General features: G+C 44.0%; 3 protein-coding genes across 11 annotated transcripts; 2 read left to right on the top strand and 1 right to left on the bottom strand.

The window, feature by feature from the left end:
* Positions 1-16447: 16447 nt before the first annotated feature.
* Positions 16448-82880, bottom strand: SLC37A1 (solute carrier family 37 member 1). Of its 7 annotated transcripts, none has more exons than XM_075132519.1 (21): positions 82268-82605; positions 81833-81947; positions 77906-78174; positions 75854-75935; positions 73067-73193; positions 68932-69010; positions 67960-68095; positions 66183-66259; positions 62011-62177; positions 60731-60768; positions 40860-40991; positions 36969-37059; positions 35115-35177; positions 32356-32441; positions 31481-31529; positions 28752-28825; positions 27019-27097; positions 26184-26281; positions 23470-23522; positions 22793-22906; positions 20561-22005 (listed from the first exon to the last, which is right to left on the bottom strand). In XM_075132519.1, the coding sequence occupies exons 3-20, from the start codon at positions 77959-77961 to the stop codon at positions 22852-22854; spliced, it is 1542 nt and encodes a 513-aa protein (XP_074988620.1). In that variant the 5' UTR covers positions 77962-78174; positions 81833-81947; positions 82268-82605; the 3' UTR covers positions 20561-22005; positions 22793-22851. The 7 variants fall into 7 exon arrangements, with proteins under 7 accessions (XP_048721467.1, XP_074988620.1, XP_074988628.1 ...); XM_075132527.1 differs by lacking the exon at positions 82268-82605 and adding an exon at positions 78599-78744 and having other exon boundaries at positions 81833-82165; XM_075132518.1 differs by lacking the exons at positions 81833-81947; positions 82268-82605 and adding an exon at positions 82763-82880 and having other exon boundaries at positions 20561-22000.
* Positions 17950-20573, top strand: LOC125643319 (zinc finger and SCAN domain-containing protein 29-like). Its single transcript, XM_048865734.2, has 2 exons — positions 17950-19033; positions 19984-20573. Exons 1-2 carry the CDS (start codon positions 18367-18369, stop codon positions 20019-20021), a joined length of 705 nt encoding a protein of 234 aa, XP_048721691.1. The 5' UTR covers positions 17950-18366; the 3' UTR covers positions 20022-20573.
* Positions 82881-104293: 21413 nt separating the features above from the next.
* Positions 104294-127367, top strand: RSPH1 (radial spoke head component 1). Of its 3 annotated transcripts, XM_048865747.2 has the most exons (10): positions 104294-104450; positions 105921-106034; positions 106155-106260; positions 106903-106980; positions 110486-110576; positions 110925-111060; positions 111380-111451; positions 124822-124978; positions 125465-125605; positions 127185-127367. In XM_048865747.2, exons 1-10 carry the CDS (start codon positions 104397-104399, stop codon positions 127256-127258), a joined length of 1023 nt encoding a protein of 340 aa, XP_048721704.1. In that variant the 5' UTR covers positions 104294-104396; the 3' UTR covers positions 127259-127367. The 3 variants fall into 3 exon arrangements, with proteins under 3 accessions (XP_048721704.1, XP_048721715.1, XP_048721711.1); XM_048865754.2 differs by lacking the exon at positions 106903-106980 and having other exon boundaries at positions 104295-104450; XM_048865758.2 differs by lacking the exons at positions 124822-124978; positions 125465-125605; positions 127185-127367 and adding an exon at positions 114094-114612.
* The last annotated feature ends 3105 nt before the right edge of the window (positions 127368-130472 follow it).

The raw sequence follows: 130472 nt of genomic DNA on the forward strand, positions 1-130472 counted from the left end.
AACAGCACAGTCTCACCATTCCTGCTTATTACACTCCTTTCTCCCTCCTTTCCCTTTTCTACGATCTCCTTCATTAATCCTGTGCCCCTCTTACTTCAGCAATCCATTCCTACTTATATTGCCCTCTTTGCCACAGTATCTGAGCACCTCACAATCTTGCACATCTGACATTGTGCACTCTTCTACAAGAAGAAGTATAAATGTTCTAATGAGCTGTTGGGGCTGTAGTCAGAATACTGGCTCCCACATCCAGAGTTTCTGGGAAAGCCCAACCTTAAAATCTGTCTGGACTTATTTTCTCAAGGTTATGGAAGAATTTACAGACATAGCTGAAAACTTAAATAACTGGTGGGCAAAAAATAAAATTAACTGTGTCTAGAGACACCTGCTGGATCCCTCAAAGAGATGATAGCCAAGAAATGGAAAAGTAAAGTCCGTCCACTAGACTAAAACTGACTGACCCTCTTGGCAAGGAAGCTGAGCTCTAGGCAAGAGTACATACCTCAAAATAGCAGACAGACAAGTTTCAGGTTCTATTTAGGGAAAATCATGTATTATTTTATATCCTCCAGGAAAGTAAGATAATTCAGATACAGGGACTGGATATCACAATAAAAGGAGTCTCCAAAAGTTGAGAGATACTTAGAGTGAAAAGAGGCACTGATATTTTCATAATAATATCAGCTCTGGAATACTGTGGGCAAATCATTATTGTGAACTTGGGATGGAAGATTCAATGGACTTTTATATCAGGATGAAAGGATCCACAGACCTGATACAGTGTCAAAAATTAAAAAAAAAAAAAATCTCAGACATGCTGGATGTATGAAGTCTTAAATGTTTTGGATAATATTGTTTTATTTTGGTAATATTGTATATATTTTTCTCTCACATGCTCATTTTGCAGAACAGTTATAAGGACAGTAGTTCTATATAATTGCTTCCCTCCCCAAAAGGAATTATGCACAGTTCCTTTATCCATCAGGGTTTGCATTCATTTCAAAAGGGAACAAGAATCTAGAGGCAAGATTATTGCTGCAGCTATGTCATCCTTTTGTATTTCATAGAATCATAGATTTTAAGGTCAGAAGGGACCATTATGATCATCTAGTCATCTAGCACAACGCAGGCCACAGAATCTCACCCATCCACTCCTGTAACAAAACCCTAACCTATGTCTGAGCTATTGAAGTCCTCAAATCATGCTTTAAAGACTGCAAAGTGCAGAGAATCCTCCAGCGAGTGACCCATGCCCCACGCTGCAGAGGAAGGTGAAAAACCCCCAGGGCCTCTGCCAATCTGCCCTGGAGGGAAATTCCTTCCCAATCCCAAATATGGCGATCAGCTAAACCCTGAGCATGTGGGCAAGACTCACCAGCCAGACATCCAGGAAAGAATTCTCTGTAGTAACTCAGATCCCACCCCATCTAACATCCCATCACAGGCCATTGGGCACATCTACCGCTAATAGTCGAAGATCAATTAATTGCCAAAATTAGGCTGTTCCATCATATCATCTCCATACACTTATCAAGCTTAGTCTTGAAGCTAGATATGTCTTTTGCCCCCACTGCTTCCATTGGAAGGCTGTTCCAGAACTTCACTCCTCTGATGGTTAGAAACCTTCATCTAATTTCAAGTCTAAACATCCTGATGGCCAGTTTATATCCATTTGTTCTTATGTCCACATTAGTACTGCGCTTAAATAATTCTTCTCCCTCCGTGGTATTTATCCCTCTGATATATTTATAGATAGCAATCATATCTCCTCTCAGCCTTCTTTTGGTTACGCTAAACAAGCCGAACGCTTTGAGTATCCTTTCATAGGACAGGTTTTCCATTCTTCGGATCATCCTAGTAGCCCTTCTCTGTATCTGTTCCAGTTTGAATTCATCCTTCTTAAACATGGGACACCAGAACTGCACACTGTATTCCAGATGAGGTCTCACCAGTGCCTTGTATAATGGTACTAACATCTCCTTATCTCTACTGGAAATACCTCGCCTGATGCATCCCAAGACCGCATTCGCTTTTTTCACAGCCATATCACATTGGCAGCTCATAGTCATCCTGTGATCAACCAATACTCCGAGGTCCTTCTCCTCCTCTATTACTTCCAAGTGATGCATCCTCAGTTTATAACAAAAATTCTTGTTACTAATCCCTAAATGCATGACCTTGCACTTTTCACTATTAAATTTCATCCTATTACTATTACTCCAGTTTACAAGGTCATCCAGATCTTCCTGTATGATATCCTGGTCCTTCTCTGTATTGGCAATACCTCCCAGCTTTGTGTCATCTGCAAACTTTATTAGCACATTCCCAGTTTTTGTGCCAAGGTCAGTAATAAAAAGATTAAATAAGATTGGTCCCAAAACCGATCCTTGAGGAACTCCACTAGTAACCTCCTTCCAGCCTGACAGTTCACCTTTCAGTGTGACCCGCTGTAGTCTCCCCTTTAACCAGTTCCTTATCCACCTTTCAACTTTCATATTGAGCCCCATCTTTTCCAATTTAGCTAATAATTCTCTATGTGGAACCATAACAAATGCTTTACTGAAACTGAGGTAAATTAGATCCACTGTGTTTCCTTTGTCTAAAAAATCTGTTACCTTCTCAAAGAAGGAGATCAGGTTGGTTTGACACAATCTACCTTTTGTAAAACCATGTTGTATTTTGTCTCAATTACCACTGACCTCAATGTCCTTAACTACTTTCTCCTTCAAATTTTTTTCCAAGACCTTGCATACTACCGATGGCAAACTAACAGGCCTGTAGTTACCCGGATTGCTTTTTTTAATCTTTCTTAAAAATAGGAACTATGTTAGCAATTCTCCAGTCATACGGTACAACCCCTGAGTTTACAGATTCGTTAAAAATTCTTGCTAATGGGCTTGCAATTTCATGTGCCAGTTCCTTTAATATTCTTGGATGAAGATTTTCCGGGCCCCACGATTTAGTCCCATTAAGCTGTTCGAGTTTGGCTTCTACCTCGGATGTGGTAATATCTACCTCCATATCCTCATTCCCATTTGTCGTCCTACCATTATCCCTAAGCTCCTCATTTAGCTTCATTAAAGACTGAGGCAAAGTATTTGTTTAGCTATTGGGCCATGCCTAGATTATCCTTAACCTCCACCCCATCCTCAGTGTAAAGTGGTCCCACTTCTTCTTTCTTTGTTTTCTTCTTATTTGTATGGCTATAGAACCTTTTACTATTGGTTTTAATTCCCTTTGCAAGGTCCAGCTCTCCATGGCTTTTGGCCTCTCTCACTTTATCCCTACATGTTCTGACCTCAATAAGGTAGCTTTCCTTGCTAATCCTTCTCATCTTCCACTCCTTGTAGGCTTTCTGCTTTTTCTTAATCACCTCTCTGAGATGATTGCTCATCCAGCTTGGTCTACAACTCCTGCCTATGAATTTTTTCCCCTTTCTTGGGATGCAGGCTTCTGATAGTTTCTGCAACTTTGACCTGAAGTAATTCTAGGCCTCCTCTGCCTTTAGATCCTCAAGTTTTTCAGTCCAATCCACTTCCTTAACTAATTTCCTTAATTTTTTTTATTAAGATTATCCATTGCTTGCAGACTTTTTTTGTGTGCTATGTCTAGACATATTGGAAAAAATTAAAATGGATGTGATATACAAAACTAAATTCTTTGTTTTACAGCACGTTAGACACTTCCAGGGCTTGTGATCTCACTTTCAGTTGTCTCGCGCCAGTACAATTCAACTAGCAAAGAGAAAAGAAAAGGACAGGTTTCAGAGTAGCAGCCATGTTAGTCTATATTTGCAAAAAGAAAAGGAGTACTAGTGGCACCTTACAGACGAACCCATTTATTTGACCATAAGCTTTTGTGAGCTACAGCTCACTTCATCAGATGCATTCAGCCGATGTAGCTCATGAAAGCTTATGCTCAAATAAATGGGTTAGTCTGTAAGGTGCCACTAGTACTCCTTTTCTTTTTGCGAATACAGACTAACACAGCTGCTACTCTGAAACCTAGCAAAGAGAAGTTACTTCTGATTTACACACACGTACAATAGGTGAGATCAGAATCAGCTACCTGAAGTTTGCTACATCAGTACAGGTGAAGTTAGCTTACATAATTCACTGTATGATATAAAAACATATTCCTTTATAATACATAACAATCACATTTTTGTTCTGTATGCATATGATTCTGCACTGCTTCCACTAACATGCAGAGATACGTATGCTTTTTCAATACAAAGAGTCAGAGAATCAACAAATCATAATGTGTGGAGATATACTCGCTGATATGACAGTACACGGAGGGGGAGAATATTTTAGCAAGTGAAGAAGATCAAATTAGATCCACAACAGGTCGGATCAGCACTGCGGGCTTCTCACTTGCTTCAGTGGAGTGCTAAAAGATGTCTGAAGCAGATGAAAATAGTTGCTAAATCAGGGACAGGTGAGCCTCATGGAGTTCAATTTTTCGTAAGCCTCTCAAACTCTCTTTTGGGTTCCCCAAATTAGCCTGAGTTAATTAACCATCTTTTCTTGTAATTTACAACTTAGAAAAAAATCAGGACACAGGGACCAAACGAAATAAGTAAATAAATAAATAAATAAAAATCATGATCGGCTTAAAAAAAAAAAAGAGTTTAAAAAAGTAATAAATTTGGGCTCTTTTTCTTTGCCGTAAGGTTTCTTAGCCTTTAGGTTGCTCTCATGCCACATTGTCAAGCATTTCTTTGCAAGCATGAAGGAGAGATTTTTTATTTTGTTTTATAAATGAAAGCAGAGAATCTCATGTAACAACCACATGACTTCTGTGACGGAGGCTCGAAGTCAGACAGTAAATATTGCAAGACTAGTGACACAATTGAGAGAGTTGGTAACACAGCTACAAAGCAAAGTTAGGCAAACAACAAGTGGGTGGCCTGTATAAAAGACTTTCACACTATTTTATTTTTCCATTCGAATTTTTCCTCTGCTCCCTTCACCCCACACTCTCAGCTCCATTTTTCACCTTTGCCCTATTAGTTTCCCCTCTTCCCTCTTTTGTTTTCACAGTCTCTCCTAAGTCAAACAGACGCCCAATAACGCCTGATTTAGAGGTCAATTTTCAAGCCTGTGATATTGCAATAGATTATTAAATTCGGAGAAAACCAGTTCATCCATTCCTACCTCTTGCAAAGTTTAGATGCTTAAACCAAGATATTCCTGATATGCACTCATTTTCTTAGCCGCAGTCTCCCTCCTTTGTAATTGGTCAGTTCCTGGGACTCCCACGCCCTCTTGTGTCAAGTCCCAGTGAGACCAAGTTCGGCTTTCTTTGATGTCAATGACAGTTGAGCCTTGTCTTTCCTGGAAGGACCAAGTACAATATATCCGTTTGTTTTCATGAATTAAATCTGTGATCGTGATCCAAATTCTTCTTGTTTTCTGCACACGTCCCATTCCAATGGGATTATGCGCATGAGGAAAGTGAGCAAAATTGGCCTTTTTATAAGTTTTCTTCACATAGAAGCCTCTTGCTGATGATCTGCTTCTCAGAACTGGTCTTGGTGTTTTTATTTATTTGTGTGTTTTACAAATTCCTGCAAATATATGATCCATTTTAAAAACTCTCTCACATTTAAATCAACTACTCACCACTAATTGGAGACACGGGGTCCAGTGCAAAAGAAGGTGATGGCTTTATAAAAATGCATATTCCTGATATGCTGTGTTACATCAGATCATGAATAGTATATCTTTGGGTCTACATTTACAAAAATTTTCCTGGCTATGTATTATTTGTAGCCATGTCTACAGCACACTCACTCTGTTATCAGACCATCTGGTAAGATGAAGATACATTGTTACCTCTAAAATGTAGTACTCTTTTTATTCCTTTGAAGTCAATTTCTCACTTAGCTTAGGTGCTGTGGATCGATTCCATCTGTGCTGGGTTTCTCATTATATGAGATTGCTTGAGGGGCTGCCAGCATAATCAAGTGGGTCTGCAGTCGGCATCATAGTTGAAAAGTGATGAGATCCACACTCAACCCAATCCCCTGCAGAAGCCAAATCCATCATCATGGGTCTTCCTGTGAGAACATCCTGACCTTGACCACTACAAGTTCAAACTGGGACTCTGTCAGCCACAGCATTGCTACTGAGACTAGAAGATCTAGTAGGGAGCTAGGATGCCTGAACGGTACCTTGAAACAGACTCAGAATTTGATGCTGGATGACAAGTGACTGAAATCCATGATGTGATCATTTGGACAGCCTTGCTTGACATTAGGTTCATATGTCATAGAATATTAAAAGTTGCTTGTAAACCATGCAGTTCCTGACTGCTCGTTTGATCCTGTACATTTTTGCCTCATACCAAAAATGAGTAACACTATGATAAATTACAGGCAGTCATTCTTCTGAAAGACAAGGTGGGTGAGGTAATATCTTTTACTGGGACAATTTCTGTTGGAGACAGAGACGAGCTTTCAAGCCACACAGAGCTCTTCTTCAGGTCCAGTAGAAGATATTACTTCACTCACCTTCTCTCAGATATCCTGGGACTCACATGGCTGCATACAGTTTCAGTCATGCCTAGGAAAATTTTAGATAACCATAAGAATCCAACTTAGTTGTTGATATTTATACATGTGTATAGATGAAAGCATAAAAGCTGCCATGCATTCATTTTAACTGCTAGAATGCTTTTAAGGGTTTGGATTAAAACCCTTAAACAATATTCCCTGGGAGCAAATAGGTACTTAAAAATAAATTCCTTTATGAGGTTACATAGGCACAAAATGTTGGTGTTGCTCTAACAAGTGGATTATTTTGGTGTTCTACAAGAGGATTTTGATTAGTCAAACACAGGAGCTCTGCTTTTAATGATAACAATTACATCATTCATAACCTTTCTATCCACAGGCTTATTTCAAACAGTAATGTGCAGATGGTGTTCTGAGGAGAGCTAGCCAGCGTATTCGATTTCCTCATCTATGCAAGAAATTAATTCCGCTTTCAGAATTAACCATCATTTAGGATTTTAGATTGATATTCCTGCCCCTTCCGCCCCCGCAAAATAATAGTTCCTTAAATCTGCAGTCAATACCCACTTCAAAGTACCTTGACTTGGATAACAGCAAAGATTTTTTTAAAAACCAGCCAACCAAAAAGGAAAGGAAAATAAAACAGTCATTCTATGTTCACCATCCAAATTGCTTTGCACTCATACAGAGAGGCCAGTACAAAGAAACTCAGTGGTATTTCAATATAGCTAGTAGAACTAAGAAGAATGTAAAAACCTGTTCAGCACTGAACCAAAACCCAAACCCAAACCCTAAGTAGGGTAGTTCATCCCAGTGCACAGGACCCTCATAGATCCCTCTACATCATCTGAGTTCTTTGTTCTGTTCAAGATAAAAGGATATGAATCTTAATAAAAATTCTCTGTGGTCTGACCCTCTCTCTGCTGAGATCTACTTTAAAATTGTTATTACGTCATTATGCATAACCTTGTGGAGCTGAGGGCAAAGGAAAGCGAGGCAGGGAAGTAGTTGTAAAGAACTTTCTAATTGTGAGCTGCTAACTTGAATCCCAGCTGTATTAATACATATAACTAATCATATAAGACCCAAGTATACATATTCTGTTACAGGATAACTTGCAAAGTTCAGTTCTTACCTGTCATATAAATTAGAGAGATTTAATAATAGATTCAGAATCAGCCTTATTTATTAAATTAAAACCTCACATCCCATTCACATGCAATGAAATGATGACTGTTCAACCAAAAATAATTTTTCATGTTCTACAGCAGAATTAATATCAATGTTTTGGCTGGTCATTCAGAAGAAAACAAAGCCTTCTGAAAGAAGTTGACTGTACTTTAAATTGGCCATTTGTTCCCTGTTTAAAGAATTGACTCTTTGTATCATAACACTGAAAATAGGAGCATTCATATACCAGTTTGTCATTTTGCTACATCTGTTCTTTTCCTTATTTTGAAACAGACTCACTGAATCTATCAGACTGCAGTTTTAATTCTTTTTTCCCAGTGAAGATTTTGAGTCCATACCCCAATTCTAGCACAGATGCCCTGTCCCACCCATGCGCACACACACACACGGGTTAGCCGATACATTCACCTTTTAATGAGAGCTGCTAGGTGCTCTGCACTTTTCAAAACAGGCCACATTTTTGAAATATACATACTGATTTAGCAACTTAAATGTAGACACACATTTTAAAAAAATCTTGGCCAAGTGTTCTTCAAATAGCATATGTGGTGTTTTCTATTGCTAAACAGTGCTATAGCCCTGACATTTCCTATCTTCTTTTTGTACATGTGGAACTAAAACTAGTTAAAATAATATAATTAAAATGTTATTAAAAAAATAAAACAATCATGTCATAATCAAATCAATCTCTAAAACCTTGAATCTAGCCCAGGCCCTAGCTTTTGAAGCATTTACGTCACATCATCAAATGCATTCATTTGTATGCAGCAAGAGGCCTGTCTTCTGGTGTATCCAAAACCATAATCATCACTTAATGTTGGGAAAACATCATAAACATTGCCAGAATTGGAAAAGAACGTTGCCTCTGATAACAGAAAATGCACAAAATGATTCTCACTTTCAATTTTTTCTTTGAGGTGTCCTTTCATTAGAAAATATAGTAAGCATGATAAGAAAACAGGAAGTAAAGCATTAAAATGGCCCTGTTTAAATGCTACATTTCCCCCATGGATTTGATTACCAAAATATTTCTTTACCTGTGAACCCAAGGACAGGTGAACACAAGGTCATTCACGATTTCAAAAGTCATTCAGGAATTTAAAATAAAAGTCTTCTGGACCTGCAAGATGCATCTGAGTTGTGTTGTTTACAGCAGTGATGTACTTAGACTGTACGCTTCTGTGGCAGGGACTGTTTTTCATTTTGTGTGCATACATGTGCATACAGTGCCTATCTTAAGGGAACCCTGGCCTCTAGGCAGTACTGCGATACAAGGAAACGAAAAACAGCCAGCAACAACAACGACTTAATTACAATATGTTTTTCCATCAAGGGAAGCTTGTGCTATGTAAACAGAGAAGAGAGCTGTCAAATACAGCATTGTGTCCTTCCACAGGAACCTATATAAGCCCACTGTAGTGCAGAGTTGCCTTAAAGATGGAGTAAGCTTCTGGATCACTCATGGAAATGAAGGAAACATGGCTAAGCCCCTTTTGTAAAAGCAGGGGGAAAAAGTCCTACCCTACCCTGCTTATACCTAAAAAGTGGAACAGGCAGATGAAGAAAGTAAATAAAAACATGGTAACGGAATATATAGCAATCTACAGTTTCAGGAACAGCTTGCGACAGATTCTCACAGCACGGTTTTCAAACAGGTGACAGACCGTTCATATGCAACATGTCTGAAAAGAATTTGGCTGTGGTGTTTATAGTCTTTGAATGAACAAAAAGTTTACGGCAGTAGAAAGAGAGCATGGTCTCCGGTGGCACAGAGGGGCATGTGCAATAGAATATTCCCCGAATGGCAAGTAATTCTCTGATTGTAGGGAGATATATTTCCAACATTACTCCACCCAGAAAATTAGCCATAACAAGGGAAATGAACAGGGAAAATGCTCAATTCTTTACATCTATATAGACAATTAAATTCCAAAGAGAAATGTATATTATAATACATCTACAGCCCTTGAGAGTAAACCATAAAAACATTTGAACCAGCCCCCAATCAAGAGGATACACAAAATTTTAATTCAGCGTTGCAGATAGGGTGACCAGATGTCCCAATTTTATAGGGACAGTCCCGATTTTTGGGTCTTTTTCTTATATAGGCTCCTATTACCCCCCCACCCCATCCCGATTTTTCGCATTTGCTGTCTGGTCACCCTAGTTGCAGGATGCACAGTTCCCATTGAAATTAAGGAGAGATGTGTTTCTAAATTCATAAAGTAGCTTTGACAGTCTCACCTGTAATTACCAGAGAAGACAGATAATGCAAGTGATTTCTATTTCAAAAGTTTTAAAAACACCCCCCAAAAACCAGACTCCCCCCAAAAGCTGAAAAAGTCATAGTTCAGAGGTAAGGAAATCATAATTCTTGGATTGTAAGGACAGAAGAGACCATTAGATCATCTGGTCTGATATCCTGTATAACACTGGCCAAAGAATTTCACCCAGATCTCTCTGTATTGAGCCCAATAACTTGTGTTTGACTAAAACTGATCTTCCTAAAATCAGACCCAGGTTTGAAAATATCCAACAACTCTGAACGTCCATTGACTTCTGTAATATACTAGGTCAATCTGACTTTGAACAACACTTATAACATAGATGTTTGCAGTGTCATTGTAGCCATGTTGGTCCCAGGATATTAGAGAGACAAGATGGGTGAGGTAATATCTTATATTGGACCAACTTCTGTTGGTGAGAGAGACAAGCTTTTGAACTCTTTCACCAACACAAGTTGGTCCAATAAAAGATATTACCTCAACCCTCCTTGTCACTTTTAAGATTAGCAATCCTGTGTATTGACCACTGCAGGAACCTATGAGTGGTGATGGCTAAATGGAATCGTAAGTTTAAATCTATTAAGAGGTCACTGAGAAAGTCTGAATTAATAGGACATCAACATAAATATAAATTAGACATCCCCGATATTGTTCTAAAGTCTTTGTACCTCAGACATATGAACTCAGCATATGGAATAACTTTTACGAGTATAAGGAGGAATCCTATCTGAAATTCCTTTATTGAGATGCAAGAACCACCACAACAGGAGTTTTTTGTTTTGTTCTTTAAAATGCCACAGGTACCCCTTGCAGGAAGCTGAAGACAAAAAAATCTTCCGTGTGGTCTCTTTAGTATTTGAAGGTGAAATGCCATTAAAAATAGAACTCCACTTTTTCAGGCAACAGAGATGGGTATTTCCAGGGAATTTACAGCAGCATCTGCCAGAGTTAGAGACTTACATCCCAAGAGGTATACATAAACAATGGATGGTTAATGCTATTATGGCTTCTATTCAGGCCCTCATGATTTGATAAGCAAAGTTCCAGAGTTATTATTCTTTCTAATTTTATTTCAATTAGATGAAAAAGGAAAGACTGACACTGGAATGTATTTACAGTAATTTGGCTATCTAGAAGATGGACTGTAATGAGGTACAGAAGATTACATTTCTGCTATGTTTCTTTCATCTTTATATTCTGTTGCCAAACTCAAAGCACTGTAGCCTCTCCATAAGCCTGCGTGCACATCACATTTGCCACTCGTATTATATAGGAATATAAGCACTGGAATGAGAAAAAGAAACCTTAGGAGCTAAAGGTTCCATCTGTTTTAATACAGTGCTTCTCCCAGGTCACTTTCAGTAGATTTAAGTTACAGTAACTCCTCATTTAACATTGTAGTTATGTTCCTGAAAAATGCAACTTTAAGTGAAACGATGTTAAGCGAATCCAATCTCCCCATAAGAATTAATGTAAATAGGGTGTGTGTGTGTGTGTGTGGGGAGGGGTTAGGTTCCAGGGAAATTTTTTTCACCAGACAAAAGACTATATCATATATACATACACACACAATAAATTTTAAACAAACCATTTAATACTGGTACACAGCGATGATGATTGTGAAGCTTGGTTGAGGTGGTGAACTAGCAATTGGTTGAGCCCTCAAGGGTTAACATATTGTTGTTAATGTAGCCTCACATCCTACAAGGCAGCACGAATGGAGGGAGGGAGGGGAGACAGCATGGCAGAGAGAGACACACACCGTGTGTGTGTGAGTGAGAGAGAGAGAGATGAACATTGCCCCTTTAAGTAGCTGATGCCACTCTAAGTACACTGCCTTTTTACGTTGATCAGCAAGCTGAGACAGCAGCTGCTGCCAGGAAGCTCCCTCCGTCCTGAGCCCTGTCATGTGTTCCCCCTGTTCTATGGAAGATGGGGTAAGCGGAGTGCAGGAGCGGGGGGGTGGGGGACACTTTCACATTAGCCCCCCTCTTTCCTTCCCCACCTCTCCCCCCCACGTTCAGCAAGCAGGAGGCTCCGGGGAGCAGCTCCAAGGCAGAGGGCAGGAGCAGCACATTGCAGTGCAGGGAGGGACAGCTGAACTGCCGGCAATTGGTAGCCTGCTGGGAGGCTGTGGCACAGGGAACTTAGGGGAAAGGGGAGCTGATAGGGGGGCTGCTGGTCCACCCTGGTTCCAGGCCCCCACCAGTTAGCTCCATCGGGCTGCTCTTCCTGCAAGCAGTGGACAAAGCAGGTGGCTGCCAAACGACATTATAAGGGAGCATTGCACAACTTTAAATGAGCATGTTCTCAATTGATCAGCAACGTAACAATGAAACAACATTAACTGGGACAACTTTAAGTGAGGAGTTACTGTACTTCCTTTACCTTTGTCCTCACTAGAGGTTTGAACCCTGGTTTTGTAAATTACTAGATCCTTGCTTGATTGGCTAAATGGGTATGTTTTTTCCAATAGGGTTAGCTCAATCGAGTTAGCTTTGCATGACCAAAAAGCTCTGACAACATGCAGGCTAAAATGTCTGAAGTTGTGTTATCAAGTCACGTTTTAGCATGGTGGGAGAAGGACATAGTCACCTTCACTGGTTACAGGCAACATGGTTCAATTTGTGTCCATGGAGCAGCTTTACTGCCATCACAACCATGTTTGTATGTCTGCACCTACCTTGTTTGTATTAATCCATTCTGGGAAAATGTAGGCAGCTATCCCATAGTGCTCCAGAGAGGCTAGAGTTTCTCCAGGGCATCGGCACGGAGCAGCAAAAGCAGGATGTGAGGCAATGCACTCTCGGATGGCTAAGTGCAAAGAGAGCTGGAAGGAAGAAGGACCAGCCAAACCAGTTACAAGGCATGGTTAGATATTCTTTATTATTTTCATTTGGGTTGTGCCTAAAGGTTCCAGTTAGGATCAGGGCCTCATTGTGCTAAGCACTGTACAAACACATAGTAAAAGAAAGTCCCTAAACTGAAGATTTACAATCTAAATAAGGGAGCAGCTTTTACTTTCAAGGCCTCTGAGACCAGGTTACTATATGGATCAATTGCTACCCTGGAACCAGATATTGTCAGGGAACAATTTAATCTAGTGGCAGAACAGGAGTGAGAAGAACTTCCGGGAGCACACCACCAGTGATGGATGATAAATAGGGTGGTAACTCATGAAAGATTGGCCACCTTGTTTCCTCATTTTGAGTTAAGAAATGAGTTGTTTTATTGAGTGGACCAATTTATCCAAAAACGAAAGAGTTTGGATATCTTACATTATGCTCGAAACTAGTTCAAAGGGAAGTTCTATGGCTTGTCCATATCTTACCCTCTGCTGGCCACATGGGAAGGGAGAAGACTCTACAGAGATTGGTTGCAGTCTTGATGGCCCATCATGAGATGGCAAGTTTTTGTGCCTCCTGTCCAGAGTGCCAGAAGGTGGCTCAGAAAGCTACCAGCCTCTTCTAGTTCCCTTGGTTCCAATGAGAAGTGGCCTTTTGGGAAGATTAGGATGAGTCTTTTGATCCAATAAAGAAAGACGTACATTAATTCTAGTAATAGTGGACTACGCCAATAGTTTTTGGAAGCTGTCCCACTTGGAACCTCACCAGAGAAGGAAGTGGTTCAGGAATTCTCAAAGGTGGGATTACTCCCAATGCATTTTGCATTCCAGGACACCAGCTTCATGTCTGCACTGCAGTGACAAGTAATGTGGCCTGCTGGAGGCCAAACCTGTGTGGGTCTGTCTACAAACACCCAGTCAGATGGACTTAACCTTTCTCTCCATCTATTTTGCTATGGCTCTATATCTCTGTGACGCCGAAGTAGCTCTCTAGCTCTGCAAGGCGGAGTGCCACAGCTACAGACTGCACTTACCAAAACCATTTGAAATTGCTCTGTGCTATATGGGCCTTTATAGTTTTCTAACCACCTCAGGGCTTCCAGTTTTTTGTACATCAAAGTGAATTTTTTTTTCATACTTGTTCATTTCTTCATCTCTTGCTCCTCTTCCCCTCACCTCCCCATAAAAAGGTACTAGAGATTTCAGAGTCCCCCTGCATATTTTCTTTAGAAGTATTTTAGACACATGGAAATCTTTCTTCTGATGTAATTTTGCAAAGCTTCCTTAACTGGAAACTTGCTTTCAGCTCCTAGCATTTTCCCCCATGCAGAAGTGCTTTAAATCCCATTATATCTCTAGGAGAGTCACACAACATTAAACACGAAGTTGATCAAGACCATGAAATTCTTGAGAGGGCTGGGAACAGAGAGGAGGGAAAAGGAGAAAAAAGATAGAGCAGAGTAAAGAGGGAAGACACAGGAATATTCATTGTTTACATATATGGACTACAAATCCAAGAACAGATGGAACATAATAGACATGGAGTTTAAATGGCACTCTAAGGTAACTAGTATAAGAAGTGCTGGGCCCGTCTCCTTTCCTGAGTGCCTGCTTTCACACAGGACAGAGAGGAAGGCTTAATGTATCTCACAGATAGAAATTGGTCTAATAAAAGCTATTACCTCACCCACATCATCTCTCTAATTGTCACATTGGTCATTGCATCCTGCTCCAAGGTGTCTAATTCCACTTTCAGGTGAGAAAGCCACTGTATCTGGAAGAAAGATTCTAGTTTGTTTTCCTTAATAAACTAGCTCCACTACTCCTGCAAGAAAGGGCTACTCTCTACTCTCACAGGCAGGAAATGGACAATTTCCTTATTAAAATATAAAAGAGGCAAAATGCGATCCACATTTTAAACTGAAATGCAGAATCCATCTTTATTTAATACGTGCTATGAAAAAATATTTTAATCTGCAAATAATCAATATTTAAAACAAACACTTCACATTCAGATACTAACCCTACTTTGATTACTGCACTTCTGCATTCCTATACACATTTGTCACCAGATTTGTTCACCCCCAGGTGAATGAGTATCCACACCAGAAGCTAACAAAATGCACTGTTTGTTCAGAATGCAAGGATTTTTAGGGCTGATTATAAAAGAGAAGTGGCCAAATTCCTTGCCCATGGGCAAATTAGGTATGGGAGTTAGGCCTTCAAATTTAATTATCTGCACCAGAAAATGTTTACACATGCAAGCTGTGAACACATATTTAGAGGTTAGACTGAGGGCCCTTTGGAAATTTGAAGCCTGATCCTGCTGTTCTTAGGCAGAATTCCTGTTACAGACAAAACCCTTTGGCCTTAATGGCCAGGGAACTCCATATGATGACAAATTCTTTTCCTGGCACAGAAAGTAATGAATTTCCTAGCACCTTAGAAAACATCATTAATGCTTCACCAGGTTTATTATTCCGCAAGATATCTTGGACATTTAATTTGCTGGCTAGCATTTTAGTGGTTTTTTTCTGATTTACACATGAGGATTCTCCCACTGGACCCCAAATAAAGAGCTAAAGAGCTCCTTCAAGAGAATATCACAACACTGAAGAAAATCCCACATCAGTTAAGTGAACTGCAAGGATTGTGTAAATTCAAAAGAATCTAAACTTCCGAACCATAAAGGACACAATGTGAGTAGCTGAGAGCTCTAATTCACCAGTGCAGTCAGTGGGAGGGAGGGCTCTTAGTCCTGCCTGTGATACGTTCACTAACTCACATGTGGGCTCTTATATTGCAAAAAAATAAAAAAAATGAAATGAATAATGTGAGCTCCTAAGAAGGAAAACTTAAAAATTGGAATACATTAAATATCTTACCAGTATAATTCTGTTATCAACTAATACAATTAGAAGCACTTTAACATAAGACTTTAGCTGGAGTGACAAAGCTTTAAAAACAACTACTTGCAAATGGCGGAGTTTAGGAGTAAAACGGTTTTGGCAACTAAGGCCTGAATCCTGCAAAGACTTAGGCATCTGTTTATCTTTATGCAGTGTGTGTGGTCCCCTTGATTTTAATGGATCTGTTCACAATGTGTGAAGTTAAGTATTTACGTAAATCTTTGCAGGACAGAGGAACCGTTTGGATCACAAACACTGACTTTGGCACATGCATAAATCTATTGGATTGAGGCCGATTCTTTGCTGAGTAGGGACCTTTATTTGCAACAAAGTGCATAAGTAAGTGCTTAGCTTAAGCATTTGTGAAGTCTTGTTCAAGTCAATGGCACTTAAGCACGTGCCTAAGCGCTTTGCTGAACCAGGGACAAAAATGCAAAAAAAACAGGAGAAAAGCATGAGTTCAAGAACAATTGCTCAAAGGTTAAAGAATTAAAAAACAAAAAAAACCACCCAAAACAACCCAAAAAGATTAAGCATTGTGCCAGAAACAAAAATGCAAACAAAAAGTTGATGAGAAAGAAGACATTTCTTTGTATGTTTTGAGGCTTATTTTAAAAAAGGTTATTTTGTTAAGCAAGTGAGGTATGTACAGTACCACCATGTTTTGTAAAAAAGTTAAAAAAGCAAAATTCAGAAGAACAGTTACAGAGAGGTTTAATAAATACACATTATAAGAATATACAGTTTAAGTCTATTTAACCTTTATAGTCCACATAAACATCTCTTTTATAGAAATTCCCTTTAATATTATTGTACATCTTACAAATATTCACCAGAAGCTTGTCTTCTATTGGAAGGAGATTAAAAACTGTCAGATCAAGAAGAAACAGTGTATTATGAAAACACTAACGCTTGCACTTACAGGATAATATAAACCTCCCTGCTTCGGCATCCAGCCCCATTGAAGTCAAGGGGGGCGCTTGAACTCAACACCATTTCAGGATCAGGGTTTAAACCAGGATCAATTTTTTGTTCACCCATTAAAAAAAAAAAAAAAAAAAAGGAACTAGTAAAGCTTCAGTCACAGATGAGACCACGCCTTTGCCCTCCCAATTAAAAATAACCGGCAACTCCAAAGTAGCCGATCGACTTAACAACAAAACAATTCAATGACGTTTGCTCAACCAGTATATAATGCCCTCAAAATCATTCAAACGCCTTACAGAAATGCTTCACCTTAATAAGTCTCTTTGTTGTTTCAGTATCCTTTTCTGACAACCCCAAATGAGCAAAACTCCGCCTCCAGAGAGCCAGTGTAGGCTACTTTTTCACAGTACATTGTAACTACTTATGTACAAGTTCCAATATATTATACATAAAAGAGCAGAATGCTGCCCTTGGGAGTTTACAGTGTAGGATCAGTTAGTGCTGTAGATAAAGTCTGATAATATGCTCAAACCACTTTCTTACTGTTTCAGGATATTGAATAGCAGTGAATCTGAGCCAGCTGGTACCTTCACATAGAGTGTGATGACCTTATCTTTTAAGATGTGGCATAAATAGGCAACTGGGGACGGATCACTTGAGGATGACCTGTTCTGTTCATTCCCTCTGGGGACCCTGGTACTGGCCACTGTCGGTAGACAGGACACTGGGCTGGATGGACCATTGGTCTGACCCAGTGTGACCGCTCTTATGTTCTTAAAGGACACTTTGCTCACAAATGCTTTGCTAGTACCATTGGCACATTCCACTGCTGGAGCATCTGAAGAGAGTTCATTTTCTTTTTTGCGCTCTATTCTCAAATCTCCTTCCATTTTGTTAAAAATAAGCAGTTTAAAGATTTACGTAAAATATCCTATCAAAATGAATCAAAAGGCACTTGGTATTTCTCTTTTGGCTCAGTTAAGGCATACAGCTAGCAGCTTCCCAAAACTTCTGTCTCTTCATGTGATAAACAGTCACCATCCTGAGAGATTGATGCATGTGCAAACAGGAAACAAAACAAAAACAGAAAACAAAAAAACTTCACCAGGAATTCACCAACTGAATTTCTCAATCCTCTCCTGGTAAATGTGCAAAATGCTCCACAAGACAAATTTCAAATACAGAATAATTTATTCCAGTCTTTTGAGGGTGGAGTTTTGATCACACATGAAGACCTTAATTCCATGTCTGAGATATCATAATTCAGTGTTCTTTAAACCTGTGAAAGAATAGCTAATATGAGAAGTTTGGAAGCAGTGCATAACAAAAGATCAATAACTTCAAAATGCTGTCCACATTCTTTGTTATACACTTTCCTATTCTATGCTGTATTTATAGATGAGAGACCTGATTTCACTAAGGCCTGGTCTACACGACGAGTTTAGGTCGAATTTAGCAGTGTTACCCCAATTTAACCCTGTACCCGTCCACATGATGAAGCCCTTTTTTCGACTTAAAGGGCTCTTAAAATCAATTTCTTTACTCCACCCCGATGAGGGGATTAGTGCTGAAAATCGGCCTTGCCGGGTCGAGTTTGGGGTACTGTGGACGCAATTCGACGGTATTGGCCTACGGGAGCTATCCCAGAGTGCTCAGTTGTGACCGCTCTGGACAGCGCTCTCAACTCAGATGCACTGGACAGGTATACAGGAAATGTCCTGCGAACTTTTGAATCTCATTTCCTGTTTGGCCAGCGTGGCGAGCTCACCTACACAGGCCACCATGCAGAGCTCATCATCACAGGAGACCATGCAGTCCCAGAATTGCCGAAGAGCTCCAGCATGGACTGAATGGGAGGTATGGGATCTGATTGCTGTATGGGGAGATGAATCCGTGCTGGCAGAACTCCGTTTGAAAAGGCGAAATGCCAAAATATTTGAAAAAATCTCCAGTGGCATGAAGGACAGAAGCGATAACAGGGACCTGCAGCAGTGCCGCGTGAAAATTAAGGAGCTCAGGCAAGCCTACCAAAAAACCAGAGAGGCAAACGGCCGCTCCGGTTCAGAGCTCCAGACATGCCACTTCTATGATGAGCTACATGCCATTCTAGGGGGTGCAGCCACCACTACCCCAACCCTGTGCTTTGACTCTGTCCAAGGAGTGGGAGGCAACATGGAAGCGGGTTTTGGGGCCGAGGAAGATGATGATGATGAGGAGGTTGTAGATAGCTCACAGCAAGGAAGCAGAGAAACCAGTTTTCCCAACAGCCAGGATCTGTTTATCACTCTGGACCCAGTAAACCCCGAACCCACCCAAGGCAGGCTCCCGGACCCTGAAGGCGGAGAAGGGACCTCTGGTGAGTGTACCTTTGTAAATATTATACATGGTTTAAAAGCAAGCAAGCATGTTTAATGATTAATTTGCCCTGGCATTCGCGGCCAGTACAGCTACTGGAAGAGTCTGTTAACGTGTCTGGGGATGGAGTGGAAATCCTCCAGGGACATCTCCATAAAGCTCTCCTGGATGTACTCCCAAAGCCTTTGCAAAAGGTTTCTGGGGAGGGCAGCCTTATTCTGTCCTCCATGGTAGGGCACTTTACCACACCAGGACAGTAGCATGTAGTCGGGAATCATTGCAGAACAAAGCACTGCAGTGTATGGTCCCGGTGTTTGCTGGCATTCAAACAACATCCGTTCTTTATCTCTCTGTGTTATCCTCAGGAGAGTGATATCATTCATGGTCACCTGGTTGAAATAGGGTGGTTTTAGTAAGCAGACATTCAGAGGTGCCCGTTCCTGCTGGGCTGTTTGCCTGTGGCTGCACAGAAATCTTCCCCGCTGTTAGCCACACGGTGGGGGGAGGGGTGAAGCCACCATCCCAGAGCATTGTGTGTGTGTGGGGGGGAGGGGGGGTGTTAGTTGGGTTTCTGCTGCACGTGAACCCGGAAACCGCAGCCCCTCCTTTTAAATCAGCAACCCATTTTTAATGGCCAACCCAATGGCTACTTCGTACGGGAAACGAGGACGCTGCTGTTTGAAACCATTCCCACACGTTATGAAGGTTAAAGAAGCCAAAAGACTGTGGCTTACCATGGCTGCTTGCAAGCTGAATTCTGCTGCCTGGCCCTGCGTGAGGGATCTCTCACACCAAACCGGCATACCCTCAATAAGAGGCAAAATGCGACCTTGTAATGAAAGCACATGTGCTATGTAATGTTAACATCAAGGTTTACCGTGAAAGAATGTACCCATTGTTCTATAAAATAGGTCTTTTTAACTACCACTCTCCCTTTTTTTCCTCCACCAGCTGCATGTTTCTCCTTCCCAGAGGCTAGCGAAGATTAGAAGGTGAAAAAAACGCACTCGTGATGAAATGTTCTCTGACCTCATGCTGTCCTCCCACACTGACAGAGCACAGCAAAATACGTGGAGGCAGACAATCTCAGAGTGCAGTAAAACACAATATGACCGCGAGGAGAGGTGGCGGGCTGAAGATGGTAGGTGGCGTCAGCTTGCTGAAAGAAGGCAGGAGTCAATGCTCAGGCTGCTGGAGGATCAAACTCATATGCTTCAGTGTATGGTTGAGCTGCAGGAAAGGCAGCAGGAACACACACTACCGCTACAGCCCCTGTGTAACTGACTGCGCTTCTCCCCAAGTTCCATAGCCTCCTCACCCAGATGCCCAAGAATGTGGAGGGGGGGCCTCAGGCCACCCAGCCACTCCACCCCAGGGGATTGCCCAAGCAACAGAAGGCTGGCATTCAATAAGTTTTAAAGTTTTAAAGTGCTGTGTGGTCTTGTCCTTCCCTCCTCCACCACCTTTCCCGCGCTACCTTTGCAGTTATCCCCTTATTTGTGTGATGAATAAATAAAGAATGCATGAATGTGAAGCAACAATGACTTTATTGCCTCTGCAAGTGGTGATCGAAGAGGGGAGGGGAGGGTGCTTAGCTTACAGGAAAGTAGAGTGAACCCGGGGGGGCGGCGGGTCATCAAGGAGAAACAAACAGAACTTTCACACCGTAGCCTGAGTCATGAAACTGGTTTTCAAAGCTTCTCTGATGCGCACTGCGCCCTCCTGTGCTCTTCTAACCGCCCTGGTGTCTGACTGCACGTAATCAGCAGCCAGGCGATTTGCCTCAACCTCCCACCCCGCCATAAACATCTCCCCCTTACTCTCACAGATATTGTGAAGCGCACAGCAAGCAGTAATAACGATGGGAATATTGGTTTCGCTGAGGTCTAACCGAGTCAGCAAACTGCGCCAGTGTGCTTTTAAACGCCCAAATACACTTTCTGCCACCATTCTGCACTTGCTCAGCCTATAGTTGAACAGCTCCTGACTACTTTCCAGGGCGCCTGTGTGTGGCTTCATGAGCCTTGGCATTAAGGGGTAGGCTGGGTCCCCAAGGATAACGATAGGCATTTCAACATCCCCAATGGTTATTTTCTGGTTTGGAAAGTAAGTCCCTTGCTGCAGCTGTTGAAACAGACCAGAGTTCCTGAAGATGCGAGCGTCATGTACCTTTCCTGGCCATCCCACGTTGAATTTGGTGAAATGTCCCTTGTGATCCACCAGTGCTTGCAGCACCACTGAAAAGTACCCCTTGCGGTTTATGTACTCGCTGCCTTGGTGCTCCGGTGTCAAAATAAGGATATGGGTTCCGCTATTGCCCCACCAGTTAGGGAATCCCATTTCAGCAAAGCCATCCACTATGACCTGCACATTTCCCAGAGTCACAACCCTTGATATCAGCAGCTCAGCGATAGCGTTGGCTACTTGCATCACAGTAGCCCCCACAGTAGATTTGCCCACTCCAAATTGATTCCCGACTGACCGGTAGCTGTCTGGCATTGCAAGCTTCCACAGGGCTATCGCCACTCGTTTCTCAACTGTGAGGGCTACTCTGATCTTGGTATTCTTGCGCCTCAGGGCAGGGGACAGCAAGTTACAAAGTTCCATGAAAGTGCCCTTACGCATACGAAAGTTTCTCAGCCACTGGGAATTGTCCCAGACCTGCAACACTATGTGGTCCCATCACTCTGTGCTTGTTTCCTGGGCCCAGAATCGGCGTTCCACACCATGAACCTGCCCAATTGACACCATGATGTGCACATTGCAGGGGCCCGTACTTTGTGAGAAGTCTATGTCCATGTCCTCATCATTCTCATCACAGTGCTGCAGTCGCCTCCTCCTTGCCTGGTTTTGCTTTTCTTGCAGGTTATGGTTCTGCATATCCTGCTGGATAATGCGCACGGTGTTTATAATGCTCATAACTGCCGCGGTGATCTGAGTGGGCTCCATGTTCCCAGTGCTATGGCATCTGCGCTGGAAAAAGGTGTGAAACGATTGTCTGCCGTTGCTCTGACGGAGGGAGGGGTGACTGATAACATGGGTTGGCTTACAGGGAATTAAAATCAACAAAGGGGGTGGCTTTGCATCAAGGAGAAACAGAATGGCCCCCTCAAGGTTAGAACTTAAAACCCTGGGTTTAACAGGCTGTTGATTTCACGGAGGGAGGGAGGAAGGGGGGAGAAAATGAATACAAAACAAATCTGGTCTATTTCTTGTTTTGATCCACCTTATCTATCTTTATACATCTTGCTGGCAGCAGACGGTGCAGTACAACTGCTGGCCATCGTCATCTCCTGCGTGCTCGGCAGAAGACGGTTGCAGTATGACTGCTGGCCATCGTCTCCTGGGTGCTCATTACAGTACGACTGTACAGTACAGTGCAATATGACTGCCGGCAGGACTGAATCGCCATGAGACAAAACTTAAAAGGGAAATGACCTGGCTGAGTCAACCCCATGTTTGCCCCGGCGCCCCTGACCGACCTTACCAAGGTCAGCTAAAAGAGCACCTTGGAGTATGGTGACGATGGCTACCAGTCATACTGCACTGTCTGCTGCCAAAAGGCAATGAGCTGCGGCTGTGTAGCAATGCAGTACCGTGTCTGCCAGCACCCAGGAGACATACGGTGACGGTGAGCTGAGCGGACTCCATGCTTGCTGTGGTATGGCGTCTACACGGGTAACCCAGGAAAAAAGGCGTGAAACGATTGTCTGCCATTGCTTTCACGGAGGGAGGGAAGGGGGGGGCTAACAATACGTACCCAAAACCACCTGCGAAAATGTTTTTGCCCCATCAAGCATTGGGATTTCTACGCAGTATTCAAATGGGCGGCGGAGACTGCGGGAACTGTGGGAAGTCGACGGTTGCCTCGGTACTGTGGACGCACACAATCGACTGTATAAAAACGCTTTCTACAAAACCAACTTCTATAAATTCAACCTAATTTCGTAGTGTAGACATAGCCTTCCACTAAATCAGTGGAGTTATACAAAGTAAAATGAGTGTAACTTCTCTGGGTTTACTCTGGTTTGAAATCAGAGTCACCCTTCCTTCCTGCCAACTTCTGAAAAAAAGTACAATTTGAGCTATTAAAATAAATCCACCCCCCAACCAACCAAAAACCTCATATTGCCAAGTTTCACACTCAAGAGTGAAAAATTAAGAGGGCCCCAACCTTTGGAGAAAACGTACAGAGAACGTGACAGAGAACTCAATTTTCTCTACTGTTTTAAAAAATAGTTCTGAAGAAAGAGTTTCATGATTTAAAGAAAAAGAGGTTACTCTTTACAATGCAGAGAAAACCGGCAGATTAAGGTACATGCACATAAACAAAGAATCCGTGATTTCTGCAAGGAGAAGGAGCACAAAGGTGGAGAGGCCAAGAATGACATATGAAAACATTTAATCATCATATAGAAAAACACAAGAAAGACTTACAAGGTCTGGTCCATCTTACACTGGAGTTCTTTTCGTATAAGACGGAGTAAGAACTGTACAAAAACAAATCTGGGTTAAAAATCTAGACAGGTGAACCACTCACCTAAGTTTTCAGTGTCAAACGCATACTGCAATTCTGAATTCTTCATTTAATGTTATCCCAGTTCAGCTGAATGGAAACCCATTATATTCGCACATGTTCAGTCAATGGTTGGAAGATGAATTTGCACCACTCATGTGAGAGGAGCTAAATCAAAGTCTTTCTCTGAATCACCAAGGATCCAGAGGTTATGCAAGGACTGGAGCTGATGGACATTTTTCAAATTAGGACATTTTTGCAGTCCCACCCCACATTGTGACAAAATTGAAAAAACAAAACCCATTGTTTTTTCAAATGGTTTTTTCCTCTCCCTCTCCCTGCAAACTTCTTTCCCCCCCCCCCCCGCTTCTGCCTACCTTTTCCGTGGCAAAGTGGGGCAGAGGGGAAGGGGAAAACTGGAGAAAACCCCCATCCCACCCAACACCTCTGCCTCCAATTTCCAAACATTTGGGATAACTATTTCAGACAAAAAAATTGTTCCACTTCTAAATCTGTGGGATGAAAAGGAGTGAAATTCATGGTGATTGTCCTCCCTGCCTCTCCATTTTTTACCAGTTCTAACAATAACTATTTAATTATTGTACCAGCAAGACTCTGACGAGACCAGCAGAGGGAGCCCAAGACTGCAGGAAAAATGGTAACTCCGCTTCTGCCTCTCGCCCTGGCGGAGTTCCGGAGTTGACGGCAGAGCAATCGGGGATCGATTTATCGCGTCTACACTAGACGCGATAAATCGATCCCCGATAGATCGATCACTACCCACCGATCCGGCGGGTAGTGTAGACATGGCCACACATTTGGGTCTAATCCTGTAAGCAATTAAACTTACCCAGGTCCATTACTGACTGCAGGATCAGGCCCTTTATACTTATTGTCATACCGATTAATACAGTCCTCCATTAAGAGGGAACAGAAGAGTGATCTTACAGATGATGTTTGATGAAAAACCCATGCTAAGAAAATGTCAGTCTTCCATGTTTTCTGGCTAATATCAGTGTGAACCAGTTACAACTATTTTTAGAAGTGAATGCTGTGACTTTCCAAGGCACCTATTCCCCCTTTACACACCTAATTCCCATTGGAATTCAAGGGCCTAATTCCCTCATGCACTTTTGAAAAAAAAATCAGTTTAAAATATAGATCTTAAAAGTGCTATTTGTTAAATTGGGGGTGAGAGGGGAAGGTTCCAATAGCTGGATTTATCGCCCTGACAAGGAATTTACCCACTGGCTAGTAGAAATCCTTGCAGTACCAGTAATGGCTGAGTAAAGAAGCTATGCAATCATTTATAAACACACATTCATTCACTTGGAAACATCTGCTTCCCACTTGCTGGGTTCTGTCATCTATGATGGAAAGGGACATTCAGCTCCTTCAAAAGAATTGGATCTTGTGCCAGTCCATAGCAACATGAAAGCAGTTGCTTTTTAAGACAGCCCCTAATATCGGGACGTCTGGTTGCCCTACCTTCCCTGCATGTACGTGACTGAATTCAATGGAACTGTATGGCATATCGGACTGTCCTTGCAGATCAGACAGGAGAGATGGGGCCTGATTCTGAAGAGTCTAACAAAAATTTAGCCCTTCTGTTACCGCCTTCCATCAAGTGATAGCAAAGCACTTTAAAAAAGGATTAATAAATGAAGCTTCCCTAATCCTCTCTGAGGTGGGTCAGTATTGCCATCCTCCCTTGGCAGAGGGGCAAACAAGAGGCACAAAGAAGTTAAGAGATTTGACGAAGGGCATTCAGGAAGTCTGTGGCAAAATTAGAAACAGAACCTAGAGACTATATTTTCTGCTGCTGTAAAACCACTGAATTTAATAGAGTTACACCAGCAAGTAATTAGTCCACAGATCTCCTGACCCCTTATCTTTTGCCTTAAACACCACAGAAGACAACCTGCCTCGATAAGATAAAATAGGACAAGTCAAAAACAGCCTCTTTTCAGATGATCCCAGCCATTACACTTTTATGTCAAATAGGAGAAAGACACGATGGACATCCAATTGGAATATGTGACGCATTCAGTTGCATTTCCATGTGATACTGGTTCTGTGGCAGTGCAGCCAAATGTGTTACTATCTTAGTAAATTGGCGTTTCTGCTTCAGTGCTGCCTTTAAAGAGAAAAATTTGTGCTTCCAACTACGTTTGCGGCAATCCCTTTGGTGAGCTACTGCATACAGATATCACCCAGTGAAGCTAAGCGGCTCTCCGGCTTCAAAGTTCAACAGGTTTCAGAGTAGCAGCCGTGTTAGTCTGTATTCGCAAAGAGAACAGGAGGACTTGGGGCACCTTAGAGACTAACCCATTTATTTGAGCATGAGCTTTCGCGATGAAGTGAGCTGTAGCTCACGAAAGCTCATGCTCAAATAAATTGGTTAGTCTCTAAGGTGCCCCAAGTCCTCCTTTTCTTTTTGAAAGTTCAACAAGAATTTCAAAATGCTCATCTTAGCTCTTTAAATAAAAACAAACAAAAACACCTCTACAATATGAATGGAAACTTCCCACTCAATAATAGAATATACAAATCACAATGACGGGAGGAAATTTCCATTTTAACATGAAGGGCTTTTTAAGAAAAATCTGGCACTAAATGTTTTATTTACACTTACTAGTAAGGCAAATGCATCTGCCACCATTAGCATGTAAAATACATTATTCCAACCAGAGGGAGAGATGAGACCAGCTAACAGAGGCCCTAAAGCAGCACCTAAAATACAATAGTGATACGACATGTTAAAATTCTGAGATGGAAACATTACTAGTTCCAATGACAAGATATTCCGTGTTTGGATATTTTACTCAGTTTCAACTTTCATAAAAGCAAACCCATTTTGGCACACATTTGTAAGAGGATCCATAAAGTTTATAGACAGTATATACGGCTGCAAAGCTGCCATAACACTGGTGTAGCCGGATGGCCAGTGGATGATTCCCCTTGGTTAGAGGCATCTGCAGATTGTGTAGGTCTATCACGGTGAATCTCTGCCTCCCTCACCACTGCTGGTGCAGAGGGCATAACCAAGGCATCCTTGATCAGGTGTCCAGAACATCCCCATGGCGTATACTGTTCTAATTTGTGCTGGGGGCCAGCCCACCACCACCAAGCCTGGGGAAGTAGAAAGGAGGCCTAAAGCCATCTTTGCCCATGACCCACTCCCAAAGTGATGCTGAATACTAGCCAGGTGTGACATGGAGAGAATCCAGCTTGACAAAGAGCCTGAGTTGATTTTGTAGCACTGACAGTTTGGGGGGGAGGGAGGGAGCCATCTTTTTAAATGCAAACTGCGCACATGTGATGTGCAAATCATTGAGACACAGACATGGAACTCCTTGATGCCAGCTTTAGTCCGCTTTCAGAGCAGAACTAAATTGTAATTCTTTAGCACCTAGAGCCACAGAAAGCCTCCTGCAGATAAGGCCGGCAGCTTCCAAACAATAGCTTACCTACAGAACCTGTTCCATCGATGATAGCCGTAACTGTGGACAGGGCTCTTGCATTTCCTTTCAGACTTTTATGGGTACCCTATCGTGACAAATACTCCATTCAGAACCATTTACAGATGAGCCTGGGAAATGGCCATGCATCTGCCTCATGCTCCTGGCCTTTCCCATAGAAAAACATATCATGAAATAATGGACAAATACATGTTAGCATGAACTTTACCAAGTAGCCTTAAATAGCTATGGACAAGACCCTTTTATCATTACCTAAAAAAAATAAAAATAAAAAAAAATCACCCATGACCAATCTACTTTAATGATGTTCTTTATAAATAACCCTTTCTATTCTGCATGCAAGGTGTTCAGGCAGAATGGGCTGCACTTCAAGCCCGCAATTTTTCGCTGAAACTGCATAGTGGTCTGTCAGTACAGCCACTGTTGATATCAGAAAGCTCTGCAGAACAGAAGAGAATCACTAATTGGACAAGAATACTAACAAAGCTAGAGTATCAATGATAAAAGCCATATCAAGGCCCACTCAGCAGGTTATTGAGTCAAAAGGCACCAAAAGGAAGTAGTTGTGAAGGCCATTTTCATTAAGCCAGTTATTCAATAGGACTGCAGAGCAAAACTAATGATCATAGGAACAATTTTATAACTTGGTATATAGGAGACTTGAATGGTTCAGAGGATTGTTAAGAAGACAGAGCCTTTCATTTACTTAGGGCACTGAGGAGAATTCAGTCTAGGTCACCAGTCACCTAAAGTCATTAGTGTCAGATGGTTGTTCAGTGACATACGAGAAAATCAGTTGGCAGTTTCCATCCAGCTCCCAGAGGGCAGGTGTCTATGTGACAAGATCCTACAGTCTAGCTGCCAGTCACAGCAATGAGACTATTGACTGAATGGACCTGAAGGGGGAGCTCTCTCTCAACCCTACAGCTCCCTTTTGATCACTAAGGAGGCACAGGAGGAATGCTGAGGTGGGGTGTGGATTTAAATTCTGCTGCCTTTCCTGTACCTATTCTGCTGGTGAAGGACCTCACTCTGTAGGGCTCTCACCATCCAGCACCTTTCAAAGCAATACATTTACCTAGCATTGAAAAAGCAAAATTGAAGAAAAGGTACCCGGGCAATGTTTTCATGGAGCATGTGCTGCAGTCAGACCACAAGCCTGCAGGGCCTGGTGTGGCAGGGCAGCAGGGCACACAGGCTGACTGGGGTGCAGTATATGGGTGAGCAGAGGCTAACATGAGCAAAAGGAAGGGCAAGCACCCGCTGGTGTCCTCCACACCTAATGGAGAGAAGTCTCCAGCCCATTGCACACCTGATCCCTTACTCTCAAAGGTGCAGGGTAAAAAAAGTGCAGGATGTGGGTGGCAAATGGCAGTCTAAAGAGACATGGCCTTAATGTGCGTTCTGAGGATCACACTTAAGTGTTTATCTAAGAGATCCCCTCTTTGATCTCCTTACGAGGCAGGAGTAATTTGGAGGAGGCCACTCATCTGTATTAATGCAGGGTTGAGTTCTTTAATGCTCCCCATCCTGCTCATTACTCTTTACCTTGTACACAAAAGTACAACCCACACACACACACTACATCTATACTACACAGAATTGAGCCCTCAATGCTTTACACACATTTACTACTCGTCACAGAAACCAGGCTTTCCCCCGCAAATGAAGGCAAATGAGCAGGACTGTCTGCTAAATGTAAAACAAAGAGCCAAACTCACCAAGTCAGCTGAGACCGCAGTTGTGATCAGCGCATAAGGACCGTTCACCAGGGCTCCACTGATAAGCAGCATAACTGTTGGAAGTTCGATGAAGAAAAGTAAACACAAAGTTTCCAGAATTTATGTTATTTTCCATCACAACCCCACGTGATGATCTAGACCTTGATCATTCAACATACTACATATCTTTAATAAACGCAATGTAACTACAAGAGTATATTCATGGGAAGTACAATTTTGTACAAGTACAATTTTGCTTCAAAATGGCTAACAAGGCTACCAGGGAAAACAAGGGTAAAAAGCCATCTCAATAGTAATGGACAGATTTAAGCACAAAGGAGTGTTTGCTTTCAGCACAGTGGAGAACATGACTATGTCCGTCACCAACTCTTCAGCTGCTTGTGCCTTTTAAGACTGTAAACCCTTCTGGGTGGAGATGAGTCCTTTATCGGTTTGTACAGGGCCTACCACAATGGGGCTCCAAAGCTCAACAGGGCCTTTGGATGCTTGTGCCATACATATAAAACCTCACCACCAGCACTGCCTTCACATTTCAACTCCTCTCCTTTTGTATTTGGTAGGAGGCCACAAATAAACTGAGTTTATCCAAACAAAAGGTCAAAATCGCATCCCTTTAAGTTTATAAGAGAATCTTTAACCATTTCTGGTACTTGGAAGAGGGAATCAAGCATTCTCAGTTCCAGGTACAAAAAACAGTGTTATTCACTGGTTATTCAGGGTTCTCACTCCTCACCCCCACTCATTTCCTGACCACGCAAAAAGAAAAGCCCCTTATCACGGCTTCAGGGAGGCAAGAGCATTTTCGTTGATGCATGCTGTTCTATCAGTTTTTCTTGATTAAATTCCCTCTCTCCCATCTCAACTCAGTCATGCTTATGGCACCCAGAGATGTATCCTTTTAACAATGATTCTAGTCTGCAATGAGCCAGAGAGTAGGACTCCCAACACCATTAAACAGAGTTATCCGACAGTGTACATTTTGGGGCACTGGGTCAGGTCAGAGGTGCATTCTCCTTACAATTACATGCCTCTATTTGAGCTTCCTTACAGAAATATTTGACCACCTAATTCCTAATAATTCTCTACACATTATCAGCATGCTTCAGTCCCCAATCCACTTGAGGAATATTTTTCCTGACCCCTAAAAATGCAAACTCACAAAGATATTCTTCATTTAAAATAAAATTGGCCACTGAGTTCCCAGGATAATGTTTGTGGTTTTATACATATATTTCCTGTTTCCCCCTAGTCTTTTTCTCTCCCTGCTGGTGTTTGAAAGACTCGAGCAAACAGGGAAAATGGTGAAAGTTGCTGTACAACATACAAATGTATAAGCTAAAACTGGACAAGACTTTAAAAAAAATGGTTTTCTTCTAAGATGTTTCAGTGGTTACTTCTAACAATAATAGGTACAACGTTTGCAGAGAGAAGTTGTGATTTTTAAGGTAATTATGTTCCTTTCTGCTTCCAAAAGGAGATCAAACTGTTCCCATTAATTCAAGAGTATTTTGTCGTCTTTGGATTTCCTTATCTCCCTCCCCTGACAAGGGCTCTCCAGATTCATCAGTGTTTGAGGCTGAGAGCAATGAACTCTACTCCTACTTTTAATCTGCCTTTCTGTAAAGTCAAACAATGGCCCAGATCACACTTCCAGCCACTCTGTGCATGATTCTCACCCTCCTGAGTGGCAGGGACACCATCCTCCCCTTCCTAGGGTATTGTCCTCCTTCCAGGCCCACAGAGAGTCTCTGGAACTAGTGACACAGCCTGGACGAGGCATTAGCTTTCTAGCAGAAGTCCTTAAGTGGAAGGGAACCGACATTTAAGGGCGTGTGTGTGTGTGGCGAATCGCAGGGGCAGCAAGGCAATGGAAGGTCCTGGGAGCGTGACTCCAGTTCAGCTGCACGGCCAGGGAGTTTGATGGGAAGCCCTAGAGAACATCCCCCTCCAACAGAATGGCTGGGGAGAAACTCTGCAAGGGGAACCACACAGAGAGACCTCCTTCCCCTCAGCCCATTCTGTCAGACTGCCCCTCTTGTGGTACAATCTGTCTAGATGCAATTCGGAGCTGGTCAAACAAAGGTGCCCCCCCCCCTTCAAAAAGTCTCCTTTTCTCAAAATTGGAATTTTTTTTGGTGAAAATGTCTTAGTTTTGTGTGCTCGTCTGTCTGTCTTTTGGGGGGAGGGGGAGGGCTCTCAGTTCCCCCCCCCCACCCTTGACCAGCAGTGAAATGGATAAAAATGGGGATGGGGGGAGACGAGAAATTCAAAAAGCAAAAATTAAACATATTTAAACCAAAAAGTTTTTCAAATTTTTTTTTATGAAACATGTTGAATGGAGGAAAAATATCATTTATTTTTGAAATCCCTGAAATAAAAAGGGCTTTGAGTTTTCCAAGGTTTTTGTGAATGAGGTTTTCCATGTTTCGACCAACTCTAATGCAACTATTTTTCCTACGGCCTGAAATGAAATAACTGTGCTACTGAAATGCTGTCCCTGGCTCTTTTCCTCAGGGTGGTTCATGGCCTCTAAAGAGGCTAAGCAGAAATCCAACTGACTTCACTGGGAGCCGCCGGTGTTCAACACCTCTGAAAAGCAGACAATTAGTTTCTAGACTTTTCCCCCAGAAAAATCAGTGTGAATGGAACAAAAGTAAAAGAAAACTAAGTCCAGTTAAAAGCAGGCAGAATGTAATTTAAGTTCTCACCTATGGTAGCTTCTAGGCCCATTTTACTGATTGCAGAGAACATGTATAGCTGTAATGGATATGAATGGGTAAACATTTAAGTAGTAAAAAACCAGAAAAATAAGGTTTGATTCTATTTTCACGCTTTTACCAGCATAAATTCCCACTGAAGCTGAGTGAGAGCAAGTTAAGGCCCCTGCGCTTCACAGAATTGTAGGTTTTCACACACACAAAAAATCACCTTAATGTCACAACATGAAAAATACTAGTTGTCTGTGTGATGAAAAGTTGTTTGTTATTTTTGCTGCTGGAGTCCCCAGGCATGGAAATCACAGTCAATTTCCCCATGCGGCTGCCTATCTCACAGGGGTCTCATAGAGATAGCTAATTAATATGACCATAATTTTTTAACCCGTCAGACTTTCAAACTAAACATAGCACAGAGTTCTGCTGATTCTGGCAAGATGAGTGTATGCATTGTAGAAGTACACTATAAAAATCACAATGTACATATGTGGCAGCCAGACTCCTAACATTAACAGCTCAGCAATTTTGATTATTTGGTGGTTGTTTGAAATCAAAAAGACAAATCACTTGCCCAATTCTGATTCAGAATTGAATAACTGAGTAAAAGGAGTGCTGTCAAAGCCAGCTGAATGTGACAATTTTTCATAGAGTTCTGTAGCATATGACGTGCCAAAGAATGGCGTATTTAATTTATTAAAACCAGCCCAAACCTCTGTGTTGGCTCTTGTGCAGAGACTTTTCAGAGCCACTTTCATCCTGGGGTGAATGATCAGAGACTGCTGAGAACAGCAATCTCTAATGGAAATGCTCACAGAGCCTCACCCAGTCGCACAGAAGGGCACAACTAAAATAAGGAGAGTAGATCTTACGGCAGGTGCTGCTAGCAGTAACATCATTCCACAGGTTGAAGCCCTTTTTTCCAGTCTATCTGATATCATGCCTGCCAAAATGCCACCTGAAAAAGAGACACATTAAAGAATAAATTTGATGAGCATTTTATGCAATATAATTGGACATATATTTCCCCAAAGTTACAGCAATCCAGTGTAATTGTTCTAAAGGTATGCTTCTGTTATACACACACATAAAGCATAGGACTGAAAATCTAGTTTGAGTTAGTAGCTTTATCATCATCATCTATGCCACAAATGATTCGACTGAGCTGGACAATCGCAACGGGCACTGTAGTCTGTCTCATTGGCTCCTTCTGAGGTCATCTGTACACCCAAGATGATGTAATTGGTGGGGACATCTAGCGTATTGCTGTGTCATTAGTAGAGCGGCTCGCCAGCATTTTCCAGCTCCTGTTTTGGAACCCAACTGCGTCAAACAAGCCTCTGGGGTTGAACCAATGAATTGAGGCCTCCATCTCCTCTGGAGGAAGAATAAGCCTAGCCTCAACACGTAGGATGTTATAGTCTGACCATGACAAAAGAGCCATCATCATAAACCCTGTGTCCCATCCAAATTCAAGTGTAAGATCCAGAGGTATGCCACCCACATTTACTGAGCCACAAATCACTTGGTAGGATGTACCAGAAGCCACCTTGTGTCTGCTTTCAGTTAATACTGGATACATCCTTTGGTTACCCTGGCAAGGATGCAGTAGAGATTTCATCTTGTCTCCTTGTGCTGCCCTGTCTGCCTGTCTCCTCATGTTGCCTCTTGTCCTATACCTAGATGGTATGCTCTCTAGGAAAGGGGCCTCTTTTTTGTTCTTTGTTTGTCCAGCGCCTCGCACAATGAGGTTCTAAATTCATGACTATGGCTCCTGGGTGCTCCTGCTATACAAAATGAAATAATAATAATAAATCCATTTCTCATCAATGCGTTAAACCCAGAAAATAGCCTGCATCAGGGAGAGAAAAGACCCATGGATCGATATTCTGCTAAGCATGTGGACGGCAGGAGAAATAACCCCCAAATTACAGAAAAATACTTTTGAAGTGCTCATTCCTATTGCATTTGACCCAATTATTATAGCCCTTTTGCGATAATTTTTCAAGTGCACTTTTGTTTTCCCAACTCTTCCATAGTCTACTGTCCCCCTACCTCTTTTCAAAGGGCAGCCCTAACAGCAAAATGCCCAGTTATATGTATTACACAGACGCATCTGGGTCCCCATCAAACTCTACAAGTAGCTATGTTGGTGGCTTGGATTTGCAGCCGAGTTGAGATTTGTGTTTAGACTGCTGAATAAAATCTCTGTTCTTGTGGGTGCTAACTTGGTTTGGTCTACACTTAAAAGAGGTCAACATAGCTATGTTGGTCAGGAGTGTGAGCAAGCCCACATCCAACTGACATAGCTATGCTGAAATAACCAGTGGCGGATTAATGGTTTTGCCGCCCCTAGGCCCAGAAATAATTGCCGCCCCTTCCCCCCCTGACCTCACCTCTGCTCTGCCTCCACCTCCTCCCCTGAGCGTGCCACTGGGTCCTGCTTGTCCCTGCCTGCCAGTGCTTGTGCGGGAAACAGCTTTGCAAAGGAGGGGGGAACAGGGGGAACGCGGTGCAGTCAGGAGAGCAGGTGGGGCTGGGGCGGGGATTGGGGAAGGGGTGGAGTTGGGGGGGAATTGGGGCGGAGCCAGGGGCGGAGGGCCCGAACCGGCACTGGGGGAAGCAGCCTCTGGCTGCTATTATAAATTTGCCGCCCTAGGCCTTGTTGGCCTAGGCGTTAATACGCCGCTGGACATAACCCCAGTGTAGACACAGTTATGTCAATGGAAGAATGCTTCAGTTGATATAGAATCAGAATAATAGAATTACAGGACTGGAAGGGACATCGAGAGGTCATCTAGTTCAGTCCCCTGCCCTCATGGCAGGACTAAGTATTATCATAGCTACTGTTGTTCCAGGAGGCGGTGTTCTTAAAGTGATGGAAAAACCCCTTCTTTCCATGTAGGGTTCCTCTACACTACAGGGTTATGCCACCATAACTACAGCCATGCAGCCACACTGGTATAGTCTCTAGCACGGAGATACACCTACCTAAGCTTGCTTTCAATTGCATGGTGTGAAATTCACTTCTCCTGCACAGAGCCTGAGTGGAGAGCACTAGTGAAGGTGAAATTCAGGGCCAGGCTAGAGCAGTGGCTGCAACCCCTTTCTGTCACTTGCTCAGTGTACTGGGGGCCATTAGATCTACATAACTCTGGATCCAGTGAAACCTCCTCCAGTTCACCCCAATCACTGCCCTCCACTGAACTGGCATGGAGACCCCCTCTGTGGCATATGGGTGCAGAGGAACTGCAAAATTGGTGTAGTTCTGCTATGCAAGGGTGAGGACAGGATACATTTTTGGGGTAGAGGTGTGGTGACAGAGGGGAAGAGAGGGGTAAAGGGCCAGGGCCAGAGGTTTCTATGACACTAGGATCCTCCAATCTTTCTTGCACCAGGATCACATAAGGGGCTGTGGATTCATTCCCCAAGACCTGCTACTAAGGCTGGTCACATGACATACGATTTGGCTATACCATCCCCATCCTGCTCCCACTGGAGCCAATTTTGCCATTTTCTGGTGGATGCAAGACCAACCCCCAATTTCTTACTAAAAGAGTAAAACAGAACAGCTGTGTGTGCTACAGATTTTCTAACCTAGGTCTGATTAATAATAGTGTGTTAAACTTACCAAAGATTCCACCCACATCAAACAATGTGGAAAGATCCCCAGCTCTTTTTGCATCAAGATGCTCTGACAATAAAAGCAGAATAAATCTGATTAGAATAGCCTCTCACTTCAAAACTAGGAGAAATTTATTCATTTTATTTAGATTTATATGTAAAGCCTGGTCCACAGACAGCTTTTGCTCCAGAATAATTATGTTAGCTAGTGGTGTGATTTTTTTTTACCCATCTAGTTACAACCAGTACAACTTAGTGTGGGTGCCGTTATAATGGGACAAAGGTGCCTTACCCCAGAATGGCTTATTCACAGGAATAAGCTTTACTGGTATAAATACCTGTATACTGATATAACTGTGTCCATACTAGAGGGGCACATACCACTTGAGCTAAAGTGGTAGAACTTGTGAGTGTACACAAGAATTTCCTGGTTCATTAGCAGCGGTCTTAAAAATAATCAGAGCATCACACTACTAGTAAGTACCAATAAGGAATGCTGCTTTGTTTCAGAAACATGCTTGGTACAAATTAAGGCCACATAGGGAGCCTAATCCTGAAGCCCTTACTTACGTGACCAGTATCACTGATTGGCTATATTGTGTTGGTTAAACGCAGCCTGGAGTAAGGAACAGTGCAAAGCTGCAATGCCCCAGGAGCAGAGGGAGGCAGAATGCCTACTTGATCACCCCAGCATGCAGACGGACACTCCTGCAACTAGATTATAAACTATATCCAACAAAGACTGTGTCTTTGTATGTGTTTGCACAGTGCCTAGCACCAAGGGGCATCTGCGTGCTACTGCAACATAGGGTGGGATATTCAAAAGCACCTAACGGAATTTGATGCCCGATGCCCCAATGTTCATATAGTAAAACTAATTCTACTGTTTTAAACATAAAACTTATTAGCTAATCTACTCCCTTCATCAAACCTATTACCACAGAAGTACTGGTTACTAGGAGGGCATACTGTGCCCTGTCAAAGGACGTAGTGAGCGTCCCTACTGCACACACTTCCCTACAGGCATTCTGCCTGCCTGTCTCTTCTGGTCATGAGGCTGTGGATTTAAAAGCCAGAGGATAGCCCAAAGAATAGGAACTTCTCGGGGCAGTGTGCCTTCCTCTATATTCTATATCGCACAAAGCACAATGATAGTGATGATCTAATAAATAAATAAATAAATAAATAGTAATAAAGTCATTCCTCTGTGCAGCTTATTAAGCTCTTTGGGATCCATCAGGATGTAAGGCACCATTATAAATATATGATTATTACAGGGTTTTTTTAATGAAATATTTTTGGCTGGTTCTCAAGAGCCAAAGACATTACAAAGACTTGCAATTTTCAGAGAGAAATCAGACGCTTATTTTTGTGGTCACTATCTCTTAATTCTCAGAACGTATCATTGACATATAATAAACGGCAGTCTTTCAACTCTACTAGGGCAACCATAGCTTAAAACAAAAGTAGTCATGTTTATTTTCACGTGACTAGGCTCATCATAGTCCATGACACCACCACCACCCCCCCGGCTGTTCCTCAGACGTTCTTGTCAACTGCTGGAAATGGCCCACCTTGATTATCACTACAAAAGGTTCCCCTCCCCCCCACCCCCGCTCTCCTGCTGGTAATAGCTCACTTTAAGTGATCTATTATGGTTACAGTGTGTATGGTAATACACATTGTTTCATGTTCTCTATGTATATAAAATCTCCCCACTGTATTTTCCACTGAATGCATCCGATGAAGTGAGCTGTAGCTCACGAAAGCTTATGCTCAAATAAATTTGTTCGTCTCTACGGTGCCACAAGTACTCCTTTTCTTTTAACTAAATACTTGTTTTCCTCCCACAGATACTTACCTACATTTGTGATATAGAGTGGAAGCCAGAAAAGGAAAGTGTAACTGACCAGTTTAGCAAACAACAAACAGAGAGAGAATTCTATGACTCCCTAAGGTGAGAAAAGAAAAAAGAAGAACAAGGTTAGTACCTAGACATGTGGTGTTGTTGTTTCTTTGCTTCTGTTAAATCACACCATGCAAGCAATCTGCAAATGGCATCTTAATCCTTTCTGTCTCAGGAATTTCTCCCTTGAGTCTTCCTGTTCTGGAAGCATGAAGCTTGTGATCAAAGAAGATTGTAGTATTCAACTTGTATATCTTTCTCTCTCCATGTAACTGTACTGAGCTAACCAAAACCAGAATACTAATAAGGAAACATAGAGCTTATAACCACTTCAGAGATTGACAGTGATTTTCTGTCATGTTATATGCATCTTCCCTTTTATAGAACTGATCTGGCACATACTGTTGTAACCTGGGGTGTTTTCCCCATCAACTTAAATTGGGCCCAGATTTCACCAGTAGTATTTATTTCTTCAAAAATCCAAACAGTCCATATGGTACATGGTCTCAAAGAGGTGCCTAGTTAGGACTCAGCTCAGTAAAAGTGGGTGCTTATTTAACATACAAGTCTCAGTATTCTTTTACCCTATCACCTTAACTGAGAATTCTATGTAAGGTTCATTTATTATAAAAACACAGCTGAAGTGTATTTGACTGCCACATAAACCTGTTCCTGTCAATCCTTCCCCCACCATTTGTCATCTTCTGGCAGTAGTTTGGGGTTTTACACAGTTTTAAGTCCTTGCTGTTATGCTACTCCTGCAGGTGTCAGTATGGATTGCTGGAAATTCGCTCCCCTACCCCACCCATTCATGCTTTCCCGTCCCCCTCAACACCCTCCCTCCCGCACTACCCACCCACCCACACCTTGCTGTATTTAAAGTGTTATTCATTCCCACTGGCAAGTGATGGAGAAGTGGAGGGGGAAGAATCAAGACTCAAGGAGAAGGCAGAAGAGGATATTTTAGATACTATATCAGGATCAGGTTATGGTTAGAATCTAAGGGTACAGGAGGGTAGCATATAGAGCCAGGAACTCTTTCCTACATTCACACTGGCCCAATAACAGTTCAGCCTGGATTTCATTTGTGTTTCCTTGATCAGAGCTATTACCCTGAATTTGAACAAAGCCCCTTTCCTTTTATCCAGCAGCCTGAAAGTTTGAGTTGCAAGATGCTCCCCTACATAAGCCATAAAATGTGCTTTCAAATTAGGAGCTTTTGAAAATGACAATTATCATTTATGAACCTACTACTGATGGAAGTCATCTGCCTGAAGAAGTGATGCCATTTGTGACACTGGCCCAAATTAAATCCTACTATAAGCAGGTACAACTGTACTGACTTCCATGGCGTTATAGCCTGCTTACACCAGGGTAGAACACAGTCCACTGACTATGGAAGATGTAGACAGGAGACTAGGTAGAAGTTTCCATCATATTTTAACAATTGTTGAATTCATTTTTCACTTTAAAACTTAAACAAGATAGGCAGCCAATTAATGCAGTGAAGCCCTGATGTAATCAAGTGCTTTCCTTTAATAGGTACAATATTATTAACATTTCATAATGTACATCAATACAACTACTCCAAATATGAGGACAAATACACATACAACAGGGGGTAATGGGCTATAGAATATATTATATTATATACCAAATTCATATAGCTCTACTTCAGACTTACACTTCATACCCACTCACCAAAAAACAAAACCAAAACACATCTGACAAAAAAAAGCACATGCACTGAAGTTCAGCTTGCTCATACCGGATGAAGAGTTCATTACACGTAAGGATATCACAGTATCGCAGAACCACTGGGACTAAAGCTGGTCAGAAATCGGAACTTTTGTCCTGCAGGAAATTCTGATATTTCAACATTGTTTTTTTGTCTCAAAACAGGATGAAAAGTCAAAATTGCTACAATTTTCAGAGAACGAAAAGTTCCAAAAAATTTCTATTTGGAAACATTTTGTTTCAGTTTGACATTGAACTGCATCTTTCTGAGCTGCTTGTGCCTCAAAGGAATTGTAGTTTGGATGCCTCATGCCCCCATTCTCGTCTATGAGCCAGATTCCTCAGCGAAACTACATCTCCCGTGATACACTATGGCAGTTCAGCCAGAGCGGAAACTGAAGAGCATCATGGGAGATATAGTCCAGCTGAGAAGCCTGAATCAGAGAGTAGAATGAGGAAGACCTGAATTACAACTTCAATGAAGTACCATGGTAGCTCAGGTGGATGCAGATTAAGATTGCAACGACTCAAAAACGTTTTGATTCTGTTCAATAAATGGAAATATTTTGATACCCCAAAGATCTTTCCCCCCACAATTTTCCATTGTGAAAAAATTCAAGAAAAAAGAAATCAGTAATTTTGTGAAAACTACGTTTTTCCATTAAAAAAACCCCAACAATAATAATTTAGATACAAAATTCCAAGCAGCTCTAACTGGGACTAGTCTGTTACCTGAGGTTTCAAGGAGCATAAGAAGAGGTGCTATGAAAGGACAGTTCTGTGGCCACTGCAGAAGAGGCTGTAGGTATTTCAGCTACTTCCCCTCCACCCCATGTAATTCAAGGTTCCCTCTCTGATGCCCTTATTTCTCTCCCCACATTCATAAATACTGTCCCATTATGTTAATAATGTCATCAATCTCTTGGGTTATTGTCAAGGTTCCTTCCCCACTCTGAACGCCAGGGTACAGATGTGGGGACCTGCATGAAAACCTCCTAAGCTTACTTTTACCAGCTTAGGTTAAAACTTCCTCAAGGTACAAATTAATTTTACCCTTTGCCCTTCGACTTTCGCTGCCACCACCAAACGTCTAACACCGGTATTATTATTATTAGGAAAGAGTTCGTTTGGAAACGTCTTTCCCCCCCAAATCCTCCCAAATCTTACCCCCTTTTTTCTGGGGAAGGTTTGATAAAAATCCTCACCAATTTGCATAGGTGACCACAGACCCAAACCCTTGGATCTTAAGAACAATGAAAAAAGCATTTAGTTTCTTAAAAGAAGAATTTTAATAGAAGAAAAAGTAAAAAAGAATCACCTCTGTAAAATCAGGATGGTAACTACCTTACAGGGTAATTAGATTCAAAACATAGAGAATCCCTCTAGGCAAAACCTTAAGACACAAAAACAGGAATATCCATTCCATTCAGCACAGCTTATTTTCTCAGCTATTTAAACAAACAGAACCTAACGCATATCTAGCTAGATTACTTACTAAGTTCTAAGACTCCATTCCTGTTCTGTCCCCGGCAAAAGCATCACACAGACAGACCCAGACCCTTTGTTTCTCCCCCCCCTCCAGGTTTGAAAGTATCTTGTCTCCTCATTGGTCACTGTGGTCAGGTGCCAGCGAGGTTATCCTAGCTTCTTAACCCTTTACAGGTGAAAGGGTTTTTCCTCTGGCCAGGAGGGATTTTAAAGGGGTTTACCCTTCCCCTTATATTTATGACAGTTATGAAGTGTGTGAGTGCTAGTTATACAGCTTAAAACATCAAGAGCAGGTTTAAACTTGCACTCACTAGTTTTTTGAATATTTGTAAATTCTAATATGTGATTCATTAATTTATTCAACTTGCTTATTTGAGCCAAATGTTACCTTTTTCCTGTATCCTCTCTTCTTCTGAATAGGACGCCCACATTGTCTTATCCCTTATACCCCTTATATTTCCGACATCCAGTCAAAACTCAATATGACTGAATAGAATACCAGTTTTGAGATGGGAAAACCAACTTTGTCCAACTTCTCCATTTAAACAGTCTAAAAATCAGAATCCTGTAGGGCAAAAGCCGAGGCACAGTAGAGTGGATAAGACTAATGCATGTACTCACAGGTATTCGCAAAGCGCCTATGAAGCTTACAGCTGACATTCTAGTTCCACCTTCCCCAGTGACTGCAAAATTATGGTTCAGTGGCACTGTGCAGTTCTCTCTGTCTGGAAGCAAACACTGCATCGCTGGATCCTACAGACAGTTTCCCACCACCACAAAAAGAAAAGTAAATACATTAAAAATGTATGTATCAAACAACCAAGTCATTCACATGTCTCGTGACTTTACTTTTTGTACTACAGAAAGTGATTCACTGATTCTGAAATCTTTAGTGAAAAAAGCACTATTGTTTAGGGCTGCATGCATTTACTTCTGAAGTCAAAGCACTACAGTGTCTGTATTGTGAGCAGATTTCAAATTGCAAAACCACTACACATCATAGCGTGCCCTGAATGGAACCCAGCTATTGGAAATTGACTTATTTCTTCTACTTTTCATGGCTCCTCCCCATCCACCATTCAAATGTGGTCTCACTAGTTGGAGTTGAAAACACTTCTTGGTTAACATACTGAAGATATCACTGACATTACCTGGCTTCTATATAAATATTAAGCTGATTTTTCAGAATTTCTGTCCCTTGTATCTTCACATTCATCACTTTAAGTAGGGATCATTTGTACTGTTCAGGTATGCATAGCATATGTTTAGTTTTAAGAGACTCATGAGTTTGTTTTGTTCCTCACCTCCAGTTTTCAGTCTTACTCATTCATGCAGTGACACCTATGAATTAAATCATTATCATCGAAGGACTAGATTCTGATGTTTTACACTGAGTAGTACCTTACTCCACCTGACTTCAATAGCAGTGGCATCAATTACAGAGGGTGGCGGGGGGAAGTGAGAGCAAATCCCCCCCCCCTCGCCAAAACGCTTTTTGCACTTGCTCAAAGTTCCATAGGCCATGGAGCAGGGGGGCCATGGCCCAACCACCTTTAAGCAGCTGGCTCATACTAAACAACTACCGCTGCTGCCAGAGGGGTCTGGACCAACACCCCAGCTGTGTAGTCACATTGCCACTAAAGTTTGACCTGGCCTCCCCTCTGTACACATGAAGGGGTGGCCAGGCCAGGTTTCAGTGAATGGTGTTGCAACCTGGAGCATAGGGTTACCACGCCATTGAAATTTTGGAGGAGCGGCAGAGCGAAATGATGTGGTGACCTGGCGCACCAGGAGCCTCTTCCTGTACAGCAGAGTGCAGGGGAGCCCACCGAGAACTCAGACTGGCTCATGCACTGTGTGGTAAGAGAGGGGTACACTCCCTGGCTGAGGGAAACCTGGGGTCCCTTCAGGAGGAGGGGGTTGGGTAGGGACCATAATTTGACCGTTCTCCCTTGGAAGTATCTGATTTGGCACCTCTGTTCAACAGTGCTGTTGGGGTAAAGTGCTATTCAATATGAATAGGGCTTGGAATCCGTGCCTAAATGCAGCAAGCCAATTAGCCAGAGATTACATTGAACCAAAACCTCTCACGTGCTTTCCCCTGAATCTTGGGGAAGTTCAGACCTAAATCCAAGATTCACCACTCGCTTCCATGTGGGGTGGCAGAAATTTTGGACACACAGCTGTCACGGTCCATCAAAACTCTTTTGCCAGCTAGTAAAAATGAGAGGTTCAGCAGCTGTAGCAACCCAGTATTTCACCTGCACCCTGTGCCACTGTCACACTTTAAGATGACATATCAGTGCTTCTCTTTTTAGCTGCAAGAGGATTTTAATGTACGTTCATCCTTCATCAAGATTTAATGTAAACGTGTGATAGTTAGGAGAAGAGCTTAATACTACCAGGTTTATTTGAATCTAAGCTTTATTTGAATCCTAGGAAACGCACATTAACCCTAACAGATTTGACAGCAAGCATCCCAGTGCTGCTCAGCCAGTGTTCATCCGTCATGATCAAGATGGAACACCTCTCAGGGTGAAAGGATAAAGTCTCCTGATCCATTCAATCTATAGCCTCTCCGCACAAACTGACAAGAGTGCCCATTACTGAGAGTTATGATTAGAGCTGGCAGAGCAAATTACAGCCAACAGTTTATTTTCAGATTTCAGCTCTTTGTGTTTATAAATTGTCCAAAAACAGCTTATGAGATTCAAGACTCTTGCCATTATTTTAAAATTATTCAGAGCATAATACTGGCAAGTAACATCTGGGCTGTAGGTTGTACTCAAACAGTTCATTGTAGACAGTGAATATACTTAGTTCAGAATGCTTTGGTTAATTTTGATTGAACACATAGGTGACAAGTAGAACTGGTTGAAGTTTGGTGTGTGGAAAGTTTTCTTACCTAAAAATATGATTTTGCCATTGAAACTGAATTTTTGGGGGAGAAAATAATCAATTCTGAGAAACAATTTTCACCACAGGAAGACGTGAAAATAAAAAGTAGTTAGAGTCAAATCAACATTTTGAAATGAAATGAAGATTTTTGTTTTGTTCTGGTCACAAGGTATTTCTATTCTCTGAAGAGACAAATCCAGAATCAGGTTTCTGGTGTGAATACCAGTACTGATTTACAAATGTAAAGTTTGCTCCTGCCAATGACCTCTAAGGGTATGTCTACACTACGGAATAAGGTCGAATTTATAGAAGTCGGTTTTTTAGAAATCGGTTTTATATATTCGAGTGTGTGTGTCCCCACAGAAAATGCTCTAAGTGCATTAGGTGCATTAACTCGGCGGAGTGCTTCCACAGTACCAAGGCTAGAGTCGACTTCCGGAGCGTTGCACTGTGGGTAGCTATCCCACAGTTCCCGCAGTCTCCGCTGCCCATTGGAATTCTGGCTTGAGATCCCAATGCCTGATGGGGCTAAAACATTGTTGCGGGTGGTTCTGGGTACATATCGTCAGGCTCCCCTTCCCTCCCTCCCTCCGTGAAAGCAAGGGCAGACAATCGTTTCGCGCCTTTTTTCCTGAGTTACCTGTGCAGACGCCATACCACGGCAAGCATGGAGCCCGCTCAGGTAACCGTCACCGTATGTCTCCTGGGTGCTGGCAGACGCGGTACGGCATTGCTACACAGTAGCAGCAACCCATTGCCTTCTGGAAGCAGACAGTGCAATATGACTGGTAGCCGTCATCGTCGTGTCCGAGGTGCTCCTGGCCACGTCGGCTGGGAGCACCTGGGCAGACGTGGGCACAGGGACTAAATTTGGAGTGACTTGACCAGGTCATTCTCTTTAGTCCTGCAGTCAGTCCTATTGAACCGTCTTATGGTGAGCAGGCAGGCGATACGGATTGCTAGCAGTCGTACTGTACCATCTTCTGCCGGACAGGCAAGAGATGAGGATGGCTAGCAGTCGTATTGTACCATCTTCTGCTGGGCAGGCAAGAGATGAGGATGACATGCAGTCCTTCTGCACCGTCTGCTGCCAGCCAAAGATGTAAAAGATAGATGGAGTGGATCAAAACAAGTAATAGACCAGATTTGTTTTGTACTCATTTGCTTCCCCCCCTCCCCTGTCTAGGGGACTCATTCCTCTAGGTCACACTGTAGTCACTCACAGAGAAGGTGCAGCGAGGTAAATCTAGCCATGTATCAATCAGAGGCCAGACTAACCTCCTTGTTCCAATAAGAACAATAACTTAGGTGCACCATTTCTTATTGGAACCCTCCATGAAGTCCTGCCTGAAATACTCCTTGATGTAAAGCCACCCCCTTTGTTGATTTTAGCTCCCTGAAGCCAACCCTGTAAGCTGTGTCGTCAGTCGCCCCTCCCTCCGTCAGAGCAACGGCAGACAATCGTTCCGCGCCTTTTTTCTGTGCAGATGCCATACCAAGGCAAGCATGGAGGCCGCTCAGCTCACTTTGGCAATTAGGAGCACATTAAACACCACACGCGTTATCCAGCAGTATAAGCAGCACCAGAACCTGGCAAAGCGATACCGGGCGAGGAGGCGACGTCAGTGCAGTCACGTGAGTGATCAGGACATGGACACAGATTTCTCTGAAAGCATGGGCCCTGCCAATGCATGCATCATGGTGCTAATGGGGCAGGTTCATGCTGTGGAACGCCGATTCTGGGCTCGGGAAACAAGCACAGACTGGTGGGACCCCATAGTGTTGCAGGTCTGGGAAGATTCCCAGTGGCTGCGAAACTTTCGCATGTGTAAGGGCACTTTCATGGAACTTTGTGACTTGCTTTCCCCTGCCCTTAAGCGCATTAATACCAAGATGAGAGCAGCCCTCACAGTTGAGAGGCGAGTGGCGACAGCCCTGTGGAAGCTTGCAATGCCAGACAGCTACCGGTCAGTTGGGAATCAATTTGGAGTGGGCAAATCTACTGTTGGGGCTGCTGTGATGCAAGTAGCCCACGCAATCAAAGATCTGCTGATATCAAGGGTAGTGACCCTGGGAAATGTGCAGGTCATAGTGGATGGCTTTGCTGAAATGGGATTCCCTAACTGTGGTGGGGCCATAGACGGAACCCATATCCCTATCTTGGCACCGGAGCACCAAGCCGCCGAGTACATAAACCGCAAGGGGTACTTTTCAATAGTGCTGCAAGCTCTGGTGGATCACAAGGGACGTTTCACCAACATCAACGTGGGATGGCCGGGAAAGGTACATGATGCTCGCATCTTCAGGAACTCTGGTCTGTTTCAAAAGCTGCAGGAAGGGACTTTATTCCCAGACCAGAAAATAACTGTTGGGGACGTTGAAATGCCTATATGTATCCTTGGGGACCCAGCCTACCCCTTAATGCCATGGCTCATGAAGCCGTACACAGGCAGCCTGGACAGTAGTCAGGAGATGTTCAACTACAGGCTGAGCAAGTGCAGAATGGTGGTAGAATGCGCATTTGGACGTTTAAAGGTGCGCTGGTGCAGTTTACTGACTCGCTTAGACCTCAGCGAAACCAATATTCCCACTGTTATTACTGCTTGCTGTGTGCTCCACAATATCTGTGAGAGTAAGGGGGAGACGTTTATGGCTGGGTGGGAGGTTGAGGCAAATCGCCTGGCTGCTGGTTATGCGCAGCCAGACACCAGGGCGGTTAGAAGAGCACAGGAGGGCACGGTGCGCATCAGAGAAGCTTTGAAAACCAGTTTCATGACTGGCCAGGCTATGGTGTGAAAGTTCTGTTTGTTTCTCCTTGATGAAACCCCCCGCTCCTTGGCTCACTCTCCTTCCCTGTAAGCTAACCACCCTCCCCTCGTTCCTTCGATCACTGCTTGCAGAGGCAATAAAGTCATTGTTGCTTCACATTCATGCATTCTTTATTCATTCATCACACAAATAGGGGGATGACTACCAAGGTAGCCCAGGAGGGGTGGTGGAGGAGGAAAGGAAAATGCCACACAGCACTTTAAGCACAGCACTTTAAAAGTTTACAACTTTAAAATTTATTGAATGACAGCCTTCTTTTTTTTGGGCAATCCTCTGTGGCGGAGTGGCTGGTTGTCCGGTGGCCCCCTCACCGCGTTCTTGGGCGTCTGGGTGTGGAGGCTATGGAACTTGGGGAGGAGGGCGGTTGGTTACACAGGGGCTGTAGTGGCAGTCTGTGCTCTAGCTGCCTTTGCTGCAGCTCAACCATACACTGGAGCATACTGGTTTGGTCCTCCAGCAGCCTCAGCATTGAATCCTGCCTCCTCTCATCACGCTGCCGCCACATTTGAGCTTCAGCCCTCTCTTCAGCCTGCCACTTACTCTTCAGCCCGCCACCTCTCCTCCCGGTCATTTTGTGCTTTCCTGCACTCTGACATTATTTGCCTCCACGCATTTGTCTGCGCTCTGTCAGTGTGGGAGGACAGCATGAGCTCGGAGAACATTTCATCTCGAGTGCGTTTTTTTTTTCTTTCTAATCTTCACTAGCCTCTGGGAAGGAGAAGATCCTGTGATCATTGAAACACATGCAGCTGGTGGAGAAAATAAAGGGACAGCGGTATTTAAAAAGTCACATTTTATAAAACAGTGGACACAGTCTTTCAGGGTAAACCTTGCTGTTAACATTACATACATAGCACATGTGCTTTTGTTACAAGGTCGCATTTTGCCTCCTCCCACCGCGTGGCTACCCCCTCAACCCTCCCCGTGGCTAACAGCGGGGAACATTTCTGTTTAGTCACAGGCAAACAGCCCAGCAGGAACGGGCTCCTCCGAGTGTCCCCTGAAGAAAAGCACTCTATTTCAACCAGGTGACCATGAATTATATCTCACTCTCCTGAGGATAACACAGAGATAAAAAACGGATGTTGTTTGAACACCAGCAAACATACACTGCAATGCTTTGTTGTACAATGATTCCCGAGTACGTGTTACTGGCCTGGAGTGGTAAAGTGTCCTACCATGAAGGACGCAATAAGGCTGCCCTCCCCAGAAACCTTTTGCAAAGGCTTTGGGAGTACATCCAGGAGAGCCGCGAATGCCAGGGCAAAGTAATCCTTTCACATGCTTGCTTTTAAACCATGTATAGTATTTTAAAAAGGTACACTCACCGGAGGTCCCTTCTCCGCCTGCCGGATCCAGAAGGCAGCCTTGGGTGGGTTCGGGGGGTACTGGCTCCAGGTCCAGGGTGAGAAACAGTTCCTGGCTGTCGGGAAAAGCGGTTTCTCCGCTTGCTTGCTGTGAGCTAGCTACAACCTTGTCCTCCTCATCATCATCTTCTTCGTCCCCAAAACCTGCTTCCGTGTTGCCTCCATCTCCATTGAAGGAGTCAAACAACACGGCTGGGGTAGTGGTGGCTGAACCCCCTAAAATGGCATGCAGCTCATCATAGAAGCGGCATGTTTGGGGCTCTGACCCGGAGCGGCCGTTCGCCTCTCTGGTTTTCTGGTAGGCTTGCCTCAGCTCCTTAAGTTTCACGCGGCACTGCTTCGGGTCCCTGTTATGGCCTCTGTCCTTCATGCCCTAGGAGATTTTGACAAAGGTTTTGGCATTTCAAAAACTGGAACGGAATTCTGATAGCACGGATTCCTCTCCCCATACAGCGATCAGATCCCGTACCTCCTGTTCAGTCCATGCTGGAGCTCTTTTGCAATTCTGGGACTCCATCATGGTCACCTCTGCTGATGAGCTCTGCATGGTCACCTGCAGCTTGCCACGCTGGCCAAACAGGAAATGAGATTCAAAAGTTCGTGGTTCTTTTCCTGTCTACCTGGCCAGTGCATCTGAGTTGAGAGTGCTGTCCAGAGCGGTCACAATGGAGCACTCTGGGATAGCTCCCGGAGGCCAATACCGTCGAATTGTGTCCACAGTACCCCAAATTCGAGCCGGCAAGGCCAATTTAAGCGCTAATCCACTTGTCAGGGGTGGAGTAAGGAAATCGATTTTAAGAGCCCTTTAAGTCGAAATAAAGGGCTTCATCATGTGGACAGGTGCAGGTTTACATCGATTTAACGCTGCTCAATTCGACCTAAAGTCCTAGTGTAGACCAGGGCTAACAAACTTAAAGCCTTTCTGTTTCCATGAATATTCACGCAAGTAAACTCACTGGCCACTGGGGGAGCAAACACAGTGGAAGCAGTTTGTTGAAGAATGAGTCATCTCAGAATTTTTAGCAGTATTTACCCAGGGCTAGTTTTTCCACTGTGTTTCCTCCCCACAAAGAATTAGATGACGACTACTCTCATTATTTTAAAAAAAGTGTCTATATGACAAACAAGCAACCAAACAACCACCTACCACCTGTAGAAAACCTTTAAAAAATGGTCCTCAGGTGATGTTCAGAGCCGTACTTCACCAAGGGAATGAGATTTTACGTTGTCCAGTATCATGAATACTGTACTTAGCCTGTCTTGTGTTGTCTAGGTTAGATTACACTCAGTTCTCATTTTCAGAAGGACTGTTTTTGCAAACAAAGGGCCTGCAAAGTTCAGTAAATAAGTATGTACAATGGGGAGATAGAATAACTCTATTCCTTTTCTCTATAGATGTTCTCAGTATGGAGGGTGGGACGAGGTGCCTCCCAACCCAGAGTGTTCAGTCTCCATGCTGAAATCCAACCACTCAAAAGGTTACATATTATGCACACACATAACTAACCATTTCACATACACATACACACACACACACACAAAATCAGAGGGCTAAACTGTGCCTCTCATGAATGGCCCACGTAATGGACCTCCAGAATCACAGTCCCTGCACTCAGGGGAGTGCAGGCACTGCTAACATGTTGTTTCCTCTGCAAGCAACAAGACAAAAGTGGAGAACGCCGAATCATGCCTTTGTTTCTCCACCCCACAAACCAGGAGAGCTTGTTAGCCATGTGATGGGGTCTATATGGCACCTTAATAGAGAGTAGCAAATTTCTTCTGTTCCCCAGGGAGCTCCAGGAGCCATTTTGTTCCCTTGGAGTGGTTCGGCTGCACACCGAGCATCATTACAGGCTCTGCCTACCAGGCATAACTCAGGCCTTAGAATGAAAGGAGGAACACGTAAAATAGCTGCTCATCAGTAAGGGCTTGGTCCAGAGTCCTTGGAACTCAGTGGAAAGACTCACATAGACTTTAATGGGTTCGGAACACCAAAGGAACAAAACCAGCTGTGTTGTCCCTGGGGTGGGGGGAGAGAAGAGAAATGGTCTCTCCTCTACTCACTAGTGAATAATCAACTACATTCCCTTGTAATAGATCCTACACAGTATATTTAGTAAACAAAGGGATGCAGAGTGAAAGGTACTCATGTTTTGGCTATTTGTACTTTGTGTATACAGCACATTACTCTGCTCTCCTCAATGAAACTCAGGGATGCGATTATTGAAGAGATTGATCACAACTATAACGCTGGGATCTGAAGGTCTCCCAAAGTTGGGGATGTTTTTGATCCAGGCTATGGGTTTATGCTCATCGCCTTATCACTATTAAGAAAAGGAGTACTTGTGGCACCTTAGAGACTAACCAATTTATTTGAGCATGAGCTTTCGTGAGCTACAGCTCACTTCATCAGATGTTTACCGTGGAAACTGCAGCAGACTTTATATACACACAGAGAATATGAAACAATACCTCCTCCCACCCCACTGTCCTGCTGGTAATAGCTTATCTAAAGTGATCAGCAGGTGGGCCATTTCCAGCACAAATCCAGGTTTTCTCACCCTCCACCCCCCCACACAAATTCACTCTCCTGCTGGTGCTAGCCCATCCAAAGTGACAACTCTTTACATAGTCAAGTCGGGCTATTTCCTGCATAGATCCAGGTTCTCACATCCCCCCCACCCCCATACACACACAAACTTTGTGACTTTTGCTCACATTGCTCTCACTACTCTTCCCCTTCTTTTAAAATTAAAATGTTCATTCTGAAGAACTCAAAGTGTACCCCAGAAAGTGATGCAACTGGTTTTGTAGATGAGGACAATAGGGCACAGAAGTTGTTAAATAGGTCATTATTTTTAAGAAGCAGTAAATCTCCAGCCGAAAGCAAAAAACTGCTAAGGGAACACTACAGTATAGAAGAAATTAAGGGGAAGATTTTCGTACGCATAAAAGGCAGTCAGTCACCTACCTGCCTTTTGTGTCTTTGAAAAATCTCCCCCTAAAACACTGTTTTAAAGTAAGTTGAAATATTTTTATATTTATATTTTTCTATAAGATCTTTAGCAGATTGAAATATTCCTGGGTGAAGCCATTTTCATTGTAAAGATTCTATCTGAGCTTAGAAAATCTTACATAGTTTTAACTTAAGACATTTCATTGTACCTGAAGTTTTTTGGTTTCTTTAAGATTTAAGGTTGGCTTATGGACTCTGAATTTATTTGTACCATTCATGTAGGACTTTGAGCTCTGCAAGACAATTTTAAAGAGCACTACCTTAAAGAAGTCACTGATGCTAGAAACAGGGTTAGACCCTACTTTCACATACCAAAGATCTTTGTTCATCACACCTCAGATGCAAAGCCAAATGGAAAAACTTATGATTTGATAACTGTACATTCTAGTTATTTTAAATTCAGGTGGAGCTCTGTGAATCTTGCAAAATGTGAAAGAGAAGGCACTTTTACATATTCTCATTTCAAATTGTGCTGTACACAGGAGCGGCACAGGGAATTCAGATTGTGCGCTCATTCTACTTAATGGCTTTGACATTTTTCACCACAAAATCCACATTTTGTAGCAATACTTTAATCACAATTAGACTTCCTAAACTGATCCATTTATTTCAGAGGCTGCTATTAAAGGAACAATCTCTCTCCTCCCCCCTCCCCATTGAAGATAAAGATTTCTCACATTCTCTTATAAAATATTCATTCTAACTGTCCGAGCCCAGGAAGGGGGCACCAGGGTTGTAGTTATGGTCTTTGGGGTATGCCCTGCCTCCCCCCAAGGATCTGATCCTATCTATCCTCTGTGGGCTCCCCAGGCCCCCAACTGGAACAGATCTAAAATAGTTGCTTTCCTGTAAATATAGCCATTCATTTGCATGTGCAGTTGCACATCAGTGCATGCTGAAATTGCATTCTTTGAAAAATGTCACCATATGACACTTTATCTAAAAAGATTTGCCATAGACATGAAATGTGTGGGTTAGGTAAACCTTAAATGTATATTCACCACCAGGTAGAGAGAACATGGGGCTGTGTTCAGTTGGGTATAACATTAGAGGAGCAGAGGGAGGCACTAAACTTTACAAAGTGCCTTAGTACATCCTGAATGTTATGTAAAAAATATAGTCAGAAAAGCATGCCCTGTCCATATCTAAAGTCTTAATTTAAAAGGAAATATAGACAAAATTTGCCCCAGATAAAGTTTATGGATGCATATTTTTGTTGTTCTTTAGTTGTTCATTCCTCCAGTGCAGAAAATTTATGGAGGGATGAGGATAAATTATGTATAATCCATAAAAGGTAAAGTGCAGTCAAAGATTGAAGTAATTATCCTTGACGGGCCCAAGTCCAAGAACAAGGATTCTGCAAAATACATACTAGAAATGGTCTTATTGAAAAGAAGAGTCGTGTTGGGAAGTGAATTACAATGATCTAGCAGAAAGAAAATCTATTATCTGAAGAAAGAGCAGCTATATCTTTATCTAAAGGTTAAGAAGAGAAAAAGTGAAAGATTTTTTTCCATTTCACTGTTTAAATGCCATATACTCTGGTAAAGGGGAAATGCCTGGAGACGAGGACTAGACTGAGAGGCTGCATATTAAATATTTACACTTTATCTTCTGGAGAGAAGTAAGAAGTTGAAAAGTAGGGAGCCTTCCAGATATGGGAGAACTTTACCACAAGAATTTTTAAAGAACTGATATTTCTGCAGAAAGGGAAAGCCAAGTTAAAAGAGTCCTTAGAACAAAAGAACTGCAACATGTTCATAGGTAATGATCAGCTGGGTCTACAGGCTATGTTGCAAGAACAGTAAATGAGAGATTAGATTAGAAGCAATGAAAAAGATACCAAATCTTCACATAACGCTGTACATTTCTTTCCCTATTACAAATGCCATTAAACCTGCCCTCTACTGTCACTTATCAAATTCCTTTATTGCAGATTGCACAGACTGCTTGAACTACAGCTTCTGTGGAGAGCAGAGCTCTGTGGAAAGCTTAGACAAAGACTCCACTTCTGGCATTTACACCAGACTGAAATATTTTGAAACAAGTTTCAGATGTACAAGTACACAAACCAAGGTGAAACGGCCAAAGCACTTAAAGTGCACCTTCTATTTTTGGGATTGTTGAAAAAAAACAAAAAAAAAACCTTAATTTTAAATGAAATTATCTTCATGAGTGGATTCTGTTTCCAGATAGAACTCCTTTTTTAACCGAGCAAAGCCAGATACAAGTGACCCTGTGTATCCTGAGAAATCTGTGGAGAAAGTCAGAGTTAGGTGTTGTAGGTTGTCAAGGTTCCTCCCCCACTCTGAACTCTAGGGTACAGATGTGGGGACCTGCATGAAAAACCTCCTAAGCTTATCTTTACCAGCTTAGGTCAAAACTTCCCCAAGGTACAAAATATTACACCCGTTATCCTTGGAATGGCCGCTACCACCACCAAACTAATACTGGTTACTGGGGAAGAGCTGTTTGGACGCGTCTTTCCCCCCAAAATACTTCCCAAAACCTTGCACCCCACTTCCTGGACAAGGTTTGGTAAAAAGCCTCACCAATTTGCCTAGGTGACTACAGACCCAGACCCTTGGATCTTAAGAACAATGAACAATCCTCCCAACACTTGCACCCCCCCTTTCCTGGGAAATGTTGGATAAAAAGCCTCACCAATTTGCATAGGTGACCACAGACCCAAACCCTTGGATCTGAGAACAATGAAAAAGCATTCAGTTTTTACAAGAAGACTTTTAATAAAAAATAGAAGTAATTAGAAATAAAGAAATCCCCCCTGTAAAATCAGGATGGTAGATATCTTACAGGGTAATTAGATTCAAAAACATAGAGAACCCCTCTAGGCAAAACCTTAAGTTACAAAAAAGATACACAGACAGAAATAGTTATTCTATTCAGCACAATTCTTTTCTCAGCCATTTAAAGAAATCATAATCTAACACATACCTAGCTAGATTACTTACTAAAAGTTCTAAGACTCCATTCCTGTTCTGTCCCTGGCAAGAGCAGCACACAGAGAGAGAGAGACTCTTTGTTCCTCTCCCTCCTCCCAGCTTTTGAAAGTATCTTGTCTCCTCATTGGTCATTTTGGTCAGGTGCCAGCGAGGTTACCTTTAGCTTCTTAACCCTTTACAGGTGAGAGGAGCTTTCCCCTGGCCAGGAGGGATTTCAAAGGGGTTTACCCTTCCCTTTATATTTATGACACGCCCCCCAAATCTCAGCTAGGGTGAAACACTGGCTGGGATTTCTTCCTGGAGCTCTAGGAAAAACAGAGTTAATAAGACACATGCATCTCTAAACATACTACCAAGTACATAAAGACTAACAATATTTTCCACATCTCAAGGACGATTTTAACCAGTTGATTCTGGGAAACTTTCACGGGAGAGTGCATCAGCCACTTTGTTAGAAGCTCCTGAGATGTGCTGGACGTCGAAATCAAAATCTTGGAGAGCTAAACTCCACCGAAGAAGTTTTTTGTTAGTTTCCTTGACGGTGTGAAGCCACTTCAGTGCAGCATGGTCGGTTTGCAGGTGGAAACGCCGTCCCCAAACATATGGGCGTAGCTTTTCCAGAGCGTAGACAATGGCGTAACATTCCTTTTCAGTGACTGACCAGTTGCTTTCCCTCTCAGACAGTTTTTTGCTGAGAAACACTACAGGGTGGAATTCTTGATCAGGTCCTTTCTGCATTAAAACTGCTCCCACACCACGCTCGGACGCATCTGTGGTTACTAGGAACGGTTTGTCAAAGTCTGGGGCCCTTAGTACAGGGTCAGACATGAGTGTCGCTTTAAGCTTGTTAAAGGCCTTCTGACACTTTCCGGTCCACTGAACAGCATTTGGCTGTTTCTTTTTGGTTAGGTCTGTCAGTGGGGCAGCGATTTGGCTGTAGTGCGGTACAAATAGTCTGTAATAACCAGCCAAGCCTAAGAAGGATTGAACCTGTTTCTTTGACTTTGGGACAGGCCACTTTTGGATAGCATCCACTTTGGCCTGTAGGGGGCTGATAGTTCCTTGACCCACCTGGTGTCCAAGGTAAGTCACTCTGTTTAGGCCTATTTGACACTTCTTAGCCTTAACAGTTAGTCCTGCCTCCCTTATGCGCTCAAGGACTTTTTGTAGATGTTCCAGGTGGTCTGCCCAGGAATCCGAAAATATGGCCACATCGTCAAGGTAGGCGACTGCATATTCTCCTAATCCCGCTAGGAGACCATCTACAAGTCTTTGGAAAGTGGCGGGTGCATTTCGCAGCCCGAAAGGGAGTACATTAAATTCATACAGCCCGAGATGTGTGATGAAGGCTGACCTTTCCTTGGCAGATTCGTCTAGCGGTACCTGCCAGTACCCCTTGGTTAAGTCCAAGGTAGAGATGAACTGGGCCCGTCCCAGTTTCTCTAATAGTTCATCTGTGCGTGGCATTGGATAGTTGTCTGGGCGAGTTACAGCATTTATCTTACGGTAGTCCACGCAAAAACGTATTTCCCCATCTGGTTTGGGAACTAGAACCACTGGAGATGCCCATGCACTTTCAGAGGGGCGGATTACCCCCATCTGTAACATATCCTGGATCTCCCGTTCTATAGCAGTTTTAGCTTGAGGAGACACCCGGTAAGGTTGGACCCTAATTTGGTGAGCATTACCTGTGTCAATGGAGTGGTATGCCCGTTCAGTCAGTCCTGGGGCTGAGAACGTTGGCGCGTAGCTAGTGCACAGCTCCTGGATCTGCTGTCGCTGCATACGCCCAAGGGTCATGGAGAGGTTCACCTCTTCCACACCACCAGCACATTTCCCTTCGTAGTAAACACCTTCAGGCCACTCAGCGTCGTCTCCTCCCTGGGCTGTAAACTGACAAACCTTTAATTCTCTGGATCGATTAGAAGAGCTGAGAGGCGGTGGGTTGCTCCGTGCCGCCGTCCAAGCTCTCTGGAGGCTTTCATCTGCTTCCTGTTCGGTCTGGAACTGTTCCCTTGATGCTGGAGACATCAGTTCCTCATGGGATTGTGGACCTAGGCTTGGTCCCTCTGGAAGCGATATAGGGAATGGAGCTGTTTCTGTTGACTGTGAACCGCTCTCTGCTGGTGCACTATGTTGGGATTCAGGCTCCGGCTGAGCCTCTTGGGTCAGGTTATCGGCTGCTGCCAGTTCAGGTTCGGTGGGGCCCTCTGGTGTTGAGGTTGCAAGTACTGGATTTAGTGCTGACACGGGGTCTGGTGTTGGTTGTTCGGCTGGTTCCGGTTCTGGGACTGGTTCCGTCTGGGTCTCTGGGACTGGATCCACTACTGCTGTTGCAGACATTGGCCTGGGGTCCAGGTCCATCACCTCTGACTGGGTCCTGATAGAAGTTTCCGGAACAGAGCTAGGCCTCACGGCTTGTTTAGCCTGGCTGCGGGTGACCATTCCCACCCTCTTGGCCTGCTTCACATGATTGGCCAAGTCTTCCCCCAACAGCATGGGGATGGGATAATCATCATGGACTGCAAAAGTCCACATTCCTGACCAGCCCTTGTACTGGACAGGCAACTTGGCTGTAGGCAAATTGAAAGAGTTGGACTTGAAGGGTTGAATCGTCACTTGGATCTCTGAGTTGATTAAATTGGGGTCCACTAAGGAAGCATGGATAGCTGACACTTGTGCTCCGGTGTCCCTCCACGCGGTGACCTTCTTCCCGCCCACACTCACAGTTTCCCTCCGCTCCAAGGGTATCTGGGAGGTATCTGGGCCTGTGGACCTCTGGTGTGATTCCGGTGCAATGAACTGTAATCTGTTGGGGTTCTTGGGGCAGTTGGCCTTTACATGCCCCAGCTCGTTACACTTAAAACATCGTCCAGCTGACGGGTCACTGGGGCGAGGAGGGTTGCTGGAGAACGGGGTGGTGGGACGATAAGGGGTCTGGAGGGTTCTTTGGGAGGTAGGTGGGGCTTTGGGCGGCCCCCGGTAATGGGGTGTGGTCTGGGGTGGTCCCTTCTGGTCTCCGCTCCAACTGCGACCAGTTTTCTTCTTCTCTGCCACCTCCACCCATCTGGCTCCAATCTCTCCTGCCTCAATTACAGTTTTGGGTTTCCCATCTAGGATGTATCTATTTCCTCAGGAACACCCTCTAAGAATTGTTCCATTTGCATTAGGAAGGGTAAATTTACTGGAGATTCAACACTTGCTCCTGATATCCAGGCATCCCAATGTTTCACAATGTGGTAGGCATGTCGGGTAAATGACCTGTCTGGTTTCCACCTTAGGGCTCTGAACCTCCGACGAGACTGCTCGGGTGTTATCCCCATTCTGACTCTCGCCTTGGATTTAAACAGTTCATACTTGTTCATGTGTTCTTTAGGCATTTCAGCTGCCACCTCAGCTAAGGGTCCACTGAGCTGCGGCCTCAGCTCTACCATGTATTGGTCAGTAGAGATGTTGTACCCAAGGCAGGCCCTTTCGAAGTTCTCTAAGAAGGCCTCAGTATCACCACCTGCCTTGTAGGTGGGGAACTTTCTGGGATGGGAAGTGGTACCTGGAGAAGGATTGCTAGGGTTTGTTGGTATATTCTGCTGGGCCTTTATCCTCTCCATCTCCTCCACATGCTTCCTCTCTTTTTCCTTCTCCTCCTCCACTTGCTTCCTTGCCTCCATTTCCCTCTTGTGGGCAGCCTCTTGGTGTTGTTCTGCCTCCCTTTCTTGTTCCTTCTTCAGCTGCATGAGTTCTATCTGTCTTTCATGTTCCCTTTGTCTTTCCTCAGCCTGAAATTTGGCTAATTCCAGCTGTAGTCGAGCTGAGGATTTGGTCATTCTAACCTCTCTGTTTTTAACTAACTTTACACCCGAGGTTTAGAAATAAACAAACAAAACTTGGCTGTAAAATTTTGCTGTGCTGGAATAGAATACCTATTCTCTGATAGTGACTGTCAGCCTACAGAAAAAAACAATTCCCTTGTCTCTGCTCTGGGCCCAAATTAAAGCAAAAAACCTCCAACTACTTGGAAACCTGCTTACCCAGCCCAAAGAAAAAGCAAATGGGTAGAACACACACCCCCTATTTACTTTTAGGAAGAAAAGAAAAAAAAACCTCTGGTTTGGAAGACTGTGAAGTTCCCTGCAGGAGTTAAGTACCCTGCCTCCAGGCAAAGAAAACCTGCAATTCACAAGATAATCCCCTTTTGTCTCTGCTTGGCCACAAAGCAGAGAGAAACCAAGCTGCTTTCAGTTTCAAAGCTGCTTTCTGGACTTCCTAAAAATTCCTTTTTAAAATCTGTATTTCTAGTTCAAAAAATCTCAACTGGATCTCAAAATGATTTCAGGTTAATCCCACCACTGTGCCACCATGTCAAGGTTCCTCCCCCACTCTGAACTCTAGGGTACAGATGTGGGGACCTGCATGAAAAACCTCCTAAGCTTATCTTTACCAGCTTAGGTCAAAACTTCCCCAAGGTACAAAATATTACACCCGTTATCCTTGGAATGGCCGCTACCACCACCAAACTAATACTGGTTACTGGGGAAGAGCTGTTTGGACGCGTCTTTCCCCCCCAAAATACTTCCCAAAACCTTGCACCCCACTTCCTGGACAAGGTTTGGTAAAAAGCCTCACCAATTTGCCTAGGTGACTACAGACCCAGACCCTTGGATCTTAAGAACAATGAACAATCCTCCCAACACTTGCACCCCCCCTTTCCTGGGAAATGTTGGATAAAAAGCCTCACCAATTTGCATAGGTGACCACAGACCCAAACCCTTGGATCTGAGAACAATGAAAAAGCATTCAGTTTTTACAAGAAGACTTTTAATAAAAAATAGAAGTAATTAGAAATAAAGAAATCCCCCCTGTAAAATCAGGATGGTAGATATCTTACAGGGTAATTAGATTCAAAAACATAGAGAACCCCTCTAGGCAAAACCTTAAGTTACAAAAAAGATACACAGACAGAAATAGTTATTCTATTCAGCACAATTCTTTTCTCAGCCATTTAAAGAAATCATAATCTAACACATACCTAGCTAGATTACTTACTAAAAGTTCTAAGACTCCATTCCTGTTCTGTCCCTGGCAAGAGCAGCACACAGAGAGAGACAGACTCTTTGTTCCTCTCCCTCCTCCCAGCTTTTGAAAGTATCTTGTCTCCTCATTGGTCATTTTGGTCAGGTGCCAGCGAGGTTACCTTTAGCTTCTTAACCCTTTACAGGTGAGAGGAGCTTTCCCCTGGCCAGGAGGGATTTCAAAGGGGTTTACCCTTCCCTTTATATTTATGACATAGGTTCTGTTCCAGTCTCTGCCACTGATTCGGGAGGAAAAATTAGCAATTTTTGCATAGCTTGTAACTTACAGTGTAGTCACTTGAAAGTATGGAGGGAACTGGACTCCCTGTTTTCTTGTCCCTTCAAATTATGGGGAACGTGAAAATAAAAATCACCAGACCAACTCACAGATGGTGCCTTAGATTTACTCTCTGTGAGGAACTACTCCTCATGGTAACTTTTCAAGTTTTTATTGCTTCATCTGCAAGTAGAAGATTGTCTCTGCTCTGCTTAGATTCAAATAGACTCTTGAATTATTATTTACAAAAAAAGTTTCAGAAATTTTCAAAGGGACCCATTCCCCATGGGAATTTGCTTTTCAGAAGGACTGAAAACAAAGTGGCAGCTAGAATTTTATGACTTCCTGCAAAATTCTGCAGCTGGTCTAGCAAGGCCAAGGTTTTTGTTTCAAGTGATGGCACTGTCTGTTTATTATCTTAATACTTTAGCTGTACCCTTCAGTTGTTATTCATCTATACTTCAGCAACCTGATTTGTTAATCAATGTACTATTAATTGATTTAACTTCTACAGATTAATTCTGTGGTGAATACAGGAGAATGCACTACCTTCCACTCCTGTTGACTTCACTCTGTACTTTTCAGACTTCAAATTTTAAATTTGAGGTATTCCCACATTCAAACATCATGTGACTTCCTAGGATGAATTGAACTCTTGGCAAATTTTGCATTCTGGGGCTATTTCTGAGTGAAATCTAGGAGAGAAATGTGTTTAAAACCTCCTATGGGATTGCAAATAAGAATCTGTGGGAGGGAGCGATGCTTTGCGCTCCAGAGAGCAAGGTTTCCTTGGAAACAGTAGGTCAAATGCATCAGACAATGAGGCTGGGTGTGGGGCAATTATCTTGCTGATGTTCATGAAAAGATTAAGATAATGGCCTCTTGTTTTTTGGGGGGTGGCTGCAAGAAAACAAATCCCCAATTGCCTTTTTTTTTGGTTCAACAGCATCAAGACAGAGATAGTTGAAGGTCATTTTTTCTTTCGTATCAGCTTTTGGTAAGACAGATAAGCAATACGCTGTGCAGAACTCTTTAACAATGCCTTCCAGTAACAGCGTATTGAAGTAAATGGAATACATTTACCTCAGCAAAGCTTAGTGGCAAATTCTGAGATCTATCTTTCTTTCCAGCAACTGCATGAAGCAATTGAAACATTCACCAGGATGTTTCTCAATAGGTAGCAAAAAATACTGAAGAAAAATATCTTCCAGCTCAAAGTGTCTATGAGTCATGTAACTTCAATCCAGTAAGATTTGCTTGTATTTAAAAAATGAGAAGGAATTAAATGGAAAATATAGACAGTACAGTATTTTCTGAAATTAGGTGACCAAAATATGTGATAAATCCAAAAACAGATATGTTTGAGAGAATGGCAATTAAAATGATAGAAACTTTATATCAGGAGAGATTGAAAAGATTGATGATCATGTCCTTTAAAGAGGCAAACAGTAAGAGGAGAAGAGAAAGCTGTACAAAAAATAATACATGCTACAGAGAAGGCCAATCCACCCCAAGTTACCATACAAGAACAAGATTGCATGCAAAATTAAGAAAGTCAATATATTCAAAACAGATACAGGACATTTTCTTTCAATGTACAATTCATCTTTGGGACGAACTGCCAAAGGATATCATTAAGGCAAATGATATAGACCCAAATCATTCCTTACCCCAGTGAAATCTGGGGGCAGGAGAAAATACATTCACTTGAGGATCCCCTTGTGGGGATCTTCTCCCTCAAACTGTTCCTTATGCTAATTTAAACAAAATTTTAAAAATCCAGTTTAAAAAAAAAAAAATCAATCCTCCCCCCCAACACCAATTTTTATCCCCCCACCGGCAAACTGCATGAATAATACTCTAAGTCCACTACAAAACCAACACACCACATTATCATGAGTCCTACACCAAGCTTAATTTATTTCCCTGGCGGGTATTAGAACCCCTCATTGTTCAAATGTATACCAGAAGGCTAGTTTCATACTATAACTACCAAATGATGTCCTATTTATCCATTAAAAAAGAAAAGTAACATAAAATATAACAATGAATATTACAATAATGTTCACTTACACTGGATGGTTTGCAAGTGCAACTTAAATCTTTAGGGTCTGAAATACAACAAAACACCAGTTAATCAAACATAAGGAATCATTCTTCTAAAACCCTGTGGATATTAAAGCCTGGTCTACACTTAGAAAAGTTGCTATAATGGTATAACTATGCCTGATAGGGGTATGATTTTTTTACTGATGCACTTATACCCAGTATAAGCCTTAGCATAGATGCAGTATACTGGTATACAGATGCCTTATATTGATATAGTTTATTTTGCTCCCTGAGCCGGCATAAGCTACTTTTGTATAAGCACTTCTATACTGATATAATTGCCTCCACGCTGTATGTAGGTGCACATGCGTGTATTCTTGCTGCTTTAAATCATAATTAAAGCAATAAAATTTTCTGGTATCGTCTAGCCCCAAATGAAAAAAAAATACCCCTATCCATTTTGACCTACAGATACAATATTTGTTTCTTTTCTTTAATATTCAGCCCACAGACAAAGAGTACAGTTAAGTCATTTTCAGTCAGACACAATGCATATGAAGTCAAGTGAAGATGTCATATGTTATCAGACTAGGAATACCCCAATTCCCCCATCCATACGTGGAGTCTGACTCCTTGCCTCACAAGTAGGCTCACTGAAGTCAAGTGAAGATACAGATCGAGAGGATATGATTTGGGGTGAAGTAGGACAAATACATTCTGGTAGGGTATATCATACCTTTGCTGCTTTAAGATCATGTTGCTGCAATCACTCCACGTGATGCTCTACCTTAAGACCACTCAAACAAGAACTAGTGCAGGATGCCATGGCCAGCTTAAGTAGAGGTCCTGATCAGAAGCACATTACACCTGTACTCCATGATTTGTACTAGTTCCCAGTAAATTTCAGAGTGGAATTCAAGGACTTAGTGTTAACCTGTAAAGCTCTAAATGGGTTAAAAACCATTTACCCGAGAGCTTGCCTTTCTCCCCAGGCCAGAGTTGTGATCAGTGGAGACCCTTGAGCTATAAATGAGAGTGCGGGGGTCAGACTAGGACTTTGCAAATGCCCCCTCAGGATGTCAGATCTTGGCCTTCTGAACATGCTGAAAAGCCTATCTTTTTTCCATGTAGATTCTGGGAAAGACGTGACCCGAGTGCCTGGTGGATATTTGTTTAGGTACGAGCAGACCTTTATAGGTATTTTGCATTGTGTATTTTAATTTGTGTAATGGGGGTTCCCAGCATAGGATGGACAGCTACAGTTTTGTATAAATAAGAATAAAAATAAGGAAATATATACTTACGTTCAACGAGAAACAGAAAACAAACGGTTCCCAGGCAAGCAATTATAACACCAGGAACCACAAAAGACAGACCCCAGCAGGTAGATACCCAGTAACCAGCAATTAAGGATCCTAAGATATTCCCTACGGAAGTGTGAGAATTCCAGATTCCCATGATCAAACCTCTCCTGCATTCAAAAGGATGCCAGTTTTAGTTATTCTGCTCATAAACATTATTAAGTAGCGTACAGAATGACAGACAGTAGTTAATCTTTGGCACTGTTGAAGTATTTGAGGCTTTATCACTCTATAACTGTACATAACCCTTTACACTACTGCCTTTAATCTGACCGTTTCAAAGTACCTAAACATTAATGAATGTATCCTAAAAGCTTCCTTGTGCAGGATATGGGTATTATTCAGAATCTGGCACGATTGGGACCTGCTAGCCTGATTAAGGCCATTGAAATATATGGAATGACTCCCATTAATTTCAGTGGATTTTGGATCAGGTCCTAAAGATGCACTTTTGCTACAGAAAAAGAAAGACGTGTTCTTAGTGTGAATCACCTATGTCTACACTAGAACCGTTACAGCAGCACAGCTGCAGCACTGTAGCGTAGGTACTTGCTACAGCGACAGAAGGGGTTTTTCTGTCATCAGGGCTGATGTAACCACTAGGCGAACTAGGCGGCCGCCTAGGGCGCCAAGATTTGGGGGCGCCAAAAAGCAGCGCCCCCCAATTTATTTTTACACTATTGCTGGAAAACGAATGAATAAAGAAAAGAGAAACACAGTTGAACTTGCATTTTAACCATTATGCAGTATTCATTTTTGAAAGTTTATGATGGGCGATGCTCCGGGGGGGAAGGGAAAGCGCGGTGGCGCAAGGTGGAAGTTTCGCCTAGGGTGCAAAATATCCTTGCACCAGCCCCGTCTGTCATGGTAGTAAATCCGCCCCCTTGAGAGGTTGTAGCTAGGTCAATGGAAGAATTCAGCCTGGTCTACACTACAAAGTTAGGTTGATGTAAGGGTAGGCTGGGTCACAGAGGATCACTATTGGCATTTCAACATCACCAATGGTAATTTACAGGTCAGGAAAGTCAGTCCTTGCGTGAAGCTTTCTGAACAGTCCTGTATTCTTAAAGATGTGAGCAGCATCATGCACGTTCTGTGAACAGCCCACATTGAGGTTAATGAAGCATCCTCGGTGATCCACCAACGCTTGCAATAGCCACAGAAAAACGGTCCTTTCTGTTGATGTACTCTGTGGCAAGGTGGGGTGGTGCCAAAATGTGTGCCGCCTATTGCTCCACTGCAGCGTGGGAACCCCATTGCTGCAAATCCATCCACTGTGTCCTGCACGTTGCCAAGAGTACAGTCCTGCATAGCAGGAGGCAATTAAAGATCCTTCACACTAGCATGACAACGGCCCCCACAGTGGATATGCCAACTCCAACATGATTTCCCACTGAATAGTAGCAATCTGGCTTTGCACGTTTCCACAGTGTGATTGGCACTCGCTTCTCCCTTATCAGTGCAGCTCTCATTTTCCTGTCCTGGTGCAGGAGGGCTGGGGTGAGCTCAGCACACAGATCCATGGATGTGGCCTTGCACATCTGAAAATTCTGCAGCCGCTGCTCATCATCCCAAGCTTGCATTATAGGACATCATCCCACCAGTCAGTGTTCATTTCTTGGGCCCAGAAGCGGTCAAGCTACAGAACTGTAGTTGTGCTGTCGTAGGCACTTGTAGCAGAACATACCCTTACTGTTTATACTGTTCGTACAGTGGCACCTATAATAGGGACATCAGACCCTACGGTAGCATTAATGTGCATTATTTCTGTGCAACTGGCATTGGTGCCAATGGATTAACTGCGCAGCTACCCCAATGTTATGGAGAAACACTGTACGATGTTACAAAAGAACCGTAAAATATCCCCCACTGCAGGATTGAAAAAGTTGGCTTTGTAAAGAGTGAGCACTATGAAAGAGCAACAAATTTTGTTCATCCATCTGCCAAATATAATCTCTTTAAATTCATACTTTGAGTTGTATTATAAAAAAAGTAGTAAAAACAAATAAGCCTTATGGCACTTTTTGATGCATACCCTGATGATTTTTAAACAGAAGTGAAAGCAATGGGAAATTCCAGTTTAAAACCAATGGCACAATACAGCCCTTATTTTGTTTTTTAAAGTGTTTTTAGGCTGAGAACATTTGCCAGAGTTCCTCTCAATTTAACTCTGAAGTACTTTACTTATATGTCTGAGAGTTATTAATGAACACACACCAATACAGATGTTTGAAACTGCAAGCAAACATGTTTTGCACAGGGGGCGCGTGACTCTGGCATTTGGGGAGGCTGGGTGGGAGCACTAGAAGTTCCATAGAAGTGGGGGGGCTACTGGTGCATGAACCCTGGCCCCGCCCCCTGCTCCACCCCGCTGAGCCCCCTCCTCCAAAGCGCTCCCCCTCCGCTCCTCTCCACCCCCTCTCCTGATGGCCACTTCCCCTGCTCATTCCTCTCCTCCCCTTCCCCCAGAAGCCCCAGTCCTTCTCCTGAGCCCCCTCCAGCCCCCTGCTGCTCGTTTCTCTCCGCCCTTTTTGAACTATTTAGTTAAGTTAGTTGCCACAACATGGGCAGCGAGTATAAGAGACTTGGGGAGCTAAGTCTCCCCAAATGGGGCAAGAAATGCCAGCTGAGGCACACCTTATGGAGACCTGATGAGTGGAGTGCTGCCACCAGAAGCTCCCAAGAAGTGAGGGGGAGCCACTGGTGCCCAGACCATGGCCCCGCCCGGACTCCGTCTGTGCTCCACCTCGAAGCCCCGCCCTCACTTGGCCTCTTCCCCTGTGGCCCCACCCCCACCGCACCTCTTCCCCTGGAGACTCCGTCCTCACTCTGTCTCTTCCTGTCCTGCCCAGCTGCCGCTCACTCCTCTCTGCCCCCTCACTCCCGTCGCTCACCCTTAAGGCAGAAGAGGGCAGAAAGGAGTGAGCGGCTGGTGGGTGGGTGGATTGGCTCGATTCAGCTCGGTGGCAGAGATGAGTGTGTGGTACGGTTGCCAAATTTCTAATCACACAAAACTGAACTCCCTTGCTCCACCCCTGCCCTGCCCCTTCCCTGAAGTCCCGCCCCTCTCACTCCATCCCCCCTCCCTCCGTCGCTTGTTCTCCCCCACCCTCCCTCACTTTCACTGGGCTGGGGCCAAGGGTTGGGGTGCAGGAGGGAGTGAGGGCTCTGGATGGGGGTGTGGGATCTGGGGTGGGGACAGAAATGAGGGGTTCAGGGTGAAAGAGGGGGCTCTAGGCTGGGGGAGGGGGTTGTGGTGCAGTAGGGGGTGAGGGCTCCAGCTGGGGGTGCAAGAGTGGGCTCCAGGCTGAGTGGCTCGGAGTGTGGGGGTGCGTGTGTGGGGTGCGGGTTCCAGCCGAGCAGCACTTATCTCAGATGGCTCCTGGAAGTGGCTGGCATGTCTGGCTCCTAGGCAGAGGGGCCACAGCACTCTGTGTGCTGCCAGCACCTGCAGGCATCACCCCTGCAGCTCCCATTGGCCACGGTTCCCAGCCAATGGGAGCTGCAGAGCCAGCACTTGGGGTGGGAGCAGTGCACGGAGCCCCCGTAGCCACCCCTGTGCCTAGGAGCCAGACATGCCTGCTGCTTCCGGGAGCTGCTCGGAGCCAGGACAAGCAGAGAGCCTGCCTTAGCCCGACTGTGCCGTCAACTGGACTTTTAGTGGCCTGGTCATCAGTGCTGATCGGAGCCACCAGGGTCCCTTTTAGAAAACCAGATGCCTGGCAACCCTAGCAGGCAGAGGTGGAAAGAGGTGGAGTAGGAGTGGGGCCTTGGATGGGGTGTAGAATATGGGCAGGGCCTCAGGGGGAGGAGGTTGCCAAGTGGGGGTGGGGCCTTGGGGTGGAGCAGGGCCACAGTACGGGCGCCGGTGGTCCCTCCCCCCACACTTCTAGGGAGCTCCTGGTGCTCCCACCCAGCCTCCCCAAACACAAGAGTCACACGCTGCCTATGCACGACAAACAGGTAATTACTTATTTTTAAAGGATCTTCCTTAAAGGCTTACCTCAAAAATCACCGAAACTAAATGGGAGTCCTTACACTGGCTTCATCAGGTTTTGCATTAGGGCCTAAAACCACCCACATATAGTCTCAGTACTTAATATTTATATTTTTACCTTCCTTTTCCAAACCAGTTGCCAATGCAGGTAACAACACTGGGCCAGCCAGTGGTTTGCACCAATCCATTAGCTATCTGAAATCATATTTCAAAAAACATTTTATGAATATGAAAATTCTTACACAAAATGTCATGTTAAGTGCTTCCTTAGAAGATCCTAAATTGCATAAAAACAAGCCTACATTATTATTAATATTAGATTAATATTTTTTTCCCAAACACCATTATTCAGCAAAAATAAAGTAAGACTTTGTATGTACAGCACTTTGTATCCAAGGATTTCAAAACTTTTTATAGGGCAAACCTCCACAAATTGTCATCTCAGGCTTGCCAAAGATCATACGGAATCTGACAGTGCTAAGGGCTCTTAACTCTCACTGCTATAACCACTTCATAATATTTTCACCTGAATATGAGTTTAGGGAAATGTATGGGTGCAAATAAATGCTAAAAAGACAAAGCCTTATGAAAGAATGTAGAACCTAGAATTTAAAAGGAATAAAAGAAAAGATTTGTCCCTTCAGTGTATACATTTCATATTTACTAAATTCAGACTGAGGTATGAAGTTCTTTAATAACCTGTTTAAGGCTGGGATTTTCGAAGGCTACTAAGGGAGTTAGGTACCTGACTGCCATCAATGGGGCACCTTACTGTCTTAGGCTCCCTCGAAGATTCCATCCTAAAATCCCAAATTACTAATCCCATGAGGATAACATAATAGTTCACATTTACAATATACATTTTTAAAAACAAAATAAAATGTAGTCAGGCAAACTGTTGTACTTTACCTATCAAACACAGCATTAATGACTCTGGGTGGGATTTCCAAAAGCATCTAGGGGTATGCCTGCACTTCAAGCTGGAGGCATAATTCCCAGCTCAAGGAGACATACCCAGGCTAGCTCTGATCAAGCTAACCAAGCTAGCATGCTAAAAATAAACAGTACCTGTTGCAGCTCAAGCAGCGGGAGGAACAAGACACCTCGATTACGTATGTGTCGGGGACCACAACTATGTACTCTAAGTGTAGCAGTGGTAGTGAGAGTGATGGGCGGGGCTAACTGCCTTGAGTTCGTGTCTTTGGTCTCAGACTGGTACCTACTTCAGGGCAGCTAGCCTCTTTTACAACTTGCCCTGCCACAGTTACAGTTAATTTTTAGCATGCTAGCTCTCCTCAAGCTAGCATGGGTATGTCTCCTTGAGCTGAGAATTACATCTCCTGCTTGAAGTGCAAGCATACCCTAAATGATTTAGGAGCACAAGCCCATTGCCTTTCACTTAAGGCCTCATCTAAAGTCCATTGATGTCAATGCAAAGTCTTTCCATTGATTTCAATGGGCTTTGGATCAGACCCACAGGATTTCTGAGAATTCCGCTCCATGGGTTTCTGTTGCAACAGCTGGCTATATCTTGAACACTTTTCACCAGTGCAGGAAACTGCTCAGAGAAAGACAGTATCCTACACTCAAGTCTTAGCAGACAGGTAAAAGTAAATGCATTTGTTCTCAAAGGTATATTATTTCTCACTTTTAGGTTTACACATGTTAATGATCTGGGATTTTAAACAGTTCATGTTTTTTTTAAAAAAAAATTCATTTAAAACGTGTCTTTATTTTTAAAGCTATGGGAAGCACTCTCTTGTATTCCATTCTAGTTTGAATGCAGTTCAGTCTTGTATCTAGCCATGTAACCACTAAATGCTACTCACATCTGAAAACAAAAATAAATAAATGTGGAAAGCCAACGAACCTAGGGAAACAAACAGTATGCTTACCTGAGCTATCATGTAGAACCACAGGTTATGCATATTACAGAAATAGCCCAACCCAAACATTGCCGTGAAGAGTCCACTGGCAAGCATTCCAGCTGTTAGGTAATACCGGATAGGCAGTCGCTCTCCTATTATACCACTGAGAATGTACAGGGGTAAAGAAAAAAAAGCATTTAAAAGAAACATGAAACATTTCATACACCAAACTTTCATAGCGCATAAAGAGTATGTTTAAATTCTGGATCTATTAGGGTTCCCCCTCCAAGTTTCAACAGAAATTGTAACTAAAGATTGAGCAATTAAATAATAAATATTTGGTTCATTACATAACAAGTGCTGATATTGGAATCATAAATTGAATGGTTCTACTGTGGGCATAATGGGAATTACTTTCCATGTGATTCTTCATGTCGGGTGTATCTGCACAGCAGCGGGGAGGTGTAATTCCCAGCTCATGCAGATATACATGTGCTAGCCCTGCCTGAGCTAGTGCACTAAAAACAGAAGCACAGCCATGGCAGTGCAGGCTGTGTCTTGGGCTTGCTGCCAGAATACAATCCTATCCAAGATCCTAGCATGTACTCAGGTGGCTAACATATGCCATCACCCATACCACCACAGACACACTGCTGTTTTTAATCATGATAGCTTGAGTGTGTACGTCTACCAGATCTGGGAATTAAACCACTATTTAGACATATTCATTGATGTATATGGGCTAGACTGTCCCCTGTGATACATTCTGTTCAAGGGAGTAAGAATCTTTCCTATGAATTTCTATAAGGGTTTCAGGTTAGGCACGTTTTTCCACAGTGACTAACTCAGGGCTTGGCATGTGTGAGACAATCCAAGTTTCTCCTTCTTCAGTGATCATTCATCAGAAGCTTCCCAAAAGGGAAGGATAACAGATTAGAAGCAGGGCAGCCTTCTGAATCAATAATTCAAGATGTATGAAAAAAAGTCTAAAGGAATTACCTCAAATACATTCCAACTGCATAAGCACACAGAAATGAGTAATCCAGGGCTCCCAGTAATTGCTTGTAATTGTTCTTGTCTAAGAATACATTTTCAAAACAAATCAGTGGAATAAGTTTATCAATCGCTTTCAAACCCTTACTATATATTTCATGTACAGGTCTTGGAAATCTTTAAAAAACAAGAACCCCCACCCCTGAATAGGCATTTTTAGTTTTAAGTGAATTTTCTAGCGAGGGGGGAAAAAAAAAAAAAAAAAAAAAAAGGAGAATGCCAGTTTCTTGACACTTTGCATTCTACTTAACCAAATAATACTATATTTTCTGTTTTCATCTACTACATATTAGAAAAATATTGTTCGAAGCATTCTTAATCTCCCCTTACCCAATTCATATAAAATACAACATTTGGAAATGGAAAACACAAATTTATTAGCAAACTATATTGTATTTTCAAACTTCTAAGAAAACAAAGTTCACAAAAGTCTAAAAAAAAAATTAATATTCCCTAAAAGGAAAATATACTTTTCAAATATGTCAGGTCCGAACTGCAAAGATGGCGGAAACAGATTGCCAGATGGATTTTTAAAAAGACTAACTACTTTAAAAAAAAAAATTAGAAGGATGTTGTGCTTTGTCCTTTAATGCTAGAAAATAAATATTTCTGTAATTTCCCCCCCTCCTTTACAATGTTATCTCTGATCCTGTAATCAGACCTGCTTGTGTGGGCCCTTGCAGCCCATATGTCCCTAAACCGCTGACTGCCAAAAGCTGGAACTGGATTACAGCGGATGGATCACTCAATAATCGTTCTGTTCATTCCCTCTGAAGCATCTGGCATTGGCCCCAGTCAAAATTCAGGCTACTGGGCTAGATGGACCATTGGTCTGACCCAGTATGGCCATTCTTAGGAGCCCACTAGAATCAATGGGGCTTTCTGTGTGCCAAGAGGCCATACATACAGATACAAATCTCAGGATCAGGGCCATTATTTTGACATATTGGATGAAAAGGAGTAAGGTTAGACACATGGTAATAAAAATGTTCGTTGTTGCTCGACCAGTGATGGGAGAAAGACTATTGATTGAAAATTTTCAGCTAAAAAAACGGTGTTGGATTTATGCACAAAGTCTATGAACTGCACACAGGCTTGGTTCAGCAAGGGACTAAAACACATGACAAACTTCAAGCATCTGAGAAGCTCTACCAATTTCAACAGGAGAATTCATAGGTTTAAAGTTGCCACATGCACAGATTTTGCTAAATAGGGGTCACAGGTGATCATGCACATGAGGAGGCAGCTGTTTGAAAAATTAGGACTCGTCAGAGTTCCTGCTTTTCCTTCCCCATTTTGAGCACTCCTTGGGCCTTAAATTAGTCATGGCTACAGACTGACTTCATAAAGAAACAAGCCAAAAAGGTCATGAAAACAACATTGGTGTTCAAGATCATGTAATTTCCCCCAATTTTCAGCTTTTAAATTAATTATTTGTAGAAACCTGTTGAATATAACACTGTACTCAACAGGAACTTTTAATCAGTGGCTTCTGAAAGGAAAAAAGTTTAAGGTGTTTTTACCCCCTCAGGACCTAATCTATCAAAGTTACACACATACCCTTTTAGGCCCCAATCATGCACTGACCTCCACGTGTGCAGACCCTACACCAACACAGAGCCCTTCAGTGGAGCTTCACCCAGGCACAGAGTGTGACAGAATAAGACATGTCTGGATCTCATTATGAATTCTGGTTTGTACCATGTGGGGAACACTAGTCTGCACTCTGTCCAGGAACAAGAAAAGGAGGACTTGTGGCACCTTAGAATTTATTTGAGCATAAGCTATCGTGAGCTGTAGTCCTCCTTTTCTTTTTGCGAATACAGACTAACACGGCTGCTACTCTGAAACCTGTCCAGGAACAGACATTTGTACTACATTTCCAACAGCTACCCAGCCCTGGAAAGGTATTTGACATTTCACTGAAGGATCATCACACTGACAGCAATCCAGGGCTATCAACTTTGAATGATTCTCAACTGCTGGACCATCCCATGGAAGAATGGGGACCATCCCTTTCTACAAAGGGGACGGCCACGATGTGTGTGTGTGTGGGGGGGTGTTGGGAAGTATGCCTGGTGGATCTGGAGATTCTCAGCCTAGGTCTGCATTTACAACACTACTGCAGCTATAGCTTTTCTGTGCAGACACTTACTACAACGATTGAAGGGGTTCTCCCATCACTGTAGTAAATCTACCTCCCCAAGAGATGGTAGCTAGGTCAACAGAAGAATTCTTCCATTGGCCTAGCGCTATCTACATGGGGACGTAGGCCAGCTTAACCATGTTGCTCAGAGGTATGGATTTTTCACATAGCGATGTAGCTAGGTCAATCTAATTCTCTAGCGTGGACCAGCCCTCAGTTTGAGTACGTGGTGTGACAGATGTTGCAACCTCATCCAGTATAGTTGAGGACCCTACTGTAGTAATTTTATGAATGGTTTTTACATCACGCTAGGCCAGGGATTGTAGGCAACTCCAGTGGGGAAGAGTTACCACCGGCTCCTCCAGGAACTAAAAGCAGTAGGAGGGTGATGGAGGCAAATCACTCAGGCTGTAAACACCTCCAGAGAAGTGCCACCCTCTGGGGAGCTTTGCATACACTCCCTGGCCCACAGTGATACATAAACCATTCTTAAACTTCATACAATATGGTCCCCAACTAGCTTGCAGGTGGTTGCAAGATCAAAGGGAGAATATGCAGGTACAGTTTCCCTGAAACTGTGACACATGGCACACGAGCAGAGGACCTATTTAAGAGCCGTGTGAGGAGAATTTAAAGGAGAACTCTGCTCAGACTGAAATGCTGATGAACCATTGACTCAAAAGAAGGAGTGAGCACAGACTAGAGGAGAGTGCGTTTCAGGACTGTCATTTGCAAAGCTCTGTAGTGCTTTATCAGTAAAGTCACTGTGGAAGAAATTCTTCTGGTGAACTGTGCTCCTTGCTTAACTGCCACATTTTCCCCAAAAAGGTTAAACTAGGAACCCCAGAGTGCTCATGGGCTAGGTGGAACTCTGAGTGTGTGTAAGCAATGGAGGATGGGGAGACCGGTGAGCAGGGTCTCAAACACTGGTTTTCAGGGTCTAAGATGGCTAGATGGCAGCACCCCACTTCCTAAGGAAGGGTATGTGCTCAGCAGTATGCCCTAGAGTCCCAGAGCTACAAATGTACAGTGGGTTACCAGGCCACTTGGTAACACAGGGGTCTACCGACACATAGCTCAGGGTGCAGGATCACAGCCTTAGTTAGTAATAATTGAACAGTTTCTCCTTTGCTAGTGGGCTATCAAGTTACTAGGATCTTCTGTTCTACTGACATTCCCTGTTTATGATCAGATGCTGAACATGAGATGTCAAGCACTTATTCAAAATCTCAATTATTATATTCAAATTATTATGGTATTAACTTGTAAATAAGCAAAACATAGCCTTTTAATTACAATTTAATTTTCTACATGAGCATATTTTCTTTGTTTTGAAGGTGCCAGCATTTCTGGAATGTGCCTGGTACCAATGAATAGTTTACAGAGCTGGTTAGAATTCCATGGGAAATTCTGACATTTCAAAAGTTGTTTTTGTTCCAAATTGGAAACATTGATTTTTTCCACTGACTGGAAATTCTGGAAGCATTGAATTGTTTTGTTTCAATAGTATCAGGACCACATAAAATGTAAATGTTAAAATGAAATGAAGTGAGAAAGTCAAAATGATCAGTTTTGGCACATTTCCATAACAAACATATATGGAATCACCACATTCCCATGAAACATTTAGATTTGACAATTTTGCATTTTCTAACTGAAATTTGTTCCATCAAAAGTTTAAGACCAGCTCTAATAGTTTAGATTTCAGCAGCTGAACTCATAATTTATTTGGAAAAGAAGTTATTGTAAGAGACTTGCCATTTAAAGCTTCGAGATTTCATTTGGGACACTCACGACATATTAGCCAGGTTAAATTAAATACAAAAGATGCACCTCCTACCCGTTTTTCCATGGGAAGAATCCCTGTGATAAGTAACAAGGTACAACAATTGTATAAATATCATTATTACAAAATTAGCATGCAAATGAACTCACCAAATGGCTCCCAACCACACTGAGACTCATTAGAAAATTTTTTAGCAGGCTGAATCGGGATGGCATATTCTTTGTAGGAGCTGAGTTCAACTTCATTTGGAAGAGCACAGTGCTTATGTAGTTCTCCCTAATGTAGAAAGAGAATCTGACAATATAAAACTCACTCAATACAGAATCCTGCTATACACAATAGAGAAGCAAATTTAACAAATCTAGCTATTTATGGGCCCAAACCAAAGCCCATTTAAGTCAATGGTATGTCTATCCTTTTTAATTTGCAGTGCTGTTATAACTGTGTTGGTGCCACGATATTAGAAAGACAAGGTGGGTGAGGTAACTTTTTTTTTTTACTAAACCAACTTCTGTTGGTGAGACAAGCTTTAGAGCCACACATGGCTCTTCAGGTTGGTCCAATAAAACATATTATCTTACCCATCTCATCTCTCTAATATCCATTGTAATGACTTTGGATCAGTCCCTATATGTGAAATACCCTTCACCACATGTTATAGTGACAGTGCTTTTCATACTGAGAGATCCCCAAACACTCGGCCTGATGAACCACTGTTATGCTGCAGTTTTGTGTCACTGTGAACGCTAAAGGATCCCTAAAAAGTTTGGCTGGGAGTTACACTGGTATAAGATTGGAGTAACACAATCCTACACCTCCTAGAAGTCAATGGAAGTTTTGCCATTGGCTTCGCTGGGAGCAGGACTCAAGACTGGGCTCCAAAATTGACAAAAACTACAGTCCCAGTCTTGCAAACAATTATGTACCTGCTTAACTTTAAGTACTGTGAATAGTCCTATTAAAGTCAGCGTGCACAGCGTTAAGCATGTGTATCAATCTTTGCAGCACCAGTGGCAATATATTGTATTTCATCCCATATAATGCAGCACAGCCAAATTTAGGACAGGGATAGAAGAGAAAAAACACACCCTCTTGAAACTGCAAGGGAAATTTAGGTAGGCAAAATGTAATTACCAGGATTGACACAGCAGAGTTCAACACCCCTATTCTCACTACAAGTGCTATGGGAACTTTGATGATCAGAAATAGGCTAGGACTTGGATTTTAGATTTCATGGGAATGATGGCATCTCCAACAGCACATTACGGAGCATGCTGGGGAAATGGCCCAGTTCGCCCAGCAGCTCCCACAGAAGTCAACAAGCATACTTCAGTGGTACATGATACCATACATATCAAACAGAAGCAGAATACCTTCCCCACAAGAAGAAGTGATCTCTTCACTTAAATATATAAAGGGGTTCACAATATATAAAGGGGTAATGGTATAGTTTTCTAAAAATGCTCCTATGCAAGTGATGTTCTCAGCCACACAGGTGTAAATTTGGAATAGCTCCATTAATTTCAGTGAAGTTACTCTGGATTTACACTGCTGTGAATAAGGGCAGAATTTGTCCTTATGTCATAGGAGAACATTGCAATGCCCTTTCCTTCAACACAAATTTTTTAATTTTATTTTTCAGTTTGTATCTTAAACATTTCTCCTCATCCCCAAGCACACAACTACTTGCACATATCAATGCTGCAAGCTGATGTGCATGAGCAGACTTCTAGGTGTGTGAAGAGTCCCATTGACATAACCAGGACTCCATACACATGTAGGAATCTGCGCGTACAGATCCCGTTACAGGAGTGGAGTCCATGAGTTAGCGTATCATTACACCCAAAAGGAAAATATATGGACACTGCAGAAACAGACTTCGGAAGGATCAGTATTAAAAAAAGGGGAGGAAAAAAACCACCACCAAGTCTAAAAATAAAAATAGAAAATATAGTTTGACACATCAAGCTGCAGGAAACTTCAAAGGAGATACAGGGAGGAAGGGATTTAGTTTATTAGTTTTTAATTAGATCAAGTAACTTCTTACTCTGCTTAAGGCCAAGCTGTCAACAGGAAGATCTAACACTGATTTCCAGAGTAGTATGGATGGGAATTTCACACTTGAGAACTATACTCTCTTAAAAAAAATACTATTTTATAACCCCAACCAAATATAATCTTAAGTAAGATAACATGGTTTTCATATGGACGATCCCAATTTATAGAGATCAGGGAAACAATACTAAAGTCAGTTTTACCCCTTGGGTAAATAGGTTCTTAGAGGGAATGAAATCAAAAGGTTAATGAAACACCTGACAATTTGAAATGTAAACAATGAAACCGTATCTAAGCAATTTGCATTCTGATAACAACTCCAATGCTATTTATTTACTGTATGGAGCCAGGCTTTAATATGAACAGGCTATTAAGCAATAAAGTTAAAAATATACATGAGAAATAACTTCAGGTTAATGTACGGCCAATCTGTGCTAAAAGTCTAAAGTTAAAATGAAACAGATTATATTCCTCTGACATCACTGCACTAGCTCATGCATGGTACTGCACAAGAACCAAAATCGTCTTGAAGATCTAATCCACATAGTTTACTTAGTCTCGACTGATTCCTCAGCTCTGAGCAACTCTTCTAAGATTTCAAGCCTTGATCCCACAAACAGTTACACATGTACTTAGCTTAACTCACGTGAGGGCCTAAAACCAGAAATATGTGCGGTATTCTAGGTGTGGTCTCACCAAAAATGTATAGCATGGGACTGTGTTACGACAACTGTAATTAATCGGCACTTGTTTTCACAGCATTGTGGGTTAAACTTTAACACTGTCTTTGGAAAAAAAAAAAAAACACACACACAAAAGTATTCTTCCCCGTTTGACAAAATTAGGAGGCTATTTAAACAAAATGATTCATTGTTGCTTACCTTCACTATACTAATAGGTTTCCTTGACAAGTGGAAACTAGCATATAGCAAAAAGGTAAGAACAAAAATGAAGGCCCTGCACCTGTAACAAAAGAAAAATCAGTATTTATTTTAATATTTCTAAGTGATTTCATTCACTAGATTTATATTTACCACCATCTTACGTAAAACAAAATATTTTGAAGTATTCTTCACATTTTTTTCCACTTCACATCATAAACCCTAAAGCTAAAGAGACTCTAAATTAACTAACTACTGTGTATTGGGGTATAAATTTTAGCAGTTTCAATAGTTTCTATATTTAAGCCAGCATCAGAGCAAAACATCATTTTTGCACCTGTGACACCTTTACCCCCCGAGATTCACAAATGAGAGTGTGTGGGACAGAGCACATGGTGCTGGCTCTTCTCTCTTTCCAGTTGCTAATGCATATTAAAAGAGAAACAAAAGAAAAATAAACAATGTTATTTATTTTCCTATTATTGCTTTTCCACGTGAGCAATTGTAGTTGCCAAAGGGATGTGATCTGATTGGAAATGTGATAGGTGTGTTCCTATGACAATGAGAGGTGAGCCATCCTAGAAAAAAAAGTTTGAGAATGCTTGCCTTTACACTGATGGTTTCATTCACATCTACTTTATAACCATTAGTGCATTTTTTTAAATGGAGAAGAATAGTTTGAAAGATTTGTTGTACTTTAGTAGATTCTCTTCCAACTTTGCTTACCAATACCTGTTAAGTATATGGTCTGATAGATTATACAATGCTACATGCTGTATGTCTTCAGCACAGCTTCCTACATAAAATCCAGTTGTCTGTCTGCATATATAAGCAAAAGCGTGAACAAATATAATGTATCAATTTAAATCTCCAATAGACCTGTAAGTAGCCACAGCACTCTGTAAAAGCCATATACTTGGTATTGTGCCAAAACACATGGCCAACATGGCTCCTGCTGCAAAAACCACCACAGGATCCTAAGTGACCACAAGGGGGCAGGACTTCAGTTTTGGGTGTTGTCTAATGGATGGTATCTCCAGAAATACAGTAGACCCTAATGCTATTCTAAGGCATCGGTCAAGTACTGACTGAGAGGCAAACATACAAGTTACTGAATTGCTAACACATCCTCCAGCACAAGCAATTTCCTGGATTTTCTTGGAGGCCTCTTATCCAAGAATTGACAATGTTTAGCCCTGCTTAGCTTGTAAAACCGGCACAGAAGACTCCGCAAGTAAGGCTACCCAAACACACCATCTGGGTTTTGGTATCATAACTTACATTGGGTGTTCAATGTTATGCCCATTGCTGAAGATTTCATTTAATAAACAATAAAACTGCAATGACTCTTGCCTTGCAGCTCTGTTAGATGAAGCGTATGATAAAAATCGATCAAATGGGAAGTACTGATTTCTTTCCTTTGTTACAGTAAATAAGTGATTTCAAGATAAGAGTGGCAAATTATCTCTCTCCCTCTTGAAAGCATGAAAAGAGCTGACAAGACCAAAACAGAATTAAAAAGTTGTCAAAAGACTTCCAGATTTTAGTTTCCAAGAACAGACAAATATAGTTACTTATTTTATAGTAGCACCAACCAAGATCAAGGTCCTATTGTGCTAGGCACTGTTACAAATAAAATGATGATATGACCCAGGAGAAGAAAGAAGATCTGGGTCCAGGATAAACAGATTGATTTTTTTCGACAGAGATAAACCAAGCAACTCAAAATAAAGGCTGTGATTCACCTCCCCAAGCACATAATATGTGAAGTAGAACAGGAGACGTGTTTATTCTCTAGCTTACAAAATTAATGGTGATGGAAATGTATTCCAGCCCCCCCAGATCACTCTGTATTAGCGTCAAATCTCCTGATTCAAAAATCTTTGGCAATGCTCTTCATTATGCAATTAAATCAACATTTCCTTACCAAAGACTTGTTTTATATTCCAAGAAATAAAAAGTTAGAGAAACTGAGTCAATGGAACAATCTTTCACAGAAAATATCTGATATTGTCCGAGAGCGATGTCTGTAAGATATCCTTGAAAACTTACCACTGATCGCTTGTAAATAAAACGATGAAGCGAACTCCAGGAGGAAGTTGAGCCATTTACTTCACTGCCAGGATCTGGGTTTTAGGTGACAAAATGCTATATTTGGAAAAGGATTGTCCTGGATTCAGGCTTTTTATCAAAGATGCTCTGAATGTCGTGTACTTGCACTTTTCAGAATGGTTCTGAAGAGATGTCACACTAAGCAGATCTCCTTTTAGGTCTCCTCTTTGATATTTTCTGTCACTTTGAATGGTTAGCTCTTCACTCAACTGTTTTTAAAAAAAAAAAAAAAAACCACCACCAAAGCAATGTTGAAAAGTTAGCATTTTAATTATAGTTTTAATCAGTGGTTCCCTCTTTCAGTAATGTAAATATACTACTGCAACTTTATAGACATCAAAAATTTGGAGAAATAGCTTAAACCACTTAAAAATTACAAATTTGTAAAGGCTGCCTTTCTTACTTGTTGGTACCAAGCCTAAATACAATTTTTCTTTAAGACGTCAGTACAGATAAAAGACTTCATTGAGGACGTGATCTAAAGGCCACTGAAGTCAATGGATAGAACCCATTGATTTCATTGGATTTTGCTTCTGGTCCCAAGAGACTGCAAGTGGGCAATTCCCTACCAGGAAAAGATGTATTCTAAAAACACCAAAAGCACTCAAATTTCTGATGCCATAGGGAACTTACCAATTCCTGGCCCAGCACAGTTGCTTTAGACCCTCTTCTCTAATAGGAAAAGGCGCACATTTCAGGTATTGCATGGTGCACTATTCATGCTGCTATTTGGCATGTTTGGCCGAGGCTGATAAGTAATAAGACTGAGACTGACCTCCCTAGACAAGCAAAAGAACGTAAGCTAAAGAAAAATCTTATTTTAAAGTACTCACTATTGCTAATAACTAGGACTTGTCTTAGGATAGGATTGTTAGATGTCACATGGCAGCCAGAGGCATTGATTTGTGAGCTTTATTCCTTTAATCTTTATTCTCCTGTATTAGCACAAATAAGAACTGTGCTTTTGCTCTTCCAACAGCAGACAGTATTTAACACAATAATGGTTGTATCAAAGCTGACCTTTCTAAATCTAACCTAACTCTACCTATATTTTAGATGTTTTGTTTTTATGCCTTTGGGATGGAGAAATCTCATCACCTCTGGAATAATTACACCTCTCACCATGAATTCACCATTAGCTTGCCATATGTTTTTCTTGTTGCTCTGCACTTGCTCCCTTAGCTTCTCATGCTGACCCTGGTTTAACTTTTCCTTTCTTCGTGAGTGTAGTTCACACGTGCTATGGACAGCCTGCTCAAGGCCCCCTCCCGCCACATAATTTACACCCTGTACAGAGGGTTCTGCTGCTGAAACAGTCACACAGGAATGCCCACACACCTCCTATATATATTTCCATACTAGTCCCACATAAGTTGGTACGAAGGCCACAACGGGGCTCCAGCAGAAATTTGTGCCTCATACAACTGGTGCAGAAGGCTGAAATAATAGCTGCATGAAAAGTGCAGCACAGCACCCTGACACTGGTTTGTGGGGAATGATTTCACCTTCTTATCCACCACCCACAGAAAGCCCCAAAACTCTGTTTTTATGAGCAGAGCTCAGCCTAAGTTCTCAGTGAAAAAAATTGCAATTGTTTATCATCCCATCCATCCAGCCACCCAACAGTTCACCAGATGTCTGAAGCGGTTTAAGAAAGAAAATGAGAATCTGTGACTCTTGTGACAAGAGTGACAAAGATGTAGCCATAGCAACAACAGTTATATTCATTCTATGGCAGCATGAAGTATTAATATTAAGTTAATTTGTGGAAAGGACAGTAGTACGTTACAAAGGCAATGGCAACTATAATAGGTAACTTACTGATGAATCATTTTCTTTTTTTTATTAAAGTATAAATATACAAATCAGGAAAAAAACCCCACCTTTTAACTTATTTCCAAGTCTTTTGTTTTCAGTAACACTAAGGACCTAATTTTCTAACCTAAAAGAAGCAACTGAATAGCAGGAAAGGGGCACCTCAAGCATGGTAGACAAATGCAGGGCTGACCCTAGACCAAACGGCACCCCAGGTAAGGAATGTCTTAGGTGCCCCCTGCTCCATTTGTTAAACTTCTGAATACCTTATTTTTTTATTGCATTTGTAGCCTATTTCATACTTTGATGCATGATTTGCATAAATGATTTAACCCGGTCATATAAGACAATAAGTTTGCATGCTAGGATCTGTAAATCTGCGAGCCCGGTGCCTTCCCAAGCCCAGCACCCCAGGCAGTCGCCTGGATCACCTGCTCCTAAATCCAGCCTTGGATAAATTAATATTTTATCATCTCCTCATTCTATTACAGCATTGTGGAAGGCATGCTATAATTAACTTCAAAATGGTACTTGCATTCTAAGGGCTAGATTGTGCCTTTAGGCAAAGCACTGAGCTAGGGTTGTGCATACACTGCATCATCTCCAGAGGCACCGTGCATTACAGTCACCTGAGGCATAATTCCCCACCCTGCTTCCTCCTTGCTCCGTGAAAGTATAGTAATTTGCAGCTGGCAGCAAATTGCAATAACCCTCAAAGCTGGCCTAAGCTGTGCTGCCCAGTGCATTGGGGGATTGGAGAGAAGGCTCTGCCCACTCCCACCTACTCTGGGAGAAATAGAGTAAGCAGGTATGCAGCACCCACTTACCTCTGCATGCTTGGGCCCAAGGTCCCAATAGACCATGCAGAGATGTAAGTAGTTTTCACTCCCTGAATCAAACACAAAGTCCAAAACCTAGCCCTAAACTGCTATTTTCATTAGTTTATAAACTCTTTTAATAAACAAATGAGGCATATTGGCACCGAGGATGCTTTGTTTTAACTCATAAAGGATTTCAAAACAAAAACAAAAAACAAACAAAAAACCTAAAAAACAAAACCTTCTGGAATAGCAACATAGCTTGTATTGGTCTGTGATGACCAGTAAAGCTGAAATGTTGCATTGGTGACAACTTCCCAGTCTCCCAAAGCGTCAACATGATGAATCAACAACACTGATATTTAAATATGAATAGTCATTATTGGCTGCATAATGATTACTCCTAGAGCATTTTGACAACAGAGGAAAGAGAGTATCTAAGTTTCTCTTTTTTAACAGGTGGTGGAACTTCCTGGTCTTTATGAAAACTTTCCAGGATGTAGGTTTCACATTCAACACCACCTAGAGCAGAGTTTATCTCTGAGTTTTGTCATCGCTTTAGTGTTGCTTGTCCGAGACACTGTGCCTTAAATTATATAAACACACGCACACCCCATTACTATCTTCCCTTTTCAAGACAAATACAGGTTTCTTGCAAAACAATCTGTTGTATAAATGGTGCCTATAAACAAAAAGAAAAGGAGTACTTGTGGCACCTTAGAGACTAACCAATTTATTTGAGCATAAGCTTTTGTGAGCTACAGCTCACTTCATCGGAGCTGTAGCTCACGAAAGCTCATGCTCAAATAAATTGGTTAGTCTCTAAGGTGCCACAAGTCCTCCTTTTCTTTTTGCGAATACAGACTAACACGGCTGTTCCTCTGAAACCTGTCATGGTGCCTATAAGTTTACCTCATACTGTGGTTATCAGCAATGTCTCTGAGGAAACTTCCTGTCTGGGACCTGCAGCTAGTAGATTCTTACCACTCTTTCAACCCACACGAGGAAAAAAACAACAACCACCAACAGAATTTATTTCTGAACACACCACTAGCTTCCATCACATTTCAAGCACTTCCAGACGTCCAGACATTCAACTGACTGTCAGCTTGGGAAAAGGAAGCAGGAACGATGATTCCCCCTCAACCCCATCCCTAGGGGAAATGAGGATGTCAGCCGAGGGAAGACGTTCTGTTTCACCCCTACAGATTAGTCCCCTTACCCCAAAACGTACCCGTGCGAACAGTCTAGTCTCACCGAAGCCAGGGCAACTACTCATGCAAGAGCGTGCCGGACTGGGATCACCTTGTGTACAGCCTCTTCCACGCAAACTGTGTATCTTCAAAAGGCTTTACGGAGCGAAGCAGCGGTAGAGTTAATAAGTAAGACGGGGAGGGGGAGATGCAGATGCCGGCAAAAGAGGGCAACCAGAAATAAAGACCCCGCTCTGTTTGGAAAATTAGCGCAAAGCTGTAACTCTTGGCCCGTGCCACTCACGCCCTCCCTGTCACGCACAGGTGGAAATCATTATTCCCAGGCGGCGGCAGCAGGTGCATCTCCCTAACCAGCAGCACTTCCACCCCCCCCCCCCCACCCCCCTCCAGCTAACCCCCTCCCAGAGCCCGAGACTCCCCCCCACCCCCGGTTCCCAGCTTAGGCACAGACCGACCCTAGTACAAGAGTTGACCAGAAAATCGCGCCTGGAGATCAGCTTGCAGTGCACTGCCTCAGCGCAGCCCTGGCTGCTGCTTCTTTGCTGCTCGGATACTTCCTGCTTCAGCCGAGCTGCAGGCGTGGCTCCCTCTGGTTTCATTCATGCTCAGCCGGCCCCAGCTTTCCGTGCGCTGGAGGAGAACCTGTTCGCCGGGCGCGCCTCCCCGCAGCTCGGCCCTCTGGTGGGGAAGAAGCAAGCGGCGCCGTGTGCCCAGGGCCGAGAGGGGAATAACAGGACGCGGGAGACACAGCTCCCGCCGCTTATACGGTTACCCTGCCCCGCGTATCACTCAGCAGCGCTTCAGCCTTAACCCACGTGTGCAGCGTGCTGGGGACCCTGAGGCATTTCATTCCAAAACGTCCATTACAGCTGTGTTTCCGTTGTTACAAATAATTGCTGTCGGCCCACCAGTTTGGGCACAAATTTTAGGTTGTGTAAACACCACCCTACCTGAAATGCTCTCTCGATGAAAACCCACGAGTTCCAGGGGACAGAAAACACGTGTCCCCCCCGGCTTGTTCGATACACAATTGCAGCACCCTCATGCTACGTGCAGTGGAATCTGAAAGCGAAACTGACCAGAAACACGAGTGAAAGCGATTGGTGTGTTTTTATTGGCCAAGCCAGGAGAGGCAACCAAATATAAAATGATGGAAAGTCGGGTTCTGCGCCAGAAATGAGTCCCACCTGAGTGGAGACTGCCTGGACCTTAGTTATATTTCTAAACTTTTGTTTTAATCAACAAAAGGTACTATTTGTAAGGGTTGTTTTTTTTTTTTGTTTTTTGTTTTGTAAATAACATGAGTTTTAACCTGACACTTTTAATTTGTGCATTCAGGCTTTTTTTGTTATGCTTTTGTATTTGTTTGAGATTTTGAAAATACAAGATACATTTCCAGAACAGTGCCTACTTATCAAATGTCATCAGTCTGAGACGTGGTACAGTCATTGGCCCCAATCCTTCAAAAACCCATGCAGGTGCTTAACTTTATGCAATCTGAGGAATTCAATAGGGCTACTCTCCTAGTACTGCCAGTCTCAAATGTTCAAAAATTATGAGGCAGATTCATGAAAATGGCTTAAAAATAATGATTTGGGTTTTTTTTTTTTATTTGCCATCTGGTTTGTGCATTTGCATCACATTTTTAAACTTTACTCAATAACCAGGAAGGCTAGAAATTTACTTTTTAAAAAAAAATGAAAGCTGAACTGCTCATGTATATACTTGATTCCTGTCGCTAGGGCTTAAATAAAAATACTAAATATTGCTAGACTTATGATAAAATTGTGGGAGTGGGTAACACTGCTCACCATACTCAAAGAACAGAGGCATGAATGTGGGGAGGAGGGACAGCTCAGTGGTTTGAGCATTGGCCTGCTAAACCTAGGGTTGTGAGTTCAACCCTTGAGGGTGCCATTTATGGATGGGGCAAAAATTAGGGATTGGCTCTGCTTTGAGCAGGGGATTGGACTAGATGACCTCCTTTCAACCCTGAGATTCTATGATTCTACAAACATGTAGGATCCTTTTCAGGATCAGACTCTGTCAAGAAACTAGGCCCTACATTTACAGGAAGATGGACTTAATCTAATTCCTCCTTCTCTAATTTGTACAAACCCTTATTTCAGTTGTGTTTTTAAGAATCTGTTTAGTTTATTCAGTAGTCAGTAATGTAAACAGTTATCAAGTAGCAGCTTTAATTATCCTCTACAGCACAGACAGCTTCTATTTTGTATAATGTAATATCCTGGGCTCCAGCAGTCTGCTTACAAAACATCTCACAGCTCTCACTGGAAAGTTATGCTTCATTTCATTTTCTCCCCTGTACTGCCTGTCCCAGCTTTCACAGTTAAACAAACTCATTCGCTCCTAACATGATTTTACTTATGCCTGATCCTGCAAACATACATGCTCTACTTTACTACCATGGGTAGGCCCATTCATTTCAATGGCAGTATTTAAACTAGTAAAGTTAAACGTGGTGTTTGCAGAATCAGGTCCTTGGCATTACATTGAAGCTTATTAAAATTACACTAGATAGTTGTGATCTTGGGTAGCCATTGTGCAGCTTGCTTTTTTCTGACATTTGACAATAGTGGCTATTGTCATTATATACACAGCTTCAAAAAGAGATTTTTTAATTCAGTTTCCAAATACAGCCCTTTCTGTGGTATCTAAAGGAATAGCTCCACTACAAAAGCTATTGGAGAGAGTTGTTTTCTATGACTAGGCCCACAATATTCCAGTACAGGCCCAAACAAATACTGTACTTCACTTTCCCACTTTAGAAATAGCACTTGTCTTCCTCCTCCAAGCAGAATAATTAACATTCACAACTATTCAAGGTGGGGAAAAAACTGGCCCCTGCCTTGGAAGCTGAAGCATTGTCCTTGATTATGACCAATCTTATCCTCAAAGTAGAGCATTTCTGGTTCACAAGTAATCCAGCAACTTGGGACCAATTTCAGAAAAACAAACACGCCTACTCTGTATGTTAAATGTTTAGTTTTGGCACAACTAGTAGAGAGAAACGTCATACAGTATGGGATAAATTGTGACTTTATCACAAACCCTGGCAGTACAGAGTTGCCCAGTCACCATATGGCCCCTTGTTCCTTTATTACTCCAGAGGAGAATTGATCTGCCTCAGCCTGATGCCTGACACGGACTACATCCCCCTCTACACCAGCTCAACAATGCTGGCTGGCTCATGGAGGTGGAGCCAAAGCTTTATCCACTCCCCATCTGTGCAACAAGTAGGGAAGCTGGGCCTCAAGGAAGTTGGTCTGTCCCAACATTCTCTCATCACTATTACAAAAGTGATTTATCCTCCCTTGGTATCCTGCTGTTAATTGAATTATCTTGTTAGCACTGACCCCCCACTTAGTAAGGCAACTCCCATCCTTTCATGTGCTGTGTATTTATACCTGCTGCTGTATTTTCCACTTTATGCTTCTGATGAAGTGGATTCTAGCCCACAAACGCTTATGCCCAAATACATTTCTTAGTCTCTCAGGTGCCACAAGGACTCCTCGTTGTTTTTGTTCCTACACTGCTATTCACTGTATGAGTGATTCTTACAGGGAAAGGCATAAGCTTGATTTGGTAACATCCAGTCCCTGATTTCAAACATCTCCTTAAAATAAATAAACCAACAAATAAATAAAAACAATTCTCCTCTTAAAGCTGAAAATGCTGCTTTTATTAAGATCAAATAAAAATTTCTTCCAGCTCGTTCTTCTCTAACACCAGAAACCGCCGCTGCATTTAGCACAGCTGCCAGCAAGTAAGCAAGAACACATACAAAGAGTGACAGGAGTCTGTGCCCGCCAGTTACACAGGAGAACAGTGGCAGGGAGAATCAGAAGGACAGCCTCCAGCCTGAGATGCAGATAGTGATATGGCCAGGAATAAAGGATTAAAAAAAAAAACATCGAGAGGAGAATACATAATCCAGAGCACCATGCAAAATAATTGTTGGGTTTTAATGACTTTTTCTTTATAGAAGGTACGTATGAGGATGGCAGTACATTGCTGGATTGATTATACAAACCATTTCCTTCCTTGTTACGTCAGTACCAGCTTTCACATTGCAAAAAAAAAAAAAAAAAAAAGGTGTGTGCTTATCTGCAAAAACAAACAGTTATTATGCTCTGTGTATTGACATATCCTTGACTACATCCCTGCTGACATCACAGCCTGAAAAAGTACTCCAATTTCCTGGGTCAGAACGTCAGTTTCATTTATACAGAACTAAGGTGTACTCTTAACTCCTTAAAGCTCTGACTCAGCAAAGTATTTAAGTTCATGACTTGACGACAATGGGAGCTAGGCATATTCTTTAAGTGCTTTGCTGAATAGGATGCTTTGTTGAATTGGAGCCTTAATACAGATATTGCAGCCGGTAGCCACATATAGCATTTAGATGTACACAGCTGGTATGTGTTTCCCACCCAGTATGTTATATTGCGTGATCTCATTTTCATCTTATGATTAGCCTTTTATGTACATGCAGTTTCAGAAGTTTAAAGAAGCTAATGTCTTCTCTAGCTAACAATGGGTTACTATTTCCAAAGAAGTAGCAGAATTCCAGGCACTGGTACAACTATTGGTCTTCATTTGTTTTCATTAATTTTAACAGCCTTTGTCTCCCCAGCAGAGGACATGGGATATCATATGAACAATTTACACCAAAATTGGGGCCAGTCCAGATATAACCAGTCATCAAACCTTGGTAAAGAAAAACAATCCAAAAAGAAGAGCTGGTAACAAAAGGGAGGGGGAAAATAGCTACAGGTGCAGTGATCTGGATTTATATCCACTTAAGAGAACCAACAAAAAACTCTGGTCCACATCCGTAGGAAGGGAGTTCAACAGAGTTCCTGAACCAAGACATTTCTGTTTCAGCCTGATTGAGATGGCACCTCTGAACTAAGGATGTGGTCCAAAGCCCACTGAAGTCAATGGGAGTCTTTCCATTGACTTCCACAGGCACTGAATCAAACTCACACAGCAAAGACAAGATGGTCAATTTCAGTTACTTTGGAGGAGCACAGGGAGCGAGGCAGACCTATTGCCCTGCTTTGGACAAACTTCTGATGGGGTCACTACTTTTAACTGGTTTTACAGGGAAAGGCTTTGGGCACACTTATAGCTGGTGTGACGGCACTACCAGAACATTTTCAACAAATATTTTTGTTATGACCAGAGTAAATATTTCTCCATTCCTCAATAAATAAAGATTTCATCTGTGGCTGTTCTATCCAAAGAACTAAAATCCCCTTGTTGAAGTAATGTCTTTCTAATCAAACATTAAAGGACACTAACTTTTTGATAAAAGTTACAAGTTAGAAATGGTTTTGTAAAATAAAAAAAATGTATGGCAAACTCTTGTGCATTTTTAACTACAGTTGTGCCAGGACTGGAATGCCAGATTTAAAACCACCTAGATCATGGGGAAGTCTGAATCTAGATTCATTTGGATCAGAGCACAGGGGAAACAGAAGCCTACTCTGCATTACCAATCTTGGAGAAAGGCATCTGTTGCGAGTGCATGTTGTGCTCTCAAAACTGAGCAAATATCACATATATTAAGGGAATACTTCTAAGAGGGCAGGAAGCAATTGCTCTCATTAGATAAGGACTGATAAGGTAAGAATCCAATTAAACAGCAGCAGAGAAAATTATGTTAAATATTAAGAAAACCTATAACTACTGGAACGATTGGGCAACAGAACACACTATTGTGGATGGCTGTGGAAGTGCCTTCATGAGTGCTAGACCTGGCCCCTATAATAATGACTCATAGCATGATCTATGAGGCACACACAAATCTCTTGTTTCATTCAGACAAATGAGGTCAGATGCCTCTGTGCCATTATCCCACTCTTACTGGGCCCTTGTGGAGGTTTTCCATGGAGCCCCTCTCAGTAAAGGAATCATCTTGAATGTTGTTTCTTGGGGGATTAGGTGTCAGAGAAAGACCTGGGCAAAGAAAGCTCCATTTTATCCATTCTACTAGGAACCAGTAGCTCCTATAGTGAGTATAGAGGGCACTTGTCTCCTGCAGATCCCAGATTTGAGATGGGAGGTGGAATCACAAATATTCCATAGTGGGGCAAAACTTACCTCTCTGTGAAACAACTTGAGCAGAATTCCATAAAGGAATCCGTGAGGAATTGTTCTCCCCTTTAGTCCTCGCCTGCATTTTCTAACATGGGTACGATTGAACTAGCCCAATTTAATCAATGCTGCCATGTAGCAGAAGGTCCCTCCCAACCAAAATAATCCTTGATTTGGAAAATCCATGACTGTAGGGCAAGATGTACCAGTAAGTTACCTTGACAGGGCCACAAGTTCTAGATGCTTAATCAATCCTTTCTTAAAGCATCTGGAAAATAAACTACCGGTAATTCTCATCTGACCCCTGCCCACAGAAAGAGTACCAACAACACATTAAGAACTCTGAATTTTTTTAAAAAAAGGATTGTTTTTCTTTTAACTTTACTATAAATGCAGCGTGCAAGTCAACATATTGCCAATCTTATGTCCCATCTGATCCCCTCCCACAGAAGTCTGGATGGGAACAATGCACAGATTGAGAGAAAATGAGAGAAGGAAAGGAATAGCAAACTGCATATGTAATCCCATAATCTGTATCAACAGCCTTTTGGCACCAAACATGTATAGAGAGAGTTAGAAGAAAGACACTCAAATCTCAATATTTGAGGAAGTTATAAAGTTGCAGAAGGGCTGCTACATGTCTTTGTAAGAGTATAAAGTCATGGTGTGGGAGTGCAATCAGGTATTGTATTAACATAACTTCAAAGAGAAGAATGTTTTTTTGATGATCTTAGCTTGAGAAGCCTAAATCTGTTCCCCATAAAAAGCCATGGTGTTTTTCTTGGCTCATCAGAAGTAGTGTCTTTATCTCCACACTTCTCAAACTGACTAGAGATCTCTGAGTTGAAGGAGAAGATTATGGGGACCATTACTGATAGATGAAGAGATGAAAATAGACAAGTAAATAACTCCTATATTTCCACTCTCCATGATTGTAGCCTAGGATTGAGCTAGGATCAATGTTCCCTCTAATTTTTTACAGTCTGTGTGCGCAAAAAATTTCTTGTGTGCAAAAAATTTTTTCTGTGCAAATTGTTGTGCAAATTTTTGTGCACGTGGTGTTTCTCCATGTGCGCGGGGTTTAGGATCTGTGTGCATGCGCACACATGCACAGCTTAGAGGGAACAGTGCCTACGATTGGAGGCTAGTCATATGTAGGGCCCGACCAAATTCGCGGCCATGAAAAACACATCATGGACAGTGAAATCTGATCTCCCCACCGTGAAACCGGGACTTGTGTGCTTTTATTCTACTACAGATTTCATGGGAGAGACCAGTGTTTCTCAAATTGGGGGTCCTGACCCAAAAGGGAGTTACAGGGGGTCACAAGGTTTTTGTAGGGGGAGGTCATGGTGTTGCCACCCTTACTTCTACGCTGCCTTCAGAGCTGAGCGGCTGGAGAGTGGCAGCTGTTGGCTGGGCACTCAGCTCTGAAGGCAGCACCCTGCCAGCAGCAGCATAGAAGTAAGAGCGGCACTACCATTCCATTCCATCCCATCCTTACTTCTGTGCTGCTGGGCACAGAGCTGGGCAGCCGGAGGGTGGCGGCTGCTGACTGAGGGCCCAGCTCTGTAGGCAGCAGTGCAGAAGTAAGGGTGGCAATACCATACCTTACCATGCCATGCCACCCTTACTTCTGCGCTGCTGCTGGAGGCAGCTCTGCCTTCAGAGCTGGGCTCCCGGCCAGCAGCTGCCGCTCTCCAGCTGCCCAGCTCTGAAGGCGGTGCAGAAGTGCCCCTCTAGCAGCAGTGCAGAACTAAGGGTAGCAGTACTGCAACCCTCCCTACAATAATCTTGAAACCCCCCACAACTCCTTTTTGGGTCAGGAACCCTACAGTTACAACACTGAAATTTCAGATTTAAATAGCTGAAATAGTGAAATTTACAATTTTTAAAATCCTATGTCTGTGAAATTGACCAAAACGGACCTTGAATTTGGTAGGGCCCTAGTCATATGGGAAAAAAAAGAAGGGCCTGCAGCCTGCAATAGGCAGTAATAGTACAGACCACCACTAATCTATCAACTCTCTCAGAAGAAGCCAGAACTACAAATACTGTGGTAAAAGAAAAGACTAATCATGACAAGCAGAAGCAGCCTATATTTGAATGACCAAAACAGCTTCAGCTTCAGCAGGCCTATTAAGTGTCATAGCATTAGAGAGCAAGAAGGAGGGTATTAGCCCTAACTACCCTAGTCATTTCACTTTTATCCTTCATACTCTGTCTCCTTTGCTAAATTGGGCTTCAGATAACTGTAATGAAGAGATCTGGCCACTTTACTGCTACATTATTATGAATTGGGCCCAAATAAGCAGAACTGGGAATTTCTTATGAGTGTTTGTTTTAAAAACACACTTTGCAATAAAACCTTGCAATGAAGAAATAAATAAAGTTGTCCTATATGCTATAGGTAATACTAAGAGCATTTCCTTTCTTTATTGATCAGTGCAATTGGCATAAAAGATCTTATTTACCTAGTTAGTGCCAACTCTCTCATTAGGGGCTGCCGTAACTTCACCTGTTATAGAAGTGTTGAGGAAGAGTTCATAAGATTAATTTCCTGGTGGAGGAAGAGAGTTTTTCCTTTAAATGGTATTTGGTGTGTCCTTTTCTCTGTTGTCCCCTTCCAATATTTGGAAAAAAAACTCCCCTTTTTATATAAAAGTTTAGGGGGAAAATACTTGTCTTAAGAATGGAATATGCTAAGCACTTCAAAGTCAGCTGTAAGGTTTGAGGAGTTCTGGAGTAGGTATTACCACTTCCCTTGGGTCTGCAATAGAGGCTGAGCAGGGTTGCATTAGGTGAGGAGTAATGAAGTGCTACAAGTATTTCAAGACTGGCTTCCTCCATATTTTTTGTCCTTAGGCAGTGACAAACTATGTCTCAGGAGCATCTGTGTTTGCAGGGTGTAGGGAAGGAAGGACTAAGTAAGCCATTCATTTGTTTTCATGTATAAAACAAACCTTTTTCTTAGCCATAAACACAGAGGGATACATACACATATGTTAAGCAGCTCCACTTTTGCTGGAAGGGTTATACTTTGTTCATGAGTATAATATACTCTGTATTGAGAGTTAACTTGTGTAATTTGAAGAGGGGTGGATGTGAAGACCTGACAAAAGATCCGAGAGTATTCTTTTCTAGGATTTTTTAAAAAATACCTGGTGCATTCCAAAGGAAACGAATTTGACATTCAGGGCCCTTTTTCTGCCCCCACTGAAGTCAATAGAAAAAAAATCTCACTGACTTCAATGGTTCAGGAATGAGCCCCAGAAATAAGTCTACTCTGGCAATGACAATTTAACTGTATCCAGAGCAGAGAAGAGCTCTGTTGGAATCAGAGAAATCACTTCAACTTTCATCTTAAATTAGTGACAGGATTCTAAAAAGGGTTCCAGAGAGCCATCTCAGTGCCTAGGTAATGAAAAACCGCTCCAGTTCACAGATGTGCTGCTACTGGAGGAGGGATGAGAGCGTATGGGGAAGGGTCTAAAATGGAGCACTCTTTAAGGGCTAGAAGTCTGGAGTGCACTTGGCTGGCTTATTGGAGAGGATAAAAGCACACAAGGTTCTTTAACAACTTGTGATTGTAAATGCCAATTGAGCATCTGGTTATATAAGAAACTGTGAAGAGACCACAGTTGAGTGCCCCATTTCAGCCAAACACTAGACTACTGTGAGGGAACTCAGCCACTGGTCCCTGGAATTTTAAGCCTCTGGACCCTGCATGGAGCCCAGACTCTGGGTCCCTCTCTCTCTCTAGCACCCCTCTGGAATTCTGGTTCAAGATAGAGGTCAAAAGACAGTAGGAAGGTAATGACCAGCCTTACAATCAAAATGGAGTTTGCAGTCTGATAGACATATACAGAGCTACTCAGGGGAGGGATAGCTCAGTGGTTTGAGCATTGGCCTGCTAAACCCAGGGTTGCGAGTTCAATCCCTGAGGGGGCCATTTAGGGATCTGGAGCAAAAATTGGGGATTGGTCCTGCTTTGAGCAGGGGGTTGGACTAGATGACCTCCTGAGGTCCCTTCCAACCCTGATATTCTATGATTCTATGAGAGCTCATAATCTCAAACAGAATTCACAAATTGTACAGACAAATTCCCCGATCATCACAGAGGTGTTATTAGGGGGAAGGAAGGAGGAGATAAGAAAAGGAGGTGGTTATGTTTAGTGTTGACAAGCAGATGTCAAATTCTGAAAGTAGTAAGAATGGTTTGTATACTACACAAAGTTGTTAAGAAATAACTGTACAGACTCCCTCATTCAGGCACAGGGGATTTGCACAAGTGAGAAATAGTCATACAATTATGAGTTAGTAAGTGTACAGCTTCTTTTGCTCTGACAGCTGGGGAAGTTTGATTTCAGTATTGTTAAATATCTCAAAACAGGACGTTCCCGCAGATTAATAACCATTCACGAAATAAACTCCAAAGCCAAAGGACAAGGAGTTTGTTAGCTAAGTCAATATTAAGCAACATTGAACTACTTTTTAATAAAATGTCTTCTCCCTCCTCACCTTTGTTCCCTGGGGAATAAAATCATGAGACTATGCCATAGAACAAGAATACCTAGCTCTTTTTGAGCACTTTTCATCAGAAGATTTCAAAGCACTTTACAAAGGGAGATCAGTATTATTATCCCCAATTCACAAATGGGGAAATGGGGGCACAGGGAGGGGAAGTGACTTGCCACCCAGTAGGTCAGTGGCAGAGCATTAATAAGTGCCACGTTTCTACATATTGAATGTATAGACTTGTGTGTAAACTAATGTGAAAAAGACATTCCTTTGCACATGTTGCACTCCACATATAAGAAATAGATTAAAAATTGACCGACTATCACAAAACATCTCTCCATATAGGGTACCATGATTGGCTGATGTGAACACACTGTTCTGATTAGCTACCATTCTCAGTGCTCCAGTTCCTTATGCCGACAGCCAATACTACTCCCTGTTACCTTCTCAGTTTTCGCTATCTCAATAACAGCCCATTATCTTCCTTGCCCTGTGAAGTGGGGAACCCTCTTCACTCCCTACATTGATTTGATACCGATAATTAGGTGAGGGTGACTAAATAGTTAGAAGTTGAAGTGGTTGTACTTGTTTTGGGTACGTGAATGAGTTCTGAGGCCAATAGCTAATTATAACAGAGGGATTTAGAACAGCAAATCAGAATACAAAAATTTGCATGATCTATTACTGAGGCCAGGTCTACACTACAGTATGCTAACTCTGTAAACATCTACACTAAAATCTAGCTCCCACCAATGTAATTCACCCACTACACTGACTTAATAGCTCCATCTCCATGAGAGATGTAGCACTTAAACTGATGTAGTTAGGTCGATGCAGTGTCAGTGTAGACACAGCATTGCTTACATCGACTTTTGCTGTCCCACAATGCCCCACAATGCCAGCCAAATTGGCGCAAGCACTCCTCGTGAGGAGTGACAAAAGAAGTGTAGTGTGGACATGCAAAAGTGATTTAATTACTTCAGTAGCTGTACATTGATGTAACTTAGGTCAACTTAATTTGTTAGGTGTCGCAGGGCAAGTGTGCCCTGTCCCTCCTTGGGACGGGGTAGGGGTAATGATGGCGCTGTGGCTGAGTGTATACAACTATTCCTTATCTTGGGATAGGTTGGCCTGGGGTAAAATTCAATATGTCTGCCCTGTTCAGCAGGGATATATGGCCTGGTGGCCAGAGTCAGTATAATGGCCCTCTTCAGTAGGGCTGTTTGGCCTGGTGACCAGTCAGAGGAGTGGGCTGTCACTTGGGGGTGGGGGGGGAGATGGCAGCTGGGTAGGGGGACCCAGGCTCTCCCTGCTCCACCATGTTCCAGCTCAGGGCCCTGTCAGTGGTAAGTATGCCTGCCACTGAGTCAGCAGGAAATCCACCCAAAACACACTGACCCCACATGGCACCGTAACTTGTCCCCCTGAGCTACTTTCTACCCTGTTCCTGATGCAGCGTCCCTGGGGTCTCTGGGCTCCTTGGTCAGTGCAGCTCCCAGCAGCTCCGATACTCCTTGGGCACCCTCCAGAATCTCAGCGTCCCTGACTTCCACCATCAGGGGCTTCCACAGTTCCCAGTCTGGAGCTGACAGCATGCATCCTTCCTCTTCAGCAGTCAGCCCTGAATGAGCCAAGCTGCTCCCTTTCATATCTAGTCTCCGACCGAAGCATTCCCAGCAGGGCAACAGGGGTGTGGCCTCCATGGCTCAGAGAGTACAGTTAATCCTCACAGTACCAGTGCAGGGTAAGTGTGCCCAGTCACAATAGGGTAGACTTGTCCTGAGAAAAGACTACAGAGTCATCAGGCAAAAAAGACACATTTAGCCAGAGTATAGATGACTGCATAAGTTGTTTATTTGATATAGGTTCTTATACTGCACCCATCATGCAGTACCTGAATACCAGCTCAGTGGTTTAGCAACTTCCCTGTAGTCATACTGGCAGTGACAATTCAATTTTAGTGGAACTTAAGAACACCGCTTCTGTTTATTTATCCAGGAACATAAGATTTTCCAGACCAGATCACATCACTAGTCCATGAATTCCAATGTCCTACCTCTAGCAGTGGCTAGCACCAGGCATTTTTAGAGGAAACAGAACTCTTCCCCACCTCCCTTTTGGCTTACAAATAATGCACCTAGCCAATGCACCATGCAGTGCTTTACATGGAAAGCTGGGAATCCTTCCCAACTGCTGAGGCAATCGGCTTAAGCACTGAAGCATGAGATTTAATTGTCTATTATTTTTCTTCTTTTTTATCCTCTAGCACCCTCAGATGCACAGGGCATCCATCAGTTTCCACCATTTATTCTGGTCTTTGTTATCCAGACAAAACTGCACAGGATCGTTTCAGGGGACAAGACAAGATGTCACGTTTATTATAATAACACAATTTGATTTAAGACCAATAACTAATATCTAATATCTATGTATATACACATACATATACACACACACATATAAACACAGACACTCACACACACACACCAAATGTTCTGCGGCTGCTGTATAGTTACCAGTCCTGAATGTAGCTTGAGTTCGTGGCTTGGGTTTGTAGCTTGTGGCGGCTAACTGGCCAGGAAAGCCAGGCACAAGGAAGAGCTGGGTCTCTGTTGGGCATGCACCGATGCCCTTCCATGTTGGCAGGAGAATGTTACCCTTCAAAGTCTTCCATCTCACCCATCCTTTTCGTAGGCTTTAGTCTGAATCCAGAGTCTATAAGTCTTGCTGTGTCACGCTGCCTCTGGGTCCGGTGTGATTGATCACCCATCAATTGCAGACATGACTTTCAGCCTAGGACCTGGCTTTGATGTTTCTTCAATTGTACTTTTGTTCTTTTCTTTTGAGGGTGGACTCCTCTTACTTTGTCAGGGCTGCTGTCTGCATCTTCAGCTGTTGGGTGTTTACACTTTATTTCATCAGGACAGGCTGGGGCTGGAGGTTGATTCCATCATCCATCCATACCTCATTCACACATCTAAACTAAACTAATAAGATTACAGCAGGGTTTTACAAAAATGAAGGTTGCAGCAAGCTTTTACAAAACGGAGTGAGCATTTTAAAATGGAGTTTGGCACAAGTTAAAATGGAGTTTGGGTTACAACATGGACAAGTGTAAGGAATGACAAACAGTGAACAGAAGTTACAATGTTGAAACAGCGTAAGTTTCAGCGATTTAAGCAGCAATTGGATTGAAAGTGAAACTCAATTAGCCAGTTATTGGGGTAACCGGTTTTCTGAATGAATGTAGTTTCATTCATAAAACTTTACTCATGAAGTTATATTAATAAAGTGAACAATTAAAAACAATTTCATTGATCACTTCTACATCTTATGCTGGACTGTTCAGGCTTCTGAATGTCATGTTGATGGATTTAGCTTCTTTCTCTATTATCCTGTGTTACGTTTCTCTAGGTTACCCTATTTTTCTCTTTCCAGATAGAAAAAGTGGTGTGAAAGTCATGTTGGTGGTATCCTTAAAGTGTGTCCTAAAAGGTGTCCATTGCCATCTTCTTACAGGAGCAGCTAACAGGGGAGTTTTGCAAGGGATTTTAGAGGATGAGTGTGTGTGTATGGGGGGCTAGATACACTTAACATTCTTTAAACTTAAAGCCGAAAAACACCCCCTGTTAAAAACAAAACATCAACAAAGGAATATGCTGCAGGAGTAAAAAGAGAATGCAGGCAGAAGTCCCGCAACAGAGTGGGAGCTATCCAGTTTATTGCACCAGATACAGCATGTATGATTACCTGCCTTCTGGGCAGGTGGCATATGTTTGTGTTTGGTGCAAAGAGCTCCTGGCCTTCAGAGACCGTACACTGGCTTTGGAGACCAGAGTGGCTGAACTAGAGGAGCTAAGGGAGACAGAGAAGCACATAGATGAAACTTTCCAGGACACAGTAGAATGGTCCCACCCTCGATCTGACAACCTCTGTGCTGTGGAGGAGGATGAAAGTCTTAGAGAAGGAGAACATCCAGCTGGAGCAGAGAGAAACGATCCCATAGTTGACAGGTTTCAGAGTAACAGCCGTGTTAGTCTGTATTCGCAAAAAGAAAAGGAGTACTTATGGCACCTTAGAGACTAACCAATTTATTTGAGCATAAGCTTTCGTGAGCTACAACTCACTTCATCGGATGCATACTGTGGAAACTGCAGAAGACATTATATACACAGAGACCATGAAACAATACCTCCTCCCACCCTACTCTCCTGCTGGTAATAGCTTATCTAAAGTGATCACTCTCCTTACAATGTGTATGATAATCAAGTTGGGCCATTTCCAGCACAAATCCAGGTTTTCTCACCCTCCGCCCACCCCCCACACAAACTCACCCTCCTGCTGGTAATAGCCCATCCAAAGTGACCACTCTCTTTACAATGTGTATGATAATCAAGGTGGGCCATTTCCAGCACAAATCCAGTTTTTCTCACCCCCCCATTTTTTCCAAAACCCACACACACAAACTCACTCTCCTGCTGGTAATAGCTTATCCAAAGTGACCATTCTCCTTACAACACACAACAGAACCACTAACCCAGGAACCTATCCTTGCAACAAAGCCCGTTGCCAACTGTGCCCACATATCTATTCAGGGGACACCATCACAGGGCCTAATCACATCAGCCACACTATCAGAGGCTCGTTCACCTGCACATCCACCAATGTGAATATGCCATCAAGTGCCAGCAATGCCCCTCTGCCATGTACATTGGCCAAACTGGACAGTCTCTACGTAAAAGAATAAATGGACACAAATCAGATGTCAAGAATTATAACATTCATAAACCAGTCGGAGAACACTTCAATCTCTCTGGTCACGCAATTACAGACATGAAGGTCGCTATCTTAAAACAAAAAAACTTCAAATCCAGACTCCAGCGAGAAACTGCTGAATTGGAATTCATTTGCAAATTGGATACTATTAATTTAGGCTTAAATAGAGACTGGGAGTGGCTAAGTCATTATGCAAGGTAGTCTATTTCCCCTTGTTTTTTCCTACCCCCCTCCAGACGTTCTGGTTAAACTTGGATTTATGCTGGAAATGGCCCACCTTGATTATCATACACATTGTAGGGAGAGTGGTCACTTTGGATGAACTATTACCAGCAGGAGAGTGAGTTTGTGTGTGTATGGGGGTGGGGGGTGAGAAAACCTGGATTTGTGCTGGAAATGGCCCACCTTGATTATCATACACATTGTAAAGAGAGTGGTCACTTTGGATGGGCTATTACCAGCAGGAGAGTGAGTTTGTGTGTGTGTGGGGGGGGGGGGCGGAGGGTGAGAAAACCTGGATTTGTGCTGGAAATGGCCCAACTTGATTATCATACACATTGTAAGGAGAGTGATCACTTTAGATAAGCTATTACCAGCAGGAGAGTGGGGTGGGAGGAGGTATTGTTTAATGGTCTCTGTGTATATAATGTCTTCTGCAGTTTCCACAGTATGCATCCGATGAAGTGAGCTGTAGCTCACGAAAGCTTATGCTCAAATAAATTGGTTAGTCTCTAAGGTGCCATAGATAGCTGAGTGGTTTGCAATGACTGGAAGAACTGCATGATGACTTGCCTGCCTGGTGCAAAGGTTGCGGATCTCTTGAGACATCTACATAGACTTATGTGCAGTTCTGGGGAGGAGCCAGTGGTCATGATACATGTAGGTACCAATGACATAGGGAAGGATAGCAGAGAGGTCCTGGAGGTCAAATTTAGGCTGCTAGGTAAGTTTCAGAGTAACAGCCGTGTTAGTCTGTATTTGCAAAAAGAAAAGGAGTGCTTGTGGCACCTTAGAGACTAACCAATTTATTTGAGCTTACGTTAGTCTCTAAGGTGCCACAAGTACTCCTTTTCTTTTTGCTGCTAGGTAAGAGATTGAAATCCAGGACCTCCATGGTAGCGTTCTCTGAAATGCTTCCAGTTCCACACGCAGGGCCAGACAGACAGGCAGAACTGCAGGGTCTCAATGCGTGGATGAGATGATGGTGTAGGGAGGAGGGATTTAGATTTATTAGGAACTGGGGAAACTTTGGGAAAGGGGGAGCCTATACAGGAAGAATGGGTCCACCAAACCCAAAGTGGAACCAGATTGCTGGCACTTAACATTAAAAAGGTTGTAGAGCAGTTTTTAAACTAAGGGCTGGGGGAAAGCCAGCTGGCGCAGAGGAGCACGTGGTTTGGACAGAGACATCCCTTAGGGGAGGATCTATTAATGGAGATTCTCTATGTCCTAGTAAGGAGGAGAGGGTGGAAGATGATAAAATATGGGTAGGATCTGACGAGAAACAGTCAAATAAAAAAGAATCCCATTCAATTACATTGTGTAATGGCAGACATCTAAAAGGAGACAAGTTTTTAAAGTGCTTATATACCAATGCTAGAAGTCTAAATAATAAGATGGGTGAACTAGAGTGCCTTGTATTAAATGAGGATATTGATACAATAGGCATCACAGAAACTTGGTGGAATGAGGATAATCAGTGAGACACAGGAATACCAGGGTACAAAATATATCGGAAGGACAGAACAGGTCGTGCTGGTGGGGGAGTGGCACTGTATGTGAAAGAAAGCATAGAATAAAATGAAGTAAAAATCTTAAATGAACCAAACTGTACCATAGAATCTCTATGGATAGTAATTCCATGCTCTAATAATAAGAAGAACATAGCAGTAAGAATATATTACGGACCACCTGACCAGGATGGTGATCGTGACTGTGAAATGCTCAGGGAGATTAGAGAGGCTATAAAAATAAAATACTCAATAATAATGGGGGATTTCAACAATCCCCATATTGACTGGGTACATGTCACCTTAGGATGGGATGCAGAGATAACGTTTCTTGATACCTTAAATGACTGCTTCTTGGAAAACCTTATCCTGGAACCCACAAGAGGAGAGGCAATTCTTGATTAGTCCTAAGTGGAGCACAGGATCTGGTCCAAGAGCTGAATATAGCTGGACTGCTTGGTAATAGTGACCATAATAGAATTAAATTTAACATCCCTGTGGCAGGGAAGACACCACAGTGGCCCAACACTGTAGCATTTAATTTCAGAAAGGGGGACTACATAGAAATGAGGAAGTTAGTTAAAGAGAAATTAAAAGGTACGGTGCCAAAAGTGAAATCCCTGCAAGCTGTATGGAAACTTTTTAAAGGCACCATAATAGAGACTCAACTTAAATGTATACCCCAAATTAAAAAACATTGTAAGAGAACCAAAAAAGTGGCACCGTGGCTAAACAGTGAGAGACAAAAAGGCATCCTTTAAAAGTGGAAGTTAAATCCTTGTGAGGAAAATAGAAAGGCGCATAAACTCTGGCAAAAGTGTAAAAATATAATTAGAAGGCCAAAAAAGAATTTGAAGAACAGCTAGCCAAAAGTAATAGCAAAGTTTTTTTAAGTACATCAGAAGCAGGAAGCTTGCTAAACAACCAGTGGGGCCACTGGATGATTGAGAGGCTAAAGGAGCTTTCAAGGACAATAAGGCCATTGCGGAGAAACTAAATGAATTCTTTGCATCAGTCTTCATGACTGAGGATGTGAGGGAGATTCTCAAACCTCTGAAGGAACTCAAATGTGAAACTGCAGAACTACTAACTGTGGTTTGTAACCTATAATTTAAATCAGCTTCTGTACCAAATGACTGGAGGATAGCTAATGTGATGCCAATTTTTAAAAAGGGCTCCAGAGGTGATCCATGCAATTACAGTACCTGACTTCAGCACTGGGCAAACTGGTTGAAACTATAGAAAGAACAAAATTTTCAGACATACAGATAAACAAAGATTATTGGGGAAGAGTCAACATGTTTTTTGTAAAGGGAAATCATGCCTCACCAATCTACTAGAATTCTTTTACGGGGTCAACAAGCATGTGGACAAGGGGGATCCAGTTGATATAGTGTACTTAGATTTTCAGAACGCCTTTGACAAGGCTCAATGAAGGCTCTTAAAGCAAAGTAAGTTGTCAGAGGATAAGAGGGAAGGTCCTCTCATGGATTGGTAACTGGTTAAAAGATAGGAAACAAAGGGTAGGTATAAATCAGTTTACTTTCTGCCGCCTACCAGCTCCCCGCGGCCCCCTTGCCCCCACAGCATTTACCTAGAACGGCTCTGGCCCGGTGCATATCGGGGCAGGGCAGGCTCCCTCCTTGCCTGCCTGCCCTGCCCCCACACCGCTCCAGGAAGCAGCCGGAACCTGTGTGGCGGGGGGCACAGTTTCCTGTTCCCGGCCAATGGAAGCTTCGGGGGAGGTACCTGGAGGCACGGCCAGGGCAACACACAGACCCCTGTGCCCCACCCCCCCAGGTCCCGGCCGCTTCCTAGAGCCGCACGGAGGCAGGGCAGGCAGGCAGGGAGCCTGCCCTGCCCGCAGTGTGCACTGTCTGGCCCCTTCCCCCGAACTCCTCCTGCAGCCAAACCTCTTGCCCTGAGCCCCCTGCTGCACCCTGCACCCCGACCCCCTGCCCTAAGCCCCCTGCCGCACCCCACACCCTTCCTGCACCCTGACCCCCTGCACTGAGCCCCCTGCCACACCACAACCCCCTGCTCTGAGCCCCTTGCTGCACACCGCACTCCAACCCCCTGCCCTGAGCCCCCTGACGCACCCTGCACACCTCCTGCACCCCCTGGGGGCAGGGAGGGAGCGGAGTTTGGGTGGGGATTTCGGGGGAGGGGTTGGAATGGGGGCAGGGAAGGGGTGGGAAGAGGTGGGGCAGGGGCGGGGCCTCACGGAAGGGGTGGAGTGGGGGCGGGGCCAGGGCAGCAGGTGAGGGGGTGGTCAGTGGTGCGGCCCTTGGGCCAATGTACTAGTCCTCATGTGGCCCTAGTGGTCGTTTGACTTTGGGACCCCTCGTATAAATGCTCAGTTTTCAGAATGGAGAGAGGTAAATAATGGTGTCTCCCAGGTATCTGTACTGGGACCAGTCCTATTCAACATATTCATAAATGATCTGAAAAAAGGGGTAAACAGTGAGGTGGCAAAATTTGCAGATGATACAAAACTACTCAAGATAGTTAAGTCCCAGGCAGCCTGTGAAGAGCTACAACAGGATCTCCCAAAACTGGATAACGGGGCAACAAAATGGCCGATGAAATTCAGTGTTGATAAATGCAAAGTAATGCACATTGGAAAGCATAATCCCAGCTATACATATAAAATGTGGGGTCTAAATTAGCTGTTATTACTCAAGAAAGAGATCTCGGAGTCATTGTGGATAGTTCTCTGAAAACATTCACACAATGTGCAGCAGCAGTCAAAAAAGTGAACTGAATGTTGGGAATCATTAGGAAAGGAATAGATAATAAGACAGAAAATATCATATTGCCGCTATATAAATCCATAGTATGCCCACATCTTGAATACTGCATGCAGATGTGGTTGTCCCATCTCAAAAAAGATACACTGGAATTGGAAAAGGTTCAGAAAAGGGCAACAAAAATGATTAAGGATATGGAAAGGCTGCCATATGAGGAGAAATTAATAAAACTGGGACTTTTCAGCTTGGAAAAGATACAACTAAGAGGGGATATGATAGAGATCTATAAAATCATGACTGGTGTAGAGAAAGTAAATAAGGAAGTGTTATTTACTCCTTCTTATATCACAAGGACTAGGGGTCATCAAATGAAATTAATAGGCAGCAGGTTTAAAACAAACAAAAGGAAGTATTTTTCACACAACGCACAGTCAACCTGGGGAAATCTTTGCCAGAGCATGTTGTGAAGGCCAAGACTACGACAGGGTTCAGAAAAAGAACTAGATAAATTCATGGAGGGTAGGTCCATCAATAGCTATTAGCTAGGATGGGCAGGGATGGTGTCCCTAGCCTCTGTTTGCCAGAAGCTGGGAATGGGCAACAGTTCTATTAATTCCCTCTGGGGCACCTGGTATTGGCCACTGTCAGAAGACAGGATACTGGGCTAAATGGACCTTTGGTCTGACCCAGTATGACCGTTCTTGTGTTCATATTTGATGCTTTAGATTGATTTGCTGTACTGAGAATTTCTGGTGTTGCAAGAAACTCTTTCCAGTGGACTCTGAAAATCTTCCACATCCATTTACTTTAGAATGAAGTGATCTTCTTATCAGTTTCAGGAGTAGATTTCTGTGACTCTACTCCATAAAAGAGTACAGACATGATGCTGGAGTTAAACGTTCATATTTTTGAGTCAGTGCCAATCGTGCTACTTTTCCAGATCTTTTCAGTTTTATGTATGTTGTTTGCTGCTTTTGATATTTGTTGCTTGATATCTAGCCTGGTGTCACCATCATTGCACATCTCACTCCCTCAATATACATCAATAATACAGAAGAAGTACAGGTTATTATCAATGTACTCTTGTATTATATTCCCATGGAAACACATTTCTTTTGATGCTAGTCAAGGCACACACAAGTTCTTTTGTGCATAAATTCTCCTTACTATGAGTACTGCCAAGTTAGCTGCATCTTTCTTGATGGATTTCAGACACGCCAGCACATTGGTACCTTTATCATAAGATCTCTGGCTTCGATTTGAAAGAGTACACAGTTTCCAATAAGATTTACCCAGTTGTCCACAGAGAGGGCCTGCTCTGTTTTCCTAATGAACAAGGCTCATTTACAAGCAAAAGTCATAAGATATAACAAGCAGATAAAAAGTCTATAAACTGGAATTTCTGAACACCACTATACCCAAGTGAAAGAAAATTGGACATAGTAATAGTTTAAATTTAAAATATTATTTACAGATCCAAGACCAAACTATTTGAATTACTGGGAACTCTCAGTATGCATGACAGAAAAATTTTTGTGAGCATTTGAAGCATTGACTTAGACAGGCTCATGACATTAATTGTACACACTAGAAAAAAAGAAGTCCTAGGTGTAAAGAAAGGAGCTATTTCTGGGGAAAGTAAATATTTAATAAAGACAAGCTATACACTATTGAACATGTGTATCTATGTTATCATAATTGCATTTCCATGGAGGACTTCAGTCATCACAACAATAAAATTGAGGCCCAACATTCCTTTAAAGAAACTCAAACAAAAACAACCAAACAACCAACCAACAAAACAAACAAAGGTATGAGGAATGAGGTTTCTATTTATTGGGATGTGGTCATTTTCATTTTCTAATAGGCAAAAAGGCCTGCCACACTTGTACTTTGTGAAGTAAGGAGTGGTCATACATTATGTGCCCTTGGTTGTGCACTGATCTAGAGATGAGTCCCAACCAAAACCCTTGTTAGAGTTGTGTAGCTGAAGTCCCTCTCTACAATAGTCATAAAATGAAAATCTGAACATGGTGTACTCTGGCAAAGTTTAGAGTCAGATGCAAGCCACACACTCAGAAGTGCAGAAATTTGGAAATTTGACTGGTACCCATATATTTGTTGGACTAATAAAGCCATGGCACATCAGGCCTTCTTCCATCATTGCCAAGCTAAACCACACGCTGTAGCGATGCCATTTGTTTGTGCTCAGCGCTACGCCACATGTGCAGCAGGCTGCATGCGCCCTGTGCATGCCATACCCTGCATTGCATCTGTCATCCCACAACTTGCACACCCCCCTCATGTCAGTGGGTGCTACTTTCTCTGTGCCTCGTGTCCTGCTCTGTGCCTGACAGTAGCCCCCTGCATGCCCCGGGCGCCCTGTACCCCCTGTGTGCCAGCCAGTCCCTCGCCCCCTGCCGGCCCCTCGTGTGCCCGGGACTGTGCCCTCAGGCGCTGCGCCGTGCGCTCTCTCCGCGCCCCCTCCGGCCCAAGCGTGACGCTGCCGCCTATTGGCTGGGCGGGGCGCCCGGCTCTCAGCACCCGGGACAGCACCAAGCGCCCCAGGGGCGGCAAGGGGGCGGGGCCTGTGCGTGTTGCTAGGGCGACGGCGCGCGCCTCCTTGTGTTTGGGCCGGCGGTTCCCATGGTGACGGGAACGCCGCCGCGGGGCCCGGCCGGAGCATGTCGGACCTGGGCTCGGAGGAGTTCGAGGAGGAGGCGGAGAACGACTTGGGGGTCAGTGCGGGCCGCGGCCCCTCCGGCTCCTCCGGGACCCGGCGCCGCCTCTCCCCCCTCGCCCCCGCGCTGGTCTGGGGCCGCCCCCGCCGCGCGGCACCGGCCCCGCGCCCCACCCGGCCGGGCGCCGCGTCACCCGCCCCTGCCTGGGGCTCGGCCGCCCCATAGAGCCCGCGCGGCGCTGGGCAGCCTGGTGGAGAAGAGCCGGCCCCCGCTAGCCCCGGGCTGCCCTTCACTGCCACCCAGGCCCTGCCTGGCTCCCCTGCTCACCGGGGTGCCTGGGTGGAGGAGGGGCGGGGGCTGGTTGTGGGTCTGTGCGCCAAGAGAGGGTTGAAGGGTGACTTGGTCATAGTCCGTCAGCGTCCTCCTGGGGAACAAATAGGTAATAATGAGCTCTTCAGTCTAGCAGAGACAGGCATAGCACGGTCCAGCGGCTGAAAGTTGTATCTAGAGACGTTCAGGCGGGAAATAAGGCATGCATTTTTTTAACAGCCAAGCAATTAACCATTGGAACAACTTACAAAGGGTCCTGGTGGATTCTCCATCACTGACCATTTTAAAATCAAGATAGGATGTTTTTCTAAAAGATCTACTCTGGGATTTATTTGGGAGAAGTTTTATGGCTGTGCTATAGGGAGGTCAGACAAGATGATCATAATGGTCCCTTTGAATCTATAAACCCTTTTTCCCGGGCACAGCCCCAGTCTATAAGTATGTAGACTATTAATGAAAAAGGACCCATTAGACACAAAGCTTTAGTTTTGTCACACCTAAAAGAACTGAATTTGTAATTACTGTTACATATTTTAAGGGTCAATCATGCTCTAATCAAAGTTAACAGAAGGCTTGCCACTCATGTCAGGCAGAGTAGGAGCAGAGCCATGGACTAGGATCACACAGAATTTTGGATTTGTAGTATTAAAGTATGGAGAAACTAAAAAAAAATAATTAATCACTGTTATGTTGGGATTCTCAAAGTCATGAGATGTGTTTCTCAAACAAAATGTTTTTTAAAATAAGAAATAATCTTATAAATACAATGATGTCTTTAGTAGCTATGTTCTGTTGGAGTCTATACATTAGTGATACTCAGCTTCGAAGAGTTGCTAAGCTACTGTATTCTATGGAGTTGTAGAGATAAAAAGGACTTGAGTGAAGTCCTGCCATTTTACTATGGTATTTAGTGTCTGTTTCAACTTAGTGCTGTTTAAGTAGCAAGAATCCAGCCCCCAACAAATTTCAGTAGTTTGCAGGCAGAAGACACCTTTGGGTACCAGGTGGGGTCTGGTGGCTTAGTGCAAGATACTCACCACAGTTACCAATAGATTTCTTGGCCAGGTGCCTTCCTGGGACTCAGGAAGAAAAGGAGCTGTTCAGGACAAACAATTGGTTTCCTCTTTGTACTCATATTGGATTCAGTTTAGAACCCCTGCCTCTTAAACTGCTGAATGGCTTATTCCATTTAATCAGGAATATGAAGGTGAACGCAATGCAGCAGGTGAACGACATGGACATGGAAGAGCACGATTACCCAATGGTGATACATATGAAGGAGAGTATGCCAATGGTCTGAGAAATGGGCGGGTAAGATAATTATAGAGGATTATTTTGAAAGCCATGCGTGTGTTTCAGCAGTTCCATTAGTTTAGGCACTTCATTATCCTTTTAATTCAAAGTACTATATCTATACCAAATATATTGCAGGGGACCTACAGATTTAAAAATGGTGCTCGCTACATTGGAGAATTCTTTGAGAACAAAAAGCATGGTCAAGGCATTTTTATGTATCCAGATGGATCAAAATATGAAGGTAAAATGTGCATCTTTTGTTGTTGAACATAATTATGAAGGTTTAAATATTTGAGAAGATGAGGTGCTTCAGTGGAATTATGGGAAACAATGAGCTGGGCAGCATATTATTACCTCAATCCACAAAATTATCCCAAAATTCATTTTTCCCTCTTCATTCCTGCCTCACCACGGATGTTAGGAGAAGAGTGGATTGAACTTTTTGGCAACAGTTTATTCCTGCCAAATCATCTGATCAAGTGGAATGCTTCATTATATTTAGTGCTGAGCAAATTCTTTGCATTCTTAGTTAGAATCAGAGTAGAAGAGAGTATAATTTATGTTAAAAACAACCCAAGAACATCACAAGAATATTCATTGACGTGTAGTGATTATGCTGACAGACAGTCAAGTTCAGTCCAGAACATTTTCAGATCCTTTCAAAGAGCTATAGGTTCTGAGCATTGTAAAAAATAGGATTCAGTTCTCCAATGCATCCAAGCAAAGCAGCAGAGAGTGGAGGCTAACGAGAAGCTAATCACAGCTCACCGTTTCTCAGCCACCCACAGTTGGTGTAAATTAAAACTTCAGGAAGGCAGTTTTAATTTACCCTGTTGGCAGAGAATTCATCTCCTGTTTTTCCTGGACATGGCTCACTCCTCAGACTTGTCTCCATCCCCGTATACCAAATGGAATACTGTCAGCAGAACTACTGTAAGATGTGGCAGAACCAGTGGTGCAGGTAAAATCCATTTCTTACTGGTACGGTGGGGCAGCAGCTAAAAGGTGGGGGGGCATGTGATCTCCCCACGTGACACCTCCATGTGACTCCTCCTGGCCCTGCCCCCAGCCCGGGGCCCCATGCTCTCCCCATCCCCTCCCCATGATCCACCCATGTTACCTGTGAAGGGAGTGCTCTGTCCTCCTTCTGTTGTGCCAGAGACTTCAGGAAAGGAGGAGAATGTGGGGTTGCTGGGCAGCCCCATGCCGGCAGCTCCTCCGGCGCGGCTGCTGTACCACCCACAGCCTGGCTGCCCAGTTCTGTCCTCTGGCAGGGCTGCTGTACCGCCCCCAGCCTCTCCCCCAGTCCTATTCTCCGACAGGGCTGCTGTACCACCCACAGCCACGGTACAGCCACACCAGAGAAGAGCCATGGGGCCACCGGCTCCTCCTGTGTCTTTCCGGTACACCATAGCAGTTATAAATACCTTGCTGGTGTGGCATACTGGAGCGTACTGGCCTATTTGCACGGCTGGGCAGAACTCTACACCGGCAGAGATTTCCCCAGAATTTTCCAAGGGGAATCTGTGGCCAGAGAGCTTAGACTTAAGAATCGAGCCTTTAAAGCTTACTTTAAAAAAATGTTTTTACCCTTTGGGAGAACATTTATTTATTTATTTATCATTATTGGTGAGATTGCCAACAGCAGGGGAGGAGTCCATATATATATCTGCACCTATCTTCAATATGATAGCAAGCCCCGCAGGGCGTGTATATATATATATATATATATATATATATATATATATATATGTGAGTTAACACCAAGTGACCCACTATCTATCTGTGGACAATCAGTAAATACTCCGTGGTCCACAATTTGAGACACTATGATTAATATCCTAATGCAGCTTCTACTTCTGGGAGTAGCAAGAGTCTTTTCCCTCCTCTGTATACCTCTATAAGTATGCAGTGCAGAAGAAGTGAGAGATCCAGGAGAAGAAAGCTTTATATATTATAGGTAGATAAGAAATCTGCTGCTTAGTAGAAGCACCCCCACCAAATGTAGGCATTATATCTGACTTTAGCCTAACCAAAAGAAGGCTGAGAGGAGATATGATTGCTCTCTATAAATATATCAGAGAGATAAATACCACGGAGGGAGAAGAAGTATTTAAGCTCAGTACCGATGTGGACACAAGAACAAATGGATATAAACTGGCCATCAGGAAGTTTAGACTTGAAATTAGATGAAGGTTTCTAACCATCAGAGGAGTGAAGTCCTGGAACAGCCTTCCAAGGGAAGCAGTGGGGACAAAAGACATATCCGGCTTCAAGATCAAGCTTGATATGTTTATGGAAGGGATGATATGATGGGATAGCCTAATTCTGGCAATTAATTGATCTTCAACTATTAGCGGTAGATATGCCCAGTGGCCTGTGATGGGATGTTAGATGGAGTGGGATCTGAGTTACTACAGAGAATTTTTTCCTTGATGTCTGGCTGGTGAGTCTTGCCCACATGCTCAGGGTTTAGCTGATCACCATATTTGGGGTCGGGAAGGAATTTTGCTCCAGGGCAGATTGGCAGAGGCCCTGGAGGGGTTTCACCTTCCTCTGCAGTGTGAGGCACGGGTCACTTGCTGGAGGATTCTCTGCACCTTGAAGTCTTTAAACCACGATTTGAAGACTTCAGTAGCTCAGACATAGGTCAGGGGTTTGTTACAGAAGTGGGTGGGTGAGATTCTGTGGCCTGCGTTGTGCAGGAGGTCAGACTAGACAATCATAATGGTCCCTTCTGACCTTAAAATCTATGATTCTATGACTTGTGATTAAGCATTCACCAGGGAGCATCACTCATGGATCCATCAGAACATGGATTGGAAGGCATGGGAAGATTAGATTTACACTGATGCATCTTGCAGTGCAGAAGAAATGGATGCTGTCAGCAGAAGTGCAAGAAAGAATTAAGTGACTTGCACAGACATAAGTTAAATTAATTTATTTGTGGCAGTGTCTTTTGGCCTGATTCATGTACTGGGAAAGCTATGCTGGATTGTTTGCTCACTGAGGAGCAATTACTTAAGCACTACCTCATGGTTTGCTTTCTGAGGCTAAAATACTCCTAAAATGAGGTCAGACTATATTTTACTAGTGCAGTCTTTGTTTTATATTTCCCCCTCTAAGGAAAGAAGTCTTCACTGATGTCATTGTGACTCCCTTACTTTCTGTCTGCACCTATCTTTAATATGATAGCAACCCCCACAAAAAAACAACCATAAAACTAAGTTATATAGGCCCAATCCACAAAGTTATTTAGCCTCCTCACATCCACTGAAATCAATGGCATTCCATTGAAATTAACATGTGCCAGCAGTTCTTCTTCCATCCCCATATGCTCTTTTAGACTTCTTTTACAGCATTATTTAATATAGCTTGATTTAGATCTTTGCCCTGAACAGAATTCTCAGGATTAATCTGAAGGGTCACTACAATCTTCTACAAATAACAGATTTTAAGAATGCGGTTTCTTCCTTTGTGGTAGCAATGTCTAGGAAATGCAACAGTTTAAGCAAGATACTTAAAGAGTCTCATAAGACAGAAGAACAGCATATCATTAGTCCAGCTCCTGAAATTGAAGCTCATACAGAATATTTCCCCACATTTTAGTACTAGGAATGACTGATTCAATCTGATTTTCTTCACTGTCTTCCCTGAAATATGAGACAGATAAGTCAGACTCCAGCTGCTTCATTAACCATCTTCAGAGAGTTCCTTTCCAGGATGACATTTAATGTGAGGACTAATGCTGTCTCTGCAAAACATCAGGAGGTTGATCTGATTGTTGAAAAAAATGAATAAAAAATGTCAACAGAGTAATGCTGTACACTATACCATCAGCTTTGAAAGAGGAGGTCAGAACCAAAGACAAAGTTTTTAAATTTAAGTGCTTAATTTAAGGCACCCACATCCATATTTATGCCCCTAAATGAGTGAACAGATTTTCAGATGTTCTGAGCCACCCACCTCCTGTTGCACAGTATCTGAAAATCAGAAAGCTCAGTTACTGGTTTTGGCTTAGGTTCTTTAGAACCTGTTAAAAGATTATTTCAGCTACAGTATAAGACACTCTGAAATAGTCCCACCCTATCATCCTTTCGTCTGATGTGCGTAAATTCTCTCAGATCTTAAAGGTGACCTGGAAAGGAAAATAATTCGCCTTGTGCTGTCTTTTTTTGCTGCTTTGCGATGTGCAAAGGCGGCCTGAAAGGTAGGGGTTTTGCCCTGTGTTAGAAATTTAAATCTTGTGAAGGCCAGGAGACTATATTTACTGGAGAGTTAGTGAAATGGTGATAATCTAAAGTGTTAGTACAGTGAACGTTGTCTGAGTTTACATTTTCAAATACTGTATATTCTTCATTCACATAAAAAGTCGACTACATGTCTAGATGATCATTCTAAAGGCTGACTTCTGTGACAAGTAAAATTTATCACATCTCACTCTGTTTTTATCATGTCCATTGCAGGAGAATGGGTAGCAGACCAAAGACATGGCAATGGAATTTACTACTACGTGAATGGAGACACCTACACTGGAGAATGGCTTAGCCACTATAGGTTTGTTTCATTATTATAGTGAACTTTCAAGTTTCTTGATGAAGTAAAAAAAACATTGTCTTCAGAGTTGTGGATGTCCTTTTGAAAGAGAGAGCTGTGGGAGGGCCTTAGTAACCAAATCCAGTTTGGAATGGGAGGAAAGCCTGCAGTAAGACATCAGCTGATTTAAATAGAGCCAGACACAGAAGGCAGATGAGCATGAATGTATGAAGAAGATGTTATTGGTGTTGGAAATATGGGCTAATGTGGCATTTATTTTAGTCATATGTTTAATGCAATAAAATTGCAAAGAAATCCTGCATTGTTAATTTACAGTAATATAAAGTAAAATTATTATTTGCTTCTCAGGCATGGGCAAGGTACATATCTCTATGCAGAGACTGGCTCTAAATATGTTGGTGGCTGGGTAAATGGGCAACAGGAAGGAGCAGCTGAACTTATTCATCTAAAGCACAGATACCAGGGCAAGTTTGTAAATGGAAATGTAAGTACTGTATGTTGGAAAATGCTATTTGAATTTGAAAAACTAGCAAATGTTGTTGTTTTGGTATGTACTGTTTACATTGAAAAATTAAACCAGGTTCCCCATTTTTCACAGTATTCTTTGAACCATAAATGTAACAGATGTAAATGAATCAATGAGGATGCAAAGTTTCTCCAAAGTTTAGTTTTCTCATTGCATTTTTATTTAATATTGTGTCAACTACATAGTACAGTGTTAAGTGATCTTTTGTATTTTTCATTTACTCCTTCAGAGTTTGCTAGCTTCAAAGTCTTGCTAACTTTTTGTTTCTCTTTTACAGCCGATAGGTCGTGGAAAGTATGTCTTCGATATTGGGTGTGAACAGCATGGTGAATACACACATCTAGACCAGGTAAATAATATAATACAGACTATACCAAATGTTAGAAAACTTACCAATTCAGTTCAGCCTGTTCAAGTGTGGCCTGCCTAGCTCATTACAGGTGCTGTATATTTTAAAAGTCCAACAGCTTTAGTATGTGCTTTTCTAAGCACCAAAGTCAAAAAATCTTGTCTGGCTACTGTGCTGTGCAAGCCCTGACATATGAAGGCCCCATTGCTGCTCTCATTGCAGACACTAGACATTTTGCCATTGATTTCAGTGAAAGCAGGATCATACCTTGCTAGCCTTCTGCAATACAAAAAAGCCAGACAGAATTTTGATTGACTTTGACCTCCATTTTGAAGATGTCATGTCCGTGTACCAGATATGGACTGGCTTCAGAGCTTGCTTCAGGCCCTGTCAAGGTTCCTTCCCCACTCTGAACTCTAGGGTACAGATTTGGGGACCTGCATGAAAACCTCCTAAGCTTACTTTTACCAGCTTAGGTTAAAACTTCCCCAAGATACAAATTAAATTTTACCCTTTTCCCTTGGAATTTCCACTGCCACCACCAAACTTTAACTGGGTTTACTGGGAAACGTGGTTTGGACACGTCTTTCCCCCCAAAATCCTCCCAACCCTTGCACCCCACTTCCTGGGGAAGGTTTGGTAAAAATCCTCACCAATTTGCATAGGTGACCACAGACCCAAACCCTTGGATTTTAGAACAATGAAAAAGCATTCAGTTTTCTTACAAGAAGACTTTTAATAGAAGTAAAGGAATCACCTCTGTAAAATCAGGATGGTAGATACCTTACAGGGTAATTAGATTCGAAACATAGAGAATCCCTCTAGGCAAAACCTTAAGTTACAAAAAAGACACACAGACAGGGATAGTCATTCTATTCAGCACAGTTCTTTTCTCAGCCATTTAAAGAAATCATAATCTAACACATACCTAGCTAGATTACTTACAAAAAGTTTTAAGACTCCATTCCTGTTCTGTCCCTGGCAAAAGCAGCATACAGACAGACACAGGCCCTTTGTTTCTCTCCCTCCTCCCAGCTTTTGAAAGTATCTTGTCTCCTCACTGGTCATTTTGGTCAGGTGCCAGCGAGGTTACCTTTAGCTTCTTAACCCTTTACAGGTGAGAGGATTTTTCTTCTGGCCAGGAGGGATTTTAAAGGGGTTTACCCTTCCCTTTATATTTATGACAGGCCCTGTCCTCCTTCCTTCAGGGGTAGATGAAGAACCCCTACAGGGGCCCAGTGCGTTCCTGACCAAAAGAACCCCAGAATTGATGTCTGGAGGTTGGTCAGGAAACCCGGGGCTGGGACCAGGGTGTTGAGCGGGTACCAGAGCATGGATAGGACTAGTTGATTAAGCACCAGCGCTCTCCCTCGGGGGGAGAGACATTGGAGTAGTCCTGTCCATTTCCGGAGCCACTCTGTCACCCCGCCCTCTAAATTTTCCCAGTTCTCCGGCGGAGAGGGATGCGTGGCAGAAAGGTAAACGCCGAGGTAGAGCAGCGGACCCGCGCTCCACCGGATGGTCTGAAGTGCGGGTGGGAGGGAGCTCGCCTGCCACCAGTCTCCCACCACCAAGCCAGAGCTCTTGACCCAGTTGACCCGGGTGGAGGAGGCTGCCAAATAGATGGCCTGGCAAGCCTCCACCCGTGCCAAGTCGCCGGGGTCCTGGATCACGAGGAGCACGTCATCGGCATACGCCAACAGGACCAGCCACACCTCCGGCTACCGCAGTACCAATCCTGTCAACCTCCTGCGGAGGAGACAGAGGAAGGGCTCAATTGCCAGAGCGTACAGCTGGCCCGAGAGGGGGCACCCCTGCTGTACTCCTCGCCCGAAGCTGACCGGTTCAGTCAGAGTCCAGTTGAGCTTAACCAGACACTCTGCGGAAGCATACAGCACCCGGAGAAAACCCACGAACTGGGGTCCGAAGCCAAACGCCTGCAGAGTGCTCAGGAGGTACCCATGGTCCACCCTATCGAACGCCTTCTCCTGATGTAGGGACAGGAGGGCGAACAACAGACCGTCTCTACGCCCGAGTTCCAAAAGGTCCTGAACCAGAAATAGGTTATCAAAGATACTGCAGTCCAGGACGGTGTAGGTCTGGTCTGGGTGGATCACGTCCGCCAGCACAGACCCTAGCCGCAGCGAGACTGCTTTCGCTATGATTTTGTAGTCTGTGCTGAGGAGCGAGACGAGACGCCAATTTCGTAAATCGCGGAGGTCCCCCTTCTTCGGCAATAAGGCGAGCATAGCTCGCCTGCACGAAAGAGGGAGGACCCCACTCTGCAGAGACTCGGCCCAGACGGTGACTAGGTCTGGGCTGAGGACGTCCCAAAACACGCGGTAGAACTCCACGGTCAGACCGTCCATGCCTGGAGACTTATTAGTGGGCATACGACGGAGGGCTTCTGAGAACTCGGCCAGAGTGAGAGGCAACTCTAGCCAGTCTTGGTCGCTCGTGCTGACCATAGGGAGCTCCTCCCAAAGCACTCTGCAAGTGCTAGGGTCGGTCGGATCCAGGGAGAAAAGACTTGCGTAGAAGGCTTGGGCCCTTCCGCACATCTCTGCCGGTTCCGTGACGGGGGTGCTGTCTTCTGCCAGGAGGCAGGTGACATGTTTCTTGGCCCCCCTCGTTTTCTCCAGGGCATAGAAGAAGCGGGAGCCGCGATCCATCTTCCGAAGGAGGCGGATGCGGGGTCGAACAAAGGCACCCCGGGCCCGATGGTCCTCGAGGGCCCAGAGCTCCTCCCTCTTCTTCCGGCACGCTCCGCAGAGGAGCAGGTCTTCGGGGCTGGTGGCCAAATGCCTCTCCAGCTCTAAGACCTCCCGTTCCAACTGCTCTATCGCCGCATTTCTCCGTCCGCTGGTGCCCCGGGTGTAGTCGCGGCAGAAAAGCTGGGTGTGCACCTTCCCCAGGTCTCACCATCGCCGCGCCGAGGGAAAAGCACACCGCTGCCCTCGCCAGGCCAGCCAGAATTCCCGGGAGGACGTCACAAAGCCCTCATCCTCCAACAGGCTGTTGTTAAAATGCCAATAGGCTGGCCCCGGCCTCTCCGCACAGAGGGAGGCTGTCACGGTGGCTAGGTGATGGTCAGAAAATGGGGCCAGCCAAATGCTGGAGGAGTGGGCTCGTGAGAGATGGAAGCGTGATAAATAAATGCGGCCCAACCGGGAGTGGCTCGACCGATGGGCTTCCCGCCGGACAAAGGTGAACGTGGAAGTGTCATCCGGGTGGTGGTCACGCCAGATGTCCACTAGGGAGTGATGTTCAACTATCTCCCGGAGGGTGTCCGCGGCGGCCAGGCACTGCTCGGTCCCCGAGCGGTCTCGCTCCTAGAGGGTGGTATTAAAATCCCCTTCCAGGACCAGGCACTCGTGAGAATCCAAGGTGCCGAGGAAGGCAGACGCCTGCTGATAGAATTGCAGCCGCCTCGGGCCTGATGTCGGGGCATAGACGTTAATGAGGTTAACCACGAGCTCCTCTATACGGACTTGGAGATGCAGCAGGCAACCCGGCATGGCCTCGGCGACCCCTAGCACCTCGGGCCGTAGGTCAGGGGAGAACAGGGTCGCCATTCCAGCCTGCCGAATCGTGGAAAGGCTAAAGTAGACCCTGTCCCCCCACTCCAGCCGCCAACTGTCTTCGGCGGTCGGATCCGTATGGGTCTCCTGCAGGAAAATCACAGAGTACCCTCCCTCCCGAAGGAAGGAGAGCACCTGGGACCTGCGGAGAGCCATCCTACAACCCCAGGTGTTCAACGTTGCGATGGTGAGAGGTGTCATGGGGGAGGCCGGGGGGATCCTCACTGGCAGGGACGCTCGCATCCCCCAGCGGGCCGCGCAACAGTCCTTGACCCATCCCGTAGATGAGTAATTGGTCACGGAAGACGCGGACCTGCCAGTAGGCCACGGCATCCTGCTTCCCCGTCCCTTTATCTTCCCCCATGAGGGCCCTTGTGGCCCGGAGGATTTGAAAAAAATCCCCCCATCGCTGGAGAGCAAGCTGTACCTTGTTGCGGGAGCCACGGACATCCTCTAAAAACTTCCGCAGCTCTCCTCGCAGCTCATGGGGGGGTGGGGTTACGGTTTCCCCGTTGTTCCCCGGCGGGGCGCTTGGTGCAGCCCCGTAGTCCACTAAAACGGACAAGCAGGGTGCGGACCCCCGACAGGGTGCCTGATGGGCTGGAGCTTCTAGGCCTGCCTCAAGCTCTGGGGCGATAGGGGGCGGTGGAGGGAAGATAGCAGCTCCTAATGGGTTGGGGCAGGAGAACACAAAGGCTGCTCCCTGGGGGTCATCAGTTGGGAAAGGGAAGGAGACAGCCCCGGTGGCAGCAATGACATTGCAGGAGGTAAATTGGATAGGGGCAGGGGCAGAGGCGAGGTTCTGGGTTTCGGGAGGCAAGCAGCTGGATGGTGGCGCCTCCCGATCAGACTCGAGGGTTAAGGGGGTGGAGAGGGAGCTCTCAGTGATATCGGGTGCGGGCTCTATGGTGGATTTAGCGGCCACAGCATCAGGAGGTGGATTATCTTCTGTTGGGCCCCAGCCTGGAAAGGAAATCGATTGCTCTGCACCAACGGGGGTGCCCCTGGCGACTCGTGTCCCAGCCGTGTGGCACCGGCTGTCACCTGAGCAGGCTCGGTGGTCGTCAGCAGGGTGCCATCAGCAGCCAGGTTGGTAGAGGAGTCCAAGGGCTCCTTGGAGGTGGGAGCAGAAGCAGCAGTTAGGGGGAGGGAGCATGGGGAAAAGAGGGGTGGAGTGAGGTCGCCCAAATCGAGGTTTGCTGGCAAAAGGTCGTTCTCCCCCTGGGCAACAGGGGTCAGATCTAGGGCCTCGATCTCCTCAAACATGGAGGAGAGGACACTTTCCGTCGCCCCAGGGTTCTCCCCGCTGGCACCTGCCACGACAGCTTCCTCGGGGTTCACGGGGGTTTCGGGTAGTGTCAGGACAGAAGGAGCTTCCTCGAGGATCTCGGAGGGGAGGGTCGCCCGTGGAGGGGAAACACTACCTGCCGGTGCTACCACGTCTTTCCCGGCTGACACCGATGGATGGGACGCACTCGTGGGCAAAGCGGAAGGTTCGGCTTCCTGGTCTTCCGGGGGGCCTCCGCCTCAGCTAGATGAGGCGGAGCTTGAGCCTTCTGCTTGCCTCGCTTCCCCTGGACTAGGGCCCAGCCCTCCACGGCATCATCTGGGGGCTGGTTAGCAGGGGTCGTGTCAGGGGGTAAAGGCGATGGCTCAGGGACTTGGTGGGGGGACGGTGGGGCGGCATAAGGGAGGGAGGATTCTCTCCCATGCCTGGTGGTATCTCTGCCACACCCTCCTCCATAGGCCCCGCCAGATTATCAGCAGCGAGGGCGGGGGCTCTCCTGCTCGTCTGGGCGTTGTAGGGGAGGTGCCCCTGGGGCCTGAGCGGGAGAAGTGGTGGTCCGAGGGGGGGGGCGGGTTCGGGTATTGGGCGGCCAGGGGCATCGGCAATGACGGGGCCGATGTCCTGCCGGGTCTCGGGGATCCCAGGTGCCCCTCCTTGCCGGGCTAAGGGGCATTCCCTCCGGACATGCCCTGATGCCCAGCAGAGGTAGCACCGGGCTTCCCCCATGGAGAAATACACCCAGTAACGGGCCCCCTGGTGGGGGACTAGGAAGGACCCCTCGAGCGCCTCTCTGTCACATGCCGCTGACGGCAGTAGAAGCTGCACTTGCCGGCGGAAGGAAAAGATGTGATGGAGGGTGGGTTCCTTGCAGCCCAACGGGAGAGGGCTGATGACAGAAACAGGTTTCCCCAGGGTGGAGAGGGCAGGTAACAGGGCAGCATTTGGGAGAAAAGGAGGGACAGAGGTCAGGACCAGGCAGACGCCCAGGTCCTCTAGCGGCTCTAGGGGGACAACCCCCTCCCCCACCGCCAGGTCCCTCTCCACCGCCTCCTGGGCGGCAGCCTCTGATGCTAAGAAGAAGACGACCTTCCCACCACCCTTGCCAACGCCCGCACGTAGGTCTCCACGTGGGGCGAGGTGGGCACCAGGAGGCATCGGACTCCGTGCTTCCTTGTCATGGTGGGGAAGGGGCCCCGGCCCCTGTTGATGGTGGCGGAGGCGGTGGGCGGGAGAAATGACGAGGCGGCAGGCGGGGGGGCTGCCGCCGCCCAGGCATACGTCCTGGGGGGTGAGGGAGGGACACCCGCAGAGCTGGTGGAGGGAGGGACACCCACAGAGCAAGGCAGCAGGGAGGGACGCCGTGGTCGGTGGCGGGGTCACAGCAGTGGGGGTGGCCCCTGCCACGGAGGGCCTGGTGGTTTTAGCGGGGCCCTTTCCCTTCTTTTTGCCCGGGCCTTTCCCGCCGGTTGGGGGGCTCCCCTAGAGGCTGGGGAGGTGGTGGGCATGGCAGCGGTGGAGGTCCCCCCCGTGCCCTCCATTGCCGATGCCCCGGCGGTGGCGGTGGCAGGTGGTTAACAGGAGTTGGGGTCAGGTAAAAAGGGGCAGGCTGCGGGATGGGCAGTTCGGGGGGGTGGAGGGGCGGCACATGAACCACCATACGCTTGTCCAGAGAGTCCTGTTTGGTTGGCTGGTGCTTCTGGCCCACACGGTGGAATCTGGGCGAGCAACTAAGTCCAGAGGCAGATGTTAAACAGCCAGCAATGACGATGGAGGGGGCAGTGATGAGGATAGTACTGTGGGGGTTGGGAGGACACAGATGGATCGGAGGGCAGCTCCGTGCCACACCCCCTGTGTCCCTACAAACACAGTCACGACACAGTCAAGGCGTCCCCCCACACGAGAGCACAGTTCGAAAGTTACTCAGTCTTGGGCCCCCTCCACAGCGATTTGTAGATTCCCTGGGCGTTGTTCCTCTGGTAGACGGCTTTTTCTCTGTCTATTCTGGGCTTTCTTTTTTGCATTCCAGAAATGCCGGAGCAAGTGATAAGATTCCTCTCAGCCAGAGACGGGTCCGCAGACAAACAGCAAGCGGCTGGGTCTGGGGGCTGGATCCCTCCACTCCCCCCCTCCGGGGAGCAGTCCGGCAGGCCCCTCCTCTCTCGGGGGGGGGGGGTGTTTCAGCTGGAGCAGCAGCAGCATCTGAGGGCGGGGGGGGGGCTAATAGCCAGCCGGCAGCCAGCCAGCACTCTAGCAACAGCAGAGAAAGAAAAAAAAACAACAAAAAGAAAAGAAAGCGGGGAGAGCATCTGGCCCGGTCGAGGGGGAAGCCAAAAGCAGGGGCAAAAAGCAAGGAAAGCCCAGGCCAGAGGGCAGCGGCAGGAGAGCAGGCTAAGTAGGTCCCTTTTCCCTGGATAAGGTAACAGGGAAGGTTTTTTTTTTTTTTTTTTTTGAAACAAAAAGAAAGTTTATTGGTAACGCTTACAGAATTACCAAAGGAAACAAAACAACTATGCAACAAAACAACGCAATCAGAAGGTATAACACAGCAGCTTTCAGGAGGGAGAAGTGTTCAGGCTAGCCTGGGCCCAGAGCGGGGGGGCTTCCTCGACACTCGTGGTCTTCCACCCTCCTGAGTTACCTGGTGGCCTAGAGCGGGGGGGCTTCCTCGACACTCGTGGTCTTCCACCCCCTCGAGTTACCCAGTGCCGCGCCCAGTGTCACCGATCCTCCCTCTCCTGAGAGTGCCCGGTAAGATGGGCACGGCTGCGGGGTGGGCGGTTTGGGGGGGGGGGTAGACACCCATGTATTATAGGACCCCTCCTAGATGACAGGAATGATGGTATCCACAGCGGCAACGGCTGGGGCTGGCGTCTCTCGCTCTTCCCCTCAATCAAAGGGTCAGACGGAGGGAACCGGATGGGGTCACCGAGCAGAGAACCCCAGACAGCGCCCACCACTTCTCGAAGGCGTCAAGGGAGTCGGTGGACGCCGCCCAGAGGAACTCCGCCCGGATACGTGAATGTACTGAGGATCGGAAAACGGCCCCACAATCGCAGGACGTTTCATGGGCCAACCTCCTCTCTCTGGTTTTATAAATGGCTGTTTTAGCCAAAGCTAGGAGGAGGTTGACCAGAAGATCCTGTGACCTTGTGGGGCCACGGATGGGAAGTGTATAGATAAAAAGGTGGGGGGAAAAATGAAGCCAGAAGCATAATAAAATATTTGTGAGGAGCCGGAAAAGGGGCTGCAATCTGGCACACTCTAAATACACGTGCGCCAGGGTTTCCCTCACATTACAAAAAGGACAAGTGTCCGGAATGGGGGTAAACCGTATCAGAAACACGCCCGTGCTCACAGCTCCGTGAAGGAGCCGCCAACTGATGTCCCCGACGGGCCTTGGGACCAAGGTGGAATACAGACTGGCCTACCGAGGTTGCTCACCCTCCAAAGGTGGCAGGAGATCCCGCCACTTTGTATCGGGGCGGGACACCAGGGTGTGGGCGTGAAGGGTGTGAAGCGTAAGTGTATATAAGTATTTCCGTGGTGCAATTGGAAAGCTAACCGGCTGCAGTTTGTGCAGTCGGCTTGCAGTGAAAGGGTGAGGGATTTGTTGGGATCTACGGGGTGGGGGCCCGATGGAAAGGTCCGGCGGGCCTGGGGTAAGGGATGGGCGGGGTGCGCCCTCGCACAAGGCTCGGCTAACATAAGCCCGAGCTGCGGGGGTCAAGGCGGCCTTCACCTCCTGAAGTACACGCCGGGGGGTACGGAGGCTGGAGAGCCCCATGCGCCGAGCGAGCGTCAGGGGATCCAGCCAGTCTCTCCGGTTGTAGTCCAGGAGGTCTCCGATCCTCGTGACTTCCGCCAGGACCAACCTCTGGCGCACCGAGCGGGACTCCGCCACCTGCACACGGAGCTGGGGGTTGTGTAGCAGGGGCTCCGTGAGGAGATCTGCTCCCACGGTGGCCGCCACGGACCTGGTTGTTAGAAACAGTTTCCAGGTCCGGAGGAGGTCCTGGTAGAAGACCGGCAGCCCGGAGAGGTCTCGCGGAAAACCCCTCGGAGAAAGATAAAAGAGCTGCCGGTCATATCGAAGCCCTTGGAAACGGTGCAGGAAGGCGTGCGCCAGTATGCTCCACGCCGAACTACGTGCACTATAAAAGAGCCTCTGCAGGGCCTGGAGGCGGAAAACGCGGACCTGAGTGTACAGACACTTCAGGCCCTGCCCTCCTTCCTTCAGGGGTAGATGAAGAACTCCAACAGGGGCCCAGTGCATTCCTGACCAGAAGAACTCTAGAATCAATCTCCGGAGGTGGGTCAGGAAACCCGGGGCCGGGGCCAGGGTGTTGAGCCGGTACCAGAGCGTGGACAGGACTAGTTGGTTAAGCACCAGTGCTCTCCCTCGGAGGGAGAGACATCGGAGAAGCCTCGTCCATCTCCGGATCCGCTCTATCACCCCGCCCTCTAAATTTTGCCAGTTCTCCGGCGGGGAAGGATGCGTGGCGGAAAGGTAAACGCCAAGATAGAGCAGTGGACCCGCACTCCACCGGATGATCTGAAGTGCGGGTGGGAGGGAGCTTACCTGCCGCCAGTCCCCCACCGCCAAGCCGGAGCTCTTGACCCAGTTGACTTGGGCGGAGGAGGCTGCCGAATAGATGGCTTGGCATGCCTCCACTCGCGCCAAGTCGCCCGGGTCCTGGACCACGAGGAGTACGTCATTGGCGTACGCCGACAGGACCAGCCGCAGCTCCGGCTCCCGCAGCACCAACCCTGTCATCCTCCTGCGGAGGAGACAGAGGAAAGGCTCGATCGCCAGAGCGTACAACTGGCCCGAGAGGGGGCACCCCTGCCGCACTCCTCGCCCGAAGCTGACCGGTTCAGTCAGGGTCCAGTTGAGCCTAACCAAACACTCCGCGGAGGCATACAGCACCCGGAGAAAACTCACAAACTGAGGTCCAAATCCAAACGCCTGCAGAGTGCTCAGGAGGTACCCATGGTCTACTCTATCGAACGCCTTCTCCTGATCAAGAGACAGGAGGGCGAACGATAGACCATCTCTCCGCCCGAGTTCCAAAAGGTCTCGGACTAGAAAGAGGTTGTCGAAAATGCTGCGACCCGGGACAGTATAGGTCTGGTCTGGGTGGACCACGTCCGCCATCACGGACCCTAGCCGCAGCGAGATTGCTTTCGCTACAATTTTGTAATCCGTGCTAAGGAGTGAGACGGGACGCCAGTTTCGTAGATCGCGGAGGTCCCCCTTCTTCGGCAGCAAAGCGAGCACCGCTCGCCTGCATGACAGAGGGAGGACCCCGCTCTGCAAGGACTCAGCCCAGACGGTGACTAGGTCTGGGCCGAGAATGTCCCAGAACGCGCGGTAAAACTCCACGGTCAGCCCGTCCATGCCCGGAGATTTATTGGTGGGCATGTGACGGAGGGCTTCCGAGAACTCGGCCAGGGTGAGAGGCAGCTCTAGTCGGTCTCGTCGCCCACGCTGACCGTGGGGAGTTCCTCCCAGAGCACCTCGCAAGCGTCAGGATCGGTCGGGTCCGGGGAGAAAAGGCTTGTGTAGAAGTCACGGGCCCTCCCACACATCTCCTCCGGATCCGTGAGGGGGGTGCCGTCTTCCGCAAGAAGGCAGGTGACGTGTTTCTTGGCCCCCCTCGTTTTCTCCAGGGCATAGAAGAAGCGGGAGCCGCGGTCCATCTCCCGAAGGAGGCGGATGCGGGACCGAACGAAGGCACCTCGGGCCCGGTGGTCCTCGAGGGCCCGGAGCTCCTCCCGCTTCTCCCGGCACGCTCCGCAGAGGGACGGGTCCTCGGGATCGGCGGCCAGGCGCCTCTCCATCTCTAAGACTTCCCGTTCCAACTGTTCTATCGCCGCATTTCGCCGTCGGCTTGTGCCCCGAGTGTAGTCACGGCAGAAGAGCTTGGCGCGCACCTTCCCGAGATCCCACCATCGCCGCACCGAGGGAAAGGCACGCCACTGCTCTCGCCAGGCCAGCCAAAACTCCCGGAAGGACATCACAAAGCTCTCGTCCTCCAACAGGCTGTTATTAAAGTGCCAATAGGTCGGCCCCGGTCTCTCTGCATGGAGGGAGACCGTTACAGTGACTAAATGATGATCGGAGAATGGGGCCGGCCGAATGGCGGAGGAGTGGGCCTGTGAAAGATGGAAACGGGATAAGTAAATACGGTCCAACCGAGAATGGTGTGACCGATGGGCCTCCACCCGGACAAAGGTAAACGTGGAGGTGTCATCTGGGTGATGGTCACGCCAGACGTCCACTAGGGAGTGATGGTCAACTATCCCTTGGAGAATATTTGCAGCGGCCGGACTCGGTTCGGCCCCTGAGCGGTCCCGTTCCTCGAGGGTGGTGTTAAAGTTCCCTCCCAGGACCAGGCACTCATGCGAATCCAGGGTGCCGAGAAAGTCGGACACCTGCTGATAAAATTGTGGCCGCCTGGAGCTCATTTGCGGGGCATAGATGTTAACAAGATTAACCACGAGCCCCTCCATACGGACTCGAAGGTGCAGCAGGTGGCCCGGCACGGCCTCATTGACCCCTAGCACCTCAGGCCGTAGGTTGGGGGAGAACAGGGTCGCCACTCCAGCTTGCCAGGTCGCGAAGTGACTAAAGTATACCCCGTCCCCCCACTCCAGCCGCCACCTATCCTCGGCGGCCGGGTCCGTATGGGTCTCCTGCAGGAAAACTACAGAGTACCTTCCTTCCCGAAGGTAAGAGAGCACCTGGGACCTGCGGAGAGCCATCCTACAGCCCCTGGTATTCAGGGTCGCAATAATAAAAGGCGTCATGCAGAGGGCGGGGGGGGCGTCTTCTTGCTTTTGAGTGTGGTCTTTCAGACCTGTTTCTGACTACCTGACCTACATATTCTAGTTATATAATAAAAATAATAATGCCTAACTAGAAATTACAAATATATTTTTAGCTTAGTATTTTGGTTTCAAGGTAACAAACATGCTGCATTTAGTTCAGAGCTTACTCTTTTTCTATATTGCCTGACATGCCAGATCTTAGTCTATTACATGCTATTTCAAAACTTCCAGTGAAACAATTATTTCAAATATAATCTCACCTAAATGAAAGTTTTGGGCAATTTGTAATGCTTTTTTTCTTCAAAAAGTGTCTTTCTAATTTTTCCATCTTTCTACATTTAACATGTCAATCTAGTTCACGTTTATTTTTCTTTCATTGATTTGCTCAGCTAATACAACTAAAGGACAAGAGAAAGGGCAGCAAAAAACTGCCTTCTGTTCCAGGGTATGGGAACCCACACACCACTGAAGGCTTTATCTTCATAGAGCCTAGTGTAACAGAGGTGCTCTCTGGGTTTAAATGAAGTGTTTCTGCTGCATGGTTTTCCCACATTTAACAAAAAAGAGGAGTGTGGGAAACAAAATCTCTTCATAATATCAGTTTCAATGAGAAACTTTTGCTTTACCTGTAAAATTTAACTCCAGTTGTTTTTGTTTAAGACCTTTGACAGTCTTAGCCCCTAACTATAGCATTACTCTCAAGTGAATCCTGTGATTATTTTTTACTGTAGGTCACAGTGCTATACTCTCATTATAGTAATGAGAATAAACAGTCAAAACTTTGCTCGTTTGCTGTAGTTGAAATAGTTGTAGTACAAGACTCATTTTCAAATAAAATTGATTTAAGAAAAGTTAGCTTTCAGTACAGCTAGCTAGTCTATTAGTTAAACTCTCCCACTTTTGTATAAAATAAATCATTCTTATTTGTAAAGAAAGTGACAAAAGGGCTGATATTGAGAGCACAAAAGCTCATGTACAATATTACAATCTTCATAAGTTTCATGGATCTTACCTGAGCACAGACTGCACAACCGTGAGAAGCAGAGAGCAATTTTCTCTTGCTTGCCTATTTCTGTAAGGGGTTGGGACAGAAAGCTGTATCATCCCACTGGGAGAACCGGGATGCATTTTCCCTCTGTTGCTGAATGCCTCTGTGAGCTCCCTATGTGCCAGATCTATGGTGTAGGCTGGTGTGGAAAGGAGGCGGGTAATGATCGTGCCTTCTCTCCTTTCCATCCCTTTCGTGGAGTTGGGAAAATGGAACAGCCCAGTCTCTGTAGGTACTGCTCTTAGGCTCAGCCCTTCTGAGAGTTGCAGAATGATTAAGGAAGAAGGCTCTTTGGGCCTTCATGACACCCTGTGTTACCTGAATCTAAGCATAAGAAAAAAAGGAAACTAGCAAAAAAAAAAATTAAATTTTGAGACCAACATTGTAATTAACTAACTGACTGCCTCCAAGTTTTCTAGCTTGGAATGATTTACTCTCTCTTCTAAAGTTTGTGACTATTAATGTTGTTTGGTTGTTGTTACATACTGGCACCTTACTCTAAAGGGTTGTATTGTTACCATTTCAAACTCAGGGTAAAGAGATTTCAGTACATGCAAACAGGCTCGTAGTCATTACCTTCACATTCCTAAATGTGATGCTAGATTTTTTTATGTTTTTTTAGGATAAAGGGGAGGAAGAGGAAGAGGAGGAATCTGTGTCAATTATTCCAAAATGGAAAGCAAAAAATATTACTAAATTAACTCTGTGGACACCAGGGGTTGAAAAACCACCACCTCCTGAAGAGCCTCTAGCAGCAGAAGAGATGCCAGCAACTGCAGGTTTGTCCCAATGAACTGTTGGAAACCCCTGCCCCCCAAAATTCCCCAAACTGTTTCTGCCTGATTAATTTGAATATATCATAATAAGAGAGTTGTACTTTTTGTCAGTTTACAAGGTGCTGGATATTAGTGACAGCTAAAAGTTTGAAGGTTCATCTTATTGCAGCACATTCATATGCTGCACAATGCATACTGAGTATACTTCCATTTGATATAATGTGTTATTAGTAACAGACACAACTGTCCTGGGAAGCCTGTAACATTAGAGAAATTATTACAATCTGATTCAGGGCTTGATACTGCAAACCGTCTATAAGCATTCCCCATGAAATCAGTGGGACTACTCACATGAGCAAAGGCTACAGGATTGGGCCTAAGATGTTAGCTGTTACTTAAGAATAAAAATAATGGCAATGAGCAGATCTATACAATTCTTCTCCCCGCCCCCCCATAGTCTGGCGTATATCTCCTTTTCTCCCATTTCAGTTACTGAGGAACCTCCTGCTGAGGAACCTGTTGAGGTTGGGGAACCTCCTGCTGAAGCTACAGAGCCCATTGAAGAGCTGTCCTCACTTAAGGAGGGAGAAGAAGAGGAGGAAGGGGGCAAAGACGATCAAGTGGATCAGGGTGAGGAAGAAAGAGGAATGAGTGATTATAGTTGGTCATCTGAAATGGTGCATGTCAACTAGCTGAACATGTGTCACTGTGTGGGGGTACATTATCATTCTGAAAAGATAGTAAACTCTTGCTTTTCATAAAGGGCCAAATCTTCACAAGGTGGCTTCTAATTTTGTATACTGAATTTTATGTGCATTATTGTTTGCACATAATGGATATTTGAAACTTGCGTGTACAAGGAGGCCAGGCTACATGCCTTACCAAATTTAGCCCCTCAGAGTGAAGCTTTTCCCCCTTATGAGAGGAATGTTCTCCTCACTGGAATGAAAAAACAAAACAGAACCAAAACACCCTAAGAGATAATGAAACAAACCTTCTATATTAATGTAAAATTTGTTGAGTTAGAAAGTTAAACTGACACACAGGACTTCAAACGATATCACATCACACAAAGCTTTGTTCTGAAGAAAAGAAATATCATTACTATTGATGGGTCTGATCTTTGTAATACACTAAATGGAAAGCCAGAGCTAACCAACACCAGAACTTTGGATGTTTGAAATCTACATATGGATTTGGAGGTTGATCCCGTTGGTGACACTTGCACACTCTCATTCAGAAAGCTAAATGAATTATTAAAAGAAAAACTCGTTTTGAAAATGAAGTTATTGCTTTTTAATGTTTGAATGTTTTAAGTATAGTTTCTGAATTTTCACTATATTTAAAAAAAATATTTCAAATTATTAAAATTATTAGAAGGTATTATAAAATGAGGCCTGTGTTAAGCCATATTTTATGAGTAAATCTCTGCCTAATTAAAATACGGACTGCATAAATTAAAACATATCCAGATTTGTAAACTTTTATTCTAATGTTTCCAACCACCAAGTGTTTGATTCTCAGTTTTTCATCAGTCCATTTCACGTTAAGGTAAGATGCAAAACTGACAACAGGAGCCGGAAAAACAATTAAATGGCTTGAAAATATGCTGAAACATACCCTAAACATGTAGAGCTAAGTTCTTTGATTTCAGTGGAGTTATGTCCACAAAGAATTTGGCCCCTATTATACAGAATGTGATGATGCTGAATATACTTGTAATTTTTAGGCCTCATTATTATTTTATTGATGAATGTTCTCTAATAATGAAATATTTATTGAGCAGCCCACACCTCAGTAATTAATAGTTTTTGTAATGAACTGAATCCGTCCATTTAAGTCCTGCAGCAGCCTGTTGATGAACCTGGGACTATGAGTATGGGTTATACGGTTATGTCCTTATTCGTTTACCATAGGGTCTTTACTTTGGTAATGTGAATACAGTAAGTGGACTCTAAATTTAAAACAGTTTAACAGTAATAGGGATTTTGTTATACCCCATATATGCCTATCTTCTAACAAGAGTAGGATTTTCTAAAGCACTCCACTTCGGCCCACTCCTAATAACTAACTAGACAGTACATGTAAGGAGCTTGCATTATATTTTCCAGGATAAAGTATTACTACAATGAGTGAATTAATTAAAAAAGATTTAAAGCACTGTTATTTTATTAAATGTACCCCAAATTTCATGTTTTTCCCCCAACAGTAAATACTAGTTTAGAAGAGAAGGAGGAAGAATCAAAGGAATCAGAGGAGGCAGAAACAAATAAAGAAGAATAAAACCAAATAAGGAAATTACACAGAAAAAAGCTAGGTACCATAGCCCTGTATTATTCTTATTTAATTGAAAGGTCTGTTACATTGTTTTGAATAAACATATTCTTTGGGATACTTTTGTATAGAAAATGCCTTTTTGGGTGTTTTTCTGAACTCAGAGTTTATGATTTCTAACTCCAAGTCCATTTTATTTGCTATATACAGTAGGTGTAACCACTGGTTGAACTCAGTGGGACTCCTCACATGGATAAAGTTACTCATTTGTGTAAGTGATTACAGGATCGGGCAATATCTTTGGACTCCTTCATATTATTACTTTAAAATGGAGTTTACACAAACAAGAAGAAAAATTCTCAGTAATTTCCCATAACATATCAAACCATTGTTCACTGAAGTCTGTATCTTAACTGTGGCATTGGTCTATGCCTAATTTTTCGCGGGAAGGTGAACCTTGGATCTTATAGTCCTCAAAGTCCTGAAGAGCAGTACCAAAACAAAGCCTCTACGTTGGAAACTAATTCACATCATCAAAAATATTTTTGAAATTCTGATGTTATAAAGCAATTAAAATGACATTTGTACGTGCTTCTTCAGCAGTTTTACTAACTTCAAAGACTGTGGCAGTGTGGAGTTGCACAAAAAAATTGCACTAGTGTACAGTTTTTGTGCATCTTCAGTGATTGAGTGGAACAGCACAAAAACAGTTGCAAAATCTCAGTGCTTCAGCTATGGGTTTTTTTCCCTTTATAGAAAAACAAAATAAGAAGAAACTAACCACAAAATGCTAAAATTGCAAATTTGACTGCACAAAATTCAGACAATACAAATTTAAGGTTCTCATAACAACACTAACTCCCCCATGTTGATACAATGTTTAGGCCCTGATCCTGCAAATACTTCAACACTTGCTTAACTTAAAGCATACAAGTAGTCTTATTGACTTCACATAGGACTACTGACGTTCTTAAAGTTAAGCCAAGTATGTATGTATTGGCAAGTTTGTTCCTAAGATATTTTACAGGTCTCTTTTGGGGTAAAGTAGCTGTTTCTAGCCCTGGTGAGTCATGAGATATCAATGTTACTGAAACAGGACTAAATATTTTAGTCCTAGACCTCAGACCAGGATAATTTGAGTGACATTCCACATTAAGGGGAAAAGGAGTTAACATTTTAGTGTCAGGTTCTTTTTATTGTAACACAGAACCTATCTGAAGTTGTTGTAGAGGTTTGGAAATTAATAGTAGAGATAGTTAAAAAGGAAGTGATAGGTGTAAAATAAATACAGTTTATCACTTGGGTTTGCAATCTTTTTCCTGTCTACAATTTCTTATTAAGGAAATGCTCATTTAATTTTTTTCTCCTATCCTGCTTGGAATTTTGTTTGCAATTCCTTATTACATTTTAAGTTGAGCTTCTTATGTGGTTATCTTGTTTAGTTATTGAATATTCTTCCTCTCCTTACATGGCTTCCTGGGTGAATGGAAATATTATATTTCCATTAATGGCATGGCTAGTGTAAATTTTCCTTCTTTTTTAGAAGAACTCACATAAATTAGAATTCTATTATATGCAAGCATTAACATAGTCAGAGGCAAATTTGGTGAACAGCTGCATGACCTAGTTAATCAGTCCCTGCTATCTCAAGGTTGTCTTCAGTTCAAGCTGAGTTCATTCTTGGTTGGTTTATGAAATTACTTTTTCCTCAGGCTTCAGAGTAGCAGCCGTGTTAGTCTATATCCACAAAAAGAAAAGGAGTACTTGTGGCACCTTAGAGACTAACAAATTTATTTGAGCATAAGCTTTCGTGAGCTACAGCTCGCTTCATCGGATGCATGTATGGTAACACCCATTGTTTCAAGTTCTCTGTGTATATAAATCTCCCCACTGTATTTTCCACTGAATGCATCCGATGAAGTGAGCTGTAGCTCACAAAAGCTAATGCTCAAATAAATTTGTTAGTCTCTAAGGTGCCACAAGTCCTCCTTTTCTTTTTTCCTCAGGCTTATCCATGAACTGACTTCCAGGAAACTAAAAGCATTTTTTTTGTAAGCGTATTTACTGGTGCATTTGGATTGCATTCCTGTTTCTGTAATCCTTACTGGGGTTTATGGTACAATCTCAATGTGCAGAGCAAACTATAAAACCTGCACCCACCCAGAACAAATAAGGATATAGCAACTAAAGTTCAATCCACAGACTTATTTTATAATACATTGTTCCCCTTTTCTTCCTCATGTTGCTACAGCACCATTTCTACCCTTAGAACTGAGACATGCATGACCTCTAGTGGTATGACACGTGCTTCGCATCCTCTTACATGTAGTGTAGCCAGGGCTGCTAAGAACCTTTCCCTACTTTCCTCAGAGGCCTGAAGTTATACCATCTTTGTTGTTTCAACATCTTTCAGCAGTATGTTTCAGCTTGCTTACCGCTAATGACTAATCAGAGCTCTGACCCTGAAGTCAGTAAAAAGTTTGCCTGAGTAAAGACTACAAGATCAGGCCCTAAATCAGAAACAAGCACCTCAAGAGCCTGAATAAAACTGATTTATTAGCAGGTACCTGTGATAAATGTTGAGAGATAATGCCTCTCCCTCTCTCTCTCCTTCTTGTCTTCCTCTCCATTCTCCTGCTGCTGCGCTAGGGGATGTTCATGTTAGAATGGTGAGATTATGACATCACAGTCTGTGGGCTCAGTGATGGAGCACAGTCAAAAAGGGTTCTGCACATGGATTCTGGAATCAGATTAATTTACCTTGTTTGTTGTTATTGTGCCACTTCTCTTGCAATGGAAACTACACTTTAGCCCAATTTACTGATAAACCCTCTTTCCCAGCCCTCTGCATGTTCTGAGTCACGGCTGACAGTCCCTGTTTTGTTCTTCTAAAAAGACTTCACAGGCAGCAGATCTTGAATGAACATCTTTCTCATCACTTTTCTAGCAGGAGTCTGCTGCAAAAGGTCCTGCTGCCAGTTTCAGGCATTTACAGAGAGTGTGGGTTCTTCTAACCTAGCAGAAACTTTTTTTAGGTGTTCAGATTGGGGTCTATCTTAGCCCATAAAGTTCAGAAACTAGGAAAAGATACCAATGTTAACACTATTTTAAAAGACTTCAGAGATCAGAAGTTAAGGAGAGGAAAATGGAATAAAGAAACATGAAGTTGCTTTCTGAATTTTATACACATATGTGTATATATTCACAAAACACACACACAGAC

The sequence above is a fragment of the Caretta caretta genome, chromosome 1, assembly GCF_965140235.1.
Source record: "Caretta caretta isolate rCarCar2 chromosome 1, rCarCar1.hap1, whole genome shotgun sequence".
Taxonomy (NCBI): Eukaryota; Metazoa; Chordata; order Testudines; family Cheloniidae; genus Caretta; species Caretta caretta.

What these genes read in the sequence shown, in the direction of transcription:
- LOC125643319 (XM_048865734.2), top strand. Translation starts at nt 18,367, where the DNA reads ATGCACTGGACAGGTATACAGGAAATGTCCTGCGAACTTTTGAATCTC. An exon ending in AGGCGGAGAAGGGACCTCTG is followed by an intron (nt 19,034 to 19,983) that starts GTGAGTGTACCT and finishes TTCCTCCACCAG; the next exon opens with CTGCATGTTTCTCCTTCCCA.
- SLC37A1 (XM_075132518.1), bottom strand. Translation starts at nt 77,961, where the DNA reads ATGGCTCAACTTCCTCCTGGAGTTCGCTTCATCGTTTTATTTACAAGC. An exon ending in AACTGGTTTGGAAAAGGAAG is followed by an intron (nt 62,178 to 66,182) that starts GTAAAAATATAA and finishes TTTTGAATGCAG; the next exon opens with GAGAGGTTTGATCATGGGAA. An exon ending in GCACTTGCAAACCATCCAGT is followed by an intron (nt 40,992 to 60,730) that starts GTAAGTGAACAT and finishes AACTGTCTGTAG; the next exon opens with GATCCAGCGATGCAGTGTTT.
- RSPH1 (XM_048865747.2), top strand. Translation starts at nt 104,397, where the DNA reads ATGTCGGACCTGGGCTCGGAGGAGTTCGAGGAGGAGGCGGAGAACGAC. An exon ending in AGGCGGAGAACGACTTGGGG is followed by an intron (nt 104,451 to 105,920) that starts GTCAGTGCGGGC and finishes CCATTTAATCAG; the next exon opens with GAATATGAAGGTGAACGCAA. An exon ending in AATACACACATCTAGACCAG is followed by an intron (nt 111,452 to 124,821) that starts GTAAATAATATA and finishes ATGTTTTTTTAG; the next exon opens with GATAAAGGGGAGGAAGAGGA.